Source organism: Chironomus tepperi, unplaced genomic scaffold, assembly GCF_022539635.2.
Source record: "Chironomus tepperi strain 1889 unplaced genomic scaffold, CSIRO-AGI_Ctep_v1 contig_7, whole genome shotgun sequence".
Lineage (NCBI taxonomy): Eukaryota > Metazoa > Arthropoda > Insecta > Diptera > Chironomidae > Chironomus > Chironomus tepperi.
In genome coordinates this window covers 1,539,216-1,671,435 of record NW_027226129.1, presented here as the reverse complement: position 1 = coordinate 1,671,435, position 132,220 = coordinate 1,539,216, and the positions used below count along the sequence as shown (strand labels likewise).

The 132,220-nt window shown below is 35.8% G+C and overlaps 30 protein-coding genes, 2 long non-coding RNA genes and 1 other non-coding gene across 35 annotated transcripts in view; 14 read left to right on the top strand and 19 right to left on the bottom strand.

Annotated features, from left to right (window-relative positions):
- LOC139088290 (uncharacterized) overlaps window positions 1-4,190 on the top strand; it is a 5,388-nt gene extending 1,198 nt beyond the window's left edge. Inside the window, exons 3-4 of the mRNA XM_070637488.1 lie at window positions 179-2,494; window positions 2,720-4,190. Coding sequence (XP_070493589.1) covers window positions 179-2,494; window positions 2,720-3,996 — 3,593 coding nt within the window. The 3' untranslated portion in view covers window positions 3,997-4,190. The remainder of the gene's footprint in view (window positions 1-178; window positions 2,495-2,719) is intronic.
- On the bottom strand, window positions 4,174-7,787 carry LOC139088371 (leucine-rich repeat-containing protein 15-like). The gene is made up of 4 exons (XM_070637611.1): window positions 7,676-7,787; window positions 5,534-6,905; window positions 4,407-4,794; window positions 4,174-4,338 (listed from the first exon to the last, which is right to left on the bottom strand). The coding sequence occupies exons 2-4, from the start codon at window positions 6,846-6,848 to the stop codon at window positions 4,233-4,235; spliced, it is 1,809 nt and encodes a 602-aa protein (XP_070493712.1). The 5' UTR covers window positions 6,849-6,905; window positions 7,676-7,787; the 3' UTR covers window positions 4,174-4,232.
- Window positions 7,788-8,169: 382 nt separating this feature from the next.
- LOC139086782 (pickpocket protein 28-like) lies at window positions 8,170-9,922 on the top strand. The gene is made up of 4 exons (XM_070635410.1): window positions 8,170-8,362; window positions 8,421-8,550; window positions 8,962-9,614; window positions 9,673-9,922. Exons 1-4 carry the CDS (start codon window positions 8,268-8,270, stop codon window positions 9,920-9,922), a joined length of 1,128 nt encoding a protein of 375 aa, XP_070491511.1. The 5' UTR covers window positions 8,170-8,267.
- Window positions 9,923-10,191: 269 nt separating this feature from the next.
- Window positions 10,192-12,984, top strand: LOC139091612 (pickpocket protein 28-like). The gene is made up of 5 exons (XM_070641793.1): window positions 10,192-10,468; window positions 10,554-10,904; window positions 10,962-11,177; window positions 11,232-11,495; window positions 12,089-12,984. The coding sequence occupies exons 2-5, from the start codon at window positions 10,561-10,563 to the stop codon at window positions 12,966-12,968; spliced, it is 1,704 nt and encodes a 567-aa protein (XP_070497894.1). The 5' UTR covers window positions 10,192-10,468; window positions 10,554-10,560; the 3' UTR covers window positions 12,969-12,984.
- Window positions 12,985-19,195: 6,211 nt separating this feature from the next.
- On the top strand, window positions 19,196-21,719 carry LOC139087121 (leucine-rich repeat-containing protein 15-like). Its single transcript, XM_070635876.1, has 3 exons — window positions 19,196-20,529; window positions 20,940-21,327; window positions 21,394-21,719. The coding sequence occupies exons 1-3, from the start codon at window positions 19,212-19,214 to the stop codon at window positions 21,608-21,610; spliced, it is 1,923 nt and encodes a 640-aa protein (XP_070491977.1). The 5' UTR covers window positions 19,196-19,211; the 3' UTR covers window positions 21,611-21,719.
- LOC139087208 (uncharacterized) lies at window positions 21,659-23,529 on the bottom strand. The gene is made up of 5 exons (XM_070635994.1): window positions 23,465-23,529; window positions 23,226-23,265; window positions 23,045-23,172; window positions 22,390-22,521; window positions 21,659-21,835 (listed from the first exon to the last, which is right to left on the bottom strand). Exons 2-5 carry the CDS (start codon window positions 23,255-23,257, stop codon window positions 21,750-21,752), a joined length of 378 nt encoding a protein of 125 aa, XP_070492095.1. The 5' UTR covers window positions 23,258-23,265; window positions 23,465-23,529; the 3' UTR covers window positions 21,659-21,749.
- Window positions 23,530-25,049: 1,520 nt separating this feature from the next.
- On the bottom strand, window positions 25,050-26,471 carry LOC139093153 (uncharacterized). The gene is made up of 4 exons (XM_070643795.1): window positions 26,359-26,471; window positions 25,388-25,509; window positions 25,208-25,330; window positions 25,050-25,147 (listed from the first exon to the last, which is right to left on the bottom strand). The coding sequence occupies exons 1-4, from the start codon at window positions 26,385-26,387 to the stop codon at window positions 25,077-25,079; spliced, it is 345 nt and encodes a 114-aa protein (XP_070499896.1). The 5' UTR covers window positions 26,388-26,471; the 3' UTR covers window positions 25,050-25,076.
- Window positions 26,472-26,574: 103 nt separating this feature from the next.
- On the bottom strand, window positions 26,575-27,808 carry LOC139092959 (uncharacterized). The gene is made up of 4 exons (XM_070643572.1): window positions 27,740-27,808; window positions 27,530-27,654; window positions 26,783-26,950; window positions 26,575-26,718 (listed from the first exon to the last, which is right to left on the bottom strand). Exons 1-4 carry the CDS (start codon window positions 27,766-27,768, stop codon window positions 26,648-26,650), a joined length of 393 nt encoding a protein of 130 aa, XP_070499673.1. The 5' UTR covers window positions 27,769-27,808; the 3' UTR covers window positions 26,575-26,647.
- Window positions 27,809-28,526: 718 nt separating this feature from the next.
- LOC139086687 (leucine-rich repeat-containing G-protein coupled receptor 4-like) lies at window positions 28,527-29,669 on the bottom strand. The gene is made up of 2 exons (XM_070635298.1): window positions 29,647-29,669; window positions 28,527-29,529 (listed from the first exon to the last, which is right to left on the bottom strand). Exons 1-2 carry the CDS (start codon window positions 29,667-29,669, stop codon window positions 28,527-28,529), a joined length of 1,026 nt encoding a protein of 341 aa, XP_070491399.1.
- Window positions 29,670-36,129: 6,460 nt separating this feature from the next.
- On the bottom strand, window positions 36,130-37,197 carry LOC139093317 (uncharacterized). Its single transcript, XM_070644037.1, has 2 exons — window positions 37,139-37,197; window positions 36,130-37,033 (listed from the first exon to the last, which is right to left on the bottom strand). Exons 1-2 carry the CDS (start codon window positions 37,159-37,161, stop codon window positions 36,130-36,132), a joined length of 927 nt encoding a protein of 308 aa, XP_070500138.1. The 5' UTR covers window positions 37,162-37,197.
- A 6,864-nt stretch (window positions 37,198-44,061) lies between these two features.
- LOC139086623 (octapeptide-repeat protein T2-like) lies at window positions 44,062-45,035 on the bottom strand. The gene is made up of 3 exons (XM_070635182.1): window positions 45,002-45,035; window positions 44,647-44,777; window positions 44,062-44,511 (listed from the first exon to the last, which is right to left on the bottom strand). Exons 1-3 carry the CDS (start codon window positions 45,033-45,035, stop codon window positions 44,062-44,064), a joined length of 615 nt encoding a protein of 204 aa, XP_070491283.1.
- A 546-nt stretch (window positions 45,036-45,581) lies between these two features.
- LOC139086550 (uncharacterized) lies at window positions 45,582-46,485 on the bottom strand. Its single transcript, XM_070635058.1, has 2 exons — window positions 46,261-46,485; window positions 45,582-46,208 (listed from the first exon to the last, which is right to left on the bottom strand). Exons 1-2 carry the CDS (start codon window positions 46,483-46,485, stop codon window positions 45,582-45,584), a joined length of 852 nt encoding a protein of 283 aa, XP_070491159.1.
- Window positions 46,486-46,895: 410 nt separating this feature from the next.
- On the bottom strand, window positions 46,896-47,607 carry LOC139086452 (uncharacterized). Its single transcript, XM_070634949.1, has 2 exons — window positions 47,427-47,607; window positions 46,896-47,347 (listed from the first exon to the last, which is right to left on the bottom strand). The coding sequence occupies exons 1-2, from the start codon at window positions 47,605-47,607 to the stop codon at window positions 46,896-46,898; spliced, it is 633 nt and encodes a 210-aa protein (XP_070491050.1).
- A 138-nt stretch (window positions 47,608-47,745) lies between these two features.
- Window positions 47,746-48,341, top strand: LOC139093231 (uncharacterized). Its single transcript, XM_070643923.1, has 2 exons — window positions 47,746-47,847; window positions 47,906-48,341. The coding sequence occupies exons 1-2, from the start codon at window positions 47,819-47,821 to the stop codon at window positions 48,219-48,221; spliced, it is 345 nt and encodes a 114-aa protein (XP_070500024.1). The 5' UTR covers window positions 47,746-47,818; the 3' UTR covers window positions 48,222-48,341.
- A 925-nt stretch (window positions 48,342-49,266) lies between these two features.
- On the top strand, window positions 49,267-50,939 carry LOC139092143 (toll-like receptor 1). Its single transcript, XM_070642491.1, has 3 exons — window positions 49,267-49,315; window positions 49,441-50,505; window positions 50,560-50,939. Exons 1-2 carry the CDS (start codon window positions 49,293-49,295, stop codon window positions 50,441-50,443), a joined length of 1,026 nt encoding a protein of 341 aa, XP_070498592.1. The 5' UTR covers window positions 49,267-49,292; the 3' UTR covers window positions 50,444-50,505; window positions 50,560-50,939.
- Window positions 50,940-55,027: 4,088 nt separating this feature from the next.
- On the top strand, window positions 55,028-59,119 carry LOC139087946 (uncharacterized). The gene is made up of 3 exons (XM_070636956.1): window positions 55,028-55,375; window positions 55,952-56,947; window positions 57,502-59,119. Exons 1-3 carry the CDS (start codon window positions 55,307-55,309, stop codon window positions 58,447-58,449), a joined length of 2,013 nt encoding a protein of 670 aa, XP_070493057.1. The 5' UTR covers window positions 55,028-55,306; the 3' UTR covers window positions 58,450-59,119.
- Window positions 59,120-59,703: 584 nt separating this feature from the next.
- On the bottom strand, window positions 59,704-62,310 carry LOC139090738 (uncharacterized). Of its 2 annotated transcripts, XM_070640657.1 has the most exons (4): window positions 61,772-62,310; window positions 61,583-61,710; window positions 60,749-60,867; window positions 59,704-60,652 (listed from the first exon to the last, which is right to left on the bottom strand). In XM_070640657.1, exons 1-4 carry the CDS (start codon window positions 62,211-62,213, stop codon window positions 59,764-59,766), a joined length of 1,578 nt encoding a protein of 525 aa, XP_070496758.1. In that variant the 5' UTR covers window positions 62,214-62,310; the 3' UTR covers window positions 59,704-59,763. The 2 variants fall into 2 exon arrangements, with proteins under 2 accessions (XP_070496758.1, XP_070496684.1); XM_070640583.1 differs by having other exon boundaries at window positions 59,704-60,867.
- A 5,884-nt stretch (window positions 62,311-68,194) lies between these two features.
- On the top strand, window positions 68,195-72,794 carry LOC139088714 (SEC14-like protein 4). Its single transcript, XM_070638017.1, has 6 exons — window positions 68,195-68,582; window positions 69,406-69,600; window positions 69,679-69,891; window positions 70,574-70,712; window positions 70,969-71,123; window positions 72,500-72,794. The coding sequence occupies exons 1-6, from the start codon at window positions 68,210-68,212 to the stop codon at window positions 72,691-72,693; spliced, it is 1,269 nt and encodes a 422-aa protein (XP_070494118.1). The 5' UTR covers window positions 68,195-68,209; the 3' UTR covers window positions 72,694-72,794.
- TRNAG-UCC (transfer RNA glycine (anticodon UCC)) lies at window positions 72,321-72,392 on the top strand. Its single transcript has one exon. It is a non-coding gene; the product is annotated as a tRNA-Gly (tRNA).
- A 1,354-nt stretch (window positions 72,795-74,148) lies between the features above and the next one.
- On the top strand, window positions 74,149-74,944 carry LOC139090880 (uncharacterized). Its single transcript, XR_011544467.1, has 2 exons — window positions 74,149-74,323; window positions 74,500-74,944. It is a non-coding gene; the product is annotated as an uncharacterized lncRNA (long non-coding RNA).
- Window positions 74,945-74,970: 26 nt separating this feature from the next.
- LOC139090421 (uncharacterized) lies at window positions 74,971-76,729 on the top strand. The gene is made up of 2 exons (XR_011544426.1): window positions 74,971-75,080; window positions 76,246-76,729. It is a non-coding gene; the product is annotated as an uncharacterized lncRNA (long non-coding RNA).
- Window positions 76,730-77,801: 1,072 nt separating this feature from the next.
- On the bottom strand, window positions 77,802-82,909 carry LOC139087032 ((3R)-3-hydroxyacyl-CoA dehydrogenase). The gene is made up of 4 exons (XM_070635757.1): window positions 82,740-82,909; window positions 82,568-82,684; window positions 79,311-79,498; window positions 77,802-78,437 (listed from the first exon to the last, which is right to left on the bottom strand). The coding sequence occupies exons 1-4, from the start codon at window positions 82,780-82,782 to the stop codon at window positions 78,042-78,044; spliced, it is 744 nt and encodes a 247-aa protein (XP_070491858.1). The 5' UTR covers window positions 82,783-82,909; the 3' UTR covers window positions 77,802-78,041.
- Window positions 82,910-85,310: 2,401 nt separating this feature from the next.
- On the bottom strand, window positions 85,311-88,154 carry Ppt2 (palmitoyl-protein thioesterase 2). Its single transcript, XM_070650567.1, has 4 exons — window positions 87,971-88,154; window positions 87,632-87,881; window positions 87,324-87,575; window positions 85,311-85,642 (listed from the first exon to the last, which is right to left on the bottom strand). Exons 1-4 carry the CDS (start codon window positions 88,112-88,114, stop codon window positions 85,422-85,424), a joined length of 867 nt encoding a protein of 288 aa, XP_070506668.1. The 5' UTR covers window positions 88,115-88,154; the 3' UTR covers window positions 85,311-85,421.
- A 623-nt stretch (window positions 88,155-88,777) lies between these two features.
- Window positions 88,778-91,530, bottom strand: LOC139097164 (toll-like receptor 3). The gene is made up of 4 exons (XM_070648987.1): window positions 91,393-91,530; window positions 89,727-90,522; window positions 89,222-89,310; window positions 88,778-89,160 (listed from the first exon to the last, which is right to left on the bottom strand). The coding sequence occupies exons 1-4, from the start codon at window positions 91,473-91,475 to the stop codon at window positions 88,869-88,871; spliced, it is 1,260 nt and encodes a 419-aa protein (XP_070505088.1). The 5' UTR covers window positions 91,476-91,530; the 3' UTR covers window positions 88,778-88,868.
- A 1,082-nt stretch (window positions 91,531-92,612) lies between these two features.
- On the bottom strand, window positions 92,613-96,146 carry Dip-C (dipeptidase C). The gene is made up of 3 exons (XM_070647864.1): window positions 95,350-96,146; window positions 94,067-94,845; window positions 92,613-92,972 (listed from the first exon to the last, which is right to left on the bottom strand). The coding sequence occupies exons 1-3, from the start codon at window positions 95,934-95,936 to the stop codon at window positions 92,851-92,853; spliced, it is 1,488 nt and encodes a 495-aa protein (XP_070503965.1). The 5' UTR covers window positions 95,937-96,146; the 3' UTR covers window positions 92,613-92,850.
- An 876-nt stretch (window positions 96,147-97,022) lies between these two features.
- LOC139086366 (alpha-(1,3)-fucosyltransferase C-like) lies at window positions 97,023-100,362 on the bottom strand. The gene is made up of 4 exons (XM_070634836.1): window positions 100,326-100,362; window positions 99,120-99,524; window positions 98,249-98,427; window positions 97,023-97,627 (listed from the first exon to the last, which is right to left on the bottom strand). Exons 2-4 carry the CDS (start codon window positions 99,326-99,328, stop codon window positions 97,023-97,025), a joined length of 993 nt encoding a protein of 330 aa, XP_070490937.1. The 5' UTR covers window positions 99,329-99,524; window positions 100,326-100,362.
- A 1,025-nt stretch (window positions 100,363-101,387) lies between these two features.
- LOC139095591 (O-acyltransferase like protein-like) lies at window positions 101,388-104,322 on the bottom strand. Its single transcript, XM_070647012.1, has 7 exons — window positions 104,187-104,322; window positions 103,886-104,129; window positions 102,793-103,191; window positions 102,502-102,709; window positions 102,165-102,334; window positions 101,612-102,110; window positions 101,388-101,535 (listed from the first exon to the last, which is right to left on the bottom strand). The coding sequence occupies exons 1-7, from the start codon at window positions 104,239-104,241 to the stop codon at window positions 101,431-101,433; spliced, it is 1,680 nt and encodes a 559-aa protein (XP_070503113.1). The 5' UTR covers window positions 104,242-104,322; the 3' UTR covers window positions 101,388-101,430.
- Window positions 104,323-105,503: 1,181 nt separating this feature from the next.
- Window positions 105,504-109,628, bottom strand: LOC139086276 (UDP-glucuronosyltransferase 1A8-like). Its single transcript, XM_070634721.1, has 2 exons — window positions 108,187-109,628; window positions 105,504-106,920 (listed from the first exon to the last, which is right to left on the bottom strand). The coding sequence occupies exons 1-2, from the start codon at window positions 109,626-109,628 to the stop codon at window positions 105,504-105,506; spliced, it is 2,859 nt and encodes a 952-aa protein (XP_070490822.1).
- A 996-nt stretch (window positions 109,629-110,624) lies between these two features.
- Window positions 110,625-112,594, top strand: LOC139086192 (alpha-(1,3)-fucosyltransferase C-like). Its single transcript, XM_070634600.1, has 3 exons — window positions 110,625-110,827; window positions 111,278-111,456; window positions 111,993-112,594. The coding sequence occupies exons 1-3, from the start codon at window positions 110,625-110,627 to the stop codon at window positions 112,592-112,594; spliced, it is 984 nt and encodes a 327-aa protein (XP_070490701.1).
- A 1,522-nt stretch (window positions 112,595-114,116) lies between these two features.
- On the top strand, window positions 114,117-115,988 carry LOC139097075 (uncharacterized). Its single transcript, XM_070648874.1, has 3 exons — window positions 114,117-114,707; window positions 115,155-115,677; window positions 115,761-115,988. The coding sequence occupies exons 1-3, from the start codon at window positions 114,162-114,164 to the stop codon at window positions 115,958-115,960; spliced, it is 1,269 nt and encodes a 422-aa protein (XP_070504975.1). The 5' UTR covers window positions 114,117-114,161; the 3' UTR covers window positions 115,961-115,988.
- An 18-nt stretch (window positions 115,989-116,006) lies between these two features.
- Window positions 116,007-116,816, bottom strand: LOC139086110 (alpha-(1,3)-fucosyltransferase C-like). The gene is made up of 2 exons (XM_070634474.1): window positions 116,690-116,816; window positions 116,007-116,635 (listed from the first exon to the last, which is right to left on the bottom strand). The coding sequence occupies exons 1-2, from the start codon at window positions 116,814-116,816 to the stop codon at window positions 116,007-116,009; spliced, it is 756 nt and encodes a 251-aa protein (XP_070490575.1).
- Window positions 116,817-117,182: 366 nt separating this feature from the next.
- LOC139086036 (alpha-(1,3)-fucosyltransferase C-like) lies at window positions 117,183-120,244 on the bottom strand. Its single transcript, XM_070634354.1, has 4 exons — window positions 119,952-120,244; window positions 119,705-119,886; window positions 118,699-119,277; window positions 117,183-117,484 (listed from the first exon to the last, which is right to left on the bottom strand). Exons 1-4 carry the CDS (start codon window positions 120,242-120,244, stop codon window positions 117,183-117,185), a joined length of 1,356 nt encoding a protein of 451 aa, XP_070490455.1.
- Window positions 120,245-122,898: 2,654 nt separating this feature from the next.
- Window positions 122,899-131,623, top strand: LOC139093775 (uncharacterized). Of its 2 annotated transcripts, XR_011544739.1 has the most exons (5): window positions 122,899-123,189; window positions 123,842-123,949; window positions 125,314-125,745; window positions 126,431-131,336; window positions 131,432-131,623. XR_011544739.1 is itself a non-coding variant. In XM_070644643.1 (4 exons), exons 2-4 carry the CDS (start codon window positions 123,883-123,885, stop codon window positions 130,825-130,827), a joined length of 4,896 nt encoding a protein of 1,631 aa, XP_070500744.1. In that variant the 5' UTR covers window positions 122,899-123,189; window positions 123,842-123,882; the 3' UTR covers window positions 130,828-131,623. The 2 variants fall into 2 exon arrangements, 1 of the variants encoding a protein (XP_070500744.1); XM_070644643.1 differs by having other exon boundaries at window positions 126,431-131,623.
- The last annotated feature ends 597 nt before the right edge of the window (window positions 131,624-132,220 follow it).

Sequence of the window (132,220 nt, the reverse complement as noted above, 5' to 3'; positions counted from 1 at the left end):
AAAACTGTATGTCTAAAGGATGTGGTACAAATACACGAACTATTCTCGCCCAACTTGCTTAAATCATGCTACTTATATAGGTCATTATATCAGCATATAGTCACTATGGAGTGGTGTCCCAAAACAAAATTACAGTCGAATTGCAGTTTGAATTTAATTTAATTTTGTGTTTTTTTAGGAGTGATGGAAAATTGTCGACATAAAGCTAAAATTCAGCTACATGAAATCGGAGATAAGGACGGCATCAATCTTCTGATTCTAGCGACTTTAAAAGTTTTACCAAATTTAGTCAAGAATCTACTTGAGAAAGGTTTTGACGCTGATAACGCGATTGATAATGCATGGAATAAATATATTGATCATCTTGCGGACATTAACACCAGAAATGATGTCAATACAATAATTTTAAATCTTCTCAAAGCCAATTCACGAATTCCAGCTAATTTTAACTACAGCATTGCATCATTGGAGGTTAAAGCATTTATTGACATGTGTGAAAGTTTACATAAGGATGTCGATGATAATAATTTTGATGATCTTAAGTCAAAGATTGAATCAAATTCAAATTTAATGTATTTTTATAATCAAAAAAATGAATCCCTGCTTGCTCATTCTTTGAAAACTAAAAAATTTGAAATTTTCACGATGCTCAATAAACAAATCAGCACAGGATATCATGAAGATCTTGATGAAGTCTATGAAAATATGAAACAAATGGAAATTATGGAAAATAAGAAAAATAAGAAAAATAAGGAAGCATCAAAAAATTATTCAAGAAAGCTTCTTAATCACCACAAAGCTAATGCCTTCAACTTTCCTGATATACACATTTTAGTCCTTAAATCAAAATCAAAAATTGGCAATAATGACAATTTATCTCATAAAAAATGGACGTTGATAGCTGAAGCATACGAAACGCTTAACGGCAATGAATATTGCAAGAAAATTATGAAATTGGCTGCAAAAGTTAAAAAATTAAAAATTTATTTTGATTTTAAGCATGAATCAACATACTATATGGATCCACGTACTGGATATGATTCAAAGGGAATTATTTATGGAAATGCATCAATTATAATTGGTGCTAAATATTTGACTGATGATGAACAAAAGTCTGAAGTGTTTGGGGTACTCATACATGAATTGTGTCACTTAGCTGTCCTAACTGCATTTCAAAATGAAAATTTTGATCCATTTCCAATTGGAGAAAGTGAATTAAAGACTAGATATGTAGAACATGTCATGACTCAGTGTCGACAAAAAGTAGATTCTGAAAAAATTATTGACAATGTTTTTTTGTTGTATATAGAAGAACACCATAACTCTGAAATGGTGGTGACTGTTCCACAATTGATGATGATGTACATCCATGATAAAGAAAAATTAAAGGAACTTGAGGACATTTTTGAGGAGCTTTTTAAATACAGCAAAGAAGTCGTCGAGCCAGAGCTAGAAAGAGCGTTGAATGTATTAGAACAGCTGGAAGATGACACAAAGGCTTTAAAATTCAATAATCTTACAGATCCTATGAAAGCTGCAATTATGCATTCAAAAATTAATTTTAGAGGATCTAAAACCACATTTTATAACCTCATTAAAGATAATTCTGAAATTCTGCAGCTGTTGACTCCTAATGACATTAAAAAATACATTTTAGAAGACATCCAGATCAAAATTGGTGAAGCTTTTAATCCGAACTTTAAATATGAAATAATTGAACGAGAATTCTTAGTCATGGATTCAGAGTCTGATGAAATGAACTGGAAAGATTTTGAGAAAATTCAAATAGGAAAAGGAAAAACAGAGTCTGATGAAATGAACAAGAAAAATTTTGAGGAAATTCAAGAAGAAACAAAAAATGTTAAAATTTTCATACTTGCTGATCACGCAGGAACAGGAAAAACAACAACTTTTATTGATTTCGCATCCAAATTAAGTAAATCAACCAAAGATGCTTACATATTGTTCATAAATCTTCGTAAAAATGGAAAAATCTTCAACAAATACACTGACGAATCAAAATGTCAGACAATTCAGCATGTTTGTCAATTATTGCTTGAAATTGTGAATCCAGAAGAAATTGAAGAAGAAATTTTCAAAAAACTTTTTGACGAAGGAAAAGTGATTTTATTTTTGGATGGTGTTGACGAAGTTTGTCCAAAATACAAAAAATTAATTTTGAGAATTTTTGAACTTATTTCTCAAACAAATAATCAGCAGTGGATATCAACACGTCCACATTATGCTAAAACACTTCAAAAATTACTCAACATTATCCCACATAAATTTAAACCGTACACGAAGGTAGAAAAGGAAAATTTTATCAAAAATATACTTCAGGTCAATAATGTGAACGACGAACAAAATAAACTAGCAACAAAAATCATTGAAAAAATCGAGAATCTTGAAGGATATTCCTATGAATCGGAAATTGATAATCCATTAATGATACAAATCATCACAGAGCTTTACATCTATAATCAAGTTGAAATAGGTAAATAAACTTGCTTATTGAATTTTACTAATCACAGCTTCTGTCACAGGTCATCACCTGTCGACAGGTAGAAAAAATCTGCCTTTCGACCTGTGATCTGCGATTGGTCAGGCCTGTGACAGGCCAAATCTGTCTGCCTGTCGACAGGTCATCTTTTGAAAGAACTTGTCACCTCTACTTGTGACAGGTACCTGTCATCGCAACCTTGAATCTAACTTTTTTTAGACAATAATAACCGCATCGACATCTACACAGCGATGATTGAAAAGCAAAAAGAAGAAGTTGGCGATAAAGTTCCAATTTCAGAACGTGACAAAGATTTAACATTTTCAATTTGGGATGTTCATCGTGTTCTTGCCATCATTCTTATTTTTGATAATAGCTTTGAAAGAATATTGGGATTCAAACTTGATGATCTTCCAATAATGAAAAGATGGAAAAAAGAGAAGAAAAATTTCACATCAGACATGATTCAACGTTATGGATTTGTGATTGTTGATTTAAATAGTGATAAACTTGATAGAAGTGCAATTGACTTTATGCATAGAACATATGCTGAATATTTTATTGCAAAGTATATGATTGACTTTATGTTTGATGATGACAGTATGCAAAATACTGAAGAAAATAAATTGAAATTTAAATTATTAACTGCGATTTTTAAACGTAAAGGAACATTTGAAGTTGTGATAGATTTCATCATCAGCTATGTAAAATCACAAAGTCCTGAAAGAATTGATAAAAGCTCTTTTGCAAAGTTATTGATAGAAAATGGGAATAAAATGTTAAATGATTTTGATGATTATTATTTCTACATTCAATTCATTGATACTTACTTTGAACTAATTGTTTGTTCGTCCTACTTAATGGATAAGATAAGAAATGTTGATGGATATGATAACATTCTGAAAAAATTGAAATTCTCTTTATGGAAACTTTCAATCTTTGGACTACTAATTAAATTACATGGTTTAAATTGGCATGAACATTTTAATAAAAGCTCCGAAAAATTGATCACAGATGAGGAGATAGAGAGCTTGAGGATAGAGGATCCAAATATTGGTGATTACGAATGGTCAAGAGATAAGAATTTTATGAAATATTACGATTATATTGATAAAAATTGTAATCTTGATGAGAAGAAAAAAATTTATTTAAAGAATATTTTTTTTGGATACGGCAGTCAAGCTCAAATTTGGATTATTTCTAAAATACAAAAAATGTTTCAAAATGAGGAATTTATTGATAGGTTCATGTTTGAAAAAAAAATTGATTTTAACACTGTTGAGACTACAAAATTTATTTTAGATTATATTGAGAATGTCAAAAATTCAGATGAACATTTAATGAGACAGTTTCTGCGTGAAGATCTTCCAAAGAAGAGCTATAATAGTTTTTTTATTGGTTATTTATCAATGAAATCTGACATTTTGAATTTATTTAAAAACCTTTATTTAAAATATAACATTTCATGGGAAGAGTTTAAAGATAATTTTGAATAAGCAACACAATAATTGGGACATGAGCTTGCACATTTAAGCCTGAGACACATAAAATTTTTAATAAGCTCTTATAAACTTAGCATCTAAAGGCGACAAGCCTGAATCCTTAACATTTAAATATAAATATATGTATCCAAACATTGTAAATAATTAAGTTAAGAATATAATGAATAAAAAGTTTATTTAAAAAAAAATCTGACATTTATTCAACAATTTCTATGCAAATTATTCATGACTTAAGCCTCTAAACTCTTAAAAAAACTATACATTGGCAACAGCTCATTCCCCTGAATCCTCGACACATTCCAAATAGCCTTATCCCGACTATTGAGTGGATTAATCCTAAAAATACCAAAAAAAAATCATCAAAATTATCCTCAATATATCCACAAAAATTCAATCAAACTTACTGTGTCCTTAATCCAAAGAAATTAACCGGAAATGGTTGACGAATAAAATGAGCCATAAATGGAAATCTTTCAGCTTCCTCATAAACCATAACAATACCAAATTTCCATCCAATTATAAATGTCCTCATCTCATTCACATTCAATCGACGATGCTCATTATCAAGCAATACTCTAACACCACGTTCATATATACTTGAATCACGATTATCACGTTCACCAATATGAATTTCAATTAGCGGTTCCTGTTCCTGTTCCTTTTCATCAAGTGAATCTGTTAATCCAATATGAACATTTTCAGCTGCTTTAATGCTGACTCTTATTGCTTCCCATTCATCATTTGGACGAATATTGTGCCAATCGAATTGAGTTGAATTGTAAGTTTCAAGTTCTGGAAATGATAGGAATTGGGTTAGGGAATGGAGACATACTTAGGGGATTCAATACTAGGAATTAGTTCTTGTGGATTGGACAGTTAGTTCCTCTAACAAGCAGAGAGCATGCTTTTGAGAGATTGTGTAGGGATGAGGGGTATGTCTTAGACATTTGACTGTGCTACACTTGCTGTCTATAAATAAACTAGTTGAGCATGCTCGCAAGCCTTGATCTGCTCTTGAGAAGACACTCTTTGCCTGTACATATTGATCTCAAGATTGAAGGCTCTAATTGGTATGCTGTCTATTAAAAGAATCGTTCATAAATTAGGAAACGTTAAAAATAGTGCTTTAGATCCCACAGCTTAATGCTTTGTATCAAAATCATGAATCCGGCCCCGACCTAAGCATCACTAACTTCTCTTAGTTTGTTTGTCGGGTTGCCACCTTACAGGCTATTATGTTGTCTTATAACGTTATTATTCCGATACAGCTGGAGTCTTAATGAGCACAGACAGTATCACAGCAAGGTGGAACACTTGACGTCTTGGATCAACCACTGAGACTAATCGACAGCGTCTCCAACTCCTCTAATTACCTAAGTCAGTGATGGACATACCTTGAAGATTAGACATGACTGAAACTGAACAAGACATATGGTTCAAGGCATAGTGAACCCCAGCACACAGGCTACCCACCACTGACCCAGGTTGCCTGCATCACATCCCCATCCCAATAAAATTCACAAATACTCACCAATCATAATATTATCAAAATTATCAAAACATCCAGTCATTTGTTCCATAGCTGACATCTTATTATCCATAAAATTTATCATATCAAGTTGCGTACAGTCATTATCAGACATAAAGACATTCCTTAATATTGTCGATTGATTCATAAAATAATGATCAATTTCATAAATGGAATTATCCCTAGCATCAAGTGTATATAAGCTTGTCAACGATCCAAATGATCTTGAATTTAAATTTAATATTTTATTGCTGTTGATGTACAGGAACATGAGCTGATTAACATGCTTAAATGTATTGACTGGTATGTGACGGATGTGATTGCATGATAAATCAATTGAGTCCAAGTTCCTTAATGTCTCAAACCATTCAGTCACAATAAATTGGATATTACATGCACTGCATGATAATTTACGTAAGGATGTTGTATGCTTGAAGATATTTGATGGAACTGACGTAAAATTATTCATGGACAGTGACAGAACTTCCAAATTTATTAAATTATCAAAGATGTTAGCACTAATTGATGTCAAATTATTGTTATTAAGCCTTAATGTCCTTAAATTTCTATTATATGCGAAGCTGTTTGTCGCTATGCTGGATATTTTCCCAACAGACATGTCCAAATTCACAAGATTTGTTAAATTTCTAAATGCTGTACTCGGTATTGTCGTAAATGAATTAATAGACAAGTACAAATCAGTCAGCCTCGTCAACTGTCCAAACCATCCAGCATTCTTATCCAGCAAGTTACAGTCACGCAAGTTAAGTGACTCAAGACTCACAAGTGGATCAAAAACACGTTCCGGTAAAATAATGCCTGGATTATTTTCAAGACTTAATGCCTTAAGTCGTCCAAGATTAAAAAATGCATTTGAATTTAATGCTGTTAAGTTGTTGCTGTGGACGTCCAATGACTCAAGTCGTGTATTCATAAAAATAAATGGAATTATTTCCGTAATATTATTAATACCTAAATTTAATGTCTTTAACATACGACAATTTAAAAATGGATTTGGTTCCAATGTGTTAATTTTAAGACGTTCCATTTTGAGTATTTCAAGTAATGGAAATCGATCACAAATTATGGATGGAACATTGCGACTTTCACCGGTTGATATGACTTGGATGGTATTGTCAAATGTACAATTTTCTATTGGATTACCGCCAATTGTAAGGTCATTTGAGCCATTTGGATTAAAGATTAGTAAACGGCATGTGCAGAGGTCTTCGACGAACTCAAATGAGCACATGAGATTGTATGATTGACTGAGGGTTGAGGACACTAGGAAGAATAGGATAAACAGTTTGATGACCATATTGATGCTGGTGATTGATGATGATGATGATGATGATAGTTGAGTTTTGAGGATTTACTGTAAGTTTAATAATTTGGAATTAGATTAATTTGATTAAGACCGAAATTGACCGAGAATTAGCGAAAACAACCGAAGTTGGCCGAACTTAGCCGGAATTGACCGAGAATGACCGAAAGAAACCGAGAATTAGAGAATTCAACTGAAATTGGCCGAAGAAAACCGAAATTGGCCCAAAAAGACCGAATTTACCTTAAATTGACCGAAAGCAACCGAGATTGACCGAAGTAGACCGAGATTGACCGAAAGCTACCGAGACTGTCCGAAACAGAACGAAATTGACCGAAAGAGAACGAGACTGACCGAAGGATAACAAAATTGACCGAAAGCTTCCGAGAATGACTGAAAGAGACCGAAATTGACCGGAAGAGAACGAGACTGACCGAAATTGACTGAAATTGAACGAAAAAGATCGAGATTGACCGAAAGAGCCCGAGATTGATTAAAGATAACCGAAATTGGCCGAAAACAACCGATATTAGCCGAAAGAGAACGATATTGACCGAAAGCAACCGAGATTGACCGAAAGAGAACGCGAATGACCGAAGAAGGCGGAGATTATCAGACGAAGACCGAGATTGATCGTATGATACCTAGATTGTCCAAAGGACGACGAGATTGACCGAAAGAGGTCGAAATTGAACAAAATTGGCCGAAAAGCAACCGAGACTGACCGAAAGAGAACGAAATTGACCGAAACCGAACCAAATTGACGAGACTACCTGAAGAAGGACGATTGACTAAATCATGAAGCTGAACTATCTACTCACATTTAATAATCAGTGTTGCTCACTGAAAGACACTTGAAAAATTGAAAGAAAAAAAATATTTAATTTTCTTCTAATTCACTAATCAACCTCCTTCCGTAAGCACAGCTTTATATGAACTAATAAGAAATTAATCTCCCCACTACTTTTTATTTTTAATCTTAACCAACTTTTTTCCAGGAACAGATATCACATTATCGGATAATAAAAAGCAACTTCCACTTGCCAAATGCAATTAAAGAAAATGTTCATTTTTAAGCAGCTGATTAAGACTTGATTTCTGTTGAAAAACTCGTCAGACACTTGAAATTTTCGTGGTAAATTGAAGTTAATTTTGATAATTTGTGAATCCCCGTGCTGAATCCCCTCATATTGACGTAGGACATGAGTTGTAAACATTTTGAAGTGGTTTTAATCAATTTCGACACATTTCGTGACTTCTGAGAAGCGTTTAAGGTCATTTTGGCTGTTTTGAACTTGAAACGTGCCGTGAAATTCGATAAATTATTCAAAAATTTAGTTTAAAATCACGCAAAAATATTCAAAATGTAAAAGTTTACTTTCAATCCACAAATCAACTCTCAACTGCTCAAAAATGAGTAAATTTGTACCAAAATTAAATTATTATTTTGAAAATACGACACTTCATGGATTTTCGTACATCCCAAAAAGTCACAATTTGGCAGAAAAGTGAGCAAAATTTAAAAAAATTTAATAAAATTCACAAAAATTTCAACAATTTTTTCAGATTATTTTGGTTAATTGCACTTTTGTGTTCGTTTGCTTGCTGCTCATTTCTACTTCATGGGCTGATTTTGAAGGTTGAACGAAATCCAATTATTGTTGATCGACCAGAAATAGCTGTGCATATTAAGGATGTAAGTCACATGGGTATTTGAATGCTTGAGTTGAAACTGTGTTGAGTCTTTGGGTAGATACGGTAAGGGAAAGGGTGATTTGGTATCTGGGGGGTAGGCAGAAGGGGTTTGGGATCTTGACAATGTATATCCTGAATGTGTGGTTGCCACTGAGATATCCCGACACAGATCCATGTCGTCAGCAGCGCATTTAGTGGTAATAAGGACATTTGACATTTGGTCCGCTTCGGAGTCAGATTTTGGGTACCCTAAACCCCCTACACCTCTTAAATATACCCCTGCCACTTTACCACACCAGATTTACCATTGCATCCTGTATCCTGTCCTCATACTGTACCACCATAGGCCAATCCCCTCAAGTTACACATTCAGACTGCCTTCAGATTCTCTAACCTACTCAATTTCCCACAGATTCAATTCCCAGCAATCTCAATTTGTTCCGGTGCCATTCAAAATGGAAGTACAGAAATATTGTCATTACTGCATGACTTGCACAACATATCGTATCTTTACTATATTCGAAATAAGTGTGCATTTATGTGGGCTTATAAGGAATGTTATGAATATGACATGAAATGGAAGCAATTTGAACTTGCCATGCATTTTTGGATGAAACTTTATATTGATTTTGCTAAAAAGTATGAAGGAATTGCCAATTTGACATTGTCAGCCTTTGGATGGTGTAAAACATTTAATATTATTGGATATGATGACATGTTTCATGCAAATACAGCAGCTGACTATTTCAAGTATCAGGATGTACCAGAATTCGATAAAGATTCATATTTAGTCAATAAGGAAGACAATAGTCCATTTTATGCTGTCAGAAAGGAAGCAGGATTTCGTGCAATTTGGGAATTAAATGTTAAAGGCAGTCGATGTTTATTTTCAAGTGGATGTAATCGTGATAGCATACAAACAACAGTTGTTATACATGCACAACATGAAATGCCTGATGTTAGGCACAGAAAGGTCGTCATTAATATTTATGAATTTTTAAAGATTGCAATTGAGCCACAGATTAAAATTACTGACGAAACGTTGCTTGGACTGGATGTTGATGAGTAAATTTGATAAGAGTTGGGTTAATCCATTTGATATTAACTGTCATTTTCTCAACAGACGGAAATGCTATCAACCAGACGAAAAGAAGCTCAAGTTCTTCAGAACATATTCATCAGTTAACTGCCTTAAGGAATGTGAAAGCTCATTTATTATGGAAAAATGTCACTGCGTGCCTTTTTATTTTATCAGTAATTATTTAAAACTATTTTGTGGCCACATGACCATGCGACAGTATGACAATGTCACAATGTGTCCATGTGACAATATGATTATGAGACTATATGACAATTCAATTATATTACCATGAGAAAATGTGACAATGTAGCCATATATCCATATGAACATGCGGCCATATGATCATGTGATCAAGTGATCATGTGATAATATCCATGTTTCCATGTGACAATGATGCCGTGTGTCCATGTCATTGGATGACCATATGACAATGTGACTTTGTGTCTTCATGTGGCTATTTCTTCATGTGACAATGTGGTTATGTGTACATGTGCCCATGTGACAATGTAACAATGTCACAATGTGTCCATGCGACAGTATGTTTATGTGACCATATGACAATTTAACCATATTTTTATGAGACACTGTAACCATATTACCATGAGACAATGTGGACATGCATCAATGTGTCCATATGACCATGTGACCATAAGACCATGTAACAATTATTGCAAATTTTAATAATTTTAGACAACAACAGGTCGCTTATTTGTAACGAGACACAACTTGAATGTTTCACACGAGAATATGCACAGTTTAAAGATGATAAATGTAAATGTTATCCATCATGTGAGGAAGTGATCTATGAATTTGATGTACAGAAGTTGAATTCTAAATGGTAAGCAATTTTGGATCTATTAGATGAGCTAAAAATGACCAAAATGTGGCCGATCAATTCCCATGAATTTCTATGTCTTTTACAGGATTTTCATGACAGAACGATACAACATGGTAATCAAAATGAATGCAAATTTCAAAAGTGACAGCTTCTATCCGCAAATTCGTCGTAAATATTTCACAAAACTTGATTGGTTTTCATTCGTTGGCGGAATTTTGGGATTATTTTTTGGATTTTCATTTTTGTCGGGATTTGAAATTATTTTTCATATTTTTAGCAGTGTTCATGGACGAGTCAGTCAAGCTACAACTCATTCTGGCAGATTCAAGAGCCACAAATTGAATAAAATTGTGAAATATTTAAAGAATTTCATGAACAGTTCCTCAATTCACAGCTTTAGTTATGTTGTTGATCATAGGCTAAGGTTGTATGAAAGGTATGACGACATGCTAGTTCCAAAATCCCAAAATTTTCAAAAATTCACAATTTTCAGACTCTCATGGCTGATTTCATTCATCGTGTCCATTTACGTCTGCATCTTTATGATTCGGGAGCTTCACATGAAGCTTACAATTGATTCAGTCGCAATTGTCGTCAGCAATAAGCTTGTAAATTTGAATGATATTCCATTTCCAACTGTAACAGTCATGACTATGATGGCATTTGACTTATTAGTTGGACATGAATCTGAGGATTTGGGTTTGGTCGAGTTGAGTACAAAAATGTCCTTAATTTTAAGATTTAATTAATGGATATTTAACAGAGAGCTAGTCTTACGAGTATCAAGGAACACACAATCATCACAATTTCATGAGCCATTCATCAAAAAGTCATTACTAAATATAACTGGATATGGACATAAAATTGTTCCAATTCTTAGAAAATATGCATCAAAATCAATAAGAAATCAATTGAGTTTCACATGGGATGGACAGTATGCAGTTCCAACAGCACAAGTATTAACTACAATGGCATTTGGTTATAGCTTTAATATTGCTGATTTTGATGATATATTTGAGGAGTCAAGGTGAGTATTTTGGGTATATAGCACTAATCAGGTAGTCTGGGAGGGATATAATGGTTGAGGAACCCAGCCTTATGAGCTGCAGGCACTGAGATTATTAATCTGTTGTACTACATAATTTAGAGCTTCACTTTATAGTCGCGAAAAGAATAAGGCATTTAAATAGCTGAAAAACTGGCTCTAAGACGACTTGACTCTATCAAGGCTAATCTTAAGGCTAAAAATCATCAAATTTGGCATGAAGCCAGTGTCTTACTTGTCTCTTTTGTCAATTCTATGTCATGTGTCCTTCAGGTGTGACATCCGAACCACTTACAAGCTCTGAGCACTGCAAAGACACGACCTACACAGTAGTATACTCAAAGTAGTATACTAGTATACTAAAAATAGTATAGTATCACATACAGCATTTCTTAACATAACCACAGTGTGGCTGTCTCAAAAACGACCGTTAATTTTTTTCAAAAAATAATTTTTTGTCGTTAATATTCAAATTTATTTTGACCGTTACGAATTGTTCGAATTTTTCGACAATCTAATGACAACACACTCGAATTTGAGACGGCCTCACTCTGAACATAACAATATCATTTCAGAATCACATCCGACTTCTTCTATGACCGCAGTTATCACTTTAAAGGAGGTGACAGAAACAGATCCGAGAGTTATCCATGGATGTCACTCTATAACAGCCGGGATATCCTAGAAATCATCACAAATGACATTTACTTTCCGCCTTTTATTTATCTACATTCACCATACGAATACCCGATACAGTTTCAAAAGGAACAACTCAATGAATTTGAAATGGCTGTGTCATTCTCGTACGAAATATTAATCATACCCGAGATTATATCAACAGATGAGGAAGTACTCAGCCTCCGACTTAATCAACGACAATGTTTTATGGACGGAGAACGGAAATTGATATATTTTAAGATTTATAGTCAACGGAACTGCGAAATTGAGTGTCTAGCTGATAAGATATTAAGAATCTGTTCCTGTGTCCCATTTGATATTGTTCGGAATAATTCAACAAAAATTTGTGAGCTTTTTGACTACATTTGTGTCCATAAAGTTAAAAATGAAATTTTACTTGACATTGAGTCACAAACAGCATGCAATTGTCTACAGCCATGCAATCTTATCACATATAATTATGAATTTGTTGAGATTAAACATCCACAAGACTCAATGTCAACAGAATCAGCTATTAAAATGAAATTTAAAGATAATGAATTCATTTCCTTACAACGAATTCGACAATTTACAATTTTTGACTTTTTAAGCTATATTGGTGGACTTTTGGGACTTTTTGCTGGCATTTCCGTTTTGTCAATTTTTGAAATTTTTTATTTCTTTTCATTAAAATTAATTTGTGAAATTTTGAGAGGATTTAATCGAATTAATAGAGTTGGCAATGGAAATACTGTCATGGTTGTGCCTGTAAATCCAGATAAATCGAATTCAGGTTGAATTTAAACAATTTTTTGTGTCGTGCTGTGTAAAATGTTAATTATCTTATTTAAAATCTTGTAAAATAAAAAATTAAAATCACGCAAAATTATTTAAAATGTAAAAATTTAAATTTCATTCCATAATTCAACTCTCAACTGCTCAAAAATGAGTAAATTTATACCAAAATTAAATTATTATTTTGAAAATACGACACTTCATGGATTTTCGTACATCCCAAAAAGTCACAATTTGGCAGAAAAGTGAGCAAAATTTAATTTAATTAAAAAAATTCATAAAAATTTCAACAATTTTTTCCAGATTATTTTGGTTAATTGCACTTTTGTGTTCGTTTGCTTGCTGCTCATTTCTACTTCATGGGCTGATTTTGAAGGTTGAAAGAAATCCAATTATTGTTGATCGACCAGAAATAGCTGTGCATATTAAGGATGTAAGTCACATAGGTATTTGAATGCTTGAGTTGAAACTGTGTTGAGTTAGTCGGGTTGATACAGTAAGGTAGAGGGTGATTTGGTATCAGGGGGGTAGGCAGAAGGGGTTTGGGGTATTGACAATTTCTATCCTGAATGTGGGGTTGCCACTGGGATATCCCGACACAGATCCATGTCGTCAGCAGCGCATTTAGTGGTAATAAGGACATTTGACATTTGGTCAGCTTCGGAGTCAGACTTTGGGTACCCAAACCCCCTGCACTTTAAAGAATTTTGTCAAGCACCAACCCTTACCCTCTTAAATATGCCCCTGTCGCCTTAGTACACCATGTTAACCACTGCATCCTGTATCCTGTACCCATACTGTATCACCATAGGACAATCCCTTCAAGCTACACATTCAGACTGTCTTCAGGATCTCAAAACATTTCATTAACCAAATTCTCATCCCCACAGATTCCATTCCCAGCAATCTCAATTTGTTCCGGTGTCATTCAAAATGGAAGTACAACAATTTTGTCATTACTTCAAGATCTCCTAACCTCAAAGAAACTTAGGTCTATTACAGGCAGATGCACTGCCATGTGGGCATTAAAAGAATGTTATGAATATGACATGAGATGGAAGAAATTTGAACTTGCCATGCATTTCCAATTGAATCTTGAAATTGATTTTGCCAAAAAGTATAAAGGAATTGCCAATTTGACATTGTCAGCATTTGGATGGTGTAAAACATTTAATATTATTGGATATGATGACATGTTTCATGCAAATACAGCAGCTGATTATTTCAAGTATCATGAACCACCGATATTTAAGAAAAAGTCACATTTAATTCCATGGATTGACAGCAGTTCCTTTTATGCTGTCAGAAAGGAAGAAGGATTTCGTGCATATTTAGAACAAAAACCATTCGGACCTGTACGATGTGATGTTACTGATGGATGTAATCGTGATAGTGTACAAACAACTGTTGTTATACATGCACAACATGAAATGCCTGATGTTAGACATAGAAAGGTTGTCATTAATAGCCTTGAATATTTGAAAATTGGAATTGAAACGCAAATTAAAATTACTGACGAGACGTTGCTTGGACTTGATGTTGATGAGTAAATAGCATGAAATGGTAGTCAATTACTGATATTAATTGTCATTTTCTCAACAGCCGCAAATGCTATCAACCAGACGAAAAGAAGCTCAAGTTCTTCAAAACATATTCATCAGTTAACTGCCTTAAGGAATGTGAAAGCTCATTTATTATGGAAAAATGTCAATGCGTGCCTTTCTATTTTATCAGTAATTATTTAAAACTACCATGTGACCATGCAACCACATGACAATATGGCTATAAGTCTATGTAACATTATAATCATGTGACCTTGTGACAATATCCAGTTTTCTATTAGACAATGATGCCATGTGCTCATGTGACAATGATGCCGTGTGTCCATGCCATTGAATGACCATATGACAATGTTGCCATGTGACAATATGACCTTGTGTCCATGTGACAATGTAGTCGTGTGTTCATGTGATAATATGATTATATGACACTGATTATAAGATAATGTGGCCGTGCGACAATACGCAATGTTGCCACATATCCATATTATAATGTTGCCATGTGTCAACGTAACAATTTGATTGCATGATTGCATATATAAAATGTGGTCATTTGTCCTTGCAACAATATGATTATTTGGCCATCTGACAATGCAACCATGTAAACATATTGTCAAGTGACAATGTGGCAATGTGACCATATGACAGTGTGATCATATGATCATGAGACATTCGTATTACAATGTGACATTGTTGTCATGGTTCTGTGTGACAATGTGTCCATGTGACAATGTGACCATGTGACCTTGTGATTTTGTGACCATGTGATCATGTGTTCATGTGGCAAGGTAGCTCTGTGTCCATATGATCAAGTGGCCTTGATTCCATGTGACAATATGATTATATTTCAATGTGACAATGTAACTATGCAAAAATATTATATTTCTATTCAAATTTTAATAATTTTAGACAACAACAAGTCACTTGTCTGTAACGAAACACAACTTGAATGTTTCACACGAGAATATGCGCAGTTTATGGATGATAAATGTAAATGTTATCCACCATGTGAGGAAGTAAGCTATGAGTTTGATGTACAAAAGTTGAATTCAAAATTGTAAGATAGCAACTTCTCTGATGATTCAGCACAATACAGCACAATATCAATGTTTTTAATTCCATTTCAGGATGTTTATCACAGATCGATACGACATGATCATGAAAATAACAGCAAATTTCAAAAGTGACAGCTTCTATCCGCAAATTCGTCGTAAATATTTCACAAAACTTGATTGGTTTTCATTCGTTGGCGGAATTTTGGGATTATTTTTTGGATTCTCATTTTTGTCGGGATTTGAAATTATTTTTCATATTTTTAGCAGTGTTTATGGACGAGTCAGCCATGCTACAACCCATTCTGGGAGACCAAAAAGGGAAAAATCCAATAAAATTCAGAAATATTTAAAGAATTTCATGAACAGTTCCTCAATTCACAGCTTTAGTTATGTTGTTGATCATAGACTAAGGTTGTATGAAAGGTATGGATGACATGCTGGTTCCTATATCCCAAAATATTCACAATTTTTACAATTTCCAGACTCTCATGGCTGATTTCATTCATCGTGTCGATTTACGTCTGCATCTTTATGATTCGAGAGCTTCACAAAAAGCTTACAATTGATTCAGTTAGCATTGTAATCAGCAATAAGCTTGTAAACTTGAATGACATTCCATTTCCTAGCGTCACCATCATGAGCATGAGCTCACTTGACTTGTTAACAGAACTCTTTGATTCGTGGGCTAAGGAACCAAATGGAAGAGAATTTGATCGGTCAACAGAGTTGAGTATTGATGCCTTAATGCTGTTGTGGGTCAGCTTTAGCTCAGAGTTGCAAAAACGGTTCAAATTCTCGATAATTTGTATAGTTTTGTAAGAAAAACCGTACAAATTATCAAGAATTTGTACGGTTTTTGCCTGTCACAGGCTCCTGTTTTGCAACTCTGCTTTAGATTACCTTGGCTGTAAGCCTCGACCAAAACCGTACATTTTATATGGTTCATGGCACTTCCAAGCATTTGTTTCCCCACAACAGCCCTCAAACAGTCATCAAATGACTAACATCCTACTCATTTATCCACAGAGAACTAACAGTTTGGGTCATAACACAATCATCTGAATTTAAAGAGCCATTAATCAATGCCAAACTGAAAAATGTGACTGGTTATGGACATAACATAGTTCCAGTTCTTCGAAAAATTGCGACAAAAACTCTAACAAAATACATGAGTATCACATGGGACGGACAATTTGCAGTTCCAACAGCTCACATATTAACAACAATGGCATTTGGTTATAGCTTTAATATTGCTGATTTTGATGATATATTTGATGTGTCAAGGTGAGGAGTATACTAGGAGTATGCTAGAAATAGTATGCTGAAGTATACTAGAAATAGTATGCTGAAGTATACTAGAAGTAGTATGATGAAGTATACTAGAAGTAGTATACTAGGAGTAAAGTAGAAAGAGTATACTAAGAGTATACTAGGAGTATACTAGGAGTATACTAGAAGTATACTAGGAGTATACTAGAAGTATACTAGGAGTATACTAAAAGAAGTATACTCGGGGAATACAAGAAGTAGCATACTGGGAGTATACTAGAAGTAGTATACTAAAAGAAGTATACTAAAATTAGTATACCAGATAAAGCATCCAACAACCTAATTATACCTCAATTCTAGAACTACCCACGACTTCATGTTCAACCGTGGCTATCACTTTAAAGGAGGTGACAGAAACAGATCAGAATCAGATAAATATCCATGGATGTCACTCTACCATAGTCATGAAATGCTAGAAATTAAGGCAGATGACATTGATTCTCAACCATTTATCTACTTACATTCACCATACGAATATCCAATGCAATTACAAAAGGAAAAGCTCAGTGAATTTGAAATGGCTGAGTCATACTCATATGAAGTTCAGATAATTCCGGAGATTATAACAACAGATGAGGAAGTACTCAGCCTACGACTTAATCAACGACAATGTTTTATGGACGGAGAACGGAAATTGATATATTTTAAGATTTATAGTCAACGGAACTGCGAAATTGAGTGTCTAGCTGATAAGATATTAAGAATCTGTGCCTGTGTCCCATTTGATATTGTCCGGAATAATTCAACAAAAATTTGTGAGCTTTTTGACTACATTTGTGTCCATAAAGTTAAAAATGAAATTTTACTTGACATTGAGTCACAAACAGCATGCAATTGTCTACAGCCATGCAATCTTATCACATATAATTATGAATTTGTTGAGATTAAACATCCACAAGACTCAATGTCAACAGAATCAGCTATTAAAATGAAATTTAAAGATAATGAATTCATTTCCTTACAACGAATTCGACAATTTACAATTTTTGACTTTTTAAGCTATATTGGTGGACTTTTGGGACTTTTTGCTGGCATTTCCGTTTTGTCAATTTTTGAAATTTTTTATTTCTTTTCATTAAAATTAATTTGTGAAATTTTGAGAGGATTTAATCGAATTAATAGAGTTGGAGGCGGGAATACTGTCATGGTTGTGCCTGTAAATAGGAATAGCTTGAATTCCTGGTATTAAGTCAGCAACTTACTTGCTTTCTTCTTACTATCTTGGCTGTGGCGCACAACGAGAACGTCTAAAACTAGCTTTATCCTTCAATAACTTCTGTCAATTTGGAATATTCAGCAATGACAACAATTAATCATTATCTTAAAACCAGTCGTGGACAACCTATTGCAGGCAATGGTCAAGTTGGTTAGGAAGTCGGGCAATCGACTCAAAGGTTCCGGGTTAGATCCCAGAGAAAGTCTAGTCAGATTTGGACGCTTTTTCGCTGTTCTAGTCACACCAACTCGGTTTATGTATTCGCGACACACAAATTGTGGGAAGGGATATACCCTGCAGCTTCGATCAAGGCTCATATCCAATGTATGGTGAGCAGTCTTTGTGCTGAGACACATTGGAGATACACTGATGAGACATTAATTTTGTATCAATTACGATATAGCTTCGGTCGAGGCTTATCAACAAGGTATTGTGGTCAACCTATGTGCCATGACCCATGTGTGGCTTAATTCAAGACTTACAACCATGATATAGGCTTACAAATAAGGTGTGCTCATCACTGCCTTGTCTGGGGCGCACGAGGGTCCATTGCCGCGCGTAAGGAATGCCTGAGGACAGCTCTATCCTTCGAAACCTTCTGTCAGTTCGGGATATTAAGGACTTTATCGTCCTTTTCAACACATGCAATCCAGGAATTCTTCGGTCCTCATCACCAAGGTATGAATATTATAGAATATTGAGTGCCTTAAAAATGACAATTTTTGTGCGATTTTTAATCAAGTTTATGCCATAATTAATAAATATTGATATAAAAAATTCACCGAATTTTCTTATCTTTGTGACATTGATTATGGATTGTGATTTATAAGGCACAGTGGTGTATGCTGGATTTTTGGGAGTTTTATTGGACTGTATAAGGGATGTCCTTACTTACTTACTTATTTGGTCGTACAGATCAACTGTGATCCATGCATAAGGGTGACTAATAGACATGTCAGAACTCCTGAGCAATTCCAATGCCTAGCTATGCCCCTGTCCATACATTATCAATCTATTGCCTATATAAACAGCTACTGAACTTATCAAATTCAGTTAAACGTCGTTGTTCAAATCGAAAGGCATTAAAATGCTTACAAAACTTCTACTTCTGTGCCTCATCACCAGCTTCACACCAACTCAAGCCATAATCAATTTAATGTGTGACTTTCAAATCTACAATAACGTCTGTACCTGTGTCCTGCTCATCTTTAATCCAAATGGTGATGATCAATTTACAATTGGCGGTAATCCCGGTCCAAATTGTTCATTTACAAATGCTGTACAAATTTTATCAACTGGAATTACGACAAATATACCGGCAATAATTTGTGATAATTTTCCGGTGCTGGAGACACTTGTGATGGAGGATATGCAGATTAATACACTGGAACCGAATCCGTTTCATAGCTGTACATCGTTGAGGACATTAAGGCTTAGAGATAATCGAATTACGTACATTAATCCACATGCATTTACAAATACAAAGCTACAGACATTGGATCTGTATAATAATCGACTTGATGCCTTAAATTCACTGACATTTTTTAATCTTGGTGATTTACGGACATTAAATTTACAATTTAATTCCGGCATTTATTTACCGCCAAATGTGTTTGAGTCACTCAGCAGCCTTGTTACACTTGATTTACGGTATTGTGGCATCAATACGATACAGGCTGGATGGTTTAGGAACACGACAAACTTATTGACACTTCATCTGTCCTACAACTCATTTCAGACGGTACCAACGACAGCATTTAATAATTTAAGGAATCTTGTGTATCTCAGCATGTCCTATGGAACAATTACGTCACTTAATGTCAATACATTCAATTACAATACACGATTGGAGTCACTGTACCTTAATCAGAACAGCCTCACATCAATTTCAGCTAATTTATTCACAAATATAACAAATTTAATAACTTTATCGTTGTCAGCAAATCGATTCAGTCAAATTCCATCAAATACATTCCAATCATTGACATCATTAAGGACATTCAGCTGTGATTCGTGTGATATTAGCACAATTGAGGTTGGATGGTTTAGGACAATGAGAAATTTAATATCAATAAGTTTGGCTAATAATCAATTGACGGAAATACCAAGAAATGCATTTACATCAACAGACAGGCTGGAAAGCATCTACCTTGGTGGAAATAGGATAGTAAAATTGGAAGCAAGGTCATTTGGATCGTTGAGTAATTTAAGGACGTTAAGTGTGTCACAAAATTTAATTAATGAAATTGATCATCATTTTATGAATCAATCGAGAGTCCTTGGAAATGCTTATTTCTCGTTCAATCGATGTACACAGCTTAGTACGAATAATTTTAGTGGTAATAAGGATGGATATATGCGACAAATGACTGGATGTTTTGATAATTTTGATGGAATTATGATTGGTGAGTATTGGTGAATTTTATTGGGATGGGAATGTGATGCAGGCAACCTGGGTCAGTGGTGGATAGCCTGTGTGATGCGGCACACCATGCCTTGAACCACATGTCTTGTTCAGTTTCAGTCATGCCTAATTACCAAGATGTGTTCTCCACTGATTTAGGTAATTAGGAGAGTTTGGTAGACTGTCGACCAACCTCGGTCGCTGACCAAGACATCCCTAAACTAGAATATTTAAGGACAGCAAGTGTAGCACAGTCAAATGCCCAAGACATACCCCTCATACCTACACAATCTCTCGTAAACATGCTCTCTGCTTGTTAGAAGAACTAACTGTCCAATCCACAGAATCAATTCCTAGTATTGAATCCCCTAAGTATGTCTCCATACCTAACCCAATTCCTATCAATTCCAGAACTTGAAACTTACAATTCAACTCAATTTGATTGGCACAATATTCGTCCAAATGATGAATGGGAAGCAATAAGAGTCAGCATTAAAGCATCCGAAAATGTTCATATTGGATTAACAGATTCACTTGATAAACAGGAACAGGAACAGGAACCGCTAATTGAAATTCATATTGGTGAACGTGATAATCGTGATTCAAGTATATATGAACGTGGTGTTAGAGTATTGCTTGATAATGAGCATCGTCGATTGAATGTGAATGAGATGAGGACATTTATAATTGGATGGAAATTTGGTATTGTTATGGTTTATGAGGAAGCTGAAAGATTTCCATTTATGGCTCATTTTATTCGTCAACCATTTCCAGTTAATTTCTTTGGATTAAGGACACAGTAAGTTTGATTGAATTTTTGTGGATATATTGAGAATAATTTTGATGATTTTTTGGTATTTTTAAGGATTAATCCACTCAATAGTCGTGATAAGGCTATTTGGAATGTGTCGAGGATTCAGGGGAATGAGCTGTTGCCTGTTCCACCTCCGACTACAACGACATCGACGACTACAACGACTACAACCACAACCACACCCACAACTTCATCAACGACTGCTACCGAACCGTCATACGTAACCGAAACGGAGGACATAACTGTACCCGAAATCCCCGCTACATGATTGGGATAAACATGAAGCATAAATCAAGCATTTAAAAGCAAATTCAAATAATTTTCAGATATTTTTGACTATTTTAACTAATAAAGTTACAATAATTATACAAAATCTATGGAATGACCCCCAAAACCCCAATCCTCCATCAGTTTTGTTTTGTCCATTTTACAATTTTATCATAACACAAATTTTCCTTTGTATTCTGCTGTAAAAAGTTCAATGAATCATATCCTAAAAATGACACAGAATTAATGAAAAAATTACAAAAGTACTCGTTCTTATCGAGTGACTTCAGCGCATTTTTGTCCCAGCGATCAGTAATTGATTAATAAGTCACTTCCAGAGCTAAAAAACAAGATCCGTATAAAACTTCCACAAATTTAAGAACTTCATCATTTAACGGATTTTCATAATTCAAACCTCATAACGGTCAAAAAAAATCAAACATTTTTCAGTAAACACTGTAAAAACATCGACAAACATTGAAAAACACTGCAAAACAATGAAAAAACGTGTTGTTGTTTTTGTTGTTGTTGTATATGAAAATGAAAACTGTTAATTATAGTATTTATGCATTGATTTGAAACTTCAAAATGACCGATAACCCAATAACTTGATAGGACGAAGCTATTAAAACAAACCAGAGCTCTCTACGATGTCTCGTTTTCGAGATCTCGCGTTCCAGCCGAACGAACAGACAAAGTGTCTTATTAAGCTACCTTTTTGAAAAAAATTTCAAAAATGCGCTAAAAATATTTTGATGAAAATTAGGAATAAAAATTTACTTTCGACTTTCTTTAGGTCAACTTCTGCATATTTGGGCTCTTGAAAATGTAAAGGATCTGCATATTCCGCATCTTCCATCATTTTAGGTTCTAATGTTGCAGAATTTGGCATTTTGGTTGCTTTATTATGAACTGAAATGTAGATAAAAAAGTATAAATTTGATGATTTAATTGTAAACTCTCTTTTATCTCTCTACGCCTCATATGCGCCCTATATGCACCTAACATCCGCCCTATATGCACCCTATATGGGCTCTATATGCGCGCTATACACACACTTTATGCACCCTACATGCGCTCTATATGCTCCCTATATGCGCCTTTTATACGCTCTATATGCGCCATATATGCGCTCTATATGCGCCATATATGTACTCTATGTGCGCCATATATGCACTCTATATGCGCCATATAAGCGCTCTATATGCGCCATATATGCGCTCTATATGCGCCATATATGCGCCATATATGCGCCATATATGCGCTCTATATGCGCCATATATGTACTCTATGTGCGCCATACATGTACTCTATGTGCGCTATATATTCGCTCTATATGCGCCATATATGCACTCTATATGCGCCTTATATGCGCACTATATGCACCCTGTATGTGCCATATATGCACCCCATAATTACGACAATAATTACCAACCATTATATGCAGAACATTCTCCATCCATCGTTGGTCCAATAAAAATCGATTTATTCTTCTCCAGCTTCATGATGAAAACAGTCAGCAGGCATGTGTGTAGGAAATTTAAAAATAAACAAATTCCAAAGCTGTGAATGAGAAATTTTTAATTAAATGTAATGACACATGAATGTTGACTTACAATACAGCTAAGCTATCTTCTTCCATTTTCATCAGTTTATCTAAGTTTTAAAAAAAGTGAAGGAAAAATTGGATGTTAATTGACTTGTATGGTAGATTTGGTATGAATGGATTTTTGTCTAGTTCTGTGGACGAGTAATCTTTGGGACAGGGACATAATCAGAGTGGGTGTCAAAACTCCTGAGGGATCTTCTAGTTTTTGCACAGTAAATCAACTAAAATCCGTCTAATTTTACTTACTTTATTTCACTAACAGCGTTTAATTGCGTCCTTTGCCGTTTATAATGAGTTTGATAGAGTCTAGCTGGTTTTTAATTCTGTTGATCATATGTGGTTTGAAAATTATGAGTAGAATTACTTTTAGTCATAATTTTATATCAACTGTAAAATTATAAGCATTATGTGTATGACGAAGACAAATATTAAGAAATACTTCGTGAGTCTTCGTAAATCTTCGTGAATCTTCGTGAGTCTTCGAAGATTTTCGTAAATTTTCGTGAATCTTCGTGGACCTTCGCACAATCTTCGTGAATCTTTGTGAATCTCCGTGAATCTTCGTGAATCTTCGTGAATCTTCGTGAATCGTCGTGAATCTTCGTAAAAACCTTCGTCACACTAGCCTAATGACGGATTTTTGATCAATTTTTTGGCATGTGCTATCTGGGTCATCATTATCATCATTATGTCATGACTGATTTTCTTCCCCTTCCTATATCGGCTTATGAGTGCAAAGAGTAGAGATGCGCAATACAGATGTTCATAGCAATTCCATGTAACTGCCGTATCAGATCTCAAGAGTTCGTGACTATGCGTCTTACTTCAAGTCATAAAATTCAATGCTTGTTGAGCAATGCAATCGTCAGCAAAGAATTGATCTACTAATGTTCTTAGCCAAATCTGAATATTTGGAACCTGCACAAGTCGGCTAATTGACCCAAAATCCAATATTAGCCCGGCATGACTCTGACCTGGTGCTGGATTTAAATTGATGTCTCATTTCCTGCATTAGAATCTTTAATAAGTTATTATAATGTATGTATTACATGCTCATTGCCTTCATTATCTTTTATTTTGATAATAATGTTGAAATTCCCACAGATGAGGCATTTGAGTCAGTTATGGATGAATTTGATTTAGTTGATGATTTAGGCTTGATAAATTATATGAGTAAGGATATGAGATAGCGTGATTAATAAGCAGTATGTGGAATTAATGTTTGATGTTTTGAGTAATACATGACTTAATTCTGAGTCTGTATCTAGTCACATAAGCCTGTTTTATATTTCTTATATTAATCATATGTTATTGTGTTCCTTATTAATCATGTTGTCTCATATCCTTACTCATATAATTTGTCAAGCATAAATCATCTAGATTCAAACTCATCCATAACTGACTCAAATGACTCATTTGTGGGAATTTCAATATTATTATGAAAATAAAAGATAATGAAGACGATGAGCATGTAATACATTAAGAGACATACATTATTACATTAAGATCTTACTTCCAAGAATTCTTTGGTGGACCCCATGGAAATTTCTATTTTTTTAATTTTAAAATTTTTAATTTTTTAAAAATTTGATTTTTTAATTTTTTTTTAAATTTAAATTTTTTCAAATATAAAAATTTCTAAATTAGAGATTTTTTTAAATGTTTTTATAATTTTTTTAAAATTTCTAAATTTTAAAAAAGTTAAAAAAAAATTCAATTTTAAAATTTTTAAAATATAAAATTTATTAATTTAAAATAAATAATTTTTAAACAAAAAAAAAATATTTTCTTTTATTTCAATTTTAATTTTAAATACATTTAAAATATTTAATTTAAAAATGTTGAAAAATTAATCAATTCATTCTTGTGAAATAACGTGGTACACGGAATCAGTTGCTGTTTCCACTTCTGGATTCAATTCATGATAATCTGTGAAATAAATATTCAATAAAAATGGACAATAAAAGTTAAAATAATATAAATACGTACATTCAGAATGTTCAATTGGAGTTTCGTACAGGTCCTCTGTTACGCCATTGTCCTGTTTTACGCCAATCTCTGCATACGTCTCCTCATCATCCTCAACTTTTGATTCAACATTTGCAACGGAATCTTTTAATTTTTTAATTAATTTTTTTTTTAGATTTTATTTTAAATTTATTAACTTACAATGATTGTTGACTGACTCTACACGCTCATTGTTGAAGTATTCCTTAGACATTTTGACTTTACGGATGAACAGGGTCAGCATAAAGGTTTGTAATAAATTCATAAACGTGAAAACTATGAAGCTATTAGGAGGAAATAAATTAAAATTTATAAAAAAAAAAAAATAAAAAAGAAATAAATTTTGAAAAAAAAATTTAAAAAAATAAAATTTAAAAAAAAATTAAAAAAATAAAATTTAAAAAAACAAAATAAAAAAAAAATAAAATTTAAAAAAATAAAATTTAAAAAAAATAAAATTTAAAAAAATAAAATTTAAAAAAATAAAATTTAAAAAAATAAAATTTAAAAAAATAAAATTTAAAAAAATAAAATTGAAAACAATAAAATTAAAAAAATAAAATTTAAAAAAATAAAATTTAAAAAAATAAAATTAAAAATAAATTTGAAAAATTATATTTAAAAATTCAAATTTAAGAAATAATTAATGTAAAATAACATATTAAAAAAATTAAAATGAAATTTAAAAAAAAATTAAAATAAAAAATTAAATTTAAAAATAATTAAAATTTAAAAAAAATAAAAGTAATAAAATATTCAATTTAAAAAAAATGTAAAATAAAAAAATCAAAAATTAAAATAAAATTTAAAAATTAAAATGATGTTAAATTGAAAAAAAAAACAATAAAATTTTAAAATTCATTAAAACAAATTTTACGTTCAATAAAAAAATAAATTTGTAAATTTATTAAAATAAATTTTAAATTTAATAAAAAAAAAAATAAATTTTTAAACTTATTAAAATAAATTTTTAAATTTATTAAAATAAAATAAAAAAAATTTAAATTTATTTTTTTAATTTTTTAATAAATTTAAAATATATTTTTAATATTAATTGTAAAAAAAATTAATGAATTTCAATTTAATGAATTAAAAAAATAAATAAATAAATTATTTAATAAATTTTCACTTACAACACTATATCCCAATAACTAGCATCCATAATTAAATCCTTGATTATTAATTCAATTCACTTATTTAATAATTCAATTATTATTATTTTTTTTTAAATAATTAATTAATGAAAACTATTGAACTTAATTTTAAAGTTTAAACTTGAAAATTAGAAAGAAAAATAAAATTTAAAAAACAAAAAAAAAATTTATTATTTTTATTATTAATTCATTTCATTACATTTCATGGGTGGGGGGTAGTGGGGGGTGTGGTTTATAAATTCCCATTAATCATCTCAATAGTCATCTCCTACTTGACTATTTCATAGTCATCATTATGTTTCTGACTACAAACTCCCATATGCATCAATTTGTCATAAACTAAATTAATTGACAAATCAAAAAAAAATAATTAAAAAAAAATTAAAAAATTAATTAAACTTACCAGCAGAACCGTTTGTGACATGATCATATGTGTCTATATTACCATTATCGACCTTTTTTACCTCCTCATAAATGATTTGTGTCATTTCAGCATCATTGTTCGATTTAATGCCATGTCCTGAATACATGTTCTGTTTCTCTTGACTCTTGAATTCTGTCTCTAACATCACTATTAATGTGAAATGTAAAATAATGATTAATTTATTAATTAGACATTATTGCTTAGCATAACCACACCCCCTCCCCCATCACCCTATAAATTCCCCTAATTTGATACCCTCCTCTAACTTATCCAGCAATTAATGAGGTGAGGGAGGTGAGAGAGGGTGAGAGAGGGTGAGGGAGTGTGAGAGAGGGTGAGAGAGGGTGAGAGAGGGTGAGAGAGGGTGAGAGAGGGTGAGAGAGGGTGAGAGAGGATGAGAGAGGATGAGAGAGGATGAGAGAGGGTGAGAGAGGGTGAGAGAGGGTGAGAGAGGGTGAGAGAGGGTGAGAGAGGATGAGAGAGGATGAGAGAGGGTGAGAGAGGGTGAGAGAGGGTGAGAGAGGGTGAGAGAGGGTGAGAGAGGATGAGAGAGGATGAGAGAGGGTGAGAGAGGGTGAGAGAGGGTGAGAGAGGGTGAGAGAGGGTGAGAGAGGGTGAGAGAGGGTGAGAGAGGGTGAGAGAGGGTGAGAGAGGGTGAGAGAGGGTGAGAGAGGGTGAGAGAGGGTGAGAGAGGTATGTGACACTAATTATTAATGACATACTCACCACTATTATGATTTTTTGAGATTTTAATATCGTTGTTGGCCTTCTTCATATGTTTTCGCATCCTCACAATAAATATTGTCAACAAAAGTGTTTGAAGTAGATTGAGAAGCATAAAAACTCCAATGCTATATAATAAAAAACAATAATTTTTTATTGATTAATTTAAATAACAATAAATTTAATAGGAAAAGTAAAAAAAAAATTACTAACAAAATAATTTCAAATGTTATAACAATCATAATGTTTAGTAAAATATGACTTGAATGTATCACAACAGAGTATCTTATCCGACTAAACTGAAACAATGACTTATGAGAAATAAAAAATAAAATAAAAAGTTGAAAAATTACTCGTTCTTATGTGACTTAAGCGCATTTTTTTTTGAAAAAACCAACGGAAATTGGGATTGAGAAGAGGGAAGATGGGGAAAAGAGGGGGCCTGACTTATGAAAAATAAATAAAAAGTTGATAAATTACTCGTTCTTATGTGACTTAAGCGCATTTTTTTTGTTTTGAAAAAACCAACGGAAAATGGGAAGGTGATGAGGGGGGTGGGGTTGATGGTGTAGGACATCCATAAAACATGACTATAAAGATGCAGCCAGAAGAGGCCTGAGTTAAACATGCTGCAATTAGTCGACTGTATTTCCACTTCTTAATTGTCTTGTCAGGTTTATAGCTAGATTGACTTATTGCAGCCTATGTTACTTGACACAATATGATTATGGATTAAAATTTGCATCCGAATTTAACGGAAAATTTTATTGAAAATTTTTGAATTAATTTTTATAAAAAAATAACATAAATTTTTGAATTGTTTGGATTAATAAGCAGTACATAATGGATTAATATGATGATTAACATAAAATTGAGTAATTTGAGATGAAATCACATTGAATGCAGTCATGGAACTTCTAAAATGATGCATAACTCCCTTCAATGTCCATTCCATCCTGTCTAAATTGAGTCAATCAGTTGTTGAGTCAGTCATGTTGAGTCAGTCATACAGCATGTAAATTATGACAAATACAAATGCAAATGAAAATGTCGAGGAAATGACAAGCATTGTTATTTTATAGTTAGACATATGTGACATGTCCTTTAACTGATTTGATGATGTTGTGCTGGATTGGATGAAGTCATGCATGATTGATGTTAGGTTGGTGACTTTTAGGTCCAATTCTACCACTTTGGTGTCCATTGCTGTTATTTTGGTGTTGATGGCTTTACTGGAAATTGCCTGAAATCGTTCCTTGAGAGGCGTTGAGTTAGATAAGCTTGAATTTTGGAATCGATTTTGAAGATTTTGGAGATTTTGATCGAAAATTGGAAATGATTCACAGGTGACATAAATCAGTGAGTCTTCGAGTTTTTGTAACTCCTTTTCGATGTCTGAAAAGCCAAAACATTTCAATTTTGCTTGGCTGATGACTTCTTTTACTGCTGTTTGGTTGTTGTCAGCATACATGCTGATGCAATTGTTACCATTTAGGTACAACCAAGCTAAATTGTTCAAATTCTCAAAAACTTGAGTGCCGATGTGAATTATTTTATTAGACGAAAATCTAACAACCTTTAATTCCGGATTATAGGCAAACAGTCCATCCTCAAGAAATTCAATGTCATTATAAGACAGGGCAAGATAAATCAAGTTAGGAAATGGCTTCAAATCGCTCTGCTGAACTTCCTTAATACGTCCATTTCGAATAAAAATCATTTTAATATTTGTGAAGAAACTGGCTAAATTGCGCGGGAAATATTCTATGATACGAGAGGAATCTTCGGAGTAAAATCCAGCGACATCCGAGTTGCTCTTGCCAGTTTCATGTGTTCCAGCCACGGAATTAATCACAGCTGATTCTTTTGATTTTATGTTAACAGTATTTTGGAGGTCGCAATGATAAACATCACCAACAGTAATAAAGAACGAATTTTCAAACTCGCATTCCATATCCGCAGAATCACCCAATCCACAGATCAGTGCCGAGCATGCAACAAAGCTGTAATTTTAACATTAAATTATAATTTTTGGAATTTGTCATTGAAAAAAATGACGAAAAAGTCTTAAAATTAAGTCAGAGTACATCCATCCCATCCCTAAATTACTCATCACTTACACAAAAATTTCCTTTATTGCCATTTTGTGATTGTGCTGATTTTTTTTTAAATGTTAATTGTTCAACTGATGACTTTAAAGTGATTTAATTTTCATAAAAAATCTAAGCTTAACATGATTCACAATTGGATACAGAGTTGGCAATAGCCTCAAGTCAGTGATCATCACAATTATTGCATCTAGTCACTGACTGTCGACTGTAAAAAGACAAAAAATGACTAAAGTCAGTCAATTGTCAACTCTGACTGCATATGAGCAACAATAAGAATGACTTATGAGTCAATGACTATGACTTGATGTCAATGTGGAGTCTCACAGGATGTCCTTCATGTCCAACTTAACTTTAGTGTCTTTAAATCAGCATATAGAACATGAAATCCTCGAGTGTGACTCAATTGATGTAAAAGAACTGCTGCACGTCATGACTGACTTTCAATTTCCACGGAAGTTGACTAGATTGCTTAAAGCCACACTTTTAAGAGTCACGTTTGGTGTGAAAGTGTTGGAATTAATGACAAGCTTGATCGTCTGCAGGACCTGTCATGACTCTGACTGACAATTGAAGGAACTTGTGCCTTATAATTTTAATTTTGGATACTCTCTAGACTTTCCGTGACATTAACGGACGTCCGGTCATTAAAATGATCCATAAGTAGCTTGTCCTGGTGTCTTCATCCTTACTTACTTCGATGGCCGTACAGATCAACTGTGATCCATGGCTGCAACTGTCCTGGTGGCTTATTCAGAGTTGGCAGGACTTTGGAGTACAGACACCAAAAGTTTAAAATGCCTGGACTTTGTGGAGTCGGTTTTTGGAGGTCTGAACTCCATTGGAGGCTCGTCCACATTGGATACATGCCAACTCTGGTCTCCTTAATGTCACTCAATGTTATTTTGGAATAAGATGACATATTGATGTTCTGGGTGACTTTACTGTTCTTATGTCCCAAAAGTCATCAATCCATTGATGTATGGCTCAGACTTGCGTCATTTCATTTCGAAAGGATTCGAAATTGTTTGCGAAAATTCAAAAAATATTTAACCGTTAATATGGATGTAAACAACGAAAAATATTTTTTAAAAATTATCAATTCTTCTCATGAAATTCCATGAAATGAAGACTCAACTGATCATTGATATCATTGCTTATATAAAAGAAAACAGTTACATGCATCAGAATTTAAATAAATATTGATTTTTTGTTTGTAACGTATTTTTGGATTTTAAAAATTTTCAACGGTCATTTATTTTTTAAAAACGTAGTTTTTATCCCCGTTTTTTCATTCAAATAATAACGGTCAATATTTGAAATGGCGATAGTCTGGTATGGCTTATTCATTGATCGGGTAAGGAAGTCCTGGATTGGGTTGTGATGATATGGACGGTAAAGTTGTCGATATCTCGAATTGGCAGTGGATATAGACACGGCAATGTGCTGCAGAGGGTCTAGCCAAGGAAGTAAGTCAGTTGGAATGGGACAGAGGATGTGTAACTGGATATTTGTCCATAAATATTGTAAACATTTACAGACACAATAAATTGAGTCAATATGTCAAGTATGAAGCTATGAATGATTGGTATACAGCACAGTAGCTGTACAGTCGACACAGAATGCTTACGGATATTTTGGAATCAATTCAGCCATTACTTATAGCTTCATACATAACTGGATTATTTAATTTAAATATTAATGTTAAAAGTATGAAGCTTAACGTCCATAAGTGGCATCAAGTTACAGTCATAATTGTCATAATTTGTCACATGCTTGGAGCGCATTTTTACTCAAAATCAGACCTGATGGATAAAATGTTTTTTACAAAAACATCAAAAATATCGACAATTTTAGTCTATATTGGACATTTTAATTGTGTATCATCAATGTGTTGGATATACGTTAAGCAACATGACTTTTTTAATATTTTAATTAAATTAAGTGAAATTGATGATAAATTGAGTCAATTTGGTGTTAAAATTGATTATAAAATGCAACGGAACCGGCAAATTAAAGGATATATTTGGTTTATATTGACATTCTTGATTGCCTGGAACTCCAGCATTGTCTATCAAGTCCATTATGACCTTAAAATTGAAATAATTGTTATTTTTTATGATATTATAAGTTTAATTAATTCCGTTGCATTAATTTCACATTTTATTATAATTATGTCCAATATAAGCTTAAGATTTAAATTGTTAAGCACATGTGTTGCTGATTATGATGTTCAGGTGCTGTCAAAAATTCATTTAAATATTGTTAAATGTATTGGAATTTATAATTTAATTTATGGAACTCCAATGATGCTTTTTTTGGTAATTTATTTATTTGGAGCTGCATATCAGCATCTTTGGTCGTTTTGACACCTAAATCGGATTATATAACAGCTATTGGATTTATAATTGGATTAGCATATACAGCATTGATACTTATTGTCATCACTAGATCTGCTGATAAGTTAAATAATGTTAAAAATCAAATTATTCACATTTTATATAAAAAAATGTCAAAAAATAACGGAAATTCTGACAAAATATTTAAATTTATTATGCAAATTCGACACACAAATTTGGAATTTTCATGTAAATTTTTCAATTTTAATTGGAAATTAATTTTTAATTTTACATCAGCATTTATTATGTATTTTATTATTATAATACAATTTGAGGAATCATTTAAAGATAAAAATTGTAATTTATTATGTCCTAATTGTACACAGTTGGATTATTAATTTATATGAGTTATGATGATTAATTCACTGGTTTTAAAAAAAAAAAAAAAAGTTAAAAAATTTAAAATTTTTAAAAAAAAATTAAAAAATTGAAAAAAAATATCAAAATTTTTAAAAAATTAAAAAAAAAAAAAATTTAAAAAAAATTATAAAAAATGGAAAAACAAATTCAAAAAAATATTAGAAAAATTTTCAAAACTTTAAATAATTTAAAAAATGTTAAAAAAAAAATTAATTTTTCTAAAATTTTAAAAAATTTTATAAAAATTTAAAAAAGTTTTTAAAACGTATAAAAAATTTTAAAAATTTAAAAATATTAAAAAAAATTTGCAAAAAAAAAAAAAATCTAAAATTAACAAAAAATTTTAAAAAAATTTTTAAAAAAATAAAAATAATATAAACAAATTTCAAAAATTTTAAAAATATTAATAAAATTAAAAAAAAAAAATTAAAAAATTAAAAAATGTGTAAAAAATATTTTAAAAAAATTTTTTAAAAACATAAATGTAAGTAAAAATTTGAAATTTTTTTTTGAAATTTTAAAAATTTCAAAAATGTCTAAAAAAATAATCAAAAATTTAAAAAAAAATTCAAAAATTTAAATTAAAAATCAAATCAATTTAAAAATCATTTTGAGTTCGAGTGGTTATGTACAACTAACAGCATTTATTGACCATCATACCTATAAATTCAATAAACAATCATCTTATTTACATTTAATTGCTGTTAAGGTGTGTCCAAAATTTGTTATAAAAATGCCAACTTGCTGTTTATTGGCAGTGACTTTTTTCATCTCTAAGTGACAACAATTCTTAATAACTTTTTCATTCTGAATTCATCGACGCATGACTTAAATTAATTAAATAGGTATTTTATTTAATTCAATAGTCATTAGTGGTAATTTTTCACAAAATTAAAATTTAAAATTTTTTTTTCAAATTTTTTAAATTTTTTAAATTTTTTTTTTTTTTTAAATTTTTAAATTTCTCCATTTTTTTTTTTAAATTTTTTAATTTTTTAATATTTTTTAAAAAATTTTTTTTTTTGAAATTTTTGATTTTTTATTTAAATTATCGAAATTTTTTTTTAAATTTTTAAATTTTTTTCAATTTTTTTAAATTTTTTAAATTTTTGTATATTTTTTTTTAATTTTTGAAATTTTTTTCAAATTTTTTTTTTTTAACATTTTTAAAATTTTTTAAATTTTTAAATTTTTCAAATTTTCTAAATTTTTTTTTCTAAATTTTCTAAATTTTCTAAATTTTCTAAATTTTCTAAATTTTTTAAATTTTCTAAATTTTCTAAATTTTTTAAATTTTTCAATTTTTTTTAAATTTTTAAAAATTTTTGAAATTTTTTAAATTTTTTTTATTTTTTAAATTTTTTTAAATTTTCTTTTAAATTTTTGAATTTGTTTTTAAACTTTTTTAATTTTTTTTAATTTTTGAAATTTTTTTTACATTTTTGAAATTTTTTTTACATTTTTGAAATTTTTTTACATTTTTGAAATTTTTTTTTAAATTTTTTAAAATTTTTTTCAAAATTTTTAACATTTTTTTTAATTTTAAAGTAAAAATGACAGAACCAAGTTTATTGCCGGATGTATATTCATCACTAAAGCCACTTGTCATCATGTCATACCTAACAGGCGTATTCATCTGTCGAATTGACATAAAATCATGTAAAATAATCACAACAATATGGAATAAATTGACAGTTTTTATATTCTATATGATTTATATAATTGGAATTAATTCCTATACAAAATCAAATTTAATTAATGAAATTTTTATCACAAAGACATCAAAAGCCAGCTCATTTGTGCTAATTTATGTAGATCATATGCTGACTGTATCGTCAATTCTTTGGATATTTATAAGACGTAAAATGTTTTTTCAAATTTTATTAAAATTAACTGAAATTGATGAAAATTTAATTAAATTTAATGTTAAAATTGACTACAAAAAAGGTCAAAAAATTACAAATTTTGTTCTAATTTTAACAATTTTATTTCAATTTTGTTTAATTTTTTTATACAATTTTAAATAATTTAAATTTAAATTTATTTCCGTTAATTTATGGCTTAATGATTTTTATAAATGGAATTGCCGTTATTGGACATTTTGTCATTTTAATGATCAATATTGGAATTAGATTTAAAAAATTAAATTTGTGCCTTGAAAATTCAATTAAAAATTTATCAAAAATTCATTTAATTATTTTAAATTGTGTTGAAATTTTTAATTCAATTTATGGACCAATAATGATGATTTTTATTGCTAATTTATTCATTTGGTGCTGCATATCAGCATCATTAATCATTTATGTATCAAAATCAGACATTCAAATGACAATTTGTATTATTTGTAGCTAAATTATGTCATGTTTTGCATTATTTTTGATCATTTATTCAGCTGAGATGATATTAAGTGCTAAACAGCATGCTATTAAGTTACTTTATATGAAATTAGAAAAGGAACCGGAAAATTTTATTCAAATTATTGGACTTATCATGCAAATTCGACACACAAATGTTGAATTTTCATGTAAATTTTTCAATTTTAATTGGCATTTAGTCTTTAATTTCATAACAGCATGTGTCATGTACTTGATTATTATTATTCAATTTGAGGGAACTATGGCTAAATATTGAAATTCTATTCTGTGGACGTCATTTTTGGAATAAAATTTAATAAAATATTCAAATTTAAATTTTAAATTAAACTCTTAGACACAGAGACAAAACAGAGACACAGAGACACAGAGACACAGAGACACAGAGACACAGAGACACAGAGACACAATGACACAGAGACACAGAGACACAGAGACACAGAGACACAGAGACACAGAGACACAGAGACACAGAGACACAATGACACAGAGACACAGAGACACAGAGACACAGAGACACAGAGACACAGAGACACAGAGACACAGAGACACAGAGACACACAGACACACAGCCAAAGAAACACAGAGACACAGAGACACAGAAACACAGAAACACAGAGACACAGAGACACAGAGACACAGAGACACAGAGACACAGAGACACAGAGACACAGAGACACAGAGACACAGAGACACAGAGACACAGAGACACAGAGACACAGAGACACAGAGACACAGAGACACAGAGACACAGAGACACAGAGACACAGAGACACAGAGACACGGAGACACAGAGACACAGAGACACAGAGACACAGAGACACAGAGACACAGAGTCACGGAGACACAGAGACACAGAGACACAGAGACACAAAAGACACAGAGACACAGAGACACAGAGACACAGAGACACAGAGACACAGAGACACAGAGACACAGAGACACAGAGACACAGAGACACAGAGACACAGAGACACAGAGACACAGAGACACAGAGACACAGAGACACAGAAACACAGAGACACAGAGACACAGACACACAGACACATAGACACAGAGACACAGAGACACAGAGACACAGAGACACAGACACAGAGACACAGAGACACAGAGACACAGAGACACAGAGTCACGGAGACACAGAGACACAGAGACACAGAGACACAGACACAGAGACACAGAGACACAGAGACACAGAGACACAGAGACACAAAGACACAGAGACACAGAGACACAGAGACACAGAGACACAGAGACACAGAGACATAGAATGTTGCTTCCGAATTTAACGGAAAATTTTATTGAAAACTTTGAAATAATTTTTATAAAAAAATAACATAAATTGTTGAATTTTTTGGATTAGTTTAATAATTTGAGATGATCGTGTATATCAAAAAAATAAAGGCAATGACAAGTATGAAGGAAATGACAAACGTCATTATTTTAAAATTAGTCATTTGTGGTGAGTCCGTTGAGATTCTGGCTTTACTGGCATTAATTGAAATTGCCTCAAATCGTTCCTTGAGAGGCAAGTAATGTGAGAAGCTTGAATTTTGGAATCGACCATGAAGATTTTGGAGATTTTGATCGAAAATTGGAAATGATTCACAATTGACATAAATCAGTGAGTCTTCGAGTTTTTGTAACTCCTTTTCGATGTCTGAATAGCTTGAACATTTTAATTTTGCTTGGCTGATGACTTCTTTTACTGCTGTTCGGTTGTCGATAGCTTTCATGCTGATGCAATTGTTTTTACTAAGATACAACCAAGCCAAATTGTTCAAATTGTCAAAAACTTGAGTGCCGATGTGAATTAGTTTATTAGACGAAAAACTAACAACCTTCAACTCCGGATTATAGGTAAACAGTCCATCCTCAAGAAATTCAATGCCATTATCACCTAAGTTAAGATAAACCAGCTTTGGAAATGGCTTCAAATCGCTCTGCTGAATTTCCTTCAAACGACCATAGTTAATAAAAATCGCTTTAATATTTGTGAAGAAATTTGCTAAATTGCGCGGGAAATATTCTATGACACGAGAGGAATCGACTGAATAAAATCCAGCGATATCCGAGTCGCTCTTGCCAGTTTCATGTGTTCCTTTTGCCGAATTAATCACCGCTGATTCTTTTGATTTTATGTTAAGAGTATTTTTAAGGTCGCAACAATAAACATCACCAACAGCAATAAAGTAAAACATTCCAAACTCGCATTCCATATCCGCAGAATCACCAAATCCACAGATCAGTGCCGAGCATGCAACAAAGCTGTAATTTAATAAATTTAGAAATTTGACATTAAAAAAATGATTAAAAACTCTTAAAATTAAGTCAGAGTACATCCATTCCATCCCTAAATTACTCATCACTTACACAAAAATTTCCTTTATTGCCATTTTGTGATTGTGCTGATTTTTTTTTAATGTTAATTGTTCAACTGATGACTTTAAAGTGATTTAATTTTTATAAAAAATCTAAGCATAACATGATTCACAATTGGATACAGAGTTGACAATTGTCTGACAGGATTGTGACCTTTTACGTCGACAGAATTTCTGCAGATTATTTTTCATAATTTTCACACTTTATCAAAAAAAGAAAAAAGTTTGCTTATGTCAGGTCTTGAACCCATGACCTCATGTTGCAATAACCATAACTATAACCATTGCGCCATCACGACACATTTTTCCATATTTGAGTGATGGCAATTTGTCATATATATATATAGATATATAAATATTTATTTGATATAATTATTTTAATTATAATAAATATCAAGAAATTTTAATTTTTTTTTCACATGATTATCTGGCAACAAAGCTCAAATTTTGATCAAATTTGACTGAAAATTTGGCAACGTTGCACAAATTTTGGTCAATATTGACTGAAAATCTGGCAACGTCGCACAAATTCAGGTCAATTTTGACTCAAAATTTGGCAACGTTGCACAAATTCTGGTCAATTTTGACTGAAAATCTGACAACGTCGCACAAATTCTGATCAATTTTGACTGAAAATCTGGCAACGTCGCACAAATTCTGGTCAATATTGACTGAAAATCTGGCAACGTCGCACAAATTCTGATCAATTTTGACTGAAAATCTGGCAACGTCGCACAAATTCTGATCAATTTTGACTGAAAATCTGACAACATCGCACAAATTTGGTCAATTTTGACTGAAAATCTGGCAACGTCGCACAAATTCAGATCAATTTTGAAAAAATCATCAAAAATTTAACAAATAAGTTGATCATTTTTCAAATGTACATCCCTAAATTGACATACAACAATCAAGTACATGACACATGCTGATGCAAATTTAAACATTAATGTCCAATTAAAATTAAAAAATTTACATGAAAAATCAACATTTGTATCACGAATTTGCATTATAAATTGACTAATTTTATCTCCATTTTCCGGTTCCATTGCCAATTTTGTGTATAGTTGCTGCATGCCATACAGCTTTGACTGTATAATTTTCTCAGCATAATAAATAATTAAATAAATAATTATAACCGATATTATAATTCGTATTATAATTATTATTTTCATCAATAAAGTCAATCCAGTCATTGGATATGGAACTGATATGTAGGCACAACATTGTACCAAATAAAATCCAAATGTAGCCATCATTGGATGTCCATAAACTGAATTATAAAGTCTAACACATTCAGCTATTTTTATATGAATTATTGACAATTTATTTATGGATTTATCAATGCAGTCATTCAGGATGTCGAAGCGGTTGCTGATCTTGGACATGATAATGATGTAATGGGATATGATTGATATTTTTGTGATAAATAATTGAATATAGAACAACGGAATATGATAATTCATATGAAATGACACTGTATGACTTAATATAGCTAATAGAAGCTGTATAAACAGAACTAAAAGTACAGTCAACAGCACCGTACCCAGCACTATCCACAATGTCTTATTCTGTAATTTATAATTAATTCTAACCTCAAATTCACAAAATTTCTCATCAATTTCACTTAAATTAATTAAAATTTTTAATATTTTATCACGTTTATAATAAATCCAGGACATGGACATGACCATTATGCTGTAGTCCATAAACATTAACATTGTTGATCCTCTTGTTGATGTCTTTGTCTCAAAGATTTTTGAAATTATGTCCGAACTTGAGTACTGCCAATATCCAATCGTGTGTATCATTATGACACCAAATACAGTCAAGGAACTCCAAAATGGCCTCAAAATTTTATCATTTTTAAAGTCAATTTTAATGAAAAATAAGCCTGTTAGTGATGATATGATGAATAATGGCTTTACGGATGAGTAAACGTCTGACAACATGACTTTGTTGGATTTTGATGACTTTGTGGTGTGAATAACATGCTTGATGTCTTTTATATTGCTCAGAATAATGCGTATTTGAAGTTGGTTGTGGATATTATGTTACAAAATGAAGGAATATTTGGACATGAATGTCTTGAGTTTCTTGAGGATGAGGAAGTGATCAATTAAGGTTGATTATCGGCCTTAGCCCTTCCTCTACTCTCTCTCGTTCTTCTCTCCAGATCCTCTCTCTTTCGTACCTCTCTCTCATTCCTCTCTCTCCCGTTACTCTTTCCCATTCCTCTTTCCAGTTCCTCTCTCCCGTTCCTCTCTCTTTCTCGTCCCTCTCTCCCGTTCCTCTCTCTTTCTCGTCCCTCTCTCCCGTTCCTCTCTCTTTCTCGTCCCTCTCTCCCGTTCCTCTCCCCAGTTCCTCTCTCCCGTTCCTCTCTCCAGTTCCTCTCTCCAGTTCCTCTCTCCCGTTCCTCTCTCCCGTTCCTCTCTCTAGTTCCTCTCTCCAGTTCCTCTCTCCAGTTCCTCTCTTCCCGTTCCTCTCCTCCCGTTCCTCTCTCTAGTTCCTCTCTCCCATTCCTCTCGCTCTCTCATTCCTCTCTCCAGTTCTTCATTCCAGTTTCTCTCTCCAGTTCCTCTCTCCAGTTCCTCTCTCTAGTTTGTCTCTCCAGTTCCTCTCTCTCCAGTTCCTCTCTCTCCCGTTCCTCTCTCCAGCTCTCTCCAGTTCCTCTCTCTCCAGTTCCTCTCTCTCGTTCCTCTCTCTCGTTCCTCTCTCTCCAGTTCCTCTCTCTCCCGTTCCTCTCTCCAGCTCTCTCCAGTTCCTCTCTCTCCAGTTCCTTTCTCTCCCGTTCCTCTCTCCAGTTTCTCTCTCCAGTTCCTCTCTCCAGTTCCTCTCTCTAGTTTGTCTCTCCAGTTCCTCTCTCTCCAGTTCCTCTCTCTCCCGTTCCTCTCTCCAGCTCTCTCCAGTTCCTCTCTCTCCAGTTCCTCTCTCTCGTTCCTCTCTCTCGTTCCTCTCTCTCCAGTTCCTCTCTCTCCCGTTCCTCTCTCCAGCTCTCTCCAGTTCCTCTCTCTCCAGTTCCTTTCTCTCCCGTTCCTCTCTCCAGTTTCTCTCTCCAGTTCCTCTCTCCAGTTCCTCTCTCTAGTTTGTCTCTCCAGTTCCTCTCTCAAGTTCCTCTCTCCAGATTCTCTCTCCTTGGTTATCAACCCTCCCAAGACTTCATGACATGCAGCAAAAGGATCTCAATCAAACAAATGCAACCCGAATAGCAAAAGTAGCTTAATCAAGCCAAAATCCGGCACCAGGTCTACTTATACACAGTGAGAGTCAGAGTCACGTCAAGCTGGAACATGATTTTAGATAGATTAACCGATTTGTGCTTTTCGGGTAACAGACATACATATTTTGACAGTATACTAATTCAACACAATCCATTGTAAATACCACAAAGATCATTAAATCTACAAACATTGCCTATTTACTCTGTAAAGCTATACATGCCGACCATTTGGCACCAAACTTGAGATAATTCAATAATTCTCCAATTTCACCTATTTAATCTTCAATAGTTGAGTGATTCCAAAAAATTGCCAACGTAGGAAAAATTTAACTAAATTTTGACTGAAAATCTGGCAACGTAGCACAAATTCTGATCAATTTTGACTGAAAATCTGGCAACGTAGCTCAAATTTTGATCAATTTTGACTGAAAATCTGGCAACGTAGCACAAATTCTGGTCAATTTTGACTGAAAATCTGGCAACTTAGCTCAAATTTTGATCAATTTTGACTGAAAATCTGGCAACGTCGCACAAATTCTGATCAATTTTGACTGAAAATCTGGCAACAGAGCACAAATTCTGGTCAATTTTGACAGAAAATCTGACAATTTCGCACAAATTTTGATCAATTTTGATTGAAAATCTGGCAACGTAATACAACATAATCAATTGATCCAATATCGAATCCTAAATTGTCATGACTCTATGCTGGTGTCAAAGGCATCAAGCTTTTGTAATGCCTGGATAGCAATATCAACCCCACCTGCCACTCTACCTCAAAACGTTTCTGCCCAACCCCACTAGTAATGATAGATTCAATAACTGTACAAATACAACTGAACGGTAATGATGAATGACACTTCAGCTACTCCAATTGCTAAAATTCACTAACTCCAGTGGTGAACAACCTGTGTGCCACGGCACGTCAACATTTCATGAATATGTCATGAACCGTACGCCGAGTTGGGTCTTGATCGATGCTTAGCATCAACATGTGACAAAAAAAAGGTTGTCCATCACTGGACAATACAAAGGTGTGTCCAAATGGTCAAACAGAAGGCAATTTGATCCGGAAACCCCAAAATTCACTGTTACTGTCCCAAATTGCCTATTTAGTCATCAACAGCTTAAGACCGCAGTCCATAAAAGATGCTATTGGAAGTCTACACATCCCTAAAGCCACTCTTTATCATCTCATCAATGACTGGACTATTCAGCTTCAACATAGACATCAAAACATCCAAAATTGTGACTAAATTATGGAATAAATTAATAATTTTATTAACAATAGTCATTTACATCATTGGATGTTGGTTCTATTTAAAGTCAGAATTAATAAGTAAATTATTTTCAACAAAATTATCAAAAATTAGTTCAAATATTCTAATTGGAATTGACTGTGCCTTTATAGTCGTGGCTATGCTGTGGGTTCTGACAAATCGTGATAAAATATTAAAAATTTTAATAATTTTAAGTGAAATTGATGAAAAATTGAGTAAAATTGGATTAAAATTGAATTATAAGAGTCAGAGGACTAAGTTGCTTGCCTTAATAGGACTCATCATGTGCCTGCTTGTCAGTCAAGTTGTAATAACGATGATAATAAGCATAAAAATTATAAAATTACAAATTATTGGCATAATTGTGTGCATTTATAATTATTTAGTATTTATTATTGGAATTGTCTTATTCCTGCATTATATTGTGCTTATGTACAGCATTGGAACTAGATATGACATGATGAATATGTCAATTAATCAGTCAGTCCAAAATTTATCAAAAATTCATTTAAAAATAGCAAAATGTGTTAGACTTTATAATACAATTTATGGACATCCAATGATGGGAACTTTTGCAATTTTTCTTATTTGGTTCATAATTGCGTCATCGAAGCTTGTTATAGCACCGGATATAAATGTCATGTCAACAGTTGCATTAACATTCAACATAACAACGACAGCTATTGCATTAGGTTTTATAATTTATTCAGCTGAAATGATATTGAATGCTAAACGGAAGTCTATACAGATGCTGTACACAAAAATGTCAGCGGAACCTGAAAATGGCGATAAAATTACACAACTTATCATGCAAATTCGACACACAAATGTTGCATTTTCATGTAAATTTTTTGAATTTAATTGGAATTTAATGTTTAAATTTGCATCAGCATGTGTCATGTACTTGATTGTTGTTATACAGTTTGAGGGATCGATGGATGTGTAATGAGTAGCTCGACTGTACTTGACAGCACAGGGTATAGTGGGAGACATGACAGTCTTGGTCATGACACCTTGTCTGTGACATGACACTCATGTCTGCGTCACATGATACCCTGTCTGGGTCACATGACACCCATGTCTGCGTCATGACACCCTGTCTGAGTCATGACAGTCTGTGACATGACACTCATGTCTGGGTCATGACACTCATGTCTAGGTCATGACACTCATGTCTTGGTCATGACACCCTGTCTGTGACATGACACCCTGTCTGTGACATGACACCCTGTCTGTGACATGACACCCTGTCTGTGACATGACACCCTGTCTGTGACATGACACCCTGTCTGTGACATGACACCCTGTCTGTGACATGACACCCTGTCTGAGTCATGACACCCTGTCTGGATCATGACAGTCTGCATATGACACCCTGTCTGGGTCATGACAGTCTGAATATGACATAAATTGCTGTAGTTTTTGATGCCAAAAAAATTAAATAAAATTTACTTTAAAAAAAACAAATCAAATTTATTTCTTTAGATTATAATGGCTGTGTATTAGGTAGGGGGAGGGTAGGTTGGTGGGGAGGGTGAGGATGTTGAAAATAAAACACACGGTTTTTCATGACAGAGACAACCAACATCAACTTCTTCTCCAAGATTCGTCCCAATTTTTCCGACTCTAAGTAGCACCGTCGGGCTTCGTCGCAAGCCACAGATGACCCTAAGTAGCATGTCGTCGCAAGCCACAGATGACCCTAAGTAGCATGTCGTCGCAAGCCACAGAATGAACCCCTTCAGCTTTTGAACCCGAGTTATGAGACGACACCCTAATCAACCGCGTCACACAACCAACAAGCTTAAACCTTCAAAAATGACTAACAAGATTGAAATCTTGCATGCTCCATGTCTTATAAATTAATATTTATTATTCCAGCTGAACAATTGAATCATGACTTTTAAAATGTTTATAGCTTCTTAATCTGTGTCATTAATTCTTAATTTAATGAATTTTGATTTTAAATTTTGTCGTGCCTTAAAAAAAGGCATAAAAAAAAAATTTAAATTTCTTTACAATAGAATTACTATTTTATTGATTTTCAGTTCATCAAACTAATAGAGTAATAAAAAAAAATATATTAAAAATTTTTTATCAATTTTTGTCATTATCAGTTGAATTATAAAAGGTAGTTGTGGACGGTAGAGTTAGTTCAGTATAAATTGGACGGTCTGAAATTGCTGAATTTAATTTTTTTATTTTGTTATTTAAATTTATAGAAAAAAAAATGGAATTTAAAATTTGTGTAATTTTATTAATTTTTGTGTCTAATTTTGTTAGAGGTAAGGACGGTTATTCATCCAAATTGATCTTCTTGATACTCATGTGGTGCCTAAGGGTGTCTCTCTGTTGCTCTCTTTCTCTTAGTCTCTCTTGGCCTCTCTTTGTTGCTCTCTTACTCTCTCGGAAGGTTTATGTCGCTCTCTGCCGCTCTCTGTTGCTCTCTCTGTCGCTCTCTGTTGCTCTCTGTCGCTCTCTTTGTTGCTCTCTTTGTTGCTCTCTTTGTTGCTCTCTTTGTTCCTCTTTGTTGCTATCTTTGTTGCTCTCTTTGTTGCTCTCTTTGTTGCTCTCAGTCGCTCTCTTTGTTGCTCTCTTTGTTGCTCTTTTTGTTGCTCTCTGTCGCTCTCTTTGTTCCTCTTTGTTGCTCTCTCTGCCGCTCTCTGTTGCTCTCTCTGTCGCTCTCTGTTGCTCTCTGTCGCTCTCTTTGTTGCTCTCTTTGTTGCTCTCTTTGTTGCTCTCTTTGTTGCTCTCTTTGTTCCTCTTTGTTGCTATCTTTGTTGCTCTCTCTTTGTTCCTCTCTGTCGCTCTCTTTGTTCCTCTCTTTGTTGCTCTCTTTGTTGCTCTCTTTGTTCCTCTTTGTTGCTATCTTTATTCCTCTCTGTCACTCTCTTTGTTGCTCTCTGTCGCTCTCTTTGTTCCTTTTTGTCGCTCTCTTTGTTGCTCTCTGTCGCTCTCTTTGTTGCTCTCTTTGTTGCTCTCTTTATTCCTCTCTGTCACTCTATATCGCTGTTTGTCACTCTTTGTCACTCTCTGCCACTCTTTGCCTCGCTCTGACTCTCTTGGTCGCTCTCTGTCGCTCTCTGACTCTCTTGGTCGCTCTCTATTGCTCTCTGCCGCTCTCTGCCTCTCTCTCGTCGCATTTTGTCACTATATGTCACTATAGTACCTATATGTCTCTCTATCTCTTCTACAATCCCCAGTGACGCATTTACACCTATCCATATAAGTGTCCTGATTGTCTCTAATCCTACAACCCTATTTTTTTATATCCATTTACAGACATCTCATGCGGCGGTGGAAATCAAAAAATTTGCTGGTTTTATGAATCACATTTTGATCAATCCCTTCGAACCTACACGAGAGTCACTAACAGCTGGGTTGAACATGTTGTCACATTAATGCAATCACATTCAGCACAAAATCCATTCGAGCAGTCAAATTCATTAAGTACAGCATTAGATGGAATTATTTCAGAAAATTCAGGAATGCTTGATACATATTTGAATAATTTTGGAAGAGAAATTGCTGATTTGACTGAAATTGACTATAAAGTTGTGACTGAATCATTTAAGGATGTTAATTTTGGATCACCATTTCCATTATCATGTATAAAAAATCTTGCTGATGCTGGTAAAATTTATAATAATGGATTGGATAAGATTAATAGTGAAAAATCAGCAATTGTACAAGCAAGTCTTGGATTTGGTCCATAATGTCCATGACATAACTCGTTGATTTTTGTAAATTTTGCTAATTTTTGTAATAATAAAGATATTTTTTCAAGTAGAATTGTGATTTTATGATTAATCAACTGTATTTTTCCAGCATGAATTGGATATAATTTGAATAATATTATTTTGACTTCTTTATGACAATATTATTAATCATGCAACGTACTAAACATTTATCATAGCCAAGAGCAGTAGTCATACTCAGTTTTTCGTTCTCTTCGTTCTTTTCGTTCTCTTCGTGTTCTCTTTGTGTTCTCTTCGTGTTCTCTTTGTGTTCTCTTCGTGTTTTCTACTCGTATTCTCTACGTATTCTCTTCGTGTTATCTTCGTGTTATCTTCGTTTTCTCTTCGTGTTCTCTTCGTTCTTTTCGTGTTCTCTTCGTTCTCTTCGTGTTCTTTTTGTGTTCTCTTTGTGTTCTCTTCGTGTTCTCTTCTTGATTTCTTCGTGTTCTCTTCGTGTTCTCTTCGTGTTCTCTTCGTTCTTTTCGTGTTCTCTTCGTTCTCTTCGTGTTCTTTTTGTGTTCTCTTTGTGTTCTCTTCGTGTTCTCTTCGTGTTTTCTTCGTGTTCTTTTCGTTCTTTTCGTGTTCTCTTCGTGTTCTCTTTGTGTTCTCTTTGTGTTCTCTTCGTGTTCTCTTCGTGTTCTCTTCGTGTTCTCTTCGTGTTCTCTTCTTGATTTTTTCGTGTTCTCTTTGTGTTCTCTTTGTGTTCTCTTCGTGGTCTCTTCGTGATCTCTTTGTGTTCTCTTCGTGTTCTCTTCGTGTTCTCTTTGTATTCTCTTCGGTTCTCTTTGTGTTCTCTTCGTGTTCTCTTTGTGTTCTCTTCGTGTTCTGTTTGTGTTCTCTTCGTGTTCTCTTCGTGTTCTCTTTGTGTTCTTTTCGTGTTCTCTTCTTGATTTTTTCGTGTTCTCTTTGTGTTCTCTTCGTTCTCTTCGTGTTCTATTTGTTTTCTCTTCGTGTTCTCTTCGTTCTTTTCGTGTTCTCTTCGTTCTCTTCGTGTTCTTTTTGTGTTCTCTTTGTGTTCTCTTCGTGTTCTCTTTGTGTTCTCTTTGTGTTTTCTTTGTGTTTTCTTTGTGTTCTCTTTGTGTTTTCTTTGTGTTCTCTTCATTCTCTTTGTGTTCTCTTCGTGTTCTCTTTGTTTTTTCTTCGTGTTCTCTTTGTGTTCTCTTCGTGTTCTTTTCGTTCTCTTCGTTCTCTTCGTGTTCTCTTTGTGTTCTCTTTGTGTTCTCTTCGTTCTCTTCGTTCTCTTCGGGTTCTCTTTGTGTTCTTTTCGTTCTCTTCGTTCTCTTCGTGTTCTCTTTGTGTTCTCTTCGTGTTCTCTTCGTGTTCTCTTCGTGTTCTCTTCGTGTTCTCTTCGTGTTCTCTTCGTGTTCTCTTCGTGTTCTTCTTGATTTCTTCGTGTTCTCTTCGTGTTCTCTTCGTGTTCTCTTCGTGTTCTCTTCGTGTTCTCTTCGTGTTCTCTTCGTTCTCTTCGTGTTCTTTTTGTGTTTCGTTCGTTCTCTTCGTTTTCTCTTCATTCTATTCGTGTTCTTTTTGTGTTTTCTTCGTTCTCTTCTTGTTCTCTTCGTGTTCTCTTTGTGTTCTCTTTGTGTTCTCTTCGTGTTCTCTTCGTGTTCTCTTCGTGTTCTCTTTGTGTTCTCTTTGTGTTATCTTCTTGTTCTCTTCGTGTTCTCTTCGTGTTCTCTTCGTGTTCTCTTCGTGTTCTCTTTGTGTTCTCTTCGTGTTCTCTTCGTGTTCTCTTCGTGTTCTCTTCGTGTTCTCTTCGTTCTCTTCGTTCTCTTCGTGTTCTCTTCGTTCTCTTCGTGTTCTCTTTGTGTTCTCTTCGTGTTCTCTTCGTTCTCTTCGTGTTCTCTTTGTGTTCTCTTCGTGTTCTCTTTGTGTTCTCTTCGTGTTCTCTTCGTGTTCTCTTCGTGTTCTCTTCGTGTTCTCTTCGTGTTCTCTTCGTGTTCTCTTTGTGTTCTCTTCGTGTTCTCTTCGTGTTCTCTTCGTGTTCTCTTTGTGTTCTCTTCGTGTTCTCTTCGTTCTCTTCGTTCTATTCGTGTTCTCTACGGTTCTCTTCGTTCTCTTCGTGTTCTTTTCGGTTCTCTTCGTGTTCTCTTCGTGTTCTCTTCGTGTTCTCTTCGTGTTCTCTTCGTGTTCTCTTCGTGTTCTCTTCGTGTTCTATTTGTGTTCTCTTCGTTCTCTTCGTGTTCTCTTCGTTCTCTTCGTGTTCTCTTCGTGTCCTCTTCATTCTTTTCAGTTCTTCGGTTGCTCGATTCTTCGGTTCTTTGATTATTCTGTATCTATATAGTCGGAATATATCTGATATATGTACATAAAAAAATGACACATCACTATTTTTTATTCATTATCGTCATTCAGTCTGTAAATTTCATCACATTAGAATCTAATTTTGTTGAATTTATTATTTTATTTTTCAGAATATTTTAAATTAACCAACCATGGATCAAACCACTGAATTTATACTTACGTAAGTAACTTTAATTAATTTAAATAATTTTATCATCAATCTAATTAATCATTTACAGCTGCATCTTATTCTTCATTCCAACAATATTTCAAATAATTGTTCTCATGACAATAATCAGTAAATTTTATTATCAACGAGATCAACCTGCTGTATGCATCAACAATATGATTTATGAGGCACCAATTCCAAAAAATCCAACATTTTGTAATTTATATGATCAACAGCCACGTCAATCCAATATGACTGCATTTAAATCACCATTAAAAGCAACATCAAGTTCAAAGTCATTGGCAGTTCCATCGCCAATAGCACCTGTAAAAGCTATTAATCAGGATATTACAGCCGAAAATTTATACAATGAACCAGATCCGTGATCATTAGAGTTGCATGTGTATTAAGTGGAACTAGGGATGTAGGGAACCAGGGTATTGGGGATATGGACCCCCCCCCTCCCATGAGAATAGAAAAACCATTTATTTTGTAACGTTTTTTTAAATTTTAAATTTTTTTTTTTGCTTTTTTAAAAATAAAAATTTCAGTAAAGGTCAAGGACACAAGGGGGAATAAAGGGGAAGAGGGGGGGAAGAGGGGGGGAAGAGGGGGGGAAGAGGGGGGGAAGAGGGGGGGAAGAGGGGGGGAAGAGGGGGAGGAAGAGGGGAGGAAGTGCAGGGGGAAGTGCGGGGGGAAGTTCGGGGGGATAAGGGGGGGGGAGGGTATTGCTGGCTACTTCCATCAGTGGAACAGCCTTAAATTATTGATAATATATAAATAAAATTAAATTAAATTTTAAAAAATAATAAAATTTAATTTTTATTTATTTTTTTAACGCCATCCCCTCCTCTCCCTCCATTTTCCCTATTTTTCCTGGATCACACATGATTAATTTGTCCTCAGGTCAACGTGTCTTGATTTAATGAGAATGTACATCAAGCTAGAGTAGACATCATGTTAGTCTAAGTGTTCCATCCGGTATTCCTTATACTTTGACTGACGTGACTCAAACATGGTATTGAATGTAAACTGAATCCGACATCAAGTCATAGTCACCAACGACTGGGATTGGTTTTTTGATCGATTAATCGAATTGTACTGTTGGTGTGGAAGTCAGCGATGTTAGTCCAATCCTATTTGGTCCTAAATGGTCGGTTGTTAGCCTTACACAACCCTAGTCTGACTGTGCGGCTGTCATTTTTCAGAAAAGGTGGTTTGGATAGGTTCCTTTAGCCTGTTTATCCCGGCACAAAGCTCGGTCGCTTCCTTAATTCTCAAGCGATAGACCACAGCTTTAAGTTCCATCTGAGTTTAGTCATGGATCAGTATAACTAGTGATATAAATATTAGTCATTGACTCATTATATGAAGCTTAGATTTTTTTATGAAAATTAAATCACTTTAAAGTCATCAGTTGAACAATTAACATTAAAAAAAATCAGCACAATCACAAAATGGCAATAAAGGAAATTTTTGTGTAAGTGATGAGTAATTTAGGGATGGAATGGATGTACTCTGACTTAATTTTAAGACTTTTTCATCATTTTTTTAATGTCAAATTTCTAAAATTATTAATTAATGTTAAAATTTATTAAATTACAGCTTTGTTGCATGCTCGGCACTGATCTGTGGATTTGGTGATTCTGTGGATATGGAATGCAAGTTTGAAAATTGGACTTTTACTGCTGTTGGTGATGTTTATCATTGCGACCTCCAAAATACTGTTAACATAAAATCAAAAGAATCAGCTGTGATTAATTCTGTGGCTGGAAATCACGCATTGGGCAAGAGCAATTCGGATGTCGCTGGATTTTATTCAGTCGATTCCTCTCGTGTCATAGAATATTTCCCGCGCAATTTAGCAAATTTCTTCACAAATATTAAAATGATTTTTATTCGAAATGGACGTATTAAGGAAGTTCAGCAGAGCAATTTGAAGCCATTTCCTAAGTTGGTTTATCTTGATTTGACTCATAATGACATTGAATTTCTTGAGGATGGACTGTTTACCTATAATCCGGAGTTGAAGGTTGTTAGTTTTTCGTCTAATAAACTAATTCACATCGGCACTCAAGTTTTTGAGAATTTGAACAATTTGGCTTGGTTGTATCTATTTGGTAACAATTGCATCAGCATGAAAGCTATCGACAACCGAACAGCAGTAAAAGAAGTCATCAGACAAGCAAAATTAAAATGTTTTGGCTTTTCAGACATCGAAAAGGAATTACAAAAACTGGAAGACTCACTGATTTATGTCAACTATGAATCATTTCCAATTTTCGATCAAAATCTCCAAAATCTTCAAAATCGATTCCAAAATTCAAGCTTATCTAACTCAACGCCTCTCAAGGAACGATTTCAGGCAATTTCAACTAAAGCCGTCAACACCAAAATAACAGCAATGGACACCAAAGTGATAGAATTGGACACAAAAGTCACCAACCTAACATCAATCATGCATGACTTCATCCAATCCAGCACAACATCATCAAATCAGTTAAAGGACATGTCACATATGTCTAACTATAAAATAACAATGCTTGTCATTTCCTCGACATTTTCATTTACATTTGTATTTGTCATAATTTACATGATGTATGACTGACTCGGCATGACTGACTCAACAACTGACTGACTCAATTTATATAAGATGGAATGGACATTGATGTGAGTTATGTACAGCGCATAGTTAATAAGAAACTAATGCTTCATATTTTTCAGAACTGGAATTTGAAATCGGACTTAATGGATTACAAAAAAATAGGAATTAACAGTTAATAGTTGCATGACTGACCACAACATTATTTAATCTTAAAACTATTTTACTCAACATATTTATTACTAATGTTATTCTCATATTATAATCTCTATTTTATTCATATATTACACATTTAAAGATTAAGTAATGATTTGTGGTCATGTCATGCTTTGTGAGGGAGGAGGTGGTAGAGGTTTAGGAATAGAATCACTCGGCTATCATTATTTTTTTGGATTAAATTCTTCTTTTTGTCAAATATCTGGTAAATTTTAATAAAAAACCAATTCCCTCCTAGCTCTGCTCCAAGTTCCGCTCTTAGCTCCGCTCTTAGCTCCGCTCCTAGCTCCACTCGGTCGAGTTCAGTTCCTAGATCCGTTCTTAGCTTGGTTCCTAGATCCGCTCCTAGCTTCGCTCATAGATCAGCTCTTAGCTCGGTTCGTAGATCCGCTCCAAGCTCCAATCTAAGCTCGGTTCCTAGCTCCGCTCGGTGTTCCGCTCCTAGATCCGCTCCTAGCTCCGCTCCTAGATCCACTCCTAACTCCGCTCGTAGTTCCGCTCCTAGCTCCGCTCCTAGCTCCGCTCTTCGCTTCTCTCAAGTCTAACTTCTTGTCTTGCTCCTTATCACGATCATAATCCCGCTCATGTCACGTTTCTGGATTCGATTCTAGTCCCGCTCTTAGCTCCTCTCTTTGTCCCGCTCCTTGGCTCGATACTGGATTTGATTCTAGCCACAATATTGGCTCATTTTCTTATCCCGCTCGATGGCTCGATATTGTCACGCTTCTAAAGTCAATTCTAGTCCCGCTCTTGGTTCACTTCCTTGTCCTGTTTCTAGTCTCGCTTCTAGCTCCTCTCCTCTCTCGCCTTAACCCTCTCCTGAGTTCGATTCTAGTCTCGCTCCTTCATTCGATCCTAGCTCTGTTTGTCGCTCTGCCCGCTTATGGGCTCGATTGTTACCCCGCGAATCATGGCTTGCCTTCTTGTCCCACACCTGGCTCGCCTCCTAGACCTACTACGCTCCTAGCTCTGCTCCGCTTCTATTTTGCTCCTTAATATCCCTTTTTTGTCGTGTTTCTGGGTTCAATCTTGTTGGCTCGCCTCCTAGTCCCGCTCCTATGATCGATCCTAGTCCCGCTCCTAGTTGGGTCGATCCTAGTCCCGCTCCTAGTTGGCTCGATCCTAGTCCCGCTCCTGTGCTCGATCCTAGTCCCGCTCCTAGTTGGTCGATCGTAGTCCCGCTCCTAGTTGGTCGATCCTAGTCCCGCTCCTGTGCTCGATCCTAGTCCCGCTCATGGTTGGCTCGATCCTAGTCCCGCTCCTGTGCTCGATCCTAGTCCCGCTCCTGTGCTCGATCCTAGTCCCGCTCCTAGTTGGATCGATCCTAGTCCCGCTCCTAGTTGGGTCGATCGTAGTTCCGCTCCTAGTTGGCTCGATCCTAGTCCCGCTCCTGTGCTCGATCCTAGTCCCGCTCATGGTTGGCTCGATCATGTATTACTCGGGATATTTACTAATATTTAATCAATCAATACAAATATATTGTGTAATTTATATAAATCACTTAATCATGCTTAATAATTGAATAAAAGTTGCAAATTTTTTTTTTTTTCAACTGATAATGATGCACTCAATGACATACTCAATCATTCAGTCATAACTTTATATCAGTGAATTAAAGATGAATATAAAGTTAATAATTTTAATAATTTTTGTGCATCAAATTAAGTCCGAAGAATTAAAATGTAAATATTTTGGGATATATCTTGACTACATGTGTGAAATGACAAATGTATTAAATGTGACACAAGCAATTACGTCAATATCTGGTGTACATAGTAATGGTAAAGGAACAGCAGATGTTAAAACATTTTATATAAAACGTGAAAGTTTAACAAAATTTGTGCCTTTAAATGTCTGCAGTTACTTCCTTAATCTCAATAATATGAACATAAATGGACCTAATTTGGTGGATATTAAGCGTAATGTCTTTGCTGGATGTCCAAAATTATATCATATATCAATTGAGAATGTCAATTTGAAGGAACTTGATGATGACTTACTGGCTGATGTGCCTACAATTGATAAATTTTTACTTTCGTACACAAAAGTTGAAATTTTAACGGAAAATTTTTTTAAATTTAATCAAAAACTTCGTGTCGTTGTGTTAAGGAACAATAATCTTAAAGTCATACAGACTGTATTTCCAACAACAATTGTACTATTGTCAATAACAAATAATTTATGTATTGATGCTAATTACATCACGAGGACATCAAATGACACAGCATTATCAGCATTTGTAAAGAAAATTTATAAAAAATGTAGCAACAACACAGACACAACTGTTGCGCAACTTATGTCATATGATGTCATTAAGAGTCGATTTTTTGGTGAGCAGGCAAAGATTCAACGTGATGAAATTATGTCATTAAGTGATAATATTGAAGCTGTGGATGTAAAGCTGAATAATAATGTTACTGGATATAGACAGGATGCATTGCATAACCGGATGGACATCCTTAATAACTTTGTAGTAACAAAGGGACATGTCGAAAAATGTCAAATAAGAATGAACAGTCAAATGGACGTTATCAAGCATATAGCACATAAATTGGAACAAGATGCGATAAGCATGCAGAATGAGTTGGACAGCAAGCGATTGGAACTTGAAGGAATTAATATTGAATTGAGTTCAAAGGTTCACGACATTTATGTCATCATAATTATTTTAATGATCATACAGACATTGATGGCTTGTGGACTTGTTGGATATGGGTATTGGAAGCGATGACCCTTCCTTCCTAGAAGCATATCCTTAGTTCTAGACCAACATCCTTAGTTTTAGACACACACTTAGGTATGGAAGGGAATGGAAGGGAATGGAAGGGAATGGAAGGGAATGGAAGGGAATGGAAGGGAATGGAAGGGAATGGAAGGGAATGGAAGGGAATGGAAGGGAATGGAAGGGAATGGAAGGGAATGGAAGGGAATGGAAGGGAATGGAAGGGAATGGAAGGGAATGGAAGGGAATGGAAGGGAATGGAAGGGAATGGAAGGGAATGGAAGGGAATGGAAGGGAATGGAAGGGAATGGAAGGGAATGGAAGGGAATGGAAGGGAATGGAAGGGAATGGAAGGGAATGGAAGGGAATGGAAGGGAATGGAAGGGAATGGAAGGGAATGGAAGGGAATGGAAGGGAATGGAAGGGAATGGAAGGGAATGGAAGGGAATGGAAGGGAATGGAAGGGAATGGAAGGGAATGGAAGGGAATGGAAGGGAATGGAAGGGAATGGAAGGGAATGGAAGGGAATGGAAGGGAATGGAAGGGAATGGAAGGGAATGGAAGGGAATGGAAGGGAATGGAAGGGAATGGAAGGGAATGGAAGGGAATGGAAGGGAATGGAAGGGAATGGAAGGGAATGGAAGGGAATGGAAGGGAATGGAAGGGAATGGAAGGGAATGGAAGGGAATGGAAGGGAATGGAAGGGAATGGAAGGGAATGGAAGGGAATGGAAGGGAATGGAAGGGAATGGAAGGGAATGGAAGGGAATGGAAGGGAATGGAAGGGAATGGAAGGGAATGGAAGGGAATGGAAGGGAATGGAAGGGAATGGAAGGGAATGGAAGGGAATGGAAGGGAATGGAAGGGAATGGAAGGGAATGGAAGGGAATGGAAGGGAATGGAAGGGAATGGAAGGGAATGGAAGGGAATGGAAGGGAATGGAAGGGAATGGAAGGGAATGGAAGGGAATGGAAGGGAATGGAAGGGAATGGAAGGGAATGGAAGGGAATGGAAGGGAATGGAAGGGAATGGAAGGGAATGGAAGGGAATGGAAGGGAATGGAAGGGAATGGAAGGGAATGGAAGGGAATGGAAGGGAATGGAAGGGAATGGAAGGGAATGGAAGGGAATGGAAGGGAATGGAAGGGAATGGAAGGGAATGGAAGGGAATGGAAGGGAATGGAAGGGAATGGAAGGGAATGGAAGGGAATGGAAAGGAAATTGTGGTAGTTGGAGGAGCTTTTCATTGAAAAACTGTAGAAAATTGCAATATTTAAGGCTTATCGACACTGTGTCTGATTATAAATATGACACCCCTTCCCTCCGTCCTTCTCTAAGATACCCCTAACCCCCTTCCCCTCTATAAGACTCCTGTCCCCACTCCCCTCATTTTTACATACTAAATCCATAACAGAATAATCCAAATTATAAAAAAATTCATAAAAAATTGATAACCGTCAAATTTAATTTGAATACCTTTATGTTATGCAATAATGCGCTAATGAAAAAAGTAAATAAAAACAAAAATCGCTTAAATTTGCACAATTTTTATTTTTGTTTCTCCTTCTTTTCTGTTTTAATTTGTTCCTGTTTTGCTGTCAACTTCCTTAATTTCAATATTTAGTTAAGTGCCTTAACATTAAGTGCCAAAATAAAGCAATTTAAATTGATCAATTTGATATTTTTGTAGTTTTTAACTCAATATCAAGCAACAAGTTGTAAATATTATGAAAAAGTCAGTGAATTCTGCTTTATCAACTGTAAAAAAACAATGTCCTTGCAACAGGAAGATCAGATAAGCAATACATAAAGCTTTAATTGATATAATTTGTAAATGACAAGACTTGAGTGCAATTACCGGTGAATATTGTGATTTTTTATTGAATAGTGATCGGAAATCATCGAAATTAATTATGCAAATGATCAAGGAATTATGAGTGACGATCAGGACCAATGGACTGATGTTTATCCACAAAATGTACATGATGATCAAGAGAGTTTTGTAAGTTTTTAATACATTTTGTCAGTATTGACTCTAGTTAGTATACTTGCACGTCCCTTGCGCAGCTATTGCACGGACCTTGTAGGCTCCTAGCATGCCCCTTGCTCGCTTAGTTACTCGCCCCTTGCTCGATTAGTTACTCGCCCCTTGCTCGCTTAGTTATTCGCCCCATGCTCGCTGTCTTGATCACCCCTTGCTCGCTTAGTTGCTCGCCTCTTGCACACCCCTTTCTTGCTTTGTTGCTCGCCCTTTGCTCATCCCTTGCTTGCTTAGTTGCTCGCCTCTTGCTCGCTTCTTGCACGCTTAGTTGCTCGCCCCTTGCTCGCTTTCTTACACGCCCCTTGCTCACTTTCTTGCACACCCCTTGCACGCTTTCTTGCTCGCTTACTTGCATACCCCTTGCTTGCTTTGTTGCTCGCCCCTTGCTTACTCCTTGCTTATTTCTTGATTACTCCTTCCTCTCACAAATGGACAGAGTGTAAAATATCCAAAAAGTCAATTATCATTCGCGTTACGTAACATACGAACAACCCCCTCTAAAATTCTAATTTTCTCTTATATTTCAATCTTCAACAGGACAATCCAGAAAATTACGAAGTCATCCAATTATCTAATAAAACAATCAAATTCCGTACCAATGATGACAATGACTTGAAAAATTATGGATTAAATCACTACAAAGGAATCGACGAAATAACAAAAGAGCAATTCATCGTCCACAAGAAGTTCCTTGAAAGTCAAGCTGAAATTGATCATATTAAGCAGACTTTAACTCAACATTATGCAATAAAGGAACGAAACATCACAAGTGTCATAGACATTAAATGTCATTATGTTAAGGACAATCACGTCTACATAGTCAGCAAGTTCTTCAAATCTACATTAAGGATGCATTTACAACAACAACAATACTCAGGAGATGATTTTAGGGATTTATTAATTAAGCTATTTAAAGCCATTGACTTAATTCATATGGAACAGCTGACTGTTGGAACTATATCACTTGACAGTATCGCAATTGTGGACGAAGACAGGAAGTTGAAGCCAAAGCTGATGTCGGTTGGACAGTCAAGTAACAGCATTAAGGACATAATTGATGTCGGTACTCTCATTTTATCGACTTTTATGGACGACGAGGAAGCACAAAAAATGGCAATAAATTGTCAAAATTTAAAATCTCGAGACGATAAATTTAATTTAATCCACAATGGAATTAAGGACACAGAAAAAAGTCACAAAAATGACATAAAATGTCTATCGGACTTGATTATATGTCTGTTTAATGCCAAACCTGATGATAATCTCAAGAAGTTCCTGACACATGCCTATTTCTACAGTCATGATCAGATGTTGAAGTTCATCAGTGCTGTTTATGGACGTCTGTATTTAGGACAAGATCCAAGAAGTAAGAAGAATAAAGTCAAGAAGGAAGACGTCGAAAATAGGAGAAAAGTCATGAACAGCTTAGAGAAAAATGATGATGGCTTAATGGTGGAATTGAGGAAAGTATTTGGATGTTTTGGACCAAGTGATACATCATTGGCTGAACGTTCTCGTGAGGCTAGGAATAAGGTAAGATCATCCATTCCGAGGATTCCCTCAATATTCACCTGACCTACCCCCTACCATGCCCTACATTCCCTCTACCTACCCCCTACCTTGCCTCACCTTGCCTCACCTTGCCTCACCTTGCCTTACCTTGCCCTGGGGTAAGAGTCACACCTTGCCCCAGGGTAAGAGTCACACCTTGCCCCAGGGTAAGAGTCACACCTTGCCCTGGGGTAAGAGTCACATTTGCCCTGGGGTAAGAGTCACATTTGCCCTGGGGTAAGAGTCACATTTGCATGGGGTAAGAGTCACATTTGCCCTGGGGTAAGAGTCACATTGGCATGGGGTAAGAGTCACATTTGCCTGGGGTAACAGTCACATCTTGCATGGGGTAAGAGTCACATTTGCCCTGGGGTAAGAGTCACATTTGCCTGGGGTAAGAGTCACACCTTGCCCTGGGGTAAGAGTCACACCTTGCCCTGGGGTAAGAGTCACACCTTGCCCTGGGGTAAGAGTCACATTTGCCTGGGGTAAGAGTCACATTTGCTAATTTTCATTTTTTTTGGTTCTATTTTAAGGAAGTCCATCTTCAAGACGACACAGAAGTCGATACCGACGAAGAAGCAACAGACAATTACATTCAGGAACTAGAAAATACACAAATTAGCAGTAATTGCAAGGACAATAATAATAAGGATAATTTGGACGAATGGTTGAGATTCTCAAATGTCCTTTATAAAAAAGGCGGTGCCATAAGTCTTCATTTGAAAGCTGACAAGGACTTTATCTATGACTTATTTAATAATGTCCGAATTTTAGCATTTAATCGAAATATTAAGAATTTTTATATTGATTCGTTCCTATTTGAGGATCCAAAAGCTGCATTTGATGCAATTCTGACTAAAATTAATGAAATTGAAGTGACAGCCAAAATGGCTAAAACTGAGCTGCAGGACAAGACAAAAGTCAAAATGGCACCGCCCAAAACGGCACCGCCATCGTCATATGCTCAACAAAATGATAATATAAGACAAAATATTAGATTTGAGGATAAGATGAAGGAACAAACATTAAAGAAGAAGAATCCAAAAGGAAATAATTTACAGGATGGACAATCAAGTTACCGTCCTGGTGGTGCCAATCGACGATGCAGTCGAGGATCACATAATAGTTCAAATCAAAGTCTCAATAATGAACCACATCCATCAACTAGTAACTACAATACAGAATATCCACATAATAGTCAGGCTGGAACATATCAACCGACATATCCAAGTGGACCGGGCAGCAATTATCACAATTATGATGTCTTTAACCAACCAAATCGAATGAATTATCCTCAACAACAGCAATTTGTACAACAGAGTCAGTTCTATGGTGACCCAAATCAGCCATTTGGTCATCAACATCCTAACTACAATCACTATGGTCACTCAGGTCCAGGTCAAATGTATGAGCAGAATCAGAATCAAAAGGCAGATGAAAGGAATAGGGAAATATTTAGAAACAATCGAGGCAGGAGATAGCTGTATGTTAGTGAGCATGTTTTGTGTTGTTAGTCAGGGTCAGGGCGTGTCGTCAAGGGGAGGACTTCCGTCAGTCGTGAACAGAGAGGAGGGTTTAATGGAAGTAAAAGGAGTTTAGGAAAGAAAATTGAAGAGAATTTTGTACTAGTAGGAATCTTAAAGCAACCATGGGCATTCAAGGTGAGAGAAGGGAGGACCCAACCCTACCCCAACCCAGTCCTCTTTAGAAGAAAATCGTCAATTTTCAATGGATTTACGTGAAAAAATCTTGAAAAAACCCCTGTTTTTTGTGATTAATTCAAAAAAATCGCAAGAACTACTTCAAAAATTTGTGCTACGCTATATGCATCCTTCATGATGCAGGGCATAACTAGTCAGAGTCAAAATCAACCCGTCATACTCCGTAGCACCCCGTGGGGGAAGGATGTGGAGTTTAGATGGAACAAAAGGAGTGTTTTGGGAATTTTTTCCTTCAAAAAGTCTCGAATTTTAGAAAATTATCCGGCTAGGAATCCCAAAATCACTTGACGGGGTATGTTCAGAGAGTGAGTTGATATCGGGGTTTTGGGTCAACCCCACCTAACGTATTTTCGGAAAAAGCTCGTCAATTTGATGGGGTTTTTCGAGAGAATAAATTCAAAACCATCTTAAGTATTTGTGAGTCAACTTAGAAACCTAAGGAACCCTAAAGTAGCTTAAAAACCCCAAAGTTGCTTATGGAAACCCAAAATCAGCTATAGAACCTCAAAAAACGTAAGGAATCCTCAAATCCACCTGAAGAATCTCAAATTCACCTAAGTATTCCCCAAAGTCATCTTTCTTGGGGTTTTTCAGGTGGCTTAGGGGGGTTCCTTAGGCAACTTAGCCATTAAGTCACTTAAAGAACCCCAAAGTCATTTAACGGTTCAGAGGATTCAGAAATAGGGCGGTCATCTACTGTAATTTTGACGGGACGCTTTTTTCCAAAAGTGTTCCGATATTTTGCGAAAATCCTCTGGCCACCCTATTAAGAAAGCACTGTTAAGTAGGGGTGTTTGGGGTCAACACCCTTACCATCTTTTTTTGGCTAAATTTCTCCATTTTTCAAGGGTTTTAGGAGGTATAAATCCAATTTTTTTGTATTTAATACAATAATTTATACACCTAGCTATGGCCCTGGCCACCCCCTTATCATCAGATTAGACTCCTGATTCCAAGAATTCCCAGAATATATATACAGAGAATATATAGAGTTTATAAGAAAAATTTGAATAATTTTTATATATTTTATATTGTTAAAAAAATAAAAATTTAAATTTATTAAAATTCATCTTTTTAATCAACAATTTCATAAGAGTCACTGCTACTTTCCACAACTTCCTGTTGATCCTCAGATACTTCCTGTTGATCCTCACAAATATCCTGTAATTCCTTCTGCATCATTTCGTACTCTTCGTCCATTTTCCTCTTCATCTCCAACAATTTTCTAATTTTTTCAGGCTTTTTTGAAAATTCATCGCTTAATTTGTAGACAGACAGGACCTTCCGGATCTCCTCAAATGCCTTCATCCTTAGTTCCTCATTTCCATACTTGTTGCTTAATTCCAATATTTTAAATGCATTTTTCTCATCAACCTTGTCCATCAACTTATTTGCTGTCATATTTTTCAAATCCTTTATGTCCAATCGACCAGCAGCTGCATATGTAGCTATAAGGTTCACATCACCATCCGGTGCTACATCATTGTATATAAAATGCAATAAAATTTCAAAAATTGGCAGCGGAATGTCCTGAAGATTCAACTCAAAATCCCCTGAATTACTACGTAGCATGTCAGCTATAACGGAACTGCGTGCTGCAAACAATAGCTTATGAATCCTAAACGATTTCTCATTATTGACATTGACTGTAAAGTCCTTAAATGCCTCATCATGAAATATTTTCTTTAAATCAGCCAAAATTCCCGATTCTTTAAACTTTTTATTTTCAGCTTCCAACTTCATGACTTGATTGCGTAGGACTTCCAATTCCTTTGATAAATTTGCATTTATTGTTTGAGATTTTGTAAATTTTTCCTTTAAATTTGATCGATGATCGACATTTTTTGGTGCTTTTGTGTCACTTTGGGAGTCACAGTGGCGCTTTGGTGATGCTAAATTGACGGCTTGCGATGAAGGACCGAGTGTGGTCGATCCATAGAATGAGGATTGTGTCTGACCGAAGGTTGATGATGCTGGCTGACCGAATGTTGAGGATGCAGGCTGACCGAATGTTGAGGATGCAGGTTGACCAAATGTTGATGATGCTGGCTGACCAAAGGTTGATGATGCTGGCTGACCAAAGGTTGATGATGCTGGCTGACCGAATGTTGAGGATGCAGGTTGACCGTAGGTTGAGAATGGTGTCTGATTTAAGATTGATGGTGTATATGATGCATGCTGAAAGAATATTAAGGTATATTAATGAAAAAATTGAAGAACTAGCCAGGAGGGCATCAATCTTGAAATAATCATGTGGCTGGATAGGTCATCGACTTTGGAAGCGCATTGTCAATGAGAAGGCTGAACCACAAATAAGATTTGCCGCTCTAGAATGGAATCCTCAGGGTATTACACTCCATGGAGTTCCAAAGACAAGCCAAAGCAGGTAATGAGTATGCTATCAAGAACAGAGTTGGTAGGACTCCAATGTGGAGGTGGCTTAACTGGAGTCCAGACTCCAAAAGTCTCCAAAAGTCCTCCACTAAAGCCTCCACTGGAGTCCGGACTCCAAAAGTCCAAAAAGTGGAGTCCGACTCCACAATGTCTGGCCAACTCTGCTATCAAGATCAGTGACACCTAGCGACACTCACGACCATCCACATTTAGTACATTTAACATGACCAAACACTTGATCAAATGCTCTTTAGTGCCTGTTAAGGAACATGACTTGGGACTGTCCTATGAGAATCAATAGGTCATGTGCGCCTGAGCCATAGAAGCAGTCGAGGTGACTTTTTGGAATTTTGGAGTCTGGACACCCAAAGTCCATCCAACTCAGGTTCGAACCCCACTTGACACATGCAAACGAGCATGCAAAGAAGGTATGACATCCTTAAAGCATGCTATAGACAGTCCTAAAGCTCATAAAATCCCCAAAAATATTCATACTTACTGCCAAAACATTTGTTGGTGCAGGAACAGTAACTGGTGTAAATATTGAAGGCTTCGTGACTGGTTTGGCAGTCAAAATATGTCGTCCATTATTTGTTTTAGGAACTGCTCCAGATCCAGCAACTTGATCTGCAATAAAATCAACAAAAATTACTAAATTTTCATTAAATTTCATGAATTTTCGACTTACCTCCAACATCCTCATCATCCTTATCAGTCAAATAAATCTTTCCGTCCACAATAGCTACCTTTATCTCAGCTGTAGCTTCATCTTTCTCAAATTTAAGTATAAAATCCTTTAAATTACCAAAAATTGTTCCTTTAAAGTCACTAATTGTTGAATTTATGACTTTAAATTGTTCCAATTTTGTGAATTTTTTTAAAATTTTCAAGTCAATTCGGTCAATAATTGAGTCATGGACCTCAATGTTAGTGACATCTGGACTGGTTTGATGAAAAATGTCAGAAAATGTTGAAATTATGCAAGTTTCAAATTTTAATTTCTGTTCTGAGCCTCGCTGGTGGAATGTTGGGGCATATCCAATGGAACTTAATGTTTCTGGTATTTCGACATTCTTTGCAGATGCAACAAGGATGTCTCCATCCTTAATAAGTTGGTAATTGAACGACATTTTTACAAAATATAATGTAATATCACGAAATTCACAACACAACTGTCGGATTTTTTGTGCTTAACTTGTGTTTTTGTTTATGTTTTTGCTTTAGAAACTTGAGATTCTTCTTTTTATTAAGTTTCTCAACATGTATTAGGTAGATGTAAACAGATGGTTTGCATGTGTTGATGTTTTTTGTTTATAAATGTTTATGATGAAATGTTTTGAATTTTTGTTTTTATTTTTGAAATTTAACGGATTAATGAATTGAGATGAATTTAGGGGGTTCTGTGCTTTTATGAAGATCGAGCGATACGAAGATCGAGCGATACGAAGATCGAGCAGCCAAAAACCGAGCGAACGAAACGAGCATAACTGAAGATCAAGCGTAACTGAAGACTGAGCCATTGAAGATCGAGCGACTGAAATCTGAGCAACTGAATGTCGAGCAACCGAAGATCGAGCGACCATAAATCGAGTGAAATATAATAGCGTAACTGAAGATCGAGCGTATCTGAAGATCGAGCGTAACTGAAGATCAAGCAATTGAGCGACCGAATGACCAAAGTGACCGAAAACCGAGCAACTGAATATGGAGCGATCAAAGACTGAGCGATAGAAGATCGAGCAACTGAAGACCGAGTGACTGAGCGACCGAGAGACAGAAAACTGAGCAACTGAAGATCAAGCGACCTAACACCGAGTGACAGAAGATCGAGCGACCAAAAAATCGAAGACCAAAGCGACTGAGCGACCGAAAAATGATCGAGCGAAGACCGAGCAACTGAAAATCGAGCGACCGAAAACCGAGCAACTGAATGTCGAGCTATCGAAGATCGAGCGATCATAAATCGAGCAAACGAAACGATCGTAACTGAATGTCGAGCGGCCCAAGACCGAGCGACTATAAACCGAGCGACCGAATGATTGAGTGACCGAGCGACCGAAAATCGAATGATTGAGCGGTCAAAGTCTGAAGACCGAGTGACCGAAGACCGAATAAATGAATATTGAGCGATTGTGCGAGCGAATGACTGAATGAACGAGCGACCGAAGACTGGGCCTCTGAAGATCGAGCGTCAAAAAGACATAGTCATTCGGTCTGACCGAGCGACCGAATAACTAAGTGACCGAGCGACTGAAGATCGAGTGATCGAAGACCAAGCGACCGATGATCAAGCGACCGATGGCTGAGCGACAGAAGATCGAGCGACCAAAAACCGAGCAACTGTAAAACCGAAGATCGAGCGACTGATCGAGTAACCGAAGACTGAGCGACAGAAGACCGAACGAACGAAGACCGGAGACCGAGCGACTGATGACCGAATGTCCGTCCAAAAACCGAAGGTGCAACGAAGATACCCGAAGTCTATCTCGAGCTCCTAACAAATCAATTAAGAATTCACGTGAGCATCTCATCACCCCTCAATATCTAAAATCACCAAAAAGTTCATCTCCGAGTTCAACAAATATCCACTCAATTAAGTCATGAATGCCTACACTAATAATTAACAATTGCTCTCTCCTTCTCTAATTTGCTGTTCTAATGAGCATCATTAAATTATAATACATTGTTGTTGCTGTTGCTGTTGTTCCTGCAATGCTCTGAATGAGAAAATATTCTATTGATGCAGGTGTAATGAATTAAATTTCAGTTTCAATTCGTCATTCAATTGAAACAGTTGTGGATATTGCGATAGAATTATTGAAATCCTTGCGGGTTTTGTACGCGGTTGAACTTGAAATTTTTTTGTGGATTTTAAAGGATTTATTATCGAAATTTTGATAAGATATCGAGTTGTGTTGATAAAGTTTTGATAAAAAAAGGTCGGAGTCGGTTGAATTGATTGAAAAAAAGTGTAAAATTAGTGAAATTTAGATAATTTGATCATAGCAAACATTTAATTAAATTTGAATTTAAACAATTTTAAAAATTCAAAAAATTCGAATAAAACTTAAAAAAATTAAAAATTCAAAAAAAAATTGAAAAATTCAAAAAAAAAGTCAAAAAATTGTTAATTTCATTAAATTTCAAATTAATTGTGATAAAATTGATTTTTAAGGAACAAAATTGACAGTTTTTTTGTTAAAAAAATCGTAAAAAAGTGAAAATTTAATTTTAAAATTGAAGATTATAAAAAAATCATTTAAAAAAAATTAACTGAAATTAAAAAAAATTTAAGAAATCCAAAAAAAAAATTAAAAATTACAAAAATTTAAAATTTTTAAAACATTTGAAAATTTTGAAAATTTTGAAAAATTTTAAAAATTTAAAAATTTCAAAAAATTTGATTAAAAGTTTTTGGAAAGTTACAAAAATTTAAAAAGTTTAAAAATTTTAAAAGTTCCAAAAATTAAAAAAATTCTAAAAATTTAATAATATTTAAAAATTTAAAAATTTTTAAAGGTTCCAAAAATTCTAAAAAATTTAAAAGAGTTAAAAAAACATTTAAATTTAAATTTAAATTTGAAAAGAAAAAACTCAAAAACAAAAAAACTCTCAAATTAACCATCCAACACCAAGTCATGTCTTCAACAATTCAAAGTTCACTAAATCTCAAGGACGAAGAGAAGTTAAAGCTTGAAAAGGTTTGTGTAGCAAAGCAAATTTTAAACAATAATTCCGTAATTAATTATCGTGAAATTCCATTGCAAATTGAAGTGTTAAAAGTCCACAAAATTTAAGTTTCTTTTTGTTGGTTTTGGATGGGGGGTTGTGCATTTATTACGTAACGGTTAAAATTGGATTTTTGGACCCCCTTGCTTCCTTCTTCTTTGTGTCAACTAGAGACTCAGTTCGGACTCAATTTAGACTTAATTTGGACTCAACATGACTCTACCTAGCTTAACTTTACCCAACTTGACTATACCCAACTTAACTCCACTAAACTTCATGTGCTCGAGTCTAATCCAAGTACACTTGATCCCATCTGACGTCAATCTACCTTTTAATACCAAACTTCATAAATCTGTCGCCAGGTCTGACTCTGACCTGTTCAATCGCTTTATTAACGCCCTACGACTCACAGTGGATCAGTAGGAACCAATCATCAATCAAGGATGGATAATACTAATTATTCAGTTCTACTGCGTCAGAAGTTACAGACGATTAATTTTTCTTGATTTTTTAGTATTTTTTTACTGATAAGTACTTAAAATATGCTGAATTATTACATTTTTGAGGCTTAATGATTTAAATTTGAATATTAATGTCTGGGAATTCATGCAATTTAGATTAGAATTGCCAATTTTTCTGATTTTTGATGCTAATCTAGTCTCTATAGGCAGTTACACACTTAATATTGACATTTGGTTACTCATAACCAGCCTTACAGTGAGCCTTAGAGTCGCATTACCAGTAATTCCAAACCAAACCACCTCAAATCCCATCAACCTCCTTAAATTCACTCAAAAGTATCAAAATCATCGGAAATAAATTCATATAAAATTCATGCAAATCCACATTCAACTATTCACGGTCGAAGGTCAATCAGATATAATGTTGTTTTCCTCTGTTAACAAATCATTACACTCACGATCTAATTGTGTTGTCAATAATTGTATGGAATTAAGTGTGAGCAAGCAAGCATACAGGGGTGTATAGAGAGTAGGATGTAGGGAGAGAGGGTTGTGGGTCCCGAAAATTGACAAAAATCTCAATCGCTTCTGTTGGGTCAGAATTGACCGTTATTCGGGTGTCGGACTCCAATCGGACTCAAAAGACCATTTTCATAGTGGTCGGAAATGTAGTCGGAGTCCTTCAAACGTTGTGTTGGGTTTCATACAAGCGTACTTACAGATCCATGGCCTTCCACAGGTGTCTCTTAAAGCAGCTTCTATCGCTGCCTTCCACTTGCCAATTTTCAATGCCAAACCCAACAATATCTTTATTGACAACTTCCTTCCAAGAGGGCTAATGACAGTATAATAAGTGAAGGTCACCAAGCCACCGGACTCAATCCTAGACCTCGACTGTACATTGAGGATCTCCGAGCCACTCCTTTAACGACATTACAGCCTGTAGCCTACCAAAGGGTGGCTGTGAGTTGCATTTCCAGTGCTTATAATTCGAAAAATGGACATGACCTACCGAGTCTTGAGCCCATGGTCGCTGGGTCGGTATGCAACAATGATTAAGCTCCGAAAAAAGACACCCATTTCACCAACGACTCACTTCGACATTGGATAGCGTATGACCCTCAAAATCTAATAACCTCCAACCACTACCCCTGAATACGCCCCTTTCTAGCAATCAACAAAAAAAGTTTCAATTTTATCTCCTTTAACTTCATCGCATTAATTAACTCAAAAGCTTTAAAACAAATTATTGAGCAGGTTAATGTGAATTTTTTCAATTTTTCTCTCCGACCGGCTAAAAATGTGAGAGAAAAGCATAAAATTGAGAGAATTTGCGGAAGCGATTCAACTCAGTCAGACTCGTAAATAACTTAATGAGCCATAAAAAGGCTGTCGATTTTTTAATTGATTTGTTTGTGGAAGTTGAGATAAAGTTTGATGAGAATTACACTTTTGAACTTTAAAATTTGATATTTATTGAATAATTCGAGCTGATTAAAGTAATTGAAGGTATTAAGGGATGTATAGGAAGTGTTAAGTTGTATTGATTGGATGATTGGAAGGGTAGCAAGGTTGTGATGATTTGAAGTTGAGTTGATGGAGTGGATTTTAGTGATTGGGGAGGGTGTTGAGTATAGGAAGGGTAGAAAGGGGGATTGGGGTCACTTTGGAGCCAATTGGGGTCATTTAAAGTCTATTTGGAGCCACTGAGAGTCATTTAGGGTCACTTATTGTTCACTTAAGGTCACTTGAGGTCACTTAAGGTCACTTGAGGTCACTTGGAGTCATTAGAAATCAGCTGGAATCATTTGAGGTCACTTGGAGTCATTTGGAGTCACTTAAGGTCACTTGGGGTCTCTTTAGAGTTACTTGAAGCCATTTAGAGGCACTTAGTGGTCACATGATGTAACTTAGAGCTCACTTAAGGTCACTAAGAGGTCACTTGAGGTCAATTAGAGTCACTTGGAGTCACTTTGAGTCACTTAAGGTCATTTATTGCAATTTGGTGTAACTTAGTGGTCACGTGGAGTTAGTTGGAGTCACTTGCGGTAACTTAAGGGACACTTGGAGTAATTTGGAGTCACTTAGAGTCATTTAGGGCTACTTGGGGTCATTTGAAGTCACTTGGAGTCACTTGAGGTAATTTAGGAGTCACTTGAAGTTATTTGGGTCAATTAAAGTCACTTGGAGGTACTTTGAGTGATTTGGGATCACTTGGTAACCCTTGGGGTCACTTAGAGTCGCTTGAGGTCATTTAAGGTCACTTGAGTTTACTTAAGAGTCATTTCGGGTCACTTAGAGTTACTTGAAGCCATTTAGAGGCACTTAGTGGTCACATGAATTAACTTTGAGGTCAATTAGAGTCACTAGGGGACATTTTGTGTCACTTAAGTTCATTTAAGGCAATTTGGAGTCACTTGTGGTCACTTAAGGATCACTTAGAGTCATTTGAAGTCATTAGGGATCACTTGGAGTCGCTTGAGGTCACTTAGGAATCACTTGGAGTGTTTTTGAGTCATTTAGAGTCACTAAGGGGCCAATTGAGTCACCCAATCATCCAATTTTTGTAAAATATCAGGTGTTTTTCATCAATTTTCAACTTAATTTCTAAAAAACTTCATCTTGAACCCTCAAAACCTCTTCCAACCTCAAATCCTCAACCCTCTCTCCCTACTTACCCTTCAATCTTGTCCTAGCTATGGCCCAACTTCCTATATCCACAAATTGAATTGCAAACATTAGCCAAGGACGAATTTAATTTTCTCAAAAATTCTATCTAGAAAGTCCAACAATTTAAAATTATTTATAAATACAAAAACTGACTCAATTGACTGCATTAATTAGATCTAGAACACAAAACGTGTTATTGCTAATTCTTATGACTTAATTATATGCTGTACAAAATTGTTACATGTGTGCAGTTTAGAATTATTTTAATGGAACTTGATTTAATGAATAATTTTGAAATTTTATTGCAGTTCCGTGAATCTGTGTCCGATCTCCTGTGCCTACCTGAACATGATGACATATTTCTGGTCCGATGGCTTCGCGCCAGGCAATGGAACTTGGAAAATGCTGAAAAAATGTTGCGTGACTCAATGAAATTCCGTCAAAAACACAAAGTTGAGGAACTTAAAAATTGGGACGTCCCAGAAGTCTTGCTTAATGCAATTCCATATGGAACCACAGGCTGTGATAAAGAAGGCTCAATTGTCATCATAATTCCATTCAAAGGAACCGACGCTTATGGACTATTTCATGCTTCATCGCAACAAGAAGTCGTCAAGTATATTTTGAGGCTTGCTGATGGTAAGTTGAGGGGTGAGGGTTGGGGTTGGGTGTGGGTTTTGGGATTTGGGGATGAGATCTAGTTCAGGACTAGGCAAACAGTGCCCAAATGGCTGAAAATTGAGCACAAGGTCGACTTGGCTCTTGTCTCAAGCCGGATCTCACTAATTCTGACTTGTAGCTTGACCCACGAAGATCTGGGCCGGGATTTCGGCCATTTCCACATCGTATGATGTCCTGGCTAGTCCATAGTTGGGCCACTTGTGTAGAAATGGCCGTCAATCGAGCCACAGGTCGACTTGACTCTAGTTTTAAGTTAGATTTCATTTATTCTGGTCTGGAGCTTGAGTCACACTGATCTGGACCGAGGTTTTTGCTATGTCTACACCGTATGCTGTCCAGGCTAGTCCAATGAGGTGTAATTTGTTTAGAAATGACCGAAAATTGGCTCCAGGCCGACTTGACTCTAGCCTTAAGTGTAATTTAATCAAATCTGGCTTGTAGCTTGACCCACGCTGTTCTGGGCCGGGGTTTTGGTCATTTCCACACCATGTGCTGTCCAGGCTAGTCCAGTGATGGACTATCTTTTTAGAAATGACCGTCAATCGAGCCTCAAGCCGATTTGACTTTAGTTTCAAGCCGAATTTTACTGAATCTGGCCTGAAACTAGACTCATGCTGATCTTGGTCGGTCATACTGATCTGTGCTGATCCAGTAGTGATCAACCTGTGTGCCACGACACCCAAAACATCACATCAAATCCCAAATATCCTAAATAACCCCAAAAAATCCCAATTCCACTTCAAAATGACCTCAAACTTCAAAATTCTCACTTCCATTCCAGACTTTATGAGCAAAGCCTACGAACAGAGCAAAACTTACGGACCAGAAGCAAGAAAGTTTGTTGTGATCTTTGATATGGATGGATTTACATTACGTCAATACCTTTACAAGCCAGCCATTGAAGCAATTATTGAATTAATTCAAATTTACACAAATAATTTACCAGAAATTCTTAAATTTTGCTATGTCATTAATGGTGAGTGGAACTGACATTGATTGACGTCGATGGTTGGACTTAGTGACTTGAACTAATTTTTCAAATTCTCGTCCACAGCACCAACAATATTCTCATTTTTCTTCAATATTGTCAAGCAATTCCTAGACGAATATACACTGTCAAAGATCAATCTATACAACAGCAATCAGTCCAAATGGCTGCCAGCCATTCTTGAACGAATTGATCCATCCGTTTTACCAAAATATTATGGCGGTGAGATGACTGATCCCGATGGTAATCCAAAGTGTTTGACGAAAATTTGCTATGGAGGTAAGAAGTGGAATTTTGATGGAATTTTGAGCAATTATGAAGCTCAGAGCTTGATAAAGCTCACTGTTGACTCGGATTTTGTATGGAAAAGTCGTCTAAGCCCGACTAAAGCCGATTAAAGACGACTAAGGTCGACTCAAGCTGACTAAAGCCGACTAAAGCCGACTAAAGACGACTAAGGCAGATTTAAGCTGACTAAGGCCGATTAAAGCCAACTTAGGCCGATTAAAGCTGACTAAAGCCGACTAAGGCCGACTTAGGCCGATTAAAGCTGACTAAAGCCGACTAAGGCCGACTTAAGCCGACTAAGGCCGATTAAAGCTGACTAAAGCCAACTAAAGCCGAATAAAGCCGATTAAAGACGACTAAGGTCGACTCAAGCTGACTAAAGCCGACTAAAGCCGACTAAAGACGACTAAGGCCGATTAAAGCTGACTAAAGCCGGCTAAGGTCGACTAAAGCCAATTAAAGCCGATTAAGGCCACCGAAAGCCGAGTAAAGCCATTTAAAGCCGAATAAATCCGATTAAAACCGAATAAAGCCGACAAAACCCGACTAAAACCGACTAAACTCGACCAATGCCGACTTTTCCATACAAAATCCAACTCAACTTCAAGCTCTAGATTTTGAATGTTTTGTGGATCAAACCTCATTATCTGACTAAAATTCTCTAAAATTTCAGGCAAAATACCAAAAGAACTGTACAGAACAGGTGAAGAAACAACATATAACAATGCATCAACTTACAAGACTACAGTTGTTAAGAAAGGTTCAAAGCTTAAGCTTTCCTTTGATATTACTGAAAGTGACATGATCCTCAAGTAAGTACAATTGGAACTGAGAGTCGTTGATCTAGAGCAGTGGTGGACAACCTTTTATTTTTCGTGGCACAGCTTGATAGAAAGTCAGGAGTGAATTCGCACATAGAATACTGTTCATGACATTTTCAAGTACCGCGACACAAAGGTTGTCCATAACTGCTCTAGAGTTAACTTAATTCTCTATTTGGAGACGTCCACCGCTGATTCTTTGTCCGTTAAGGATACCAACATTAATTACTCAAAATATTCCTTCCAGATGGGACTTTACAACCGAATCTCACGACATTAAGTTTGGAATTTTAGCTGAAAATTTAACGACTGGTGAGAAATTTAGTGAAGTTGATCTGAAACGGACGACATCGCATGAAGCTGAGGAGTCGGGATGTATAAGCTGTCAGAAAAATTGTCGATGTAAGTTGCTGATTTTGTTGTTTAAGTCATAAAATGGGTATCAGGGATTTATTGTTGTTTGACTTGTGCTGATCTGCTCTTGGGTGATGTAAAGTAGGAAGAGAAGTCTGGATAGACTCCATGTTCGATTCAATTGCTTCCTTTGCTGGTCGTACAGATCAGTTCTCAATATCCCTAATTGGCAGAAGTTATCGAAAGATAGAGCTGTCTACAGACATTCTTTAAACGCGGCCCCGTGCACCCCAGTCAAGGAAGTAAGTAAGTAAGTCATACAGATCAATTGTGATCCATGACTTCCCACAAATGTCACTTAAAACTGATTCTATCGCTGGCTATCACTTGCCAAATTACGATACCAAGTCCAACATTATCTTTATCGACAGCCAGAGTTGGTAAGACTCCAACTCTGTGGAGGCGCCTCCTCAAAAAAAAGTGGAGTTGGACTCCATGGAGTCCGGACTTTTTGCAGTTTTTGGACCAAAAGTCCAGGCAACTCTGTCGGCAGTTTCCTTCTTAGAGTTATTTGGACATCCATATTGCTTTCAAGTGGATGTCAATTAGAGGTTTATGTCTTCTGTAACTAAGTCATCGATAAAGCAGTTCTAAACAAGGCAAATGGTGTAAAAAAAATCATTAAAATTCGGGTTATTGATAGTGATAATGAAGTGAGTCTGGAATGAGTGGGTTCACGTCAGAGTCATGTTGATGTGAGGCTGGATGCTGTTCGGGGCTCAATCAACCCAGCATGCCTAATTCAATCTTACAGAAATTATCGTAAAAATTGTGAATTTTTTAATAGAATTTTTACATTTTTTAAGTCAAAAATCATTAAAATTACAATTTTTTACAATATTTCGTTCAAAAGACCTGAAAACCATGAGAAACAGGTTCCAAAAATATCATAACTGCACATCACAAGCCTTGAACTGAACCAACTGTATAAACATTATCTCACATTCGTCTATTTTTTGAAACATTTCCAATTTTGTCTTCTTCTTCATCATTTCTACGCCAAAAATAATGAATTCAAGCCTCAATTTTAAATAAAAATTTAATAATTAAAAACGAATTTTTAAAATTTAAATAATTTAAATTAATTTAATTAACATTTAAAAAAAGTTCAAAAAAATCCCCAAAAAATGCTAATCTTCAAATAAATGAAATGCTTTTTGTCGATCACAAAATATCAAATGTTAAGCATTGATGGTGTAAAGGTTAGCATTGTTGCCTTCCAAGCAATAGATCCGGGTTCGATTCCCGGTCAATGCAGTTGGGATAAAAATTTATTTTTTTTTATTTTTTTTTTTAATTTTTTTTTATTTTTGAGATGACTTTTCCAAATTTTCATGAAAATTTCCCATTTGTTCCACTTTCAGACACCGTCGTGTTCGACAACAGCTACAGCTACTTTAAGAGTAAAAAGTTGACATATTCAGTTGTGATAACAAAGCCATTAGATGAGAATGAAGTAAATGCGAGTCAAATTGAGGAGCAAGTCGAGGAAAATGAAACGAATGAAGGAACCAATGGTGATCTTGATGTGGAATTCAGCAATAAAGTTAGCGTGTAGGAACAAATTTTATTACTTTTTTATGGTCAATGTTTTGTTATTTTTTGTTCTGGTTGCAAATTTGGTGTAATAAAAAAAAATATTTATTTTTATGATTTAAATCAAGGTTCAGACGTTATTTTGCAGTTGCAGCCTTGATATTGAGCTTTGCTCTTCCTTCCTATCTCCACTCCGCTCCACTCCGCTCCACTCCGCTCCACTCCGCTCCACTCCGCTCCACTCCGCTCCACTCCGCTCCACTCCGCTCCACTCCGCTCCACTCCGCTCCACTCCGCTCCACTCCGCTCCACTCCGCTCCACTCCGCTCCACTCCGCTCCACTCCGCTCCACTCCGCTCCTCTCCGCTCCTCTCCGCTCCTCTCCGCTCCTCTCCACTCCGCTCCACTCCGCTCCTTCATCGCCAATTATGAGCTAATTAACAGTTCACGTTTGAGTCACGCATATGTGTTGTTTTATTTCTATTCACTATCCAGACTACAAAATGTCAATTGATAATGAACATTCGGCAACCCATCAATAATTATTAAATCATATATAATCACATTACTACGGCATATCAGCTCGACGTAACTTCGATCAAATGTGACGCATTAAGAAATTGGTAAGATAAGGCATTTTTTAATGGGGCATGCAGAGGTGCTTGATCTTTTGGTAAAATGAGGTTTCTTTTGGCTTGACTGTGACTTGACTGTGACTTGACTGTGACTTGACTATAACTTGACTCTGAATTGACTTTGACTTGACTCTAATTTGACTATAATTTGACTGTGACTTGACTGTGACTTGACTCTGACTTGACTACGACTTGACTCTGACTTGACTACGACTTGACTCTGACTTGAAACTGACTTGACTCTGATTTGACTATGACTTGACCTTGACTTGACTCTGATTTGACTCTGACTTGAATCTGACTTGACTCTGACTTGAATCTGACTTGACTCTGACTTGACTATGACTTGACTCTGACTTGACTATGACTTGACTCTGACTTGACTCTGACTTGACTCTGACTTGACTCTGACTTGACTCTGACTTGACTCTGACTTGACTGTGACTTGACTGTAACTTGACTGTGACTTGACTGTGACTTGACTATAACTTGACTCTGAATTGACTTTGACTTGACTCTAATTTGACTATAATTTGACTGTGACTTGACTGTGACTTGACTCTGGCTTGACTCGGATTTGACTCTGACTTGACTCTGACTTGACTCTGACTTGACTCTGACTTGACTCTGACTTGACTGTGACTTGACACTTAATTGAGGTCGGATTTGATTGAATCTTGTGCTATAATGCCAGTATGAGACCGGATCATTGATCCAAGAGAGTAGAAATACCAAATTTGAAACCAGGTTGTGCACACCTGTCAATATAATTCACATCACGATACCATCCTCAAAAAAACAAAATATTTTGATAATTTTTTTTCAGTATTTCTTGAGTCTTCCTGAAGTGTTTTTCATTAAATTTATCGTCAATAAATTTGAAAACTCGCGTGGTTAATCGAGGTAGATTAGATTTGAGATTTAGAGGAACAAGGGTGACTCAGTGCTGTGATTTTTGTTGAATTTTAAGTATGAAAATTGGAATTATTGTGGCTGTGCTGATTTGTGTGATTAAAAGTAATTAAATTTGAATATTAAGAGCCAGTGGTGGACAACCTGTGTGTCGCGGAACACCTTAGAGCCCAAAACCACACATGGGATGCGGTTCATAGAATTTTTTTAGTGTGCCGCAGCACAAAGGTTGTCCACCACTGACCTATACCTAAATTATCATCAATTTGATCAATTTCTAGGCACATCCAGCACCTTCTGTTACCAATGCAACAGCTACATCAATCCAAGTTGCGGAGATCCATTCAAGTCTCACTTATTCTATAGAAATGTCGTCAATTGCACCGATGAGGCTGTTAAGAGGAACATTGACCTGAATAATTCAACAGCATTTTGCCGTAAAAATAAGCAAATTGTGGATGAGACTGTCCGAATTATACGCGATTGTGGATTTTATCGTGGACGTGAAAATAAGCAGGAAAATTGTTTGAGACGATTTGGAAGTGAAAATATTAAGCTATGGAATTGTGCATGTGATGATGATTTTTGTAATGGAAGTCGATCTCTGTCGAGTCAGGGATTTTGGATGATTATTTGTGTTGTGCTTGTTGTGACTCTCCCGAGATTATTCTCAATTTTTAAATAAAATAATAAAAGTGAACTCAATATTTATTGACTGATAAGGAACTGTGACTTATTTCATTTTTTGTGGAGTTCTCTCAATCATCTCACAATTTGTGGTTCTTTTGTTTATTTTGTGTCTTATTTAAAATGATGAATCTTGAACTAATTTGTGGATTTTTACTGCTAATTTTCATCAAAAGTGAGTAAAAAGTGTCACAACTTATTATCCCTAAGGCTTCCCTCCACTATAAAGACACGCTCGACTAACGAATGACAGTCTCGCTACGCTCGACTAACGAATGACAGTCTCGCTACGCTCGACTAACGAATGACAGTCTCGCTACGCTCGACTAACGAATGACAGTCTCGCTACGCTCGACTAACGAATGACAGTCTCGCTACGCTCGACTAACGAATGACAGTCTCGCTACGCTCGACTAACGAATGACAGTCTCGCTACGCTCGACTAACGAATGACAGTCTCGCTACGCTCGACTAACGAATGACAGTCTCGCTACGCTCGACTAACGAATGACAGTCTCGCTACGCTCGACTAACGAATGACAGTCTCGCTACGCTCGACTAACGAATGACAGTCTCGCTACGCTCGACTAACGAATGACAGTCTCGCTACGCTCGACTAACGAATGACAGTCTCGCTACGCTCGACTAACGAATGACAGTCTCGCTACGCTCGACTAACGAAGTGATAGTCTCGCTACGCTCGATTCGAGAATTGAACGTCTCGCGGTATGCTCGACTAACGAAGTGAGGATCTGTCGCTTTGCTTGATTTGCAAGAGGATCATCTCGTCTCGGTTGAGTTGAAGGGGAGTCGTCTTACTTCGCTCGACTCTAGAAATGATCGCCTCGCTCGATTCGAGATTAAACTAATTAATTAAAAAACTGTCCCATAAAATTATTTAATCCATTAAATTATTCAGAATTTAACTTTAATTACACATCATGCCTCGAATAATGAGCCATTTACTGTTGCAACTTTTTTGCCAACATCAATAAAAACAGCAAACGAATAATTAAGAACGTGAAGTGATCAATGAAGGTCGTCAAGCTTTTACGCGATCATTTGTAATTGTTTTAAGATTGTTGAATTTAATTAATTTTTTTCATCTCGAGATTGTTGATTTGTTAGATCAGGTATGGTGGAGGGATCGGCAGTGGTGGGCAACCTGGGTGATGTGGGATACTGGGGGGAATTGGATTGAGTCGTGGATGGCCATCAATGTGTGTCGTATTGCCGTAAAGGTTGACTAAATAGTGACAAGCTTACTACCTTGAAGGGTACGGAGCCCTTGAGGACATCTTAGGTCCTCAGCATCCCTAACCTTACCTTCCCAATTTCAGCATCAGAAGCCATCCACTGCTACAAATGTGACAGCTTAATTACACCAGAATGCATCAACCTGTCGAACACATCGTCAGCAACTAAATTGATAATTGACTGTGATGATCCAAGCTATCAGCCAGACTTTATTAGACCATTTGCAGGACTCAATAGGAAGGACTTGGTGTCATACTGTACAAAGACTGAAGCAGTCAGTAATGATGAGCTGATTGTGACTAGAAATTGTGGATTTACGAATTCGAAGGTGATTATTGAGGAGGATTTGATATCAAAATTGCTGGTTAATAAGTTGAGGATGGATGTTGAGGATCAGTGCTTAATGCCGTTTAATAGTCATCCGATCAGGTCTTACTGCACGTGCTCGTCCAGCTTGTGTAATGGAAGTGGAAGGATAAGCTTTAATGCTGGATTTTTGGTGATTTTGACTGGAATTTTAATTAGGAATTTTGAATAAAAATAACGGTTTATTTTTATGTAAATCCATACTGAACCTTTTTCTCTTTTATTTATTATCATATTCATAAAATATCTTCAAATATAATTCATATTTGTATAGCATTTTCATTCAAAAAATCCTCTTTATATCTTGCTTATTATAATATCTTTTCATAATTGCAATAATCGTTAAAATATTGAGTTGAAATTTGTGATTTTTTAAAAATAATTATTTTAAATTTTTAAAATAATTTCAAAATTTTTTAGATTTTTTTAAAAATTATTAAATTTTTTTTGATCTTTTTAAAATTTTTAAACCTTTTTATTATTTAAAATTCGAAATAAAATTTTAAATTTCAATTTAAAAATGTAAAATTTAAATTTCAATTAAAAATTCTAATTTTAGTTTTAAAATTCAATTTTTAATTTTAAAATTCAATTTTTAATTTTAAAATTCAATTTTTAATTCAAAAAATTCAATTTTTAATTTTAAAATCCAAATTTGAATAGTAAAATTCAAATTTAAAAATTAAAAATTCAAAGTTAAAATTTTATAATTAAAAATTAAAATATCAATTTTAATACTCAAAATTAGAATTTCAAAATTAAAAATTTATAAGTTTAAAATTCAAACTTAATAATTTAAATTTAAAAAATAAAAAAATTTAAAATTCAAATTAAAAATTTCAAAAATTAAATTTTAATTTTAATTTTTAATTCAATTTTAAAACTCAAATCTAAATTTCTAAAATCAATTTTGAATTTTTAAAATTTAATTTTCAATTTTAAAATTCAATTTTTTAATTTTTAAAATTCAATTTTCAATTTTTAAATTCAAATTTAAATTTTTAAGTTCAAGATTAAAATTTAAAATTCCAAAAATCAGCATTTTAATTTTAAAATCTAAAGTTTGAATTTTTAAAATTCAAATTTGAATTTAAAAGTTTTAAATTTGAATTTTAAAAATTAAAATTTAAAATCTTAAAAAATTAAAAAAAAATTTAAGAAAATTTAAATTTTTTTTAAAACAAATAAAAATTTTTATAAAAAATCTTTAAAAAGTTTTAAAATTTTTAAAAAACTTTAAAAATTTTTAAAAAGTTATTCCTCGTTATTTTTTATAAATTGTTAAAAAATATTTCTATTTTGTTATTTCGCTCATTAAAAAATATAAAAAAAAATCTGTAGCAAAAACATAGTAAATTTGACTTATTAGTGACTATCCATTCATTGACGATTGACTAAATGCTAAACAATTACATCCACTAAATGCATGAGTAGAAAAAAGTTTCGTTAATATTGAGGTAAATATGAAGCACTTTGATGCATTGCCATTGAAACCATAAAATTAATAAAAAATTTAAGCCAATCCACCAGACACTTCAATTGATGTTCCTGTGATGTATTCACTCTTATCAGATGCCAAAAATGCAACTGTATCACTTATTTCCTCTGGCTCACCAAACCGTCTTAATGACACATTAGCTGTAATTATGTCCTTAACTTTATCGGGTACGGTGTGAGTCATTGGTGTATTAATGAAGCCTGGAACGACTGTATTTACACGAATACCATAACGGGCAAATTCCTTTGATGCAACACGTGATAAACAGTCAACGGCAGCCTTTGATGGTGCATAATTACATTGTCCCATATTTCCCATACGTGCTGTAACACTTGAGATGTTAATCATTGATCCACCAAGTTTGTAGTCGATCATACGTTGTGCTGCGTGCTTCATGACTAGATATGTGCCCTAAAAAATTGATAAAAATTTAATTTAATTTAATTATTTTATTAATTTTCATGGGGACGTTCATATGTTACGTAACACGAAGAATCCCTCCTAACCCTCCCCCTACCCACGTAGAGTGTTAATCTTCTACAGCCCTTCCACAAAACTCAATACTCTTCAATTAAATCCCAAACCCATCCAACCCTCGAAATCCAACAAAATCCCTACAACCTCAACAAAACCCCCAAAACCCCTTCAATCCCTCCACATAATCCCTAACTCTTCCAACCCCCAAAGTCCAACAGAATCTCAAATTCCTTCAACTCCTCAAATCGATTTCAACCCCCAACCTCCGACCCTCTTAACATGATCCCAAACTCCTCCATCCTGCCAGCCCCTTTGCATAGTCCCAAACCCCTTTAGCCCCCAAATTCAATAAAAATCCAAAACCTCCCTATTTAATCCAAAACCTCTTCAACCCCTAATCCCCTTTAGAAAATCCCAAACCCCTCCGACTCTCCAATTCCAATTAAATCCCAAAACCCATTCAACCCCAAATTCCGTTTAAAAACCCTCAAATCCCTTGAACCTCCCAACCCCAACAAAGTCCCTTACCCCACGAACTCCCCAAACCCTAGCAATAGCCTAATCCCCACCAACTTCAACAGGCACCTGTGACAGGCAAAAACTATACAAATTCTCGATAATTTATAGGTTTTTTTTTACAAAACCATACAAATTATCGAGAATGAACGGGTTTTGGCCTGTCATAGGTGCCTGTTTTGCAACTCTGGTCGCAAACTCCCCAACATCCCCCAAATATTCACCCACAGCCAGAACATTACGTAACTTATGAACACCTCCATCCCCAGCTCCAATCCCCAACATCCTCACCTTCAAATTGACATTCAAGACCAAGTCAAAGTCACTATCCTCCATTTTTAATATAAATGCATCACGTGTAATTCCAGCACAATTGACAATTGTTGATGGTGGTCTCTTATATCTGTTGATTGCTTCTTCAATAACTGATTTAACATTTTCACCATTTGTTACATCCACTTCGACTGGCATGTGAGTTGCTAAAATGAGAAAAATTGATAAAAATTAAGTCATGGATCTGAGACTACATGTGGGACATTAATTAGCATCGGATGTTGCTTTACACGCGCTGATTCAATTAATATTAAAGTCATAATGAGATAATCAGTCGGTAAATATTTACATTATTGTATGGATGGATTGTGGATGTGCTAAATTTTGATATTATGAACAATTTTATATTGGATGTTAGGTTGTGGGTTGTGAGGAAAATTGGAAATTGAGGCATATTCAGGAGGATCCAAGATCCAAGAGCTTAGTGGGTCTTTTGCCTTTTTCGGTCTTCTTCGACCTTCTTTGGTCTTCTTTGGTCTTCTTCGGTCTTCTTCGGTCTTCTTCGTCCTTTTTCGGACTTCTTCGGTCTTCTTCGGTCTTCTTCGGTCTTCTTCGACCATTTTCGGTCTTTTTCGGCTTTCTTCAATCTTCTTCGGTCTACTTCGACTTTATTCGGTCTTCTTCGTCCTTTTTCGGTCTTCATCGGTCTTCATCGGTCTTCTTCGGTCTACTTCGGTCTACTTCGGTCTTCTTCGGTCTTCATCGGTCTTCTTCGGTCTTTTTTGATCATCTTCGGTCTTCTTCGGCCTTTTTCGACCTTTTTCGGTCCTCTTCGGCCTTTTCGACCTTGTTGGACCTTTTCTTCAAGATCTCAGTCTCGAATTTGCCGAACCCTTCCCTTTGTCACAATCATCCAACTCCCCCTCCTTCCTCAAACTATTAACATACCATCCCCTATCAGCCAATAATCATATTAATTCTAATTTATTAATAATCAATGTCAATCCCCTAACATTTTTGATTTATACGATGCCAATGACATTCCTTTTACAAACATCACGTGTGTCTATCACCAAGTCACAATAAATGTTTGATAAGAATTGAACACATGGCACGGCACATAGGTATGTATGTGTAAATATGTGCGTGACTACATATAAGCTTTATCTTTGACATGCCGATTTTTGTTCTGTAAAGTCACTGAGATTACTATACATATGTGTAGATAATTTATGATAAGTAAATATATAGAAGGGTTATAACTGGTTTATGATGAGTTTGTGAACATGCTTAGAATATTTGGTGATATTCAAGGTCATGGATTGAATTCATGGATTATCTCTACCAGAGGTGGACAACCTTTAGTTGTTCGCGGGACACCTTGATGGTTAGCTATGACTGAAGATAAGCATACGACATAAGTTTCGTGGCATTTCCATTATTGTGCCGCGGCACACAGGTTGTCCACCTCTGAACTACACAAAAAAATCATCAAATGTCAGTCAAATGTTCAAAATTAATCAATCTTTTGTGAAGTCTTCGCTAGAGTTGTCAGGACTTTGAGAATCTGGACAAGTTGTGAGCAACCTGTGTGACATGACACATCATGTCATGAATTGTATTCCATAAGCGGTTTCAGTCAAGGCTGACCAACAAGGCGTGCCGCCAAGAACAAAAGGTTGTCCACAACTGGTCTAGACTGTCATAAAAGGACTGTCACTTCCAACAAAGACATCACATCCAACAACCCATATCCTTAAAGAATCAATACATTCCAGTCACAATTCATGCTCCTCATCCACATCCAGAACATTATATCCATGCACTTTATCCCTCAAAAAGTAACTAAATCAATACCAATTAAGTAATTTTCACAGTCTCACTTCGGTAAACATCACATCATGCTACATATAATATTTTAAAGTCACGAGTAGCAAGTAAACATTGTTTTCTTATTCCTTTATGTACTGTAGCTGACTTTCTCACTGTTTACCAGACTTTTGTTTTTAATATATTCATAGGAAAAATTGGGGTTGGTATGTAAATGACGTCTTGGGAAGTGTGCTAAAGTGTGACTCATTGCTGTACCAAAAGTTTAGGTATTTTGTGAGAATTCCTCAACTTTATTAGGCAATATAAGTTAAGACGATTATCCACAGGATTGACCCTCCTAGTCAAATGTCTAGATGTATAGATGATGTCAATAGGATGATGCAGTGGTGAGCAACCTTCTTTGGGACAAGGGATGCTTTAGTGGTAAGCCATGGAAAACTATACACGACATATGATTTATGGTACAATATACCGCGGTATACAGGCTGTCCACAACTGTGAATTACATGTCAATAACCAAGATAAACATCCTAAAACTGTGGTGATCAGCCACGGCTAAAACTGTACACGGATTAAGGTTCATGACATTTGAGAGCCGCGTCACACAGATTGGCTAATGTGCCGTAACACACAGGTTGCCCATCACTGTCCAAAATTGAATCTAATTGTCATTCAATTATCAAAATCAAGCCCGTAAGACAGTAGTGGTCAACCTCGATTAAGATCGTACAAAGTATGCTATTCATGACACAAAAGTGCCGCAGCACACAGTTTGTACAGCACTGCGCATTGTGTTTAATTACCGAGATCAACGCCCTACATCAGTGGTGGTCAGTTTCGATTAATATCGCAACCGGTATACGGTTTATGACACTAGTGTGCTGCAAAACACAGATTGCCTAGTGTGCCGCGACACAGAGGTTGTTCACCACTGTGCAAAATTGAATAAAATTGACAATCAATTCCCAAGATCAAGTCCGAAAGACATATTGCCCACCACTGCACCTAACATCCTCAATAAACTGGCCCATAATCACCTCAACATCTAAACAAAAAATCCACATCATAAGTGAATGACCCCTAAAGTCATTGAATACAACAGAAAAAAAAAGACTCAAACAGAACAACAACATCATGAGTCGAGAAAAAAAAGGAATGAAAAGAATAAGAAGTAAAAAAAAAAGTTGAAAACATCAACATGTGAATGATCTATTTATATCAAATACCCGCATACACAGTCACACGTGCCGTACAACGACGACAAAAACTTTATGGATTTTGCACACATTCAAGCTCAATTAAGTCACTCAAAAAAATTCTGTTGCATAATTGGGAAAAATTTTTCTGTGTGTGGACATGTCAAGCCAATGGAATTACATGATAAGGCTGACTTGTGGCTGTAAATCTCAAATATTAAGGAACAAAATTAAATTGCGACTTACATCCAAGTTTCCTTGCCGTCTCTTCTGCATTTTGGAAGTTACGATCGGCTGCAATAACTGTGGCACCTTCTTGTGCGAATCTGATGGCAACGGCACGTCCAATTCCACTGCCGGCGCCTGAAATTAAATTAATTAAGTTCCAAAATTTTTTTTTTTTTTTTGGGTCACTCACCAGTCACAAAGGCCAATTTTCCAAGTAAAAGTGTTGAAGGCATGTCAATTTATTGCTGAATATAAAGCAACAACAATTTTTGGGGATGGAAGTGATTTTTTATTTTTTTGGGTATAGACTGAGAGACACTGAGATTGTAAATGTTACGATTGTCAGGGTTTGAACATTTTTATTTTTACTGTCTTATGTTTTTGTTTACTTTTAAGTCCCTTGTAGCAAAAATTGGAAGTGATGCGAAAATTTTTGAATCTGGATTAACGGACATATTTGAGCTTATCGACAGTTTGGACTGGGATTTACTGATGTGTTTGGTGTCTATGAGCTCCTGAGACTAAGATTTTAGTCAAATTGACTTAACTTGCTGCCTGTACAGATCAACTGTGATCCATAGCTTCTCCCTCAGATGACACCTAAACCTGGCTTTATCCCTGGCTTCCGACTGTCAATTGCCAATACCAAATTGACTTACGAGAGGTCTAATACATGCAGTCAGGTGTAATAGCCTCTTGTACCTAAGTGTCTATCTTCAAACTTGTCTTAAAGGAATCACTTAACCGATTAAATTGGATATAAAGGAAAAGGACTTAATAATTTGGTGGTCAGAGGATCAAAAAGACCTGATGCTGTGTCTTGCACCTTTATACTGCACATGATCATATGTTAATCGACGTATTAAAATTATCTATATTATAAACACTCAATTCCTTTGTTGATAAAGGAACGGAAGCCATGTGAAGCCGAAAACTGAGGGGTATCAGGGGGAATGTGGCTGTAATGTGATGCCGCATGAAGATGGGACGCCACGGGTGCTCCCGACACTCTATTTAATCATATTTTGACTTAGACATGAACAAGTGATGCTGCACAAGTATTTAAGGATACGGAAATAAAAAACTTAACATTGTGCTGGATTCAGACCATTTATTTCAAGACAGTGACTGTAAAATGTGACAAATATCAAATATCAGATAATGGAATGAGAAAGCATAGGAGTCATGCTGAATCTGTCAAGGGATCACAACGGAAGCATGTATTTTAATTGTTGGATTGTTTGGATTAGTAAGCAGTACACAATGGATGAATATGATGATTAACATACAGTCTAGTAATTTGAGATGATCGTGTATATCAAAAAAATTAAGGCAATGACAAGTATGAAGGAAATGACAAGCGTCATTATTTTAAAATTAGTCATTTGTGGTGAGTCCGTTGAGATTCTGGCTTTACTGGCTTTACTGGCATTAATTGAAATTGCCTCAAATCGTTCCTTGAGAGGCAAGTAATGTGAGAAGCTTGAATTTTGGAATTGGCCATGAAGATTTTGGAGATTTTGATCGAAAATTGGAAATGATTCACAGGTGACATAAATCAGTGAGTCTTCCAGTTTTTGTAACTCCTTGTCGATGTCTGAATAGCTTGAACATTTTAATTTTGCTTGGCTGATGACTTCTTTTACTGCTGTTCGGTTGTCAGCAGCATATATGCTGATGCAGCTATTGCCAATAAGATACAACCAAGCTAAATTGTTCAAATTCTCAAAAACTTGAGTGCCGATGTGAATTAGTTTATTAGACGTAAAACTAACAACCTTTAATTCCGAGTTATAGGTAAACAGTCCATCCTCAAGAAATTCAATGTCATTATGAGTCAAGCCAAGATAAACCAGCTTTGGAAATGGCTTCAAATCACTCTGCTGAATTTCCTTAATACGACCATTTCGAATGCATATCATTATAATATTTGTGAAGAAACTGGCTAAATTGCGCGGGAAATATTCTATGACACGAAATGACTCTTCGGAGTAAAATCCAGTCACATCTGAGTTGCTTTTGCCCAATGCGTGATTTCCAACTACGGAATTAATCACCGCTGATTCTTTTGATTTTATGTTAAGAGTATTTTGGAGGTCGCAATGATAAACAGAACCAACAGCAATAAAGGACCAAGTTTCAAACTTGCAATCCATATCCACAGAATCACCAAATCCACAGATCAGTGCCGAGCATGCAACAAAGCTGTAATTTTAACATTATTGAATAATTTTAGAAATTTAACATTGAAAAAATGATGAAAAAGTCTTAAAATTAAGTCAGAGTACATCCATTCCATCCCTAAATTACTCATCACTTACACAAAAATTTCCTTTATTGCCATTTTGTGATTGTGCTGATTATTTTTTTAATGTTAATTGTTCAACTGATGACTTTAAAGTGATTTAATTTTCATAAAAATCTAAGCTTAACATGATTCACAATTGGATACAGAGTTGGCAATAGCCTGAAGTCAGTGATCATCACAATTATTGCATCTAGTCACTGACTGTCGACTGTAAAGAGACAAAAGAATGACCAAAGTCAGTCAATTGCCAATTCTGGCTTAATATGATCGACAATAAGAATCACAGATGAGTCAGTGACTGTATGTTGTGACTTATTATAGTCAAATTCAGATTGTCATGCTGTATGCTGTTGAATTTATCCGACGAACCTCAAAAATTATGTAAAATATGTCAAGGATCCTCAAAATAGTCCCTGACATGGCTACTGACTTATAAAGGAACAAACCAGACACTTGAAAATAATCAAATTTTTATTATTAATAAATTCATCCCGAGCAGCACAACATAATAGACATTAATGCTGTGTAGCTTGCTCAGGTTACATCCACAATCCTTAATTCCTATCAGTCAAAATGTGGAACAACAAATTGATCAATCAATGACACATTAAGATGCCATGCAATATGTATAATCCCTGGAACTGTAATTATTTCAAGCTTCTTCATCTCATCCAGTGTTTTAAGTCCAATTGCATCTTCTGTGTATAATTCACGTTCTTGTAATGGAACTACGTCAAGTGTCTCATTATAGAATCCAAAATGTGCTGATTGCCATGGTGTTATGACTGGAAATAAATTAAATTAAATTATTAGAGGTTGGGAAATGAAGGATGTGCAGGTACAGGGGTGGTCAAACCCCCTACCCCCCCTCTCCCAAAATTGAGTCCCCAATTTATGGATTATTTATGGATAATTTTTCAATTTATTTCGGATTTTTGACAACAAAATCTTGAGCATTCCATCCCCAAAATGCCACATCCGCCTCCCTACACGCTTGGATGACATTAGTCCTGAGGGTAGCCAAGAGGGTACATCAGGAATGTAGCCAGGAACAGATTAGTGTGGCTTTATGAATCGCAAGAGCTTTAGGTGATATTTGAGGAAGGCCATGCATCATAGCTGAACTGTACGACTTGCGAAGTAAGTTATGGACCATAAAATTAAAATTGAAGATTAATCCCCAAATAGAACCTCAGTAGTGCTTTGTCATGTGGCCAGCAACAGAATTAGATGGAAGGCATTAGGCTCCATGTCGGAGCATGATTTCAGTAAGTAAGTAAGAGCGTCGGGAGTGCGGGAATGTGGGACATACATCATTAGTCAATTTTTCATGTATTTTATCACAATATTGAGTCATAGTCAACAATAAGCATTAAATTGAGCTCATTTTATGGCTGTTGATTCAATTAATTGCAATAATTTTGAGTCAACAAAAAAAAAATGGAAATAAAAAGTTCAGAATCATCAAAATACAATTTAATATGCTTGATGTTTGTGGATTGTGGGTTATGGAGTTGGTTAAAGTTGGGTATTAGGACAGTCCATTAACTACTCCTTCTCCCTCTACGCCCACTCCTCAATCTCCACCTACTCATCCTCTCTCCACCCACTACTTCTTCCTCTTTTCTTCTGGGACTTAGCTTAGACTAGCTAATTGCTCATTTTATACCAGAAAGGTCACTATATTCAATGTATCCAACTCAAGAAAACACTAAAAATCCCTAAATCCACTAAAATTTTGAACTTTTGAGATTCATGTCTAAATACGGACAGTCAAAGTCCGAGTTCGACAAAAATACGTTAGAACTAGTCATCAACTGGACATTGACTTGCCGTCAACTACAGTTTTGGTTACTTTCAGCCTTAATTTGTCTACTTTCGGCCAGTTATGGCTACTTTCGGCCAGTTATGGCTACTTTCGGCCAGTTGTGGCTACTTTCAGCCATATTTTGACTATTTTCGGACAGCTGTGGCTACTTTCGGCCAGTTATGGCTACTTTCAGCCATATTTTGACTACTTTCGGACAGATGTGGCTACTTTCGGCCAGTTATGGCTACTTTCTGCCATATTTTGACTACTTTCGGACAGTTATGGCTACTTTCGGCCAGTTGTGGCTACTTTCGGCCAGTTATGGCTACTTTCGGCCATATTTTGACTACTTTCGGTTAGTTATGGCTACTTTCAGCCATATTTTGACTATTTTCGGCCAGTTATGGCTACTTTCAGCCATATTTTGACTACTTTCGGACAGTTATGGCTACTTTCGGCCAGTTATGGCTACTTTCGGCCACTTATGGCTATTTTTGGCCAGTAATGGCTACTTCCGGCCAGTTGTGGCTACTTTCGGTCAGTTATGGCTACTTTCAGTCATAATTTGACTTATTTCGGCTAGTTAAGTATCACAGAGAGGAAGTTACCCCTCAAAACCCCATTCCCCACCCTACCCAATCCCCCACATTACTCACCATCATCATCAGGTCCACCAATCAATATCATCTTTTCCAGTCTTATTAAATTATCACGAAATTGTGTTGAATTTTCACATAAAACTTCATTATTAACATATGGTAAAAAGGTGCTGTATTTAAGGTACAATTCACGTTGGTGTGGATCATTCCAATAATTACCAACGGACGTTCTTTGGCCAATTCGAGAGTAAAATAGCTCATAGGCATTATTATTTGCGAGATTCGGGAAGATTAAGTGAAGAAATGCGGCTGAAAAAATGAGAAAGTTAAAGTTTGAGGAACTGCCAATTGGACATGATACTCACATCCATACTGTCCACCTTGCGGACTACTCAGTGACACAAATCGCTTGACATTGTGGTTCTTATACAGCTGTATTAAGCCACGGGCAAGTAATCCACCTTGTGAATATCCAAGGATGTGAACACCTTCGGGATGTCTTGCAAATATTTCATCTAAATCCTCAAAAAATGAGTCAATTTGACTGTGTGCGTTTTCGAGGCTCTGCCAGTTGTTGTACTTGTTGATGATGTAGACTTCTGTGCCTGGATGGATCTGGGAATGATTTTGGGGAATTTTTTTGAATTTTTGACAATTTTTCAATAAATTTTCTATAAAACTACGCAAAAAGGACATCCACATACCTCCTTAATCCGATCACCAATAATCGTCATACTAGCTCCATCCGATAAAACGCCATGAAACAGCAGCACTGGCTTATAAGCATTTGTTAATATAATTAAACAGAAAAAATTAAATAAAAAATAAAGAAGAAATTTTTTTTTCATTGTTGATTTGTAAATAAACAAAGGCAAACTGAACAGGAACAGTTGGGAACAAGTTGATGTCGATAATTGGGAGTTGGAGAAAAATTTTGCGTCATTTTACAAGTGATGCGAATTTTATGGAGGTGAATTTGAATTTTAACGGATTTTTTTTGGGTTACTGCAGTGGTGGACAACCTTTTTTGTGTTATGGGACAATTTGGTGTTAAGTCATGACTGATATCGAGCACGACATGCGGTTTGTGACAAAATATAGCTGAAAGGAGCCATAACTGGCCGAAAATAGTGAAATTATGGCTGAAAGTAGCCATAACTGTCCGAAAGTAGTCAAAATATGACTGAAAGTAGCCATAACTGGCCGAAAATAATCAAAATATGGCAGAAAGTAGCCATAACTGGCCGAAAATAATCTAAATATGGCTGAAAGTAGCCATAACTGGCCAAAAGTAGTCAAAATATGGCTGAATGTAGCCATAACTGGCCGAAAATAATCAAAATATGGCAGAAAGTAGCCATAACTGGCCGAAAATAGTCAAAATATGGCTGAAAGTAGCCATAACTGGCCAAATGCATTCAAAATATGGATGAAGCCATAGTTGGCCGAAATTAACCAAAATATGGCCGAAAGTAGCCATAACTGACCGAAAATTACCAAAGCTTGCCATGTATAATTAAAATTGTCAAAACAAATCTTTATTATCAAAATTTGAACATTAATTTTCTTCCAAATTCATTAATTCCTGTGTATCTGTTCTCATTACTGCACCCTTGTGACATACTCAACCGCAACATATCGTCCACCATCAATTGTCCTGTAATCCAACTCTGGAATCATCTTAATTGCCCTAACCGCATTCTCATATTTCTTCAAATTGTCTAGTGTGGCTATTTCCTGTCTAAATCTGAATAAAAATCGAATATTTTTATTGTAAAACATTCCGCCCCAATTTGGAATTTTTGAAAAGTCAGCGGTTGTCTCGTTGATGATGAATTGGAGGAATTCTATTGGAGTTCCGTATGAGACGAGAATTTTTGGGAAGTTTGACAGGCTAAAATTGAAGGAAATTTGTGATTTTGAGGTTATTTTTGAGCTTGAATTTGAGGACTTACGTTAGATTCCTTAGGTCTGTGTTCCTCATCACAAGGGTTTGTACTGTTGTGCCATTTAGATCCAATGAACTGATTCGAAGCTCGGAAATCTGAGAAATATATAGAATTGATTAAAAACTGGCCGAAAATGAGCGATGGAAAGTGGCCAAATATGAGCGATGGAAAGTGGCCGAATATGAGCGATGGAAACTGGCCGAATATGAGCTATGAAAACTGGCCGAATATGAGCGATGGAAAGTGGCCGAATATGAGCGATGGAAACTGGCCGAATATGAGCGATGAAAACTGGCCGAATGTGAGCGATGGAAAGTGGCCGAAAATGAGCGATGGAAAGTGGCCGAATTTGAGCGATGAAAACTGGCCGAATATGAGCAAATAAAAGTGGCCGAATATGAGCGATGAAAAACTGTCCGAATATGAACGAAGGAAAATGGCCGAACATGAGCGATGGAAAGCGGCCGAATATGAGCGATGTAAACTGGCCGAATATGAGCGATGAACTCACCGACAAATCTGTCAAATTATCAAAATAATGAAAGCATTCATTCTGCAAGTCCTTAAAAGTATTATTTGACAATCCCAATGACTTCATTTGTGTATTTTTCATAAAAACATCATCATCAAGTTTCGATATTTGATTATTTTCCAGACTCAAAAACAGCAACTTCTGTAACGGATAAAACACATCCGAATTGATGACTTTCAAGTTATTATCGGACAAATAAAGTCGCTCCAAATTGACAAGTCCAGCAAATGCTTCGGCATCAATTCTCTCAATTTTATTCCTGCCTAAATCCAATGTCTTTAAATGTGACATAAATTTAAAGATTTTAGCGCCAAGTTCCTTTAATTCATTGTTGCTGAGTCGCAGGACTTCCAACAATTTTGCCTCCTTGAACGTTTCTCGCTCAATTTTCTGCAAATGATTTCCATTTACGATTAAATTTTTGAGATTTTTAAATTCAACGAAAATTTCTTGTGGCAATTTATAAACTTCCAGGCTGAATATGTGTAGGACGGTCGTCAATTCGTTGCCTTTAACAATCACTTTTGTGTCATTTTTAATAAGAATGTTTTGAACTTCACAGACGTGATTTTGATCTTGATGAAATAGGAAAAATTCACGTTTACATTCAATGACTTGAGTTTCATTGTAAATTGGTTTGGCTTCTTTTGGAGTTCGTTGCTCCTCGAATGACATTTTCATTAGATTTTGACAGGATGGAGTCATTGTGGTGAAAATGTTGAAGCCAATTGAGGTTAGGAGGAGGATTGATAGTGTGATGATGGCTGCGATGCATCTAGAAAGTGAACATAACCTCAAAATTAATTACATAACCTCAAAAATTCACAACATAACCTCAAAAATTACTCAAAATTCATCAAAAAACATCAAAAATTATTCAAAATTCATTACATAACCTCAAAATTACTCAAAATTCATCACATAACCTCAAAACTTACTTAAAATTCATTACATAACCTCAAAAATTCAGCACATAACCTCAAAAATTCATCACATAACCTCAAAAATTGCTCAAAATTCATCACCTAACCTCAAAATACACCAGATAACCTCAAAAATTTCTTAAAATTCATCACATAACTTCAAAAATTGCTCAAAATTCATCACATAACCTCAAAAATCCCTCAAAAATTCACAACATAACCTCAAAAATTACTCAAAATTCATCAAAAAACATCAAAAATTATTCAAAATTCATTACATAACCTCAAAATTACTCAAAATTCATCACATAACCTCAAAACTTACTTAAAATTCATTACATAACCTCAAAAATTCAGCACATAACCTCAAAAATTCATCACATAACCTCAAATTTTGCACAAAATTTATCACATAACCTCAAAAATTACTCAAAATTCATCACATAACCTCAAAAATTACCTAAAATTCATCACATAACCTCAAAATTTGTCCAAAATTCATTACATAACCTCAAAAATTGCTCAAAATTTATCACATAACCTCAAAATTAACCTCATAACCTCAAAATTCAACACATAACCTCAAAATTCAGCACATAATCTCAAAAGTTATTCAAAATTCATTACATAACCTCGAAAATTCAGCACATAACCTCAAAAATTCACCACATAACCTCAAAAATTCTCCACATAACCTCAAAAATAAAGTTCATTGAACTCACAAATTAGTTCTTGTCAAATAATCCCTGAACCGCTTCCTTTCATGTTCACCGCGACAATTTGAATTCAGTTCCTGATAGTTCATTTCGCCACAATATCTCAAATAAAACTGAACAAGTGCCTCAATTTATCATTCATAAATCTCAGCATGATGAAAAAAAAATTTCAAATTATTCAATCAACTTTTATTCTTCGACAATTTGTGAGGAATTTTCTGTTTTTTTTTTTTGCTATTCTTATCACACATTGTTGTTGCCTTTTGGAGATCATCTGAATGAGTAATTTGTTGTTTACATCTGGCTGAGCTATTTTTGTGTCGTATGCATCCAATTTTGTGTCATTAAACAAATATCGAGGATTTTCTAGCAGTAAACATTGACTTGGACAGTCAGACACGTGGGAATTGCCCCGGGGTAAAAGCCACCAAAGCAACTGACATGGGGTAAAAGACACAAGATCAACTGTCATGGGGTAAAAGACACATGAGCAACTATCATGGGGTAAAAGACACAAGGGCAACTAACATGGGGTAAAAGACGCAAGACCAACTGACATGGGGTAAAAGACACAAGAGCAACTGACATGGGGTAAAAGACACAAGAGCAACTGACATGGGGTAAAAGACACAAGAGCAACTGACATGGGGTAAAAGACACAAGAGCAACTGACATGGGGAAATAGACACAAGGGCAACTGACATGGGGTAAAAGACACAAGACCAACTGACATGGGGTAAAAGACACAAGACCAACTGACATGGGGTAAAAGACACAAGACCAACTGACATGGGGTAAAAGACACAAGACCAACTGACATGGGGTAAAAGACACAAGAGCAACTGACATGGGGTAAAAGACACAAGAGCAACTGACATGGGGTAAAAGACACAAAAGAGCAAATGACATGGGGTAAAGGACACAAAGTGCAATTGCCCCGGGGTAACAGCCACAAGAGTCAACTGACATGGGGTAAAAGACACAAGAGCAACTGACATGGGGTAAAAGACACAAGAGCAACTGACATGGGGTAAAAGACACAAAAGAGCAAATGACATGGGGTAAAGGACACAAAGTGCAATTGCCCCGGGGTAACAGCCACAAGAGTCAACTGACATGGGGTAACAGCCACAAGAGCAACTGACATGGGGTAAAAGACACAAGAGCAACTGACATGGGGTAAAAGACACAAGGGCAACTGTCATGGGGTAAAAGACACAATAAAATTGAAATTTAATAGAATATAGTCTTTATTGTTCCCAATTATCAACATTTTCAGTCGGAAGGTATGCCTAAATCCACAAAGATCTACATCTGAGCTTAATATATCCTCAAACTTGCAGTTCCTTGTGGATTAGACTCAAATACAAATTTAAATTTGAAAATAACAACATTTTTTAATAATATCGCAGAATATCCATAATAACATACAGCAGTGGAGCATCAAATGGACTATATAGCTGACTAATCCTTATAAGGAACATATGGAACTTCATCATTCTCAGCCATCCATGCCTCAATCTCCTCAACAGTACGTGGAACAACAGCAAAGTTTTCAACTCCATGTTTGGTGATCAGAACGTCATCTAAAATGGTTTAAAATTGATCAATTTCTAATATTTTCCCTCAAACCCCACTGAACCCCCAATACCCAAACCCCACCTTCAATCCCCAATCTTAACCCCCCTTCCTGGTCCAATGCCTGACCATGACATCAGTCAACAGTTGAACAAAAGCTTATCAATGAAGTTCTTTATCAGTAACAATGTAACCACAATAGCACATGCCTAGTCTTATCAGTTACCAATTACTCATTGCAGACTTAAACAACCGATTAATGCATCAATTATAAACATATATTGTTGATAAAAGAATAGCAATTGTACTTTAGGATTTATTAGAAATTATGTGATTGTGTGGTGGTGGTCAAGGGTGTATTTAGGGACTGGATTCTTGAGATTCAGCTAATGAGGCATCTAGCCTTACCCATGGGGGGTGCTGGGGTATGCATGAAGTGTGCACTAGCCTTGAGCCTTCAGATGCACCTGACCTTTCACCAATCATTGTTCCTAGATGCTGGGGTGTAGACTTAGCGTACACTATATCCACACCTGTTCCTATACCTAACCCTACATCTATCCCTTTACTTATCCATATGAACCTACTCTTACACCTTACCCATCATCTACCCCTAAATCTACCACTACTTCTAACCCTACATCTCCCAATACACCTACCACTATACCTACCCTTACACCTACTCCTATGCCTACCCCTACACCTATCCTACCAGGTGCACACTTGGTGCATACCCTAGCATGGCTAGAAGCAATAGTTGGTGTATGAAGAGACGTAGTGGTAGATATGAGGATCGGTATAAGGATTGGTATAGGGCTAAGTGTAGAAGAAGGCGTAGGAATAGGTATAGGGTTAGACGGAGAGACAAATATAGGAGTAGGTATAGAGGTTGGTACTGGGGTAGGAACAGGGTTAGGTGTAGGAGTAGGTATTAGGGCAGGTGTAGGAGTAGGCATAATATTAGGTGTAGGAGTGCATGTATCTCAAGAAACCAGTCCCAAGGATCAACCAAAACCTTCTTCCATTCCTATCAACACACCAGATAATCCTCAACCCCAACCTCAGTCATTCCCGACCCTAAATCCTCAAATTCATCACTCACCTTCAATTCTGACACCACCGAAATTCCAAAATCTATCTAAATTCTCCTTGACCAAGAATCTAGCCTGCTGTGGATTGTTATAAGCTTTCTTCAACAGCGGCTCAATAAAGTAACATCCAGGCTCAATAGTCACATACATTCCAGCTTTTAAGTCCCTCGCAAATCTCAATTTATTTGGACCCGGTTGGACTGGCTTTTGTGGACAATTTGGTAAGTACCCGCCAACATCATGAACATCAAGTCCAATTAAATGTCCAAGTCCATGTGGCTGAAAGACGTAGTTAAGTCCAACATTAATCATGTCGTCGACATCACCTTTGAGTAAATTTCCTTCCTTTAATTTTTCGAGCATGACACGATTGGCCAGCAGATGCATGTCCACCCAATTGACACCTTCCTTAGCTTCCCTTTGGACAGCCAAATTAGCCTCTAGAACTGCATTGTAGACCAGCTTTTGATCGTCTGTGAATTTACCATTTGCTGGATATGAGCATGTTATGTCGGCACAATATCCAAAGTAGTTGGCGCCCATATCAAATAAGCACATGTCACCGTCCTTAATTTCACGATTATTTGGTGCTGCTGCATGTCCGTAGTGTAAAATGGCTGAATTGTTTCCAACACCACAGATGCATGTGTAGGAACAGTGACGGCAGCCACCGACGTAGTAGGTATGGGCAAGGAAGACTGCTTCGGCTTGGTACTCGTAGTGCTTCTCTTTTGTGAATGGCATTTTCATGACCTTCTTGTGGGCGTCTGATGACACTTTGGCGACGTACCTGGAAAATGTAAGGAAATTTTGAATTTTTGAAAACCGTTACGAAATTTGAAGATTTGAACTTTTAAAAACCGTTAAAAAAATTAAATTTGTTTTAAATTCGTAAAAAAATTCAAATTTTTGAAAAACGTTAAGAAGTTTGAAATTTTAAAAAACCGTTAAAAAATTTGAATTTATGAAAACCATTAAAAAATAAAACCGCTGTGAAATTTGAAATTTTGAAAACCGTTAAATAATTTGAATTTTTGAAAACCGTTAAAAATTTGAATTTTTGAAAACCGTTACAAAATTTGATTTTTTGAAAATCTTTAGAAAATTTGAATTTTTGAAAAACGTTAATAAATTTGAATTTTTTGAAAACCGTTAAATAATTTTAAATTTTTGAATAATTCGAGATTTTAAAAAACGTTGAAAAATTTAAATTTTGGAAAACGGTTAAAAAAATTGAATTTTTGACAGTGTGTACAAAATTTGAATTTTTGAAAACCGTTAATCATAATTTTACCTCAAAACCTCAATTTCCTCAGCCGACTTAATAACTCGACACTCAGCAATGACTGGATACAAGATGTCAGCATCTTGTGGGAATTTCTCAATGCCTGGGAATGTTGGTGGTGAGTACAGCTTGCCACTATCCGAATTAATACTCGACAATGTCAACAAAAGTGACGTCTTCTTATCCGACAAGACCTGAACAAGTTCATCGACATAAAAAGCCTCATCGACTTCATATCGTGCCTTAACCTGATCCGTTGATGCAATTGGACCCATCCATACTTCATATTCCTTATCAAGTCGTGGCGCGAACAAGATCGTATGTCCATCCGATACCCGAATGGCGCCAAAAAAGTCCGGTTCACTGACACCAAATAAATATTGGAAGTATGACTCTTGCCTGAATGCTGTCTGATTTGTGTCCGTGTCATAAAATCCAAAAGCATCGTCAGTTCCACCTTGAAGGATGACAAATGTCGATTCCTCATTTTTAATCTTTTTTGTGTCCTTTAATGCCTGAACAACTCGATTCCGATTGTTCCTGAACATTTTCATTGATATTTGGGATGTGTGACTTCCTTGCGAATGGAACGACATGACTATTAAGGCTGAATATCCAACAATGACTGAATAACTTAATTTTTTACAAATTTTTCTTATATTACTTCTGTTATCGCTTGAGATAAGTCCACAATAACTATTTGATATGGGCTGTTAAGCACTGATTAATGAAATATTAAGTTTCTTTGTTATCGCTGCTTCAAGTATGACAAATTGATCGAGTTTTACAGCAATAATAATGACAATAAAAACAAATAACAAGAACAAAAAGTTTCGATGTGTACTTTGATGTGTAAAAAATATTTGAATTTTTTGTGACCGTTAGGAAATTTTTTAATACATTTTGTAAAATTTTGTTGCATTTTTATTGTTTTTAAGTTGCTGAGAATTGCTTGGAATTGGTAGCCAGCGATAGAGCCAGCTTCAGGCCCCGACTGAGGGATGCCATGGATCACACTTGATTTGTATGGCCAGAAATAAGCCAAAGTAAGTAAGTAAGTAAGTTGCTAAGATTGGGATAAATAGTTAAGAAGAAAGTCATTGGTGCTTAAATGGTCATTGAAACCTGACAATTGGGTCTAGAACTCATATATAGACTAATGCAGTTGGGCGTTACACAATTTGGGATCTCAAGTTGGAAAATTTGAAATTTCAAAATCCGTTCAAAATTTTGAAATTTAAAAAAAATTTGAATTTTTAAAAATCGGTAAAATTTTTTAGAAAATTTGAAATTTGTTAAGAATTTTGAAAACCGTTAAGATATTTGAATTTTCAAAAAAAGTTAAAAAGTAATAATTTTTGAAAATTTTAAAAAATTTTGAATTTTTTAAACCGATAAAAATTTTGAAATTTTGAAAAAAGTTTGAAATTTTGAAAAAAATTAGAAATTTTGAAAAAAATTTAAAATTTTGAAAAACATTTGAACTTTTGAAAATTGCTAAAAAATTTGAAATTTTGAAAACTTGCAAAATTTGAATTTTCAAAAACCGTTAAAAAGTTAGGATTTTTGAAAATTCTAAATTTTGAATTTTGAAAGACGGTAAATGATTTAAATTTTTTAAAACCGTTAAATTTCAAACACAATTCATCAATTTACAACTTAAACAATTTATTTAAAATTTTTCATACAAAATCTTTAACTTTATCCTTACAAGTCTGATAATTATACCAAGTATCCAAGTCTGGATACTGCTGTATCTTCCTTTGATCCCTCCACTCATTAAGCTTCACACACATGTTACAGAATGTGAAATTATCCGGGCGGAACTTAATTTTATAATACTTTTTCCACCAAAAATAATTTGCATATTCTTGTGGATTTATGTCCAAAAATTTGAGATAATTTGCGAGTTCCTTGATGCTGTTAAAGTCATTGACATTAATGTATGACTTTGGTGGTAGGAAGTGCTGCATGTCAGTGACTCCATTGTATAAAATTGGTATGACATAATTGTCCATATTAAGGAACACCTTCTCAGTCATGTAATCAGTACAAATGGAATTTTCAAATGCAAAATAGAATTTATAGGTGGAATTAAGCATGTCCAGGCATGTACCAGCTATATCACGTGGACAAATTGGATTTCCACATTTTCCATAAATATCTACATCGATAAATTGTTGAAGCCTTTTAGCCAGCAGGTCTCGATTGGAAAATGCCTTGCAATGTGATACGAACCAAGTTGCCATTTTTGATTTGGATTTGATGAGTTTTAGGACTTTTGGGTCTGAAATGGATGGAAATTTGACATGTTATTGGTATTGAGGGGCAATGGGTAAACGTGGGGTCTATCTAGGGACTGATGGGGGTGGTTTAGGGTGTTTTTGTATAAATTGCTGAAATTGGAGGAATTGGGGAGTTTTGACCCAAAAAAATGATGGAAAATTGAGGAATTTTTGACAAATAAAGAGTAAGGAGCTTTGGGCTTCAACCGTCAACCCTCCAATCTCTGGATATGCTCTAGTCAATTGAGTTTTATAGAATCTAGCAATTTTTAGTGAAATTCTACGAAATTCTGTCATTTTTTCAACAAAAACGACTCCAAAATGACAGAAAATGGCAGAAAAAACAGCAAAAAATGATCAAAAAGCCAGTCAGACTCAAGAACCACGACCGATCCTACCCCTAAGACATGAAATTACGCAATTTATGATCCAGAACTTGAAGTTGATCCGAATTTTGGATAAAAAAAGTCAACATGACTCCATTTTAACCCAAATTTGCGCATATCACAGTCAAAAACCGTACAAATTCTTAATAAGTTGTATGGTTTTATAAAATTGTACAGTTTTAACCTTTGACAGGTTCCATTTTTGCAACTCTGCTTCAACCCCTTCAAAATACTCACCATGAACAGCCTCAGGCTTCCTCCACTTGGCACCCTTTGATGGAGCAACAACAGCACCTGTTTCAATATCAAAGACCATCCCATAACTCCATAGAACATCAGAATCAAGACGATATGTAAGAGTCATGTTAAAGAAGTTGTTGTACAGCGTTAGGTTCCGTTTGGTAAGAATTGGACTTCTGGAAAATGTGAATTGAGTGATTTGATGAGTGTTATGGTGAGGATAAAGGGGTAAATGTGAAAAAATAGGGTTTGTGGTCAAATTATGTCAAAATGTGTGAAAATTTTGTCGAAATTTTGTCAAACTCATCAAAAAATCGATTAAATTTCAGACAAAATTCAACTAAAATTTAATGAAATTTAGACAAAATTCTGTCAGAATTCCTACACATTTTGACCTAAAGACTCATCAAATGATACGCCAACAGGGGTGCACTCAGACATTTTGGAGGTGGGGGAGGGTATAAGGTTCTTAATTTGTGTCTAAAGAAATGCATTAATTTAGGGAATCTTGGATAATTCCATCAAAAATCATAGAAAATTGAAGAATTTATCCGAAAGTCAAGAATCAATCCAGACACCCCAAGCAGCCTTGGCACGCACTACGTCATCTGCTTCTCTTACTTCCTTGTACCCTTGACTACGCTTCTGAGTAGCACCAACCCTCCAGAACTAGCAGAAGTTATCGAAAGACAGAACTGTCAACAGATGTTCTCTAAACGCGGAAATTGACGTCCTAGTGCGCCATAGTGCGCTTTAGTGCGCTCAAGTGCGCACCCGTGCGCTCCATGTACACCAACCAAGAAAGCAAGTAAGTAACCCACCAGCACCCACTCCCACTACATTTTTCCCATACCACACCCAAACTTACTCCTTATTAGCCATCACATAAACCTGATCATATCTCCTGAACCTCGGTTCATTCCATTCACTTCCATTCTTAGCCTCACCAACATGAAAAATGATTGCATCATAGTCAGTACTGGACGGAAGATAGTCACGATTATGTGTAAATACACAATTAATCACAGGACAATCAACATCCTTCAAATAATCACGTCCAACTGTCTCGGCATCCATATTCCAATAAATTCGATTGCAAAATTTTGTCCAAAATAAAATGTGAATTAAATTGTCATTTTTGGACTCAAAATATTGATAAATTTGATTCTTGTTGATGTCAATTGTGCATTTTGTGCTGTAGATGATGATGATGAGGATGAGGGATGTAAGGATGAGTAGGAGCTTCTTTTTGTGGATGCAGATGAGGTTGAGGCTGAGGAATTTTGAGAGATTTTGGGGATTTATTTGCATTTTGGGAGTTTTGAGGGGATTTGTAGGGTTTTGGAGATATTTTAGGGAGCTTTGAGGATTTTTTGAGGAGTTTTGGGAGGTTTTGGAGGTTTTGGGGGTTTTGGGGGGTTTTGGGGGTTTTGGGGGTTTTGGGGGTTTTGGGGGTTTTGGGGGTTTTGGGGGTTTTGGGGAAGTTTTAGCAAATTTTATGAATTTTTAGGTTTTTTGTGGGATTTTGAGAAGTTTTGAGGAATTTTGAGGGGTTTTTGGGATTTTTTGAAGAATTTTGGGGAGTTTCTTAGAATTTTTTGGATTTTAGATGATTTTTGGGGAATTTTGATCAGTTTGGAGCAGTTCTGGGGGAATTTTGAGGAATTATGAGAATTTTTGGGTAACTTTTTGAATTTTTGTGTAAATTCGTGCAGTTTTGGGGGAGTTTAAGAGAGTTTTGAAAAGTTTTGAGCTTTTTTGGGATCTTTGAGCAGTTTTGAGTAGTTTTTCTGATGAATCTTCGCTGTTATTGAGCCCTAATTGGATTATGACGACCTAATTGACTTCAAATTGCAGTAAATTTTAATATTTTTGTAATTTTCTCATCAAATTAGCACTAATCTTTACAAATAATCAACAATATAACATGTTAGCCATCAGTTTCTGTCAATTATTTCACTTTTTCTGCAAATTTTGATGAAATTTCAGCAAATTATCTTCAAAAAGTCAGCAAACTCCAAAGTTTTAGTTCCCAAATCTTATTAAATTGCAATAATTCCTGAAAAATTCCTACAATTTTCACTAAAATCAGCAAAAAAATTGTCTATAACTTCACATGACACGGAAATATTCACAAAACTAACGACTCAGCGCACAGACACAGACTTAGACTAATTCAGTATGTAATCTGAGAGAAAAAAATGAAATTCTCGCATAATTAAAATAACTCGACACACTGATACATATTCTTGATATAAACATCAGCTGATTATTTGTTTAAATTGAGAATTATTTTTGCACATTTTGTATATATAATACATTGTGTGCTAAGTTTTGATGCTTACATAGGAATTAGATTTAATGATGACTCTGCTTAGGAGTTTATATAGGAATTTGAGTTTGATATCGATTCTCACGCTGAATGACATCCCAAATGGGCCTGCAAGCTTCCCACCTGGTGGGTGCATACACCTTCGTTTTATTGTTAGGACCCGGTTCAGGTAGTCCCCAATCTGAGAACCTTCGTGGTTATACCGTGGTTTCCATACAAACAATGCTAAATACCGCAGTTTTTCATATAAATACCGCCGATACCGCTTAGTTTCTCAGCCTGAGGTAGTCCTATAGAAGAATAACAATAATAAGGGCTTTCTAGAAGTCATACTGACTTCCTTACTGCAAACATGTTCCTAAATGGAGCTTAAGTTACAACGAAGACTTTAAACATTACTCTGTTGCTGGCTCTGTTACTTAATTTTGTACAAATTCTCTGTCCGCATGTTGAGCGGACGCTAGAGTCTTTATATCCTGAAATGGTAGAAAGATTCGAAGGATAGAGCTGTCTTCAGACATTCCCTACCCGGACCTTCGTACGTCCAAAGTACGAGATTCTGGTCGGCGTTTCCTTTGTGGATTTCATCCAAAGGCTGTAAAACAAACTTGTTAGAATGAAGTGAAATATTGTAAGTATTGGACCAAAATGAACCAAAAGTCATCTCTGAGTGAAATTGACAGTGCAAAATGTTGGCTAATTCCAAAAAAAAGTAAGCCTTGACTGCATCTGAACGGCTGTTTTTGGTAAAGTCATACATCTATATTTTGGGATATTTTGAAGTTAAATTAACAAAATTTCAAGTTTCTTGCTTATTTTCTATTTATTAATATTTTTATAATTTTTTTCAAAATCTCCCTTGTGCCAGTCGATGAAACGGAACCTCAACTAGCAGGAATAATATGACAGAATTGATGACACAGACAATGTAGGTCAGGATGAATATGTAGAACTGTAATTAACATTAAAATTATTAAATTTGAAGCAAATCTAAAGTGTGAAGGCACCTGAACCTCCTTGATACTCACAATATCATTCCAAGTAAATCCAGCTGGTGACTTCAACAACCATTCCGTCAAGTACAAAGCTGTATGATCATTCATCAAGTAAATTCCCAACGAAATATTTGAAAGTGGAAACCAAATTTTGGCAGCTAAAATCTTGTTGGCAATTCCACCAAAACCATTATGGCAAGCATGAACAATCCAACAAAGTGCAAATGGCCAAAAGATCCTCACAGTCAGGTAATGCAGGTTCAGGTCATCATGTGACAGTGAATTGTTGTTGTATAAAATTATTGGTGACATTACAGTCAGTGCCGTTGCCACCCAGAGCAGCTTTATGCTGAATATTTCCAAAATTTTAACCAATTTTGAGCAAAATTTTCCAGATTTTGAGGTTAGAAATTTAGGCAGTTCCAATTTTGAAGTTTTTGTTGACATCCAGTAGTAAAAAAGTCCAATTAGGTACGGATATGATCGAGTTACAGCTTCTGTGTAGTAATATCCACAAATTGTTCCCATAAATCTAAAAATAGTCAAAATTTGTCAAAAGTTCAGGAATTCCAACAGAATTTCTCACGATCTTGTCCTCATCATCTCATTATATGCCGGAATTTGAGTATAAATCAGCGTCGGAACCATGAGGATCAATCCAAAAAACAGGTTCACATACTTCAGGACCAGCATGATCAGTGGTGTGACCAGGAACATTTGGATTGAGACTGTTGCGAACCAAAATGATCCAAAGCACTGGAATTAGAGGTTAGGAAATTGTAGGTTAGGAATTTGTAGGTTAGGAATTTGTAGGTTAGGAATTTGTAGGTTAGGAATTTGTAGGTTAGGAATTTGTAGGTTAGGAATTTGTAGGTTAGGAATTTGTAGGTTAGGAATTTGTAGGTTAGGAGCTAGTTACTCACCATATCCGACACATTCAAATAATTTTGAATATGCAGCACCGATGTCCACCAATAAGTCTTACAATTTTCAATCTCTGGGTCATAAAAGTAGTTCGGATGTGTCGGCATTAGATGGAATTTGATGGCAATAAAGACAGCCATGACTACAATACCCGATGGGGTCAATCTCATGTAGCGTTGGAAGAAATTTTGAGGAAATTTTGAGAATCTGAAAGGAATGTTGAATTAAAAGGTGGGTATGACTACCCTCCCTACCCCCCGTAACCCCTAACCTTCCCTCCCAATACTCACAAGCTCTTCCGATGAATAAAAAATTTAGCACACAAAATTCCAGTCACAACAAAGAACGTATCAGTCGGTAAAATGCCAGTAATATGCAACGAATGGATATTCAGCCTCTCATGATCACGTCCATGCCGTGCCTTCTGATAATTAGTAACAATTTGAAAAGCATGTCTCATAACAATAAATGGCATCGATAGTGCCTTAATTCCATTGAGGCAGTCAATTGATGATGACGATGATTTTGTGTTAAATAAGGTTTTAAAGTTGTCTGATAAGGAGAAGGCTGAGGTGACTCGGAGGAAGTGTCGTATGGGATTTGTGGGGTATGGAAGGAATTTTTTTGATATTTTGTGATTAAAAGTTGTTCCAATAATTGTGATGATCAGGATTGTGATGAAAAAGAGGCTGAAAATTGAGAAATGAGAATTTAGATTTGATGACGTCATATGGGGGAAGTGGTAAGGGTAAGAGGGGTAAGGGTATAGGAAGGGGGTAAGAGTAGTAGGAGGGGTAAAGGTAGAGGGAGGTATTAAGATAGGAAAAGGGGTAAGGGTAGGAGGAGGGGTAAGTTTAGGGAGAGGATAATGGCAGGGTAAGGGCAGGGGAAGGGCAGGGGTAGGGCAGGCGAAGGGAGAGGGGTAAGGGTAGGATGAGGGCGGGTAGTGAGGTGATAAAAGTAAGAGGAGGGCGGGTAAGAGAAGGGCAAGTAGGAGTAAAGGGTAGGGGGTATTCAACGGCAGGAATGGTTATGCGTCGTTCTTCTTACGTTAGTAATTAGAGTAGGAGCGTATTGATGGGAAACGGGGTAATTTGAGGGCCATTCCCCTTTACTTAGTAGTATGCCAATGGGCCATGACACATGGGTGGTTAATCGATCAGAAATCTAAACCCCAGGGTGACATAACCCTACCTTGATGCCGGATTGGGTTAATTTCAATCAAAATGTCAAATTTACTTCAGTCTGGTGCTTGATTTTGGATCAATTTACCTTCACAGATTGCCTATCACTATCTTAAGGTCAATACTCCTACCATAGCCATTCAAACCATAATCTTGACCCCAACACTACCCCCCAGACACCCCTTAACACTGTCCTTACCAAACAATTAACAAATATTCACTCGGATTATTGACATTTTTGCAGTCAATTCGGTAAAACTTCAGTTGTCTTAAAATTTGATGAATTTTATCATCCGTGCATGATCGTGGCATGCAAATGGATTCAATGTCTGCGATTGTTTTGTAAATTGAGCATAATTTTGATGGAATATTGACAGTTGTGCATGTATGAAAGTCTGAATTGTATCCATGATGACGACTGAAGTTGTAAAGTGATGGAAATTCTGAAAAAATTAAATTTTTAGTCAATTTTGAGGCTTTTTTAATGCTGAATTACTGACGATTTTTGATGTGCTCAAAATCCTGTCCACATTGGTTGGATGGAGTTGATGCCATTGCTGGAATTTTGATGAAAGTTGACAAAAAATGTTGGAATAATTAACAGAAAACTGAATTTTAATGTCACATCCACAAAACTTTCTACTAAAATGATGAAATTTTTGAATAGTTTAGTTGGAGATAAGGCTTGACACATGCGTAAATATTTGGATTGCCTAATAAAATGTTTTGAATTTATTTATGTCAACCTTGTTACAATTTTAGACGAAATAATGAAGAAAAGATGAATTTTTGAGGTTCAGGTGCCTTCACACTAAAATTATTGAGGTTCAGGTGCCTTCACACTAGAATTTTTTAGGTTCAGGTGCATTCACACTAGAATTTTTGAGGTTCAGGTGCCTTCACACTAGAATTTTTTGAGGTTCAGGTGCCTTCACACTAGAATTCTTGAGGTTCAGGTGCCTTCACACTAAAATTTTTGAGGTTCAGGTGCCTTCACAGTGGAATTTTTTGAGGTTCAGGTGCCTTCACACTAGAATTATTGAGGTTCAGGTGCCTTCACATTAGAATTTTTGAGGTTCAGGTGCCTTCACACTAGAATTTTTTTGAGGTTCAGGTGCCTTCACACTAGAATTTTTGAGGTCCAGGTGCCTTCACACTGGAATTTTTGAGGTTCAGGTGCGTTCACACTAAAATTATTGTGGTTCAGGTGCCTTCACACTGGAATTATTGAGGTTCAGGTGCGTTCACACTAAAATTATTGTGGTTCAGGTGCCTTCACACTGGAATTATTGAGGTTCAGGTGCCTTCACATTAGAATTTTTGAGGTTCAGGTGCCTTCACACTAGAATTTTTTGAGGTTCAGGTGCCTTCACACTAGAATTTTTGAGGTCCAGGTGCCTTCACACTGGAATTTTTGAGGTTCAGGTGTCTTCACACTAGAATTATTGAGATTCAGGTGCCTTCACACTAGAATTTTTGAGGTCCAGGTGCCTTCACACTAGAATTTTTGAGGTTCAGGTGTCTTCACACTGGAATTATTGAGGTTCAGGTGCCTTCACATTAGAATTTTTGAGGTTCAGGTGCCTTCACACTAGAATTTTTTTGAGGTTCAGGTGCCTTCACACTAGAATTTTTGAGGTCCAGGTGTCTTCACACTGGAATTTTTGAGGTTCAGGTGTCTTCACACTAGAATTATTGAGATTCAGGTGCCTTCACACTGGAATTTTTGAGGTCCAGGTGCCTTCACACTAGAATTTTTGAGGTTCAGGTGTCTTCACACTGGAATTTTTGAGGTTATAATGAAAATCCCCAAATTTTTAATTTTTATTATAAATTTTATTTTTAAGATATTTCAATGACATAACAAGTAAGACTATGTACAGGAACATGTGCAGCAGTTTCTTCTCATAAAAGGCATTGGCACTTCTCTTATAAACATTCGGTGATCTCAAAACTTTCTCAATATTCCAAACAGCAAAATCCTTACTTTTCATTGGTCGATCATACATCCTGTGCCTTAATACCTTAACATTATCAGCATATTTATCCTTTCGCATCTCCTCAATTGCCGCAGCCAATGACACATCATCAAAATTATTTAAATCCATTTCCATAGCAACACCATTACGTGACATATGTCGTGTATTAATGTATTGATCAAAAACCAACGGAAATACAATCATTGGCACTTCCCGGTCTATAGCTTCATATGACGTCAACAGTCCACCATGGAAGATGAGTAACTTTACATTTGGATGTGCCATAACATCAAATAACGGCATCCATGTGACAATTTTAACATTATCAGCAACATCAACACCGTCGTCAACACCATGCAACTTCCACAGCACATTCATGTTCGTCATGTTAAATCCACTCATAAACTTCTTGACATTCTCAATTCCGAGACTTTTTGGATCAGCTCTAGATCCCAGTGCCATTACAACAACACCATTTTGTGACTCGTCCAAGTACTTCTTCAGTTCCATGTCCTGCAGCTCTTGTGGATCTCGAATATGTGACAGTCCAATTTGTATTGTGTCCGTCATCATTGGACGGACATGTCCAAATGCTGGATTTGTATTGGTCATCAATAATGCAATGTTATTGAGTGCCTTAGCATCGTACGTTGACTTTATATGTCCAAAATATTTCATGTCCAACATACGTTGCTTAATATGCATGTACAGTCGAATTGCAGATCCTAAAAATAGGTAAAGTGCTGTCGAGTGGAACTGCTGTGGTATTGTCATGTCCCGATGCATATATGGCAGGAATTCCGAGTCACAATACTCGGTTGGGTCAACGGCATTGCCCATTAGTTCATGAACAATAGCTGGAACGTCCGATGATCCTGTGATGATAATTGGACAGTCATAGACCTCAGCCAGGTTAAAGTATGTGCAGAAGTAGCACTCAATGATAATCAGGTCGAATTTATACTTTGTGCTGTTGTGGATTATGTCCTGCATCTCTGGCAGTTCCATTTCATAATCAATTGCTTTAAGGTATGACTTTAACTCATAATTAAGCATTATGTCCAGCCAGCTCAGGTTCTTCTTCTTATACATCAGCATGTCTGTGTGATTTTTATGAATTTCTATTGATTTTGTCATGTGAATTTGTGTCACATTTGGATTTCCGCCATAATCACCAAGATATGTTGTAAATATTGTTGCACTATGTCCTTTATCGATCAGTCCCTTCATGTACGAATGATGAAATGTTGCGTGACTAAAGTATGGAAATGGAAATATACCCAAAATATGTGCACATTCCGATGACCCAAAAATGAATATTAAAATTAAAATTAGCTTCATTTTTTTACGGTCGGGTGTTCAGGTCTGATGGTAAATTGTGACTGAAAAATAAAGGCACGTGTAGACTGTTGATGGAAGATGATGTTATGGTGAAATTGTAATAAAAATAAAGAAAGCTGCGAATTTTGATTTTAAATGATTATTTTATGTAATATGTAAGATAATATGTAAGGATTACTTAAGATATGGACCCAAATTTGATAGACAATGAAAAAACCTGCCTGCAAGATAGTAAGAGAGTAAGAGAGACAGTCAGAGAAATTTTCAGAGCAACAGTCGAAGAAACAGTCAGAGAGACAGTCAGAGAGACAGTCAGAGAGACAGTCAGAGAGACAGTCAGAGAGACAGTCAGAGAGACAGTCAGAGAGACAGTCAGAGAGACAGTCGGAGAAACAGTCAAAGAGACAGTCAGGTAGACAGTTAAAGACACAGTTGATGAGACAGTCAGAAAGACAGTTGATGAGACAGTCAGAGAGACAGTTGATGACACAGTCAGAGAGACAGTTGATGACACAGTCAGAGAAACAGTTGATGAGACAGCCAGAGAGACAGTTGATGAGACAGTCAGAGAGACAGTTGATGACACAGTCAGAGAGACAGTTGATGACACAGTCAGAGAAACAGTTGATTAGACAGTCAGAGAGGTAGTTGATGAGACAGTCAGAGAGACAGTTGATGAGACAGTCAGAGAGACAGTTGATGAGACAGTCAGAGAGACAGTTGATGAGACAGTCAGAGAGACAGTTGATGAGACAATCAGATAGACAGTCAGAGAGACATTTAGAGAGACAGTCAGAGAGACAATCAGACAGACAATCAAAGATACAGTCAGAGCAACAAGGAGAGAGACAGTCAAAGAGACATTGAGAGGCAGTCAGGGAGGCAGTTAGAGCAACAATCTCAGAGACAGTTAGAGAGACAGTCAGAAAGACAGTCAGTGCAGCAGTCAGAGAGACAGTAAGAGCAACAGTCAAAGCAACAGTTAGAGCAACAGTCAGAGCAACTGTCACACAGACTATCAATAACTAAAATAGATCAATATTAAGCATAAAATTAATTTTATTCAGGTTTAATCTTATCAGATCTAAAATAACAGTTCAATTTCTTATAAATCAATAAGCAGCTAATAAACATCAAGACAATCCCCAAAGACAGTGTCAAGTAAATATCAAACAAGTACCTAACAGAATTATCAACATCAATCCTATATCTATTCCTTCCTTTATGTCTAATGACTTTTTCAATATGAAAAATGGCCAAATCTCTCTTATTAATCGGTTGATCAAGAGCCATGCTCTTCATTAGCTTAATGTTCTGCTTAAATGTAGGCCCAGTCACGTCCCTAATAGCTGCTTCCAATTCAATCTCATCAAACTCATCCAAATCCATCTCAATTGCGACTTGTCGACTTGCCAACAGTCTCGCATTTGCACCTTCATCGTACACAAGTGGGAAAATAATTTGCGGAACTTCCCGTGCAATTGACTCATAGCAAGTCAGCAGTCCACCATGATGTATAATAATTTTAACATTTGGATGTGCCAGGACATCCGACAACGGCATCCATTTAGTCAATTTGACATTTTTTGGTATTTTATGCTGCTCAATTGGTTCATCAAACTTCCACAGGATGTTATAGGTTGTCATGTTGAATGCCTTAAGGAACTTCTCAATACTGTCAGTTCCAATATCAGCCGTCTTTATAGCCGATCCAAAACTCATAATTATGACACCATTTGTGGATGCATCAAGGTAGCTCTTAACCTCAAAATTTGTCAATTCCTTTGGTTCGTCAACATGAAAGAATCCAATTTGTATTGTGTACGGTGACAATGTCCTGACATGTCCAATTTCAGGACTCGTGTTGGCTATCATGAGTGCTAGTCGACTGTTGTAGACTTCATGTGCATGCTTTGTGACATTTGGGAATGGATGGTCGGTTGTGATCTTATTCATGTAGTAAATGTATCCCAAAAGTGACAAATGATTAAGGTACACAAAATGATAAGTTACGGAACTAAGTCGCTCCCAAAATGTCAATTTACCATGTAAATATGGAAATCTTGTTGAGTCTGAATAGACGGCTGGATTGACATCATTGCCGATATTTTGATGGGACGCTACACTCGGTTCCGATGCTGTAAATTGAATGATTGGACAGTCGTGGACCTCAGCAAGCAGTGCCAACTGACAAAATGCACATTCCATGATTATTAAGTCATACTTTTCAGTTTTATTGCCATTTTTAATCATTTTTTGCATTTCTGGATGTTCAATGTCATCATGTGACTTCTTATAGCATGCATATGTCTCATGCATTGTTATCATCTGCAGCCAGTGCATCTTACGCTGCTGTCCATAAGTTATATTGAAATTTTTACGATAATTTTCCATTGACTGCTTAAAGACGTGCTGCGTAACGTTCGGATTGTTGTTGTAATCGAATGTATGAGCACCAAAAATTGTCAATTTATGTCCGCGATCAGCAAGTCCTTTAAGAATTTTGTGGTACGTGTACTCATGACTGTATGATGGATCTTGAAATATTGCGAGAATATTTGATGCTGTGACTTGTTGTGACTCAATTATGATGAAAATTATGAAAATTATAGCAAGTCTCATGTTGAGGATGCTGCACAGTCTGCATGCATGGACGAGATATATTGAACTGATTTTTTTGGAACGGCTGTAAATTTGTGAACATCGGAGAAATTAATTTGAATAAAAAAACGACTTTTTTCTCTTTTGTTTTTGCAGATGTGTGCAAAATGGAACCGACTTCAGTATTGGAATTGAGTTATGTCATCGGATGGGGTCGTACATCAGCTATGACAATCTATTGGCTCACAAGGATGGTCTGTTGGCTCACAAGTCAGTCTGTTGGCTCACAAGTCAGTCTGTTGGGACACCAAGTCAGTCTGTTGGCTCACAAAGTCAGTCTGTTGGCTCACAAGTCAGTCTGTTGGCTCACAAGTCAGTCTGTTGGCTCACAAGTCAGTCTGTTGGCTCGCAAATGAGGTCTGTTGGCTCACAAAGTGGTCTGTTGGCTCACAAATCAGTTACTCAATGTCAATATATAAAACAACAGCTTTTGTCTGTGGATGTTTGCAAATTATCATGACATGATGATTATGTCAATATTTTATGGCTGAATTTCCATTTTGCACTCCTTTTTGGCACCAAAAAATACACAAAACATCGATGGATATACAAAATATATTGTATGATGTAAGCTATGCTGTTGATTTTGGCTTATTCAGGCTTATTCTGTTGGATAGACTAGTTGATGTAAGTTTTTGTCAATTATTATGCTTAATATGCTCTTATTTCCTTACTTTTAGGACCCCAAAGATGAGCCCCAAGCACTCAATTGTCATCAAAATATCCGAGAAGCTTCATCAGTTCCTCAAAATTGCTCACAAAAAGCACAGCACGAAGATCCTAATTTCATTCATTTTTCTTGCATTTTTCATCATCAAATTGGCCATTTACTGCCATCTGCAGTACATCCGATACGATTACAATCATGTCACTGACTACCTCGACCCGACATCATCACCAAAATCCACCAAGCACATCCTTTTTTGGAATAACTTTTTCGATTCAAATTATTGGGCAATGGACAAGGAAGTGCAGGGTGAAGAGTACCTAAAGGACATGAATTGTCCAGTCACAAACTGCATATTTTCACACAATCGGAAGTACTTGCCATCATTGAGTGACTATGATGCAATTGTGTTTCATGTTGCACAGCCGATGGATGTTAAGGATGTGCTGAGGAGTAGAAAGGATAATCAAATTTATATTATGGCTAATCAAGAGTAAGTTGGGAAGGGATGTTGGGTTTTTGGGGATTATAATGTGGATCTTTGGGTACGGGGGTTGTAGGAGCTGAACAGAGGGTTGGAAGGACTTTTAGAAGGTCTCAGTTGGTTATAGAGTAATTGAAGGAACCAAATTTGATCCGAAATGCTTTACTCCAGGTAGCACAAGGCAGGTAATCGATCCAAAGTCTGGCAATATGTCAACGTGACTCTGTCAACATGCCGGCATGGCGTCCGACTCCATTTTGGACTTTGACTGACTGTCTGTCTTACAAACTGCCTAACTATCCAACTCTCTGACTACCTGACTCTTCCTGACTATTTCTAACTCTGCCAGACTCTGCCAGACTCTGCCTAGCTCTGCCAGACTCTGCCAGACTCTTCTTGACTCTGTCTAACTCTGTCTGCATCTTCCTGACAATCTCTAATTTTTCCTTAATCTTTCAGAAGTCCAGTTCATACAGCACACAATTTAAAACGTGACAACAACTTTTTCAACATGACATTTACATATCGACTTGATTCTGACATTCTATTTCCATATGCAACCATTATGGACATAAAAAGTGGAGTTATTGTTGCACCATCAAGAAATGCCAATTGGATGGAACCGGAAAATGTAACAGGTTGGTAGCAATGATGAGGTTTTGGGGGAGGGCAGGAGCTGATTATGAAATGGTTTTAGGGCAGAATTGAGGTTTTACTTCCTTACTTACTTCGCTGGCCCAACAGATCAACTGTGATCCATGGCCTCCCTCAGATGTCGCATATAACTGGTTCTATCGCCGGCTTCTGCCTGCCAATTGCCAATACCAAATGGAATGGTGTCTCTATCGACAGCTTCTTTTGAATTGAGGTTTTGTACGTCTTAAATCAGTGATGGGCAACCTGTGTGTCGTGGCACATTCAAGTGTCGTCAAAAATGTTAATAAATGTCATGAGCAGCATGCCTTGTCTGGTTTCGGTCAAGGTTCACCACCAAAATGTACCAAAGGTTGTCCACCACTGCCTTTACCTATGAATATCCATGGAGATCGCAGATGGAAGTTAGAAGGGTGAGGGACGGTCAAAAAAGTCAATTTACCCGTTATGTAACCAATGAACGACCCCTGAAAGTTCCAATATTTTCCAATTTTCCCACAATAATTTCCACTATTTTTAGATCCAAGAATCCTCAACATAATCAAGTCCAAGTCCAAAATGGCAGCCTGGTTCGTGTCACGATGCAAGTCATTCTCAAATCGTGAAGTTTTGACCCAAAAGCTCCAGCAATTTATCAATATAGACATTTATGGAAAGTGTGGTAACCACTCATGTCCAAGAACAGACCAAAATCAATGCCTGGACATGCTTAATTCCACTTACAAGTTTTATTTGGCATTTGAAAATTCCATTTGTACTGATTACATGACTGAGAAGGTGTTCCTTAATATGGACAATTATGTCATACCAATTTTATACAATGGAGTCACTGACATGCAGCACTTCCTACCACCAAAGTCATACATTAATGTCAATGACTTTAACAGCATCGAGGAACTTGCAAATTATCTCAAATTTTTGGACATAAATCCACAAGAATATGCAAATTATTTTTGGTGGAAAAAGTACTATAAAATTGACAATAATCCATATCCAAATTCATACTGTAAAATGTGTATGAAGCTTAATGAGTGGGATGTCGAGGCAAAAAGACAGCAATATGTGGATGTGGCTAAATGGTACAATTATAAGACATGCAATAATAAAAGGGTTAATTTTTGAAAAATTTAATGAAAATTTTTGAGTTTTTTGTGGGAGTTTCAGGCAGTCTTGGACAGCACATGACATCTACTAACAGGAAACAACCTATGTGCCGCGGCACATCTATGTTAATTTTACAAATTTTTAGATATACTAAGAATCATGTGCCGTGTGTGGTTTCGGTCAAGGCTCAACATCAAGGTGTACCGCGGCACACAGGTTGTCCATCACTGACTTAGACCAAACCTTACTCACCCTAACCTGAACCCAGAATTCACATCCATCACCCATCCTGTGCTACTCGGTCTCTTCATCTTATCATCATACACCATAAATAGTTCCTAATATAACTGATATTGTAAGTCCGCAATACCAAATTTGGGAAGCTAATCTCATTTCCATTCATAAATTCTCACATTTGTACATTTGTGTTGGTTTTGATGAGATTTTTAAATTGACACACATAAAAGAATATTCGCATCAGGTCGACAAACTCGACATTTTTTTTTGTGTCTATTTTGATGAAAAACTAGTTTTTAGATTTCGTAATTCTTGGGTATAGACAGGTTTTGATGATCATAAAAGATGTGCTTTTCTATGAGAAAATAAAAGTGAAATTTTGGCAATAGTCAATGGATGTGAAAGGTGCGGAATATCAAAATTGCGTATTTGAGCAAGCTTTGATGTTTATGCGGCTGTTATGCTCATCGAAAATTTAATTTTCAGATTCATCAGAGGCAATGACTGCCTATTTCAGGTCAACAACCCTGATCAGCGGCTTATCTAGGCATCCAACTCGAAAAGCAGCTTACATAAGTCAGGAAATCATCTGGATTGTTACATAACAACGCTGCTTCATTTAATTGATTGCAAAAAATCCAAAATTATGTAAATTTGTTGACCGTAAAAAGTCTCAATAATTCATCAGACGTCCTAATGTTCCAAAATCAAATTAGCTGCTGTTTTCAAAGTAGCCTGATGTCACCAGACCGTTAGCTAGTAATACTGAGGGTTGTATTCAATGAGGATAAACTCTTAATCCTCCCTATCCAATCCCAATTTAGACATTACACTCTATATATTGGGTACTAATGGATAGCTTGTTTCGTGAAACACCTTGGTAGTAAGCCTCGACGAAGCACACACATGACATACGATTCTTGGCAACACATGGGGAAAAACACACGGTGCAACATATTAGCAACACACGGGCGACACATGAGTGACACATGGGTCATCACACGGGACCAACACACGTAGCAATCACACGGGAAAAAACATGGCAATACTCAGAGCAATATTCGGGGCAACATACAGACTAGGATCAACAAAATGTCCAAAAATGTTCAAATTCCCTTCCATATCCCTAACTACACTTTAAGTAAACAAAAAACCCCAAGTAAGTATTTCATAATGTCTCAAACCAATTTTCTGTCCATTATCATCATAAACTTATCAAAAATCATCAGCTGATAAGTCATAGAGTCGCATGCCTTTAACACATTCTCAAATAAAACCTAAATTAGAGAACATTTCGCTCACATAATTCAGTCTAAATTGAATATTCGTCGCACACAGTCAGTCCATAATGTCATCAGATGATAAAATAAATACATTTTTAAGCATCGACACGATCAATGATGACTTTTTTTGTGAAATTGTCGAAAATAAATTGAAAATTACGCGTGACAAGTTCAAAATTCGGCTTGTTTTTTGTATGCCAGCGACTGGAAAAAATGAAAATTACGTGTCGGTTGTGTATCGTGTCAAAATTAGTGTCCAGCTACTCGAAACAAATGAAAAAGTTTTTGTAAATGCGATAATTAAGGCACTGATCACAACAATACCTGAATTAAAGGAATTTGGGGTATTTCCAAGGGAACGTTACATGTTTGAGGAAATAATTGGCAGTTTTGAGGACATTTGGCGTGATGTGGCTGGTGAGACTGTCACATTTGGTCCTGGATGTCTTGCAATTCATTCGGATCCGCATGAAATTATCGTTCTTGATGACTTGAAGGCTGAGGGATTTGAGGTTTTGGATAGAAAAGTTGGGGTTAATTTGGATCAAGCTAAAGCTGTCATGAAGACACTTGCGCAGTTCCATGCAGCTGGTGCTGTGAGGTATCAAAGGGTAAGTACATTGAGCAATAGCTCGACCCAAGATGACTGAGCTTCGCTCGACCCTAGATGAACCAAAATGACTGACCTTAGCTCGACTTAAGATGACTGAGCTCAGCTCGACTCAAGAAGATTGAGCTTCGCTCGACCCAAGATTGCTGAACTCAGCTCGACCCAAGATGACTGAACTTCGCTCGACCCAAGATGACTGAACTTCGCTCGACCCAAGATGACTGAATTCAGCTCGACTCAAGATGACTAAGCTTAGCTCGATCCAAGATGACTAAGCTTAGCTCGACCTAAGATGACTGAGCTTCGCTCGACTCAAAATGACTGAACTTAGCTCGACCCAAGATGACTGAACTTAGCTCGACCCAAGATGACTTGATCTTCACTCGACTTAAGATGACTTAATTCAACTCGACCCAAAAATAAAAATCCCTTCCACATTCCTTTCCAGGACGGCATGATAAAATCCCTCCTCGATCGCAACCTATCAGTTCCACGATTCCCAAAAGACGGTCCAATTGGTCAAGCCTGCAAAAAATTCTTCGACGCCTTCTTTGGCGGAGTCAAAGACCTCGATGTATCAGACGCATGTGTCGGTAAAATTGCACGATGGGATCCAGTTGCAATGCTTGATGCTGGCTTTAGAGGATGTGAACCAATGAAGTGTGGCTTCACCGTACTCAATCATGGCGACGACTGGATCAACAACATGATGTTCAAATTAGACGAAGATGGAAATACTGTCGATTTTCGTTTATTAGACTTTCAAATGTCATATTGGGGAAGTCCAGTTGCTGACTTGTTTTACTTTTTAATGTCATCGGTTAAGGATGATGTTAAGGTTGTCCATTTTGATGAAATTATTGAGTATTATCATGAAATGTTGGTGGAATCGCTGGGGAAGTTGAAATATGACAAGCATGTGCCGAGTTTGGAGGAACTGAAGGATGAGATGATGGAAAAAAGGGAATTAGGTATGGAAATTGAGGTTTTTTGGGGCTGGGTGGCACTAGCAGGGTACAGCAGGGTATAATCTAATATCTGTGACTATTTACAGCTGCTGACGGCTTTGTCGGCATCATGTTCGTCTGCAAATACACATCCGAGCAGGAACTCAACATGGCTGACATGTTTACAGGTCAAATTAGTGAGGAACAGATGCATGCAATGTACAGAAATGATAATTATCTTAAGGCACTGCAAGTATGGCTGCCGTTCCTTGAGGAACGTGGATACCTTAATAAGACAAAGGTATAAGGCATGAATAAAGGCACAGACACAGGAATCACTGCTTAATATTTTATTATTTAAAGTTATTTCCCATCTTATAACATGCTTTATGTCCGAACCATTCAGCTACATCCAAATATTGATTTCGCTTCTTCCTGACATTCCAGTTGTTGATCTTCATGCACATGTCACAGTATGAATATTTGTGGACATTATCAGTGACTTTATAGTACTTTTTCCACCAAAAATAATTTGCATATTCTTGTGGATTTATGTCTAAAAATTTGAGATAATTTGCAAGTTCCTCGATGCTGTTAAAGTCATTGACATGAATGTAGGACTTTGGTGGTAGGAAGTGCTGCATGTCAGTTACTCCATTGTATAAAATTGGTATGACATAATTGTCCATATTAAGGAACACCTTCTCAGTCATGTAATCAGTACAAATGGAATTTTCAAATGAAAAATAGAATTTGTAGGTTGTATTAAGCATGTCTGTGCAGACCTGACGTCCTTCGGTATTGTAAATGTCAATGCTGAGTGGACATGTTAGGTTACCACATGCGCCATAGATGTCGACGTCCATAAATTCTTGAATCTTAGTTCCAAGATTGTCACGGAAGGATTTAGCACCACAATGTGACAGGAACCAGGCTGCTTGCTTAGTTTTGGATTGTTTGATGAATTTCAGGAGTTGTGGATCTAAAATTGAGGGTTATCAACAAGTTAGCTTGCATGTCTCATGTCATTCCTTACCATCAACAGCCTCAGGTTCCCTCCATTTGACATACTTTGATGGCGCCACAATACTTCCAGTTTCCTTGTCTATAAACAGTCCATAATTCCAAAAGACATCTGAATCTAGTCGATAAGTCAACGTCATGTTGAAGAAATTCTCAAAAAGTTTGAGGTTATGTTTGACATAAAGTGGACTCCTGAAATGGTTTAATTCAGAGTGTGGCCGACTCAAGTTCGAGTTTTTCGACATTAGATTGTCGAAAAATTTAAACTTATCGAACTCAACTTATTATAAAATAAAAATATACGTTACGAAGAAAAATAAAATTAACGGTCAAAAAAGATTTGAATTGTAACCACAATTTTTTGAAAATAAAGTGATGAGTTTCTCAAATTTCTCACTAAATAGCCTTAAAAAATTGAAGAAATTCCAAAAAAGGAGTCAATCCCCCCTAAATACACCCTCAACCCCATCCCCTCTCTAATCCCAATAACCCTAATTATTCCATACTTACTCCTCATTAGCAATGACATAAATCTGATCATCTCTCCTAAATTCCGGCAAATCATCAGGATCAATTGGATCTCCAGCATGAAATACGAGTGCATCATAGTCAGTTGGTTGTGGGAGATATGTTCGGTTGTGGATGAACATGCAGTTGGTGACCGGACAGTCAATTGACTTTAAGTAATCTTCACCTTGTACTTTTGCACCCATATACCAATCTGGGAATCTATACCAATTATTCCAGAATAGAATGTGCTTGATGCTGTCAATTTTGTGCCTTGTTTTGGGAATGTTGCGGAATTGGACTTGAATTCGGTAGTTTTTGATGTAATTTTCGTAATATTTGTCAAGATCAAATGACAATAAAATTGAAATGTAGAAAATTATTGAGAAATAAATTAAATTTTTGAGGATTTTTGTGTTAAATTTTGAGGAATTTGTGGCTGTTGATAGGATTTTGAAGGCTGAATTGATCATTTTGGCTGTTTCATTGATCATACTGCTTCTAAAATGTGAAATAGATTGTTAAAAATTGTCAATAAATTTCAAACAATTTAAATAATTTGGTTTACCTTTCGTTATACGACGACGAACCAAGCCGGTGAATTGAGACGACACGAATGAAAATTTGAGAGATTTCAAATCATGTAACAAAAATGAAGAGAAAGTTTGGGAACGTTAGGAAGTTATGCAACACTTTGTGTGCTTTTGTTCATTATGTGATGTGAAATTTCTTAATTTTTCTGTCAAAACGTTATCGGACGGGTCTAAAAGTCAATTTATAGTGTTACGTGGCTTACAAACGTTCCCATTGCAAAAATATGTGTTAAATTGTCTTAATTTTTATTGAGATTTCATTGCCAAACCCAGAAAGGCGTAGAAATAGCCGAAAATGTGTCCTCAACCCGACTTGACTCTGGCTTATGGACGGATCTCATGGAACTCTTGTCTAAGGCTAGAGATACACTGTGCTGGGACTGGATTTTCAGCAATTTCTATATCGTGTACCTTCTGAAAAAGCTATCAAAGTGGAGGAATTCATCCAATCAGGAGAAAATTGTCGATTTTTTATCAGAACTTAGACAAATTTTGCAGAATTTTTGAAATTTTGTATGAGTTTTTGGACAATTTTTTAGGGTTGAGCAAAAGAGTATTTGAATATATTCGAATATTTGCCCAACAATACAAATTTTTGTAGATTATGTAAAAATTTTATATAAAGAATGACAAATTCTCTCAAATTATGTAGAAATTTTGCTGAATTTTACAAAATTTTTGCCTAAATTATGTCAACAGTTAACCTAATCTGCCAAATTAAGTAGAATACTTTCAAAAATTGCAAAATTTTCATAAAAAATATCAACAGTTTTCCTAATTTATGATAAATTTTGCCAAAATAAGTAAAATTTCATCAAATTCTGTCAAAAATATCCAAATTTCTCCCTAAATGTAGTCAAAAACTCTCAAATTTCTAACATTTTTATTCAATTTATTAGTTCCTTAAAATCAAAATCTTTACAATTTTCCTCATCAGTCCAATCATCAACATCTGTATAAACCTGTCTCACTTCCTTCACATCCCACTCATTAATCCTTAAACATAAATCACAATATGAATAAAGATCAGCATTTTGCATCAATTTATAGTACTTCCTCCACCAAAAATAATTTGCATATTCTTGTGGATTTATGTCCAAAAATTTGAGATAATTTGCTAGTTCCTCGATGCTGTTAAAGTCATTGACATTAATGTATGACTTTGGTGGTAGGAAGTGCTGCATGTCAGTCACTCCATTGTATAAAATTGGTATGACATAATTGTCCATATTAAGGAACACCTTCTCAGTCATGTAATCAGTACAAATGGAATTTTCAAATGCCAAATAGAATTTATAGGTTGTATTCAGCATGTCTAGGCATTGATTGAGATTTGATGAGGCGCATGAGGGATTACTGCAGTCATCATAGATGTCTATGGGTATGAATTCTCTTAATTTTGCTATAAAGTTATTGAACATCTTGTTGTTGTTGCACTGCGGAAGGAGTCCGGCTGCAAATTTTGGCTTTGAGTTGCTGATTGAATCTAAAATTCTGGAATCTAAGGATAAAAATTGAAATTTAGAATCATCAATCACAATTTTGCTAACTGCCAAGAAGTTACAAAGCGTAGAAATGACTAAAAATCTGAATCAAGCTTGCATGACTCTCAAAGCTTAAAGAAGATTCGATTTAGCTATGTAAGTGGGTTATGGACCCGATTTTCTGTTATGTCTACGCCATGTGCCTTCCAAAGCTAGATATTAATCAAAGTTTACAAATTAAGCATTTTCTGAACCAAATGACAGTTCTTGTAAGCTAACAAAAAGCCAACCAAATCATATTGTTGTACATAATCAGAACTCGAAGTCTACTTGAATTTAGCATTAAGTCAGGACGATTCAAGTCAACTTTTCAATACAAAATTCGAGTCGACTTCGAGCTCTGGTCACAAGAGTTGCATAGACCATGCAGAAAATTCAACTGACCTCGGACAATTTCCGGCTTCCTCCACTTTATATGCCTTGATCGTTCTACAATTCTCTTCAATTTCATGTCATAGAACTTATTTGATGTCCACTGCACATCTGAGTCCCTTCGGTATGTAAATGTCATGTTAAAGAAGTTATCATCAAATTTCTTGATGCTTTTGTCAACGAATTGTGAGGTTCTAAAAAGTAAGAAGACAATTTAGTAAATTTTGGACTTATCTTGCATCACCCAGTAGCTACATACCTTTGAATACCCAAAACATAAATCTGCTTAATATCCCTCACATCAGGGACATCACCAGCTTCATCAACATTGAATATAATCCCATCATAATCAGCTGTTGTCGGCAATAATCCACGATTACTTGTAAACACACAATTACTGACCGGACACTCAATTGCCGCTAAATCTTCATGACTAATCTCCAAATTGTCACCAAATTTACTCCAAAATAAAATATTTTTATCACTAAATTTCCTAATTTCACCATGCGGAATAAAGTCTTTAATTATGTCACTTTTCCATCTTAGTTCCATATGACGGCCATACAGGTCAACTCGACGGATGATGTAAATGCACAGAATTGCAAAAAATAAAGACAAAAAGCTGTTTTGTTTAATAAATTTTGATGATTTTTGCACAAATTTAATTGAAATTTTCCATAATTTAAGTCTCTTTTTTGGGTCTATAAGGTCAAGCTTTATGAACATTTTGATAGATTTTGGGTTTATGGCTGTAGGAAGACTTTAACACATGAAAGTTAATTATGAACTGACGGTGATGGAGAGACTACAAAAACATGATGGTCAAAAGCTTGATCATGAAAAGCAAAAACTGGTTTTGGCATGCAAATAGCTAAAGAAAGCTTTAAGTTAAAGCACATCTGTTAGCTTCAAACTGTTTGATGCTACTTAAGTCTGCATATTTTTGTGAGTGATGACATAAGTTTGGATAGCTTTTATTGCAACAGTTCGTTGTACTTTCAATGAGCCTTAAGTCATTGTTTCTAGTACTAGTCGGTCAATTAATCCGGAATCCTGCAAAAGGCTGGCATGACACTGACTGGGGAGTTAAGTTTCTCAATAAGACTGCAATTAGACTGAAAAATAAGACTGAGTCCAGGCGTTGACATCGAATTATCAATCTACTTTTGCTTCCGATCAAACTGGATGATCGTGTCTTGTTCTGAGTAATCAAATGGATGACCTTCGTATTCATCACATGGAGTGATAAAGCCTTCATTAAGCATCATCTGAATGGGACTATAGATCACAGTTGATCTGTACGAGCAGCAAATGAATGAATGAAAGCATTTGAAGCCTAGCAACTGCTTCTTTGTCTGTATAAGTCAAGTACGTGAATCTAGTAACAATTTTGATTATGTCTGAATTAGGGTTCTCAATCCCAGGGTTGGATTGTGTTTATGGATTGTATTGTAGTGGGATCAATCCTTAGGCTGAGATACTAGGCGGTATCGGCGGTAATTGGCGATAATTAGCTTGTATTTAGCGTAAATTGCATAGATACGGCGGTATTACCGTGAAGTTTCTCAGCCTGGATCAATACCGACATTCTCATTTACTTACTTCCTTGGCTAGAGCGTTCGAGGGTCCATTGCCGCGCTTAGGGAATGTCTAAAGACAGCTCTATCCTTCGAAGCCTTCTGCCAGTTCATATCCCAACATATTAAGTCCCAACATTCAGTCCAGAGATTGACAACCCTAATCACAATCCAATAATTGCTGTATTTGCATACTTAACTCTGTTTATATCCATAAAATGCAACAATTGTTTTATTATTTTGTTGTTTTTCCATAGTCACGTGGTTCCGTAGTGTATCCATAGCAACAAAATTGACACCACAAAAAGGAATTAAAGCATGTAACAATTCAAATACAAAAATAAACTAAATTAAATCAAAAAATCAATAAAATTTGTGCATCAGTGACCCCAAAAAATGTCAGAATCATCAAAGGACATCCAAAACTTCCTCATTAATCACCTAAGCTACACACCTCGTCGTCAAATATTTGAAGAATTTCAAGAAAATCTCACAAAAATTCGAAATCAACAAGATTTAGACACAAAATCAACTCAAATTGATGAAGTTCCGGAAAATTATAACCTCAAATTTATCCATCAGCTTAATCAGTTCCGCATCCAAAATGCCCACGAGTGCATGTCCGAGCTCAACTTCCGCAGATTACGGAATGAAAATGAAAAAGTTGAAAATTACCTCAAACATTCGTGCGTTCATCGATTCCGACTTAATGATCGTCTAATTCCAGTTCCAGTCAAGTCAAATGAGCATGGCGAGTCACTGTGCATCATATGTGGATCAGCTGCTGATGGAAGTGCTTATAATACACAAAATTCAATGATTATTAATGAGTCAAAGTACGAAAATGACAAGAAGAAGCGAGGACGTCAATTTTATTATTTGGATGGTGTTGGACATGCTGAAGATTTGGCGAAAAAAAGTGAAAATTTTAGCAAGTCGTTTGGATTGAAATATCAAAAGTTTTGAGGAACAGGCTCCATCTGTTGGGGAATTGATGAAATTTCACATAAACAGCACATCAGTCATCAACAAATGAGTAGCGATAAGCATCAAGTATGAGTTGGTTGACATTCCTATACAGCCAGTGGTGGGCAACCTGTGTGTCGTTGGTGTAAGCAGGGATGTGCAACCTGTGTGCCACGGAACCTAAAATTTCCATGTCATGAATCGTTTGATGTTTAAGATTCGGCGGACGATTAAATCCAAGATGTACCGTGGCACACAGGTTGCCCACCACTGCCTATATCTCCAACACACATTTTGCCCACCACTGCCTATATAAGCGACACATTTGTTGCCCACTACTGCCTATATCAGCGGCACACAGGTTGCCCATCACTGGCCTATACCAACGACACAAAGGTTGCTCACCACTGCCAATTCAAACCACACTCAGATTGCCCAACACTGCATATACCAGTGACTCACTACTCACTACGTCAGGTTGCCCACCACTGCCTATACCAACAGCACAAAGGTTGCCCACAACTGCCTGCAATTGCACTAATCACTAATCAAATTCTCATCTTGTTCTTATCTTGAAAGTTTCTAGCTTATTTTTTGTACTCATTTAATCTCAAACAAATCCATGCTCCGCTCATTTGTATGCTCGACGGGATTCAGTTAAGACGTATATTTTGGGCCTTTTACCGGACGTATTTTTTGAACATTAATTTGGAAATTTATTGAATAAATGTGGTGAAATTTTAATAAAAATAAAATAAAATAATACTTTTGTTTTGTGATTTCTGAATTGAATGTGTTAAGAATGTTGAGGATTTGAAAATGATGTGTAAATAAATAATGTGTGGAATAAAAGGCTCAATTGTAATAGCAAAATTGTGATTTATTATGATTTAAATAAAAAAATATGAAATAAGAAAATAAATTATAAATTAGTGCAAAATTATAAGAAAAAAGGTAAGGAATTCGACAGTGCTGACTTCACAAGTTCATATAGACACCTCGATTTAAGAAGTGTGACTTGCCATTTCTCTTCCCTATCTCCCCCTCTCCCTTCTGTTCTACCTCTTCAACCTGTTCCCTCTTTTCACCCTCTTTCTTCTGTTTCTCCATCGTCCCTTTCGTCAACTTCCATCCCATTCTTCCCTGTTCCTTCTGTTCCTCGTGTTTCCTCTATCTTCACTCGCTTCCCTTCCAATAAGTAACAATGTTATCTCGATCATCAATTCTCTTAATAGCTATATCTTCCATGTCGTTCCATAACATCATCTCAAAAGGGCACGAACGGCAAATATGTAACGCTAAATTAGGGGTTTTTAAACCCCTCCTCGTTCCCATTGCAACATTTTGTAATAAAATCATGAAATCAACATTTTTTGGTGGTTAGTTTGTTCAACACTGTCTTGCTTATTACCTTAATTGGAGCTCCAGGAAGAATTGCCCTTCGAGGATTACAACTAATGCTTGTGAATCACCTTTTCTGTCCCAGCATTAACATTCCTCCCACCTTCGTTACACATTAAGCGTTACTCAATTTCCTGACGTTCCCTTAAGCTGACTAAAATCTCCTAAAGTTGACTTCATCTGCTAATTCATTCCTTTTTCATAGATATTATTCAGCATAATTCATGACAACAAGGACAATTCATCATGGCTGAATCAACATTAAAATTCTCAAATCTCTCAAAAGACAACGAAAAAATTGAACATGTTGAAGGTAAGTCCAGGTCCTTTTTACTAAAGTTGTTCTTAATATATGTCATTTTTTGGGCGGAATTTGTACTTTTTGGAAGTACTTTTCAAGTGCGCATACCTTCTCTTGGTATTCCCTGATAACCCTGATTACCAACCATTTCTGAAATCAGCATGTACACAAAAAGTGACTTAGTATAAACAAGACAGGACTAGCTGATATTATTTTTCATTAGAAATGTCATCTTAATTCAATTTAAAAAAGTTGGGGATTTACAGTTATAACACATCATGTTTATTGCTTATTTACTGACTGTATTATACGAAATATGTGAAAATCATCTTGAAATTGATATCAATACTGAGAATTGTTTCATATTTCTTAATAAATGCACGACTCAACTTGGCTCTGCTCGGTTTAGCTCGACTCAAATCGAATCGACTTAGCTCAGCTCGGTTCGGTTCGGTTCACTTCGATTCGGTTCATTTCGGTTAGGTTCGGTTCGGATCGGGTCGGTTCGGTTCGGTTCGTTTCGGCTCGACTCGGCTCGGTTCGACTTCCACCTCTTTATAAGCAATTAAAACCCAAAAACCAGTCAAAATGATGCAATTAAAAATAAACCATAATCTCACATTTACTTCTTATTAATGTCTTATCTCTACAATTCATTCTATTAGTCAAGTTGTAAGTGAGCGTGACATTTGCTGACACATTTTTATTCGCACATCGACACATGTTTTTAGTGATTAATTCAGTTTTAATCAGAATTCAGAAATGTATGTTTTTCTGCGGTAAATTAACAGAGATGGTAAAAGGTCAAAAAGGGTTTTGTGGTTATCAGAGGCTGATTTCTTTTGTGGTAGTAGGGTATGGTGTATGGAGTCTAGTGGTACGGTACAGTGATATATCTACTCAAGTTTGGTCATCTCGTATCAAGCGGAGTTTGGTCATCTCGGTCGAGCAAAGTTCGGTCATGTCAGGTTGACCGAAATTCAATTATCAATGATCAAACAAAATTTGATCATCTCGGGTCGAGCGAAGTTCAGTCATCTCGGGTCGAGCGAAGTTCAATTATCAAGGATCAAACAAAATTCGATCATCTCGGGTCGAGCGAAGTTCAGTCATCTCAGGTCGAACTCTTTTGGTCATCTCAGATTGAACTAAGTTTGGTCATCGTAGGTCGAGCTGTTTCGGTCATGTCAAGTCGAACTGAATTTGACTACCTTACCTACACCGATGCGAACTCTGTTTAGTTCATGTTAAACTTGATAATATGTTTGCTTATTTTGAATTAATGAGGATTAAATGGGTTATGGGAATTTATGCTGCATGCCTCTTTTTTGAATTCTAATCCGATTAAAGCAATGTCTTATCTTGATTCCACATAGGATTATGCCAGCCTTCAGCTATCTTCATGAACATTGATGAAAAACAATTCAAACCAGATGTTAACCAGTCAGCAGATAACTATGTTTATGACCGACCGCAATTAAGATATCAAAATATTGAAGAATCTGTAAATTATTTAAAATGTCAACAGTCAACAGATGTGCCACAGCAAATAAGATTCATAATTGATAATTTTGAGCCATTGAAGCCGGAAATTCTCAATGAATTAGCAGAAATTTATCAAAAATTCTCAATTGTTATGCTGTTTATGGATGTAAATTATGAGAAATTTCTAGTCTATTGGAAATTGGCTGACATGAACTACTTTTTGGAGTTGAAGGCATTTGAACATATTCCTGGTTTGGATTATAAAGATTTTTATGAATATGTTGGTGACTTCTTGCTGAGCATGCTCAGATTTAATCATATTGGTGAGTTGGAATTGAGTTTATAGTTAGTAAAATGGATACTAGTCATGCAATTATAGACTCAGAATTGATATGAGTCAATTTAGACCGGTTTTTACATGTCTAAGGATGCAGCTTTTATGTTGAGGCAAACCAGACATGTCTGGACTCTAAACTTGAGTACTAGGTTGTGCATATCCATTTCTGAGAAGCACAAATTGGTCAATCAATCTTAATTCCGATCACAAGCAGACATGTCTCTGCTTTGGAGTCGGAATTCGGATCGATTAGCCGACTTGTGCTGTTAGGGCTTCTTAAGGAAGCGGTTAAATAGAATCAGTGGTTTAAATGGTAGTGCGTTGGTCTTACGTGCCAAAGATTTTGGGTTCAATTCCAGATCACGTCTAATGTGTCTTTACTGCTAGGTATTCGCTTTACTTCGCTGGTCATACAGATAAGGCTAGGCTAGCTTTTAGTTCAAATTCTCAATACTGAGGCAAAGACCAAGACTAATCGGGACAGTTCTCGCAACCATAAAGCAGCATCTCTGTCTCAGCATCCAAAATCTTACTACCAACTGACTTTATACCCAGAGTTGGCAGGACTTGGAGTCCGGACTCCGAAAGTCCGTGGAGTCCACATTGGAGTCCTGCTAACTCTGTTTATATCTGCAAAATTACACAAAACCTTTTCATCCTCTTTTTTCCAGGCGTCTTCACAGCCCACAGCATCAACAACAACAAAATCGACATTAATGATCTTGCCGATACTCACAATTGTAATCTATTCCAAAATGCTGCGGATGACAATAAAATTGAAGTTGTAAAGATCATCATTAAGCACAGTAAGATGAGACTTGCAAAAGACCTGATTGATAATCCATTAAGTCCACAAGCATTAGCTGATCATAAAGGACATCTCGAAGTGCTGATGTTGCTGCTGCATGCCAATTATTCATATCCACTGTACATGACCACCAACTCCGATGAATTTATATCCTTCAAAAAAGTAGGTCAGGAAATGCATTCAGCCATTATGTCAAGGAATAAGAAGGAAATTATGAGAATCTTGTCAGCATATCCAAAACAGAAGCATTACTACAATGAGTATAACGTGTCAGCCCTAAAGGCATCACTGGACATAAAGTCAATTGACATTTACAAGCTTCTGTTCAAAAATGGAATTGAATTTGGTCCACATGAGGATAATTTTGATCATCTAACACCAAAAGAGCGTATCCAGTTGACGGACTTCCATTTTAAGCATACACAGGACCTGCCGGACAATCACATCAACATCCTTATGATGAACACGACAATTTGTCATGATGAGGCCAATAAGGACAATAAGCAGCACTATATTAAGAAGGCATATGAGACACTAAATAATATCCCGTCCATAAAAGTCATCCTTGAAGCTGTTGCTGCATCCAAAAAAGTCAAAATTGTCTTTGACTTTAAAAGGTCGTCGGTCCATATGATTGATTTAGAGTCAAATAAGGACACAAATGGTGTCTGTTATGTTGATGGTAAAATATGTATTGGTGCTAAACAGCTACTGGATCCATCGACGGAGCATGAGACATTTGGGACATTGGCACATGAGTTGTGTCACTATGCCTTACAATTGACTTATGGAAATGCCTCAAAACCTTACAAAGAGAAGGATAATGAGCAGTATAAGAAGTTTGTGGCTGTTTATGAGGATTGTAAGGCACGGATGGAACATGAGGAACTGATAAGGATGGTCTATAAGAAGTATGAGCAGGATCAACGTCATGCTGAGTTGGCTGTACGTCCACCGCACTTAATTGCACAATATTACAATAAACCGGATAAATTAAAGGCTGTACAGGATGAATATCGTGAGATGTTCAGCTACTATGAGAATCATATAGTTCCGGACATGATGGAGGCACTGCCAATGATCAGGGAGAAAGCAGAGGAACTGACAGTCGATCAAATTATTTTTATTAGTTTTATAATTTCATTAATTTTTATAGGCTTAATAAGCATGCTGTTGTACTTTAAGTTCTATACTCCTCACTATTCCTACCCTGACTTGTCAGCACATGATCAATTTAAGGTTAGAAATGCAGTTGTTAGGTACAAAGATGTTGATGTAAATTTATGGACTTTATATCCAAATGACACGACTATTTATGACAATTTAACATCTGAGCATATAACAAGGATCCTTAATAATCATAAATTGGACCTTAGTCATGACTACCTTGCGTATATGACGTCATCAATCTATTTTTCATGGACTAACTTGACAAAACCTTTAAAAGACAAAATAATAAATTCCAACATGACTTATCAGAATCAAAACATCAAGTTTAAGGACATTCATGCTGTATATCCACATACATTTGATTCCCTTACTTCCGATGACATCATATCCATCCTTGATGGACTTACGACATTCTCAATTGGACATATTAATGAAATGTCAGTTAAATTTTATATGAAACGTAATTTTATGCCTGAAAATTCAATTTATGCTTACCTTAAGTATGCCAAAGTGGCAAAGGCATCAAATTTGACATTTAAGGCTTATTATGAATCCAGCAACTTGTCATGGGAACCTAAGACTAGCTTAACAAGTGTCTTAGACAATGTAGTCGAAAGAACACGCGAAAATCATGCAATATCGATGCTTATTAATATCACGGATGTCCATAAGACTATAAATGACATAATTAATGACACAGAACAGTCACGGCTGTTCATCCTGTCATCTGAGGCTGGTGCCGGTAAGACAATCACATTTGAGCATTTAACGATGAAATTAAAGCATTTATATCCAAAACGATGGGTGTCATATGTGGATCTAAGGAAGCATCGGGATATGTATGATGATAAGGAACTGCTGGACGGGGTTGAAGGGTTTTTAGAGAAGGTTTTGGACTTAAAAGTCAAATCTGAGTTTGAGAGGGAATTGTTTAGGAGTTCCTATAGGTCCGATCAGGTCATGCTGCTGTGGAATGGATATGATGAAATTTCACCAAATTACAGCAATTTTGTCCTTAAATTATTAAAGGATATCCATCAAAGTACCAAAAATATCCAATATATATGCACACGACCGTTATTTTCAAATGACTTAAGTAGACACCTTGGAACTACCTCCTACATGCTCGTACCATTAAATCATCATGAACAGCATGTCTACTTCCAACTGTACCTTAATTCCAAAAATGTCAGCGACACAGCCACAATAAATCAAAGAATTGCCAATTTTTTCAACATGACAAAACGTCTTGTTCAGGTTCCGTTCAGAAATTTTGACACACCCCTTGTGCTGTCCATGTTTGCTGACCTATCCGACGATCAGATCAATGCCTGCAACTTGTATGACTTAATCAGCAAATTTATTCAAAAAAAGACAAAAATTTTAACGGACAAAAATATCACAAGTGATAAAAGCTTCTATAAAGTACCACCAAACTCAAACTTTAATGTCTATCGGATATACCAGTCATTTGCATTTAAGTACGACATATTTCCAATTGCACTATACACAAGTCCATTTACCCAGCGACTGCACATCATTAATACCGACTATAATTCGAGACATTTTTTTGATATTTCACGTGCTGGAATTTTATTCATAAATGAGGTCACAACATTTGATTTTGCCCATAAGACATATGCTGAGTTCTTTATAGCTCAATACTTGATCGATAATTTATACAATTTAGGTGACAGTATATCCAATTATGACGAAATTGACTCAAGAATTGAAATGTTTTTCATTTTTATTCAATATTCAGTAAGTTTTAATAATGTTATGGAACTAGTCATGGACTATGTCCAAAATAGTGACGTAACTGACAAGTTTGATCCACAAGTGACCGACTTGCTTACTAAAAAATATAAAAAGCACATGATTTACATCCTTAATAAGCCATACAAGCATAATTTTAGATTTTTCTTTGAATTCTTTAAAAGAGATAAGGAACTGATGCTGGACATGCTTAAAGTCAATGAAAATGAGACATTTTATACAGCATTGTTTAATCCTTTCTATGGTGCTGCACATCTAGACCCAAATGACATTAAAAATACTGTCAGGAATTACTTGACGGACGATGAATTTGACAGGTTTACGAATGGACAGCACCAGATGGGCGTGTTGCTGTACGGGATGTATGATAGACATGAATATGACAAGCTTGATGATTATAACTTGACAATTTCTAATGGAACTGAATTTTGGGACTTTTATGACATGATTAAGGTTAATTTGACAATTGATGAGCTTAAGCAGTTGTTCCTTAATCCAGTTGTGACTATACTGTACCGAAAACATTGTGCGACTGTTGGAACTAACCAAAAATTCTGGATGGAAGTTGAACAGCTCTTTGACAGGCATGAAATGTCAATTTTTTTGGGTAATTTATTTCCACAAATTTTTCGTCCAAATTTGAATATTTCAGCTGTGGCTGAACATCAGGCACTTAACATGCTGATCACTAAGACTGAACAGCTCCTAACAAGTCCAGAAATCTACAAATTAGCATCCGACACTTACCTGCTATTCCGCTGTGCTCGATCATATCCACAACTTCAAATTGTTTGGAATTTTTTGGCAAGTCACACGACCAGAGCAGAACGACAGGAACTGCTTAAGTATGACTATAGGAAGAATCCATCACCTGATAATCAGCAGTTCTACAGCATGTACTACAAGTTCTTTGTCATGACACCAAGAGTCCTGCATGTTAATCTATTTGCTGACAACTTTACAGCCTCAATTGACTTTGTTGAGTCTATTTATGGACAGACATTTGATAAGGCTGACATTCAGGCATTCTTTAATGAGTCAAATAATTTTCTATTTTCATTCATTTTTGAGCGTCCAATTGAGGTGTGTGAGAAGGTTGCGTCATATTTGGAACGATTGTTTGGTGATGGTAGTGAGGATGTGCTGCTTAAGCTGATTGAACGGACTTTTAATGGCTCTAAATTGACTATTTTTGAATATTTTGATAAAATATTGTCATTTGGATTTAAAGAAAATGAAAATATTAAGAAAAAGTTGAAGATATTCTCAGATTTGAGGAATAGGCTGAGGAAAGGCAGGAAGGGTTTGGTATGAGGTGGGGACCCTTGCCAGGGGACATTTTTGAACAAAATTCATTAATTTGATAGAATTTTTAAGGAAATATCCTGAAATTCCTTCTAAATTATTGCGGACCAAGACTTCGTCCCTCTCCTACTGTCTCCTGTCCCTCCTCTCTCCCTCCTCTCCCCCTTCTATAACAACTGCTGGTTAAGGGAACGTTTGAAAATTACGTAACGCTTAGATTGACGGTTTTTGCAATTCTGTAACGGATTAAAATTGTGATACAAAGCTTTACATTGGGGTATAAGATGTAGAAGTCTAAAAATGCTAATTTTAGGGGGTTACGTAATTTTCGAACGTCCGTTTAAGACCCTGCTTCATTTAATTAGTCATATAATATCCCCGAAAGCGGGAATGTCAATTAGATGTCAAAACAGAGAATTTATACAAGCTTTGTGATGTGGCCAGTAACAGAGTCAGATGGAAGGCCTTTTGTAATAACCTAAGCTCCAAGTCGGTGCATGGTTCCAGTAAGTAAGTAAGTAAGTATCCCCGAAAGCACACGTTATTGAATTGATCGAATATTCGGAATAAACCAGCTCAAATCTGACCTGATGTCGAATTTCTTCAAATCTAGATCCGGATTCAGAGCCGGGCTGACATTGTGCTGGATTTCCGGACATCTATACGCCGTGTACCTTCCAAAAGTCCTCGAATTTCCATTAATTTTAATTTAAACAATTAAACTTAAATTATTAATTATTTTTATGTACAATTAATCAACAATCTTTAATGAACTGAGCCAAATTGTCAAGTAATTGATGCATACAGGTTGTCCATCACTGGAATCAATAAAAATCACCCAAAAAAATCATTTTTTTATTCAAAAAACCTTCAAAATTTCCTTTCAGAATCTTTAAATACCCGGCATTCTGCCACACATACGTCACTTACACATACATCCATAAGTCACACACACAACCATGCCAAAAAATTACAACAGATGTTTCAGTCAATGAAGTTCAAATTACCGGCACATGTAATACATATGGCAATCATCAGTAGCTATTGTAGCACTTCTTATACTTTTTTGCACCCTAAGTTTCATGTGCATTAATTTCACTTGCCGTGCCATTCCTACTTTTTGACTTCATCAACCGTAACTTAACAATTGTGAATTGAATTGAGAAAGTAAATGACGTGAATGATGTTGATGAACTAGTTCTAGTCATTAAATGACATGATATGTTACATGTTTATAGCTTGTTGAACTCGATTAATAAAATTGAAAAATATTTCGATTGATTTTTTATTAAGTCACGAATATTGTTGGCCATAATAAGCCATAAAAATTTTGGATGGATGATTTTTAAGTGGAAAATTATTAAGTTAATGGATATGGAGGGGATTAATATGGATGGAAGGG

What these genes read in the sequence shown, in the direction of transcription:
- LOC139088371 (XM_070637611.1), bottom strand. Translation starts at nt 6,848, where the DNA reads ATGGTCATCAAACTGTTTATCCTATTCTTCCTAGTGTCCTCAACCCTC. An exon ending in TTTTGATAATATTATGATTG is followed by an intron (nt 4,795 to 5,533) that starts GTGAGTATTTGT and finishes TATCATTTCCAG; the next exon opens with AACTTGAAACTTACAATTCA. An exon ending in TTCTTTGGATTAAGGACACA is followed by an intron (nt 4,339 to 4,406) that starts GTAAGTTTGATT and finishes TGGTATTTTTAG; the next exon opens with GATTAATCCACTCAATAGTC.
- LOC139086782 (XM_070635410.1), top strand. Translation starts at nt 8,268, where the DNA reads ATGAGTAAATTTGTACCAAAATTAAATTATTATTTTGAAAATACGACA. An exon ending in AGTCACAATTTGGCAGAAAA is followed by an intron (nt 8,363 to 8,420) that starts GTGAGCAAAATT and finishes CAATTTTTTCAG; the next exon opens with ATTATTTTGGTTAATTGCAC. An exon ending in TAGCTGTGCATATTAAGGAT is followed by an intron (nt 8,551 to 8,961) that starts GTAAGTCACATG and finishes AATTTCCCACAG; the next exon opens with ATTCAATTCCCAGCAATCTC.
- LOC139091612 (XM_070641793.1), top strand. Translation starts at nt 10,561, where the DNA reads ATGACAGAACGATACAACATGGTAATCAAAATGAATGCAAATTTCAAA. An exon ending in AGGCTAAGGTTGTATGAAAG is followed by an intron (nt 10,905 to 10,961) that starts GTATGACGACAT and finishes CACAATTTTCAG; the next exon opens with ACTCTCATGGCTGATTTCAT. An exon ending in GATATATTTGAGGAGTCAAG is followed by an intron (nt 11,496 to 12,088) that starts GTGAGTATTTTG and finishes ATATCATTTCAG; the next exon opens with AATCACATCCGACTTCTTCT.
- LOC139087121 (XM_070635876.1), top strand. Translation starts at nt 19,212, where the DNA reads ATGCTTACAAAACTTCTACTTCTGTGCCTCATCACCAGCTTCACACCA. An exon ending in TTTTGATGGAATTATGATTG is followed by an intron (nt 20,530 to 20,939) that starts GTGAGTATTGGT and finishes TATCAATTCCAG; the next exon opens with AACTTGAAACTTACAATTCA. An exon ending in TTCTTTGGATTAAGGACACA is followed by an intron (nt 21,328 to 21,393) that starts GTAAGTTTGATT and finishes GGTATTTTTAAG; the next exon opens with GATTAATCCACTCAATAGTC.
- LOC139087208 (XM_070635994.1), bottom strand. Translation starts at nt 23,257, where the DNA reads ATGAAAATGGAAGAAGATAGCTTAGCTGTATT. An exon ending in GAAGATAGCTTAGCTGTATT is followed by an intron (nt 23,173 to 23,225) that starts GTAAGTCAACAT and finishes TCTCATTCACAG; the next exon opens with CTTTGGAATTTGTTTATTTT. An exon ending in AGAATGTTCTGCATATAATG is followed by an intron (nt 22,522 to 23,044) that starts GTTGGTAATTAT and finishes TCTACATTTCAG; the next exon opens with TTCATAATAAAGCAACCAAA.
- LOC139093153 (XM_070643795.1), bottom strand. Translation starts at nt 26,387, where the DNA reads ATGGATGCTAGTTATTGGGATATAGTGTT. An exon ending in AGTTATTGGGATATAGTGTT is followed by an intron (nt 25,510 to 26,358) that starts GTAAGTGAAAAT and finishes TCCTCCTAATAG; the next exon opens with CTTCATAGTTTTCACGTTTA. An exon ending in TCCAATTGAACATTCTGAAT is followed by an intron (nt 25,148 to 25,207) that starts GTACGTATTTAT and finishes TTTATTTCACAG; the next exon opens with ATTATCATGAATTGAATCCA.
- LOC139092959 (XM_070643572.1), bottom strand. Translation starts at nt 27,768, where the DNA reads ATGATTGTTATAACATTTGAAATTATTTT. An exon ending in ATAACATTTGAAATTATTTT is followed by an intron (nt 27,655 to 27,739) that starts GTTAGTAATTTT and finishes TTTATTATATAG; the next exon opens with CATTGGAGTTTTTATGCTTC. An exon ending in CTCAAAAAATCATAATAGTG is followed by an intron (nt 26,951 to 27,529) that starts GTGAGTATGTCA and finishes TCACATTAATAG; the next exon opens with TGATGTTAGAGACAGAATTC.
- LOC139086687 (XM_070635298.1), bottom strand. Translation starts at nt 29,669, where the DNA reads ATGGCAATAAAGGAAATTTTTGT. An exon ending in GCAATAAAGGAAATTTTTGT is followed by an intron (nt 29,530 to 29,646) that starts GTAAGTGATGAG and finishes TTAAAATTACAG; the next exon opens with CTTTGTTGCATGCTCGGCAC.
- LOC139093317 (XM_070644037.1), bottom strand. Translation starts at nt 37,161, where the DNA reads ATGGCAATAAAGGAAATTTTTGT. An exon ending in GCAATAAAGGAAATTTTTGT is followed by an intron (nt 37,034 to 37,138) that starts GTAAGTGATGAG and finishes ATTAAATTACAG; the next exon opens with CTTTGTTGCATGCTCGGCAC.
- LOC139086623 (XM_070635182.1), bottom strand. Translation starts at nt 45,035, where the DNA reads ATGTTCAACCCAGCTGTTAGTGACTCTCGTGTAG. An exon ending in TGTTAGTGACTCTCGTGTAG is followed by an intron (nt 44,778 to 45,001) that starts GTTCGAAGGGAT and finishes ATGCGACGAGAG; the next exon opens with AGAGGCAGAGAGCGGCAGAG. An exon ending in GTGACAAACAGCGATATAGA is followed by an intron (nt 44,512 to 44,646) that starts GTGACAGAGAGG and finishes GAATAAAGATAG; the next exon opens with CAACAAAGAGGAACAAAGAG.
- LOC139086550 (XM_070635058.1), bottom strand. Translation starts at nt 46,485, where the DNA reads ATGAAGAGAACACAAAGAAAACACAAAGAGAACACAAAGAAAACACAA. An exon ending in GAAAAAATCAAGAAGAGAAC is followed by an intron (nt 46,209 to 46,260) that starts ACGAAAAGAACA and finishes GAACACAAACAG; the next exon opens with AACACGAAGAGAACACAAAG.
- LOC139086452 (XM_070634949.1), bottom strand. Translation starts at nt 47,607, where the DNA reads ATGAAGAGGACACGAAGAGAACACGAAGAGAACGAAGAGAACACGAAG. An exon ending in CGAAGAGAACGAAGAGAACC is followed by an intron (nt 47,348 to 47,426) that starts GTAGAGAACACG and finishes GAACACGAAGAG; the next exon opens with AACACGAAGAGAACACAAAG.
- LOC139093231 (XM_070643923.1), top strand. Translation starts at nt 47,819, where the DNA reads ATGGATCAAACCACTGAATTTATACTTAC. An exon ending in ACCACTGAATTTATACTTAC is followed by an intron (nt 47,848 to 47,905) that starts GTAAGTAACTTT and finishes AATCATTTACAG; the next exon opens with CTGCATCTTATTCTTCATTC.
- LOC139092143 (XM_070642491.1), top strand. Translation starts at nt 49,293, where the DNA reads ATGGCAATAAAGGAAATTTTTGT. An exon ending in GCAATAAAGGAAATTTTTGT is followed by an intron (nt 49,316 to 49,440) that starts GTAAGTGATGAG and finishes ATTAAATTACAG; the next exon opens with CTTTGTTGCATGCTCGGCAC.
- LOC139087946 (XM_070636956.1), top strand. Translation starts at nt 55,307, where the DNA reads ATGAGTGACGATCAGGACCAATGGACTGATGTTTATCCACAAAATGTA. An exon ending in ATGATGATCAAGAGAGTTTT is followed by an intron (nt 55,376 to 55,951) that starts GTAAGTTTTTAA and finishes AATCTTCAACAG; the next exon opens with GACAATCCAGAAAATTACGA. An exon ending in CTCGTGAGGCTAGGAATAAG is followed by an intron (nt 56,948 to 57,501) that starts GTAAGATCATCC and finishes TTCTATTTTAAG; the next exon opens with GAAGTCCATCTTCAAGACGA.
- LOC139090738 (XM_070640583.1), bottom strand. Translation starts at nt 62,213, where the DNA reads ATGTCGTTCAATTACCAACTTATTAAGGATGGAGACATCCTTGTTGCA. An exon ending in GGATGATGAGGATGTTGGAG is followed by an intron (nt 61,711 to 61,771) that starts GTAAGTCGAAAA and finishes ATTTTATTGCAG; the next exon opens with ATCAAGTTGCTGGATCTGGA. An exon ending in CACCAACAAATGTTTTGGCA is followed by an intron (nt 60,868 to 61,582) that starts GTAAGTATGAAT and finishes ATATTCTTTCAG; the next exon opens with CATGCATCATATACACCATC.
- LOC139088714 (XM_070638017.1), top strand. Translation starts at nt 68,210, where the DNA reads ATGGAACTTGATTTAATGAATAATTTTGAAATTTTATTGCAGTTCCGT. An exon ending in TATTTTGAGGCTTGCTGATG is followed by an intron (nt 68,583 to 69,405) that starts GTAAGTTGAGGG and finishes CTTCCATTCCAG; the next exon opens with ACTTTATGAGCAAAGCCTAC. An exon ending in GACGAAAATTTGCTATGGAG is followed by an intron (nt 69,892 to 70,573) that starts GTAAGAAGTGGA and finishes CTAAAATTTCAG; the next exon opens with GCAAAATACCAAAAGAACTG.
- LOC139087032 (XM_070635757.1), bottom strand. Translation starts at nt 82,782, where the DNA reads ATGCCTTCAACACTTTTACTTGGAAAATTGGCCTTTGTGACTG. An exon ending in GACGGCAAGGAAACTTGGAT is followed by an intron (nt 79,499 to 82,567) that starts GTAAGTCGCAAT and finishes TTCTCATTTTAG; the next exon opens with CAACTCACATGCCAGTCGAA. An exon ending in TCTTGAATGTCAATTTGAAG is followed by an intron (nt 78,438 to 79,310) that starts GTGAGGATGTTG and finishes TCAATTTTTTAG; the next exon opens with GGCACATATCTAGTCATGAA.
- Ppt2 (XM_070650567.1), bottom strand. Translation starts at nt 88,114, where the DNA reads ATGAAAAAAAAATTTCTTCTTTATTTTTTATTTAATTTTTTCTGTTTA. An exon ending in TTGGTGATCGGATTAAGGAG is followed by an intron (nt 87,882 to 87,970) that starts GTATGTGGATGT and finishes AATCATTCCCAG; the next exon opens with ATCCATCCAGGCACAGAAGT. An exon ending in TGGTGGACCTGATGATGATG is followed by an intron (nt 85,643 to 87,323) that starts GTGAGTAATGTG and finishes ATTTATTTCCAG; the next exon opens with TCATAACACCATGGCAATCA.
- LOC139097164 (XM_070648987.1), bottom strand. Translation starts at nt 91,475, where the DNA reads ATGAACTATCAGGAACTGAATTCAAATTGTCGCGGTGAACATGAAAGG. An exon ending in TATTTGACAAGAACTAATTT is followed by an intron (nt 90,523 to 91,392) that starts GTGAGTTCAATG and finishes TTCACTTTCTAG; the next exon opens with ATGCATCGCAGCCATCATCA. An exon ending in ACAGACCTAAGGAATCTAAC is followed by an intron (nt 89,161 to 89,221) that starts GTAAGTCCTCAA and finishes CTTCAATTTTAG; the next exon opens with CCTGTCAAACTTCCCAAAAA.
- Dip-C (XM_070647864.1), bottom strand. Translation starts at nt 95,936, where the DNA reads ATGTCGTTCCATTCGCAAGGAAGTCACACATCCCAAATATCAATGAAA. An exon ending in GAGGAAATTGAGGTTTTGAG is followed by an intron (nt 94,846 to 95,349) that starts GTAAAATTATGA and finishes TACATTTTCCAG; the next exon opens with GTACGTCGCCAAAGTGTCAT. An exon ending in CGGTGGTGTCAGAATTGAAG is followed by an intron (nt 92,973 to 94,066) that starts GTGAGTGATGAA and finishes AAACCATTTTAG; the next exon opens with ATGACGTTCTGATCACCAAA.
- LOC139086366 (XM_070634836.1), bottom strand. Translation starts at nt 99,328, where the DNA reads ATGGATGCCGAGACAGTTGGACGTGATTATTTGAAGGATGTTGATTGT. An exon ending in TATGTGATGGCTAATAAGGA is followed by an intron (nt 98,428 to 99,119) that starts GTAAGTTTGGGT and finishes CACATTTTCCAG; the next exon opens with AAGTCCAATTCTTACCAAAC. An exon ending in GAAGCCTGAGGCTGTTCATG is followed by an intron (nt 97,628 to 98,248) that starts GTGAGTATTTTG and finishes CATCCATTTCAG; the next exon opens with ACCCAAAAGTCCTAAAACTC.
- LOC139095591 (XM_070647012.1), bottom strand. Translation starts at nt 104,241, where the DNA reads ATGGCATCAACTCCATCCAACCAATGTGGACAGGATTTTGAGCACATC. An exon ending in TTTTGAGCACATCAAAAATC is followed by an intron (nt 104,130 to 104,186) that starts GTCAGTAATTCA and finishes TAATTTTTTCAG; the next exon opens with AATTTCCATCACTTTACAAC. An exon ending in GATTTACTTGGAATGATATT is followed by an intron (nt 101,536 to 101,611) that starts GTGAGTATCAAG and finishes TGTTAATTACAG; the next exon opens with TTCTACATATTCATCCTGAC.
- LOC139086276 (XM_070634721.1), bottom strand. Translation starts at nt 109,628, where the DNA reads ATGAGACTTGCTATAATTTTCATAATTTTCATCATAATTGAGTCACAA. An exon ending in GATGTTGATAATTCTGTTAG is followed by an intron (nt 106,921 to 108,186) that starts GTACTTGTTTGA and finishes TCCATACTTTAG; the next exon opens with TCACGCAACATTTCATCATT.
- LOC139086192 (XM_070634600.1), top strand. Translation starts at nt 110,625, where the DNA reads ATGGACAAGGAAGTGCAGGGTGAAGAGTACCTAAAGGACATGAATTGT. An exon ending in TATATTATGGCTAATCAAGA is followed by an intron (nt 110,828 to 111,277) that starts GTAAGTTGGGAA and finishes TTAATCTTTCAG; the next exon opens with AAGTCCAGTTCATACAGCAC. An exon ending in GGAACCGGAAAATGTAACAG is followed by an intron (nt 111,457 to 111,992) that starts GTTGGTAGCAAT and finishes CACTATTTTTAG; the next exon opens with ATCCAAGAATCCTCAACATA.
- LOC139097075 (XM_070648874.1), top strand. Translation starts at nt 114,162, where the DNA reads ATGTCATCAGATGATAAAATAAATACATTTTTAAGCATCGACACGATC. An exon ending in GTGCTGTGAGGTATCAAAGG is followed by an intron (nt 114,708 to 115,154) that starts GTAAGTACATTG and finishes ATTCCTTTCCAG; the next exon opens with GACGGCATGATAAAATCCCT. An exon ending in GATGGAAAAAAGGGAATTAG is followed by an intron (nt 115,678 to 115,760) that starts GTATGGAAATTG and finishes GACTATTTACAG; the next exon opens with CTGCTGACGGCTTTGTCGGC.
- LOC139086110 (XM_070634474.1), bottom strand. Translation starts at nt 116,816, where the DNA reads ATGACGTTGACTTATCGACTAGATTCAGATGTCTTTTGGAATTATGGA. An exon ending in GGAACCTGAGGCTGTTGATG is followed by an intron (nt 116,636 to 116,689) that starts GTAAGGAATGAC and finishes CCTCAATTTTAG; the next exon opens with ATCCACAACTCCTGAAATTC.
- LOC139086036 (XM_070634354.1), bottom strand. Translation starts at nt 120,244, where the DNA reads ATGGAACTAAGATGGAAAAGTGACATAATTAAAGACTTTATTCCGCAT. An exon ending in GAAGCCGGAAATTGTCCGAG is followed by an intron (nt 119,278 to 119,704) that starts GTCAGTTGAATT and finishes TTTTATCCTTAG; the next exon opens with ATTCCAGAATTTTAGATTCA. An exon ending in TTGGACTGATGAGGAAAATT is followed by an intron (nt 117,485 to 118,698) that starts GTAAAGATTTTG and finishes ACCGAATTCAAG; the next exon opens with TCCAATTCCGCAACATTCCC.
- LOC139093775 (XM_070644643.1), top strand. Translation starts at nt 123,883, where the DNA reads ATGGCTGAATCAACATTAAAATTCTCAAATCTCTCAAAAGACAACGAA. An exon ending in AAAAATTGAACATGTTGAAG is followed by an intron (nt 123,950 to 125,313) that starts GTAAGTCCAGGT and finishes GATTCCACATAG; the next exon opens with GATTATGCCAGCCTTCAGCT. An exon ending in GCTCAGATTTAATCATATTG is followed by an intron (nt 125,746 to 126,430) that starts GTGAGTTGGAAT and finishes TCTTTTTTCCAG; the next exon opens with GCGTCTTCACAGCCCACAGC.